At 45.7% G+C, this 121,896-nt stretch overlaps 2 protein-coding genes across 2 annotated transcripts; both read right to left on the bottom strand.

The window, feature by feature from the left end:
- Nucleotides 1-19,077: 19,077 nt before the first annotated feature.
- LOC143808837 (WAP four-disulfide core domain protein 15B-like) lies at nucleotides 19,078-61,790 on the bottom strand. Its single transcript, XM_077291938.1, has 3 exons — nucleotides 61,641-61,790; nucleotides 29,184-29,323; nucleotides 19,078-19,348 (listed from the first exon to the last, which is right to left on the bottom strand). The coding sequence occupies exons 1-3, from the start codon at nucleotides 61,732-61,734 to the stop codon at nucleotides 19,340-19,342; spliced, it is 243 nt and encodes an 80-aa protein (XP_077148053.1). The 5' UTR covers nucleotides 61,735-61,790; the 3' UTR covers nucleotides 19,078-19,339.
- Nucleotides 61,791-71,217: 9,427 nt separating this feature from the next.
- Nucleotides 71,218-71,902, bottom strand: LOC143810250 (chromobox protein homolog 5-like). Its single transcript, XM_077293115.1, has 2 exons — nucleotides 71,747-71,902; nucleotides 71,218-71,542 (listed from the first exon to the last, which is right to left on the bottom strand). Exons 1-2 carry the CDS (start codon nucleotides 71,846-71,848, stop codon nucleotides 71,309-71,311), a joined length of 336 nt encoding a protein of 111 aa, XP_077149230.1. The 5' UTR covers nucleotides 71,849-71,902; the 3' UTR covers nucleotides 71,218-71,308.
- Between the last annotated feature and the right edge of the window lie 49,994 nt (nucleotides 71,903-121,896).

Raw genomic sequence — 121,896 nt, 5'->3', positions numbered from 1 at the left:
CCCTAGATTATTTTCTATTTGTGATATCATGACCTGGTTTTTCAAACTATCAGGCACCCGTGTCTCATCTACCCACCATTCTATGTTTATGTTTTCATAACTATTTTGTGAAAGTATAAAAAAAATTTAAATTTTAGGTCTGTTTTTGGTGGAGAAGAATTCTTTATTGCGACAAGGACTATGGACTAGGAGAAAGACTCTGGACTTGGATAAGGACTTTGGATTGGGAGGACTGTGGATTGGGAGAAGAGTGTTAGATTGGGAGAAGAACTCAGGACTGGGAGAAGGACTCTGCATTCAAAAGACTCCGGATTGGGACAAGAACTCTGGACTGGCAGAAGGAGTCTGGACTGGGAGAAGAACTCTGGACTGGGAGAAGAACTCTGGACTGGGAGAAGAACTCTGGACTGGGACAAAAACTCTGGACTGGGACAAAAACTCTGGACTGGGACAAGAACTCTGGACTGGGACAAGAACTCTGGACTGGGACAAGAACTCTGGACAGGGAGAAGAACTCTGGATTGGAGATGGAGTCTGGACTGGGAGAAGAGCTCTGGACTGGGAGAAGGAGTCTGGACTGAAAGAACTCTGGACTGGGAGAAGGAGTCTGGACAGGGAGAAGAGCTCTGGACTGGGAGAAGGAGTCTGGACTGGAAGACGAACTCTGGATTGGGAGGAGTCTGGACTGGGAGAAGTTCTCTGGACTCTTGTGTGCAGCCCACTTTATATTGTGCCCCAGTATTATCCATCACATGACTGTGCATGGACTTTCTACAACTGCTGGATTTAGCAGCAAAATTGTTCTTGGTGAATTTATTTAATCATTAGTGTTCCTATGACTATGATAGTCTTTACAGTTTAAAAACACTGCATCATGGGAAATAAATATCTAAAATTTAAACCCTTTACCCCAGAGGGTGGTTTGCACGTTAATAACCAGGCCAATTGTTACAATTTTGACAACTGTCCCTTTATGAGGTTATAACTCTGGAGCTTCAATGGATCCCGGTGATTCTGACATTGTTTTCTCGTGACATACTGTTCTTCATGATAGTGGTAAAATTTCTTCGATATTACTTGCTTTTATTTATGAAAAAACGGAAATATGGCGAAAATTTTTAAAATTTTGCAATTTTCAAACTTTTAATTTTTATGCCCTTAAATTAGATATGTCACACAAAATACCGAATAAGTAACATTTCCCACATGTCTACTTTACACACAATTTTGGAACCAAAATTTCTTTTGTTAGGAAGTTATAACGGTTAAAATTTGACCAGAAATTGCTCAGTTTTACAACACCATTTTTTGTAGGGACCACATCACATTTGAAGTCACTTTGAGGGGTCTATATGATAGAAAATACCCCAAAGTGACACCATTCTAAAAACTGTACCCCTCAAGGTACTCAAAACCACATTCAAGAAGTTTATTAACCCTTCAGGTGCTTCACAGGAATTTTTGGAATGTTTTAAAAAAAATGAACATTTAACTTTTTTTCACAAAAATATTACTTCAGATCCAATTTTTTTTATTTTCCCAAGGGTAACAGGAGACATAGGACCCCAAAAGGTGTTGTACAATTTGTCTTGAGCACGCTGATACCCCATATGTGGGGGTAAACCACTGTTTTGGCGCATGGCAGGGCTCAGAAGATAAGGAGCGACATTTGACTTTTTCAAAGCAAAATTGGCTGGAATTGAGAACGGACACCATGTTGTGTTTGGAGAGCCCCTGATGTGCCTAAACAGTGGAAACCCCCCAACAAGTGACCCTATTTTAAAAACTTGACCCCCAAGGAACTTATATAGATAAGTGGTGAGAACTTTGAACCCCCAGGTGTTTCATTAACGTTTATAGCGCCCGGGCGTGAGAATAAAAATATATTTTTCCACAAACATGATCTGTTAGTCCCCAATTTTTTATTTTCCAAGGGTACCAGGAGAAATTGGACCCCAAAAGCTGTTGTACAATTTGTCCCGAGTACGCAGATATCCCATATGTGGGAGAAAACTACTGTATGGGCGCACGTCGGGGCTCGGAAGGGAAGTAGTAACGTTTTGGAATACAGACTTTGATGGGATGGTCTGCGGGCGTCATGTCACGTTTGGAGAGCCCCTGATGTGCCTAAACAGTGGAAACCCCTCACAAGTGACCCCATTTTGGAAACTAGACCCACCAAGGAACTTATCTAGATGTGTGGTGAAAACTTTGAATCCCCAAGTGTTTCACTAAAGCTTACAATGCCCGAGTGTGAAATTAAAAAAAAAAATCATATTTTTTCCTCAAACATGAGCTTTTAGTCTCCAATTCTCCAAGCTCTGAGGCTGACATTTGTAAACTTCCTCTGTGAGGGTATTGTTCATTGTGCTCTTTGGGTGAACCTTAACCCCTTCACGACATGCCCCTTACTATTACTGCGCATGTCGTGTCTCCCCCTTTGATGTGGGCTCCGGCTCAAAGTCACGACATGTCAGCTGTTTTGTACAGCTGATGTGTGCGCGCAATAGCGGCGGGTGAAATCGCTATTCACCCGCCGCTATTAACCTGTTAAATGTCGCTGTCAAACGCTGACAGCGGCATTTAACTACCGCTTCCGGCCGTACGGCCGGAAATGAGCTCATCGCTCACCCCCGTCACATGATCGGGGGTCAGCGATGTGTCAGGACAGTAACCATAGAGGTCCTTGAGACCTCTATGGTTACTAATGCCGGCCTGCTGTGAGCGCCACCCTGTGGTCGGCGCTCACAGCACACCTGCAATTCAGCTACATAGCAGCGATCTGATGATCGCTGCTATGTAGCAGAGCCGATCGGGTTGTGCCAGCTTCTAGCCTCCCTTGGAGGCTATTGAAGCATGGCACAAGTAAAAAAAAATGTATTTAAAAATATGAAAAAAATATAAAAAAATATAAAAGTTTAAATCACCCCCTTTCGCCCCATCCTAAATAAAACAATAAAAAAAAAATCAAACCTACACATATTTGGTATTGCCGCGTTCAGAATCGCCCGATCTATCAATAAAAAAAAACATTAACCTGATCGCTAAACAGCGTAGCGAGAAAAAAATTCGAAACTCCAGAATTATATTTATTTGGTCGCCGCGACATTGCATTAAAATGCAATCATGGGCGATCAAAAGAACGTATCTGCACAAAAGTGATATTATTAAAAACATCAGCTCAGCATGCAAAAAATAAGCCCTCACCCGACTCCAGATCACGAAAAATGGAGACGCTTCGGGTATCGGAAAATGGCACTTTTTTTTAAGCAAACTTTTGAATTTTTTTCACCACTTGGATAAAAAATAACCTAGACACGTTAGGTGTCTATGAACTCGTAATGACCTAGAGAATCACAATGGCAGGTCAGTTTTAGCATTTAGTGAACCTAGCAAAAAAGCCAAACAAAAAACCAGTGTGGGACTGCACTTTTTTTTGCAATTTCACCGCACTTGGAATTTTCTTCCCGTTTTCTAGTAAAAGACATGGTAAAACCAATGATGTCGTTCAAAAGTACAACTCGTCCCGCAAAAAATAAGCCCTCACACGACCATATTAACAGAAAAATAAAAAAGTTATGGCTCTGGGAAGGAGGGGAGTGAAAAACAAAAACGCAAAAACGAAAAAGGGCCGCGGCATGAAGGGGTTAAGGGGCAAAAGAAAAAAGTTTGCATAATCATCTAATCCAGAGTGGTGCTAAAGACCCCAGTTCAGACCTAGTTGCCTGCTTTGAACAGTAATTTTTTCAAGGTAGATTCAAAGTAAACTCTTCGGGACTCTGGACCTACTATGTTTTCCTCAGATGCATCTGCAGTATACAGTATTGGAGCATAAATATTTGAACAATTGGGGTATAGTGCCCCCATATTCTGTGGCTGAAATTTAGTGCACTGTTCTGTTGGGTTATTGTGCTCCATGCTCTGTGGGTGAAATGTGAATCGGCTTTTGTTGATTTATTGTGCTCCATGCTCTGTGGGTGAAATGTGAATCGGCTTTTGTTGATTTATTGTGCACCATGCTCTGAGGGTGAAATGTGAATCGGCTTTTGTGGTGGTATTGTGCTCCATGGTCTGTGGGTGAAATGGGAATCGGCTTTTGTGGGATTATTGTGCTCCCTGCTCTGTGGGTGAAATGTGAATCGGCTTTTGTGGTGGTATTGTGCTCCATGCTCTGTGAGTGAAATGTGAATCGGCTTTTGTTGGGTTATTGTGCTCCATGCTCTGTGGGTGAAATGTGAATCGGCTTTTGTGGGATTATTGTGCTCCATGCTCTGTGGGTGAAATGTGAATCGGCTTTTGTGGGATTATTGTGCTCCATGCTCTGTGAGTGAAATGTGAATCAGCTTTTGTGGTGGTATTGTGCTCCATGCTCTGTGGGTGAAATGTGAATCGGCTTTTGTGGGATTATTGTGCTCCATGCTCTGTGGGTGAAATGTGAATCGGCTTTTGTGGTGGTATTGTGCTCCATGCTCTGTGAGTGAAATGTGAATCGGCTTTTGTTGGGTTATTGTGCTCCATGCTCTGTGAGTGAAATGTGAATCAGCTTTTGTGGTGGTATTGTGCTCCATGCTCTGTGGGTGAAATGTGAATCGGCTTTTGTGGTGGTATTGTGCTCCATGCTCTGTGAGTGAAATGTGAATCGGCTTTTGTTGGGTTATTGTGCTCCATGCTCTGTGAGTGAAATGTGAATCAGCTTTTGTTGGGTTATTGTGCTCCATGCTCTGTGGGTGAAATGTGAATCGGCTTTTGTGGTGGTATTGTGCTCCATGCTCTGTGAGTGAAATGTGAATCAGCTTTTGTTGGGTTATTGTGCTCCATGCTCTGTGAGTGAAATGTGAATCAGCTTTTGTTGGGTTATTGTGCTCCATGCTCTGTGAGTGAAATGTGAATCAGCTTTTGTTGGGTTATTGTGCTCCATGCTCTGTGAGTGAAATGTGAATCGGCTTTTGTGGTGGTATTGTGCTCCATGCTCTGTGAGTGAAATGTGAATCGGCTTTTGTTGGGTTATTGTGCTCCATGCTCTGTGAGTGAAATGTGAATCAGCTTTTGTGGTGGTATTGTGCTCCATGCTCTGTGGGTGAAATGTGAATCGGCTTTTGTTGGGTTATTGTGCTCCATGCTCTGTGAGTGAAATGTGAATCAGCTTTTGTTGGGTTATTGTGCTCCATGCTCTGTGGGTGAAATGTGAATCAGCTTTTGTTGGGTTATTGTGCTCCATGCTCTGTGAGTGAAATGTGAATCAGCTTTTGTTGGGTTATTGTGCTCCATGCTCTGTGGGTGAAATGTGAATCAGCTTTTGTTGGGTTATTGTGCTCCATGCTCTGTGGGTGAAATGTGAATCAGCTTTTGTTGGGTTATTGTGCTCCATGCTCTGTGGGTGAAATGTGAATCAGCTTTTGTGGGATTATTGTGCTCCATGCTCTGTGGGTTAAATGTGAATCAGCTTTTGTTGGGTTATTGTGCTCCATGCTCTGTGGGTGAAATGTGAATCAGCTTTTGTGGGATTATTGTGCTCCATGCTCTCTGGGTGAAATGTGAATCAGCTTTTGTGGGATTATTGTGCTCCATGCTCTGTGGGTTAAATGTGAATCAGCTTTTGTTGGGTTATTGTGCTCCATGCTCTGTTGTGAATTTGCTTTTTGCTCCCTCTAGTGGTTACTAGTTTTTTGACTCTGGTTTTTCTGTCATTCCTTTTATCCGCACCTGGGTCGTTAGTTAGGGGTGTTGCTATATAAGCTCCCTGGACCTTCAGTTCTATGCCTGGCAACGTAGTTATCAGAGCTAGTCTGCTGTGCTCTTGTCTACTGATCCTGGTTCCAGTTATATCAGCTAAGTCTGCCTTTTGCTTTTTGCTATTTGTTTTGGTTTTGTATTTTTGTCCAGCTTGTTCCAAATCTATATCCTGACCTTTGCTGGAAGCTCTAGGGGGGCTGGTGTTCTCCCCCCGGACCGTTAGACGGTTCGGGGGTTCTTGAATTTCCAGTGTGGATTTTGATAGGGTTTTTGTTGACCATATAAGTTACCTTTCTTTATTCTGCTATCAGTAAGCGGGCCTCTCTGTGCTAAACCTGATTCATTTCTGTGTTTGTCATTTCCTCTTACCTCACCGTCATTATTTGTGGGGGGCTTCTATCCAGCTTTGGGGTCCCCTTCTCTGGAGGCAAGAAAGGTCTTTGTTTTCCTCTACTAGGGGTAGCTAGATTCTCCGGCTGGCGCGTGTCATCTAGAATCAACGTAGGAATGATCCCCGGCTACTTCTAGTGTTGGCGTTAGGAGTAGATATATGGTCAACCCAGTTACCACTGCCCTATGAGCTGGATTTTTGTATTCTGCAGACTTCCACGTTCCTCTGAGACCCTCGCCATTGGGGTCATAACAATGCTCTGTGGGTTAAATGTGAATCAGCTTTTGTTGGGTTATTGTGCTCCATGCTCTGTGGGTGAAATTTTTAACTGGACTGGTGTTAGTAAACCTCAGTCTCTATTGGGGAACTTTTAAAATATTTGTGATTCATTTTCAAATATACATATACCAAGCAGTCACCCCCTCCATGAATTGGTAGGCTGAGAGTGGCTATTTGGTATTTTGCACCTGTGTTGCCAACATCTTTACTACATGGGCTGGCTGCATCTTGTAGTGCATTTGTTCAGAGTCATCTCTTTTGGCTTTGCTACTAGATTACTTCCTATTTTACCATCATTGCTATGGTGACAAAACCCCTTTAAGTCCTTTTCCTTTCCACATTTAATTGCAGGGCAATTGTCCTGCCCTTTCCACCATTTTTCTTCTTTTTGCAGCCCCCTTGCACTTACTTTGACCAATTTATAGCCATTTTACAGCTTTGAAGTTCAGGTCCCCATTAACTTTTATGGGGATTGAGATCGTGGTTCAGGATCAAATTTGGGTCAAATTTCCAACTGGAACTGGACTAGATTTTACTATTTGGCTTTCAATAAAACACTAACAAAGTAGGCAACTGACCCCTCAAAAGGGGTAATTTTTTGATCATTTTCATAATTAAAAAGCATTAGTGCAGTGTGTTGTAACAGGTTGTTGGTTACTATATGCTTGCTGAAGTCACTTGGGCATTTCTAAGCTTGTATTTTCTCAAAAAACTCTAAAATTATTCAGTACAGTCCTGAAGACCCTAGTGCAAATTTTTCATGAACCGTTGTGGAGACACAGCATTGTATCTTAATTACCCAGATGACTATTTTTAGCAAACCAAGAAGAATAGACTGTTATCTGTATGTTGGCTTTTGAGTTTGTGTTGGTCAAGAAAACAGACTTTTGTTTGTGTAAGCCTGTAATAATGATTTCTATTGTGCGCTTATCCTTGATGAATGATGACTAGTCATTAGGATGTTTCATTTTGTATGGTGAAAATTAAAATGTCACATTTTTGCAGACTTTACTTATGCCCCGAGTCTCACTAATGTAAAAAGTATATATGCCAAATTTCAAGATGATCAAACAATATTTAGAGGTTGCACACTTTTAGCAGTTTAATAAAAGTATGCAAAAACAGATTTTCAATGTATTTTTTATTAGAAATTCAAACAATTAAAAACTAAGAATAATAATGATAATAAACAGTAACATTGATAGGCAGTATCATACGTGTTAAATGATTTACACTAATGTGCTGTGAAAAATGCAAGTCCTTCTTTTGTTCGCTTGGTGACGGCTTTTCTATGATACTCGACTTAACAAGTCTTAAAGGGAACCTGTCACCTGAATTTGGCGGGACAGGTTTGCGGTCATATGGGCGGGGTTTTCGGGTGTTTGATTCACCCTTTCCTTACCTGCTGGCTGCATGCTGGCCGCAATATTGGATTGAAGTTCATGCTGTGTCCTCCGTAGTACACACCTGCGCAAGGCAATCTTGCCTTGCGCACTCGCAGTATGCTTTGCCCAACTGCGGGCAAAGCCGAAAAGCATTAGTGCGCATTTGCCGGCGCACTATGTCCCGGAAGTATTTAGCTGTGTTTCGGGACATCCAGTAGTGCGTGGGCGCATGCGCACTAATGCTTTTCGGCTTTGCCCGCAGTTGGGCAAAGCATACTGCGAGTGCGCAAGGCAAGATTGCCTTGCGCAGGTGTGTACTACGGAGGACACAGCATGAGCTTCAATCCAATATTGCAGCCAGCATGCAGCCAGCGGGTAAGGAAAGGGTGAATCAATCACCCGAAAGCCCCGCCCATATGACCGCAAACCTGTCCCGCCAAATTTAGGTGACAGGTTCCCTTTAACAAGAACTGTTTCTGTTGTTCATCTGATTGAATTATTAAACTTCTTTATCAGAGCAATGCCCCTTTCCACTGTGTCATTCACCACCTTAAGAGCATTGACGGAGCGTCTTAGTGTATCACTGGAATATTCTTCTACTGTACGTCGTGGATCCCATTTTTGCCCGTGCTCGAAAAACGGTCGATGGAGATATGAAAATGCATGTAACATAACATCTTGACCGAGGCTTTTTGCAGTTGCAATAAATTAAGTACTTGCTTGTCGAATGGAGAGTTGTTCTCGATCCCATGTAGCCGTGAGTGTGTGATCAAGAGGTTTTAATCTACGACCTGCACAAGATTTTTTCACTGGTGGTGCAGAAAATTCGTCCTCTTCGTGAATTGATGATGATGGAGATGAGACTGAGTGTTCCACTATAACAGTCTTGTTAATTTTGGCTATTTCTTTATAATGTTTCATCTTGTATGCCTCCTTGGTTTCTTGATTTCTCTTTACCCAGATGTTGATATTCCTTGTATAACTTCTGTATATGAGTTCGGCTATTCTCCTCTGTCATGACAGGGATACTTGCTTTCTACCACACTTCCTGTAACTTAATACTTTTTGATTTAGCAGCACACGAGAGTGTTTCTTTCATTTCCTTGTGATGGTAAATATAAACTAAAAGCGCTTGTTCCTTGGAAGGGAGTCGAGCTCCCAAAAATTCACCACCAGGCACCTTTTCAAGTAACCAAGTTCCCTTTCTAGCACTAATTTTCAGTTTAACTACCTGCAAAACATTATAAAAACACAACATACACATTAGCGTGGTGTTATGATAGATTTTCATGAATTTCAGTACTTTCAGAGAAAAGTGATCAAAGTGTGCAACACCTAAATATTAATCGATTTCACTGAATTTTTTTTACATGTATCTTTTAGATGACTTAGACCAAGGATTCAAGGAAAGTCATATGAAAATCATAACTTCGGAAAACTGAAACACCCTACTAGTCATGTTTACTGATAAACTAATTAATCATTCTCTAGGCCAGTTAGTTTATTAATTTTTAAAACAGGATTGAAGGACACTTGTTAAACCTAAAAAGAGGTGATATGCCTCTCTGACTGACAGAGAGTCAGAGAGTGACAGTCAGAGATTCTGGCAAGACAGCCATACATCGAAAGGACCAGAGACAGGCCAGCAGCTAGTACATCATGGTTCCATCACGAGGGACACGGATCTATCATTCTACAGGAAACAACCTAGGGGTTCTCGGTCCCGGTTTTTAAAGAATACAGATCTGCTCCAATGACTATCGCTGAACCATGGATACGTTTGGAGAGAGCCAGGATTGGGACCCGCCGGTCACCTGGCTCCAAGGAGAAGTTCGGAGAAGACAGGTTGTCATCCTCGGGTCAACTGGCCTCGTACCTGAATGGACTGTCATCTCCCTATGCTTGTCATTACCTCCTCTCAGTGTGCATGCCACATGTGTGGTAGTCGACTCTGTGAGCTCTGAAGTAACAGCTGCCGTTATCCCGGCAAGTCAGTGGAAGGGTGATACTCTGTAATGTGCACCATCTTGGGGTATTTTGCTGGGACTGTTCTATGTGACATTGCCACACTGTTTTACCTTCACCCTTTGTTGTCTGAGTAGTGTTATTCCCACGTTAAAGGGAAAGAAAGTGAGTGGGTGGAGGGACGATCCACTGGTCCATGCAATTCTGGCTAGCGGACCTGGGCGCCCTCTGACCTCCCATGTCTCCACAACCGTGTATTCAACTTTTTAGCCCTTTTTTGAATATTATCACTTTTCTTTTGTTTACAGCTTGTTGAGCAAGTCAATTTGTCTTATTTATTATTTGTGGAAAAAAAAAGTATGTCTTTATTATTTGTTTTTTAACAGATCCTTAAAAATCAGTGTCCTCCTGATATTACCTCATTGTTTTATGTCCTGACATCACCCCTACCCTAATTCAAAATACCAAGGATTGTCTGTCTGCTGTCTCTAACATCATGTCCTCCCTCTATCTGAAACTAAATCTCTCCAAAACAGAACTTCTTGTGTTTCTCCCTTCTACTGACCTCACTCTACCCAACATCGAAATTACCCTGGAGGGATCAACCATAACTCCCCTGCAGCATGCCCGCTGTCTTGGGGTCACATTTGACACCGAACTTTCCTTTACTCCCTATATCCGATCACTCACTCGCTCTTGTCACCTGCATCTTAAAAACATCTCCAGAATCCGACCTTTTCTCACTTTTGAAACTGCTAAGACTCTTACTGTCGCTCTTATTCATTCCCGTCTGGACTACTGCAACTCTCTTCTAATTGGTCTCCCTCTTACCAAACCTTCTCCTCTCCAATCCATCTTTAATGCCGCAGCCAGAGTCATATTTCTGTCCAGCCGCTTCACCGATACCTCCATCTTGTGCCAGTCATTACACTGGCTACCCATTCACTACAGGGTCCAGTATAAACTCATCTCTCTCACCCACAAAGCTCTCCACAGTTCTGCACCGCCTTATATCTCCTCTCTCATCTCTGTCTATCGCCCTACACGTGCCCTCCGTTCTACAAATGACCTAAGACTAACAACCCCTGTAATCCGAACCTCGCACCTCTGTCTCCAAGACTTCTCTCGTGCTGCGCCAGCTCTCTGGAATGCACTTCCCCAGACGATCAGACTGATACCTAGCCCCGACCTATTCAAGCGCACTTTGAAAACCCATCTCTTCAAACAAGCCTACCACATCAACTACTCAGTAAACTAACTTTGCCCTGTTCCCTCCTTCCAAATATTATTCTGAATCTGCCCCCTACTATTCATCTGTCTCCACACCCCCCATGCACACGATGACTGCACTTGATACTTGACTATTGCACTTAAACACACGGGCTGATGACCGGATCATGCAGCTTTGTATGAAAATCCCTATGTATTATAATTGCCAGACCTGAAATAACGAGCACTTTTCACCTATTGTGTCCCCCATTTCCTTGTAGATTGTAAGCTTGCGAGCAGGGACCTCACTCCTAATGTCACTGATTAAATTGTCTTAACTTGTATTGAATTTATTGTCTGTACATTGTAGCATGGCTAAAGGGTGTGTAGTCGACGGGAGGTATGTGCCATATAAGTGCCTTGTTGCTGTAATGTAGTTTGGAGTATTTCTTTGTTGTATATAACCATGTATATATGTGTGTTCCAGGACCTGTGGTGATGTCAGACCACATGGCTAATCATGTGATGGGTTACTGGGTGTGGTTAGCTCTATATTAGACAGGCTAATGCTTAACACAGATGATATGTGTGGAGGTGCTAGCCTCCAGTGTGTGTTCTTGGAAGCAGACAGGGCAGTTGTCTGCAGAGCTCTCTGTGCGGAGCAGCACAGAGGCTAACGGAGCCTGAAGGACTGGACACTTTGTTTTTCTTTTTCCTGAACTAAAGGCTATTTGTTTGCTGTTATTTTTCCATGTGGTTTATGAGGTAATAAACCCTGTGAACTTTTAAAGAAACGTGCCTCCTGAGTGTCAGCCATCACACCTGAGTGAGTGAAATCCCTACAATTGGTGGAGAATGCGGGCAGCATTCCCAGCGGAGGCGAACAGTCTGTTATTGAATGTCCTGGGTCAAGTCTGTTGTAAGCCAGCCGGGAAAAATGGAGGAACTGCTGAAACACTTGGTCCAGTTGCAGTCACAGCAGGAGCAACGGCAGCAAGAGACCATCAGGCTGTTGATGCAGCAGATACAACAGAGCCAGCAGGAGCAACGGCAGCAGATGCAACAGAACCAGCAGGAGCAACGGCAGCAGATGCAGCTTCTGGCAACCGCCATCCAGGGGAAGACGAGTGCCCCAACCCCAGGTTTGGCTGATGACACCCACGTCCGGAAGACGGTAAGACGCGCATTACAGAAAATGACCCCCGGGGATAATAATAATAAATAATAATTTTATTTATATAGCGCCAACATATTCCGCAGCGCTTTACAACTTATAGAGGGGACTTATACAGACAACAGACATTACAGCATAACAGAAATCACAGTTCAAAACAGATACCAGGAGGAATGAGGGCCCTGCTGCTCGCAAGCTTACAATCTATGAGGAAAAGGGGAGACACAAGAGGTGGATGGTAACAATTGCTTTAGTTATTTGGACCAGCCATAGTGTAAGGCTCGGGTGTTCATGTAAAGCTGCATGAACCAGTTAACTGCCTAAGTATGTAACAGTACAGACACAGAGGCTATTAACTGCATAAAGTGTATGAGAACATGATGGAGGAACGTGATTATGTTGTTGTTTTTTATTAATAGGCCACACAGGGATAATTAGGTTAATGCGTTGAGGCGGTAGGCCAATCTGAACAAATGAGTTTTTAGTGCACGCTTAAAACTGTGGGGATTGGGGATTAATCGTATTAACCTAGGTAGTGCATTCCAAAGAATCGGCGCCGCACGTGTAAAGTCTTGGAGACGGGAGTGGGAGGTTCTGATTATTGAGGATGCTAACCTGAGGTCATTAGCAGAGCGGAGGGCACGGGTAGGTTGGTAGACTGAGACCAGAGAGGAGATGTAGGGTGGTGCTGAGCCATGGAGTGCTTTGTGGATGAGGGTAGTAGTTTTGTACTGGATTCTGGATTGGATGGGTAGCCAGTGTAATGACTGGCACAAGGTAGAGGCATCGGTGTAACGGTTGGCGAGGAATATGATCCTGGCAGCAGCATTCAGGACAGATTGGAGCGGGGAGAGTCTGGTAAGAGGGAGGCCAATTAGTAGAGAGTTACAATAGTCCAGACGAGAATGAATAAGTGAGACAGTAAGAGTTTTTGCAGAGTCGAAAGTAAGAAAAGGGCGAATTCTGGAAATGTTTTTGAGATGCAGATAAGAAGAGCGAGCCAGTGATCGGATGTGGGGGGTGAATGAAAGCTCGGAATCAAGGATGACTCCAAGGCAGCGGGCATGTTGCTTTGGAGTAATGATGATGTTGAGGCCTTCCTGACGGTGTTTGAGAGGGTCGCTGAGAGGGAAAAACTCCCGCCAGAGCAGTGGGCAGAGGTACTGGCGCCATACCTGACGGGAGAACCCCAGAAGGCGTACTATGATTTGACCTTGCAGGATGCCAAAGAGTATCACAAATTGAAAGTCGAGATTCTCGCACGTTTGGGGGTGACACTGACTGTCAGGGCACAGCGAGTTCACAGCTGGGCCTATCACCGGGACAAACCGCCTCGCTCTCAAATGTTTGATCTGTTGCACCTGGTCCAGAAATGGCTGCAGCCAGAGTCGTGTACACCTGCACAGATGGTGGAACGGGTGATGATGGATCGGTTTGTGCATTCCCTCCCGAGGTCCATACAGACTTGGGTTGCCCAGGGTGATCCCCAGAATGCCGACGAGCTGATCGGACTGGTTGAGAGATACCAAGGGTTGGAAGGCTCCTCCGGGAGGCAACCCATGCCGTACTGGGGGTCCCAGAAGGGAGCTGAATCCCAAAAAGGGGTAGCGCGTCCAAGGTCACAAAGGGCAGGGGAGGTGGTGCCCAAGGTCCCTACGGGTGTTATTATTTGTTGGAGGTGCCACCGGCCAGGACATGTAGCTGCCCGTTGTTCCCAGACCACTGAGCAGATGGACTGCAACATGGGACGCCGTTGTTCATACTATGCGTATCCAGCCTGCAGTGTGAACTCTCCGCCCAACGAGGGACCTCAAGCGTGTCCCGTAAAGGTGAACGGTCAAGCAATAACGGCACTGTTAGACTCGGGGAGCCTGGTGACCCTGGTGAGGGCCACTTTTCCTCTCCACCTGCTCCCGGGAAAGAAGGTTGGAGTGCGGTGCATACATGGTGATGCAAAGGACTACCCTTTGGCCAGGGTGGACATTGAAACGGCATGTGGCACTGAGTCCCACATAGTTGGCGTCGTGCAGGACTTGTTGCACCTTATAATTATTGACCGGGATTTCTGTTTGTTTTGGGATTTGTGGGGAAAAGGTTCTGAGCTCCCTAGCAAGAGTAGGGAACCAATGAACCCTGGAAGGGTGTCGCCACACCCGGAGTCAGACAGGTTTCCTTTTTGTGTTCTGGTTGGGGATGAGGAGGAATTGTCCCCTGCATCTGACATTCTGGAGTTAGAGGTAACTGGTGAAAATTTTGGGACTGCCCAACATAGGGACCCCACTCTGAGGGAAGCCTTTAATAATGTCACAGTTATTGACGGGGTGGTACAGGAGCCGGGTGCAGACACAAGATTTCCCCATTTTCTGATGAGTGGGGAGTTGTTATACCGGGTCACGAAAATAAGGGAGGAGTTGGTAGAGCAGTTGGTAGTGCCGGGTCCATATAGACGGAAGGTGTTGGACATGGCCCATTCCCACATCTTGGGTGGACACCTAGGGGTGGAAATGCAGGAACGGGTTGTGCAGAGGTTCTATTGGCCTGGGTGTCACCGGGAAATAGTGAACTATTGCAGGTCCTGCCCTACATGTCAGCTAACTGCTCCCACTCCTCATTTCCGGAACCCCCTTGTGCCACTGCCCATTATTGAGGTGCCATTCGAGAGAATTGCCATGGACTTGGTCGGTCCCTTAGTTAAATCAGCCCGGGGCCATCAGTATATATTAGTCATCCTGGACTATGCCACACGCTATCCTGAGGCAATTCCTCTGAGAAATTCTTCCTCGAAGAATATAGCCCGCGAGTTGGTCCATGTCTTTTCCCAGACAGGTCTGCCGAAAGAGATCCTGACTGACCAGGGGACACCTTTCATGAGCAAGGTGATGAGGGAGTTATGCAAAGCCCTGAAAATCTCCCAGTTGAGGACCTCGGTGTACCATCCCCAGTCAGATGGCCTTGTTGAGAGATTTAACAAGACACTGAAGAGTATGCTGAGAAAAGCTATAGAGAAAGACGGTAGAGACTGGGATTGTCTCTTACCCTATCTGATGTTTTCCATTCGTGAAGTTCCACAGGCCTCCACAGGGTTCTCACCGTTTGAGCTTCTATATGGCCGACATCCGCGAGGACTCCTGGATATAGCCAAGGAAACCTGGGAAGCCGAAGTCACGCCCCACAGAAGCGTCATTGAGCATGTGGCCCTGATGCAGCAGAGGATTGCAAAGGTGATGCCTATTGTGAAAGAACACCTCCTCCAGGCACAAGAAGCTCAGGCCAGAGTCTACAACCGATCTGCAAGAGTGAGGCAGTTCAATCCGGGAGACCGAGTTCTCGTGTTAGTTCCGACGGTGGAGAGCAAGTTCTTGGCCAAATGGCAAGGGCCATATGAGGTTGTCGAGAAACTTGGTGAAGTAAATTATAAAATTCACCAACCAGGAAGACGGAAACCATTCCAAGTGTACCATGTCAACCTCATCAAGCCGTGGCAAGATAGAGAGCCGACAGTAACTCCATCGTTGTTAAGCAACCCAGAAGGTGAGGTTGGAGCGGTTACTATAGCGGAGACGCTATCGAAGACCCAGGAACAGCAGTGCCGGGAGTTACTCCAGAAAAACAGGGACCTGTTTTCAGAGTTGCCGGGACACACGAAGGTCATAGAGCACGAGGTCCTAACAGAGCCACATGTGCGGGTGAACGTGAAGCCCTATCGTATTCCTGAGGCTCGTCGAGAAGTTATCTCCAAGGAAGTGGAGCGTATGTTGAAGCTTGGAGTCATTGAGGAATCCAAGAGCGGTTGGTCGAGCCCAATTGTCCTGGTCCCAAAACCTGATGGAGAGTGGAGGTTTTGCAACGACTATCGGAAGTTGAATGAGGTCTCCAAGTTTGACGCTTATCCCATGCCCCGCGTTGATGAGCTCATCGAAAGGCTTGGGCATGCCAGATATATATCCACCTTGGATTTGACAAAGGGGTATTGGCAGATCCCCATGGCACAGGAAGCCAAGGAGAAGACGGCCTTTTCGACACCTGATGGATGCTTCCAGTATGTCCGGATGCCGTTTGGCCTACAGGGAGCTCCGGCGACCTTCCAGAGGGCTATGGATAGAGTCCTTGCACCCCATAAGGCCATAAGGCCTACGCTGCTGCATACCTAGATGATATAGTCATCTTTAGCCCGGACTGGGAGAGTCATCTGGAGAAAGTCCAAGCGGTGTTTGATGCTCTAAGAGAGGCGGGGTTTACAATAAACCCGAAGAAGTGTGCCTTGGGTAAGGAAGAAGCTAAATACCTAGGCTATATAGTGGGTCGTGGAGAAATAAAGCCCCAAATCAGGAAAGTGGAGGCAATCCAAACATGGCCGAAACCACTCTCCAAAAAGCAAGTTAAAGCCTTTCTGGGAATCGTGGGATATTACAGGAGGTTTATCCCGAACTTCGCCACAGTGGCTGCGCCTCTGACTGATCTGCTAAAGGGGTCAAAATCGGTGATGGTTAAATGGTCCGAAGAGACAGAGTCAGCCTTCCAAGAGTTGAAAGGGGCTCTATGTAAGCAGCCCATTCTGATGGCCCCAGACTTTAATAAAGAATTTATTCTTCAGACAGATGCCTCAGATGTTGGGGTAGGAGCAGTCCTTTCCCAAGAGCTACATGGGGAGGAGCATCCTGTTCTCTATCTGAGTAGAAAGCTGTCCTCATCTGAGAAGAACTACTCAGTCATGGAAAAAGAGTGTTTGGCCATAAAGTGGGCGGTGGACACGTTACGGTACTATCTGCTGGGTCGTAAATTCAGACTGATATCTGACCATGCCCCACTAAGATGGATGAGGGAAACAAAGGGTAGAAATGCTATGGTCACCCGTTGGTTCTTAGCCCTGCAGGACTTTAGTTTCCATGTGGAACATAGGGCCGGAAAGCTGCACGGTAATACGGATGCCCTATCAAGAATCCCTTGTTTAGTGGGGAAAAGTGCCAAGCCCCACGGCTTTAGGCAGAGGGGGAGGTATGTAGCATGGCTAAAGGGTGTGTAGTCGACGGGAGGTATGTGCCATATAAGTGCCTTGTTGCTGTAATGTAGCCCGGAGTATTTCTTTGTTCTATATAACCATGTATATATGTGTTCCAGGACCTGTGGTGATGTCAGACCACATGGCTAATCATGTGATGGGTTACTGGGTGTGGTTAGCTCTATATTAGACAGGCTAATGCTTAACACAGATGATATGTGTGGAGGTGCTAGCCTCCAGTGTGTGTTCTTGGAAGCAGACAGGGCAGTTGTCTGCAGAGCTCTCTGTGCGGAGCAGCACAGAGGCTAACGGAGCCTGAAGGACTGGACACTTTGTTTTTCTTTTTCCTGAACTAAAGGCTATTTGTTTGCTGTTATTTTTCCATGTGGTTTATGAGGTAATAAACCCTGTGAACTTTTAAAGAAACGTGCCTCCTGAGTGTCAGCCATCACACCTGAGTGAGTGAAATCCCTACAACATGTTCCCGCTTAATTGTAAAGTGCTGCGGAATATGTTGGCGCTATATAAATAAAAATTATTATTATTATGTCAAAAATTCTATAACAATTCATACAGTTTTTACTGTATCTAAATTGCGGTCGAGCACAGAAAATCTTGCATAGATGAAGCAAAGATGAACCATTACTGTTGTGAATTCTGCTCTTAGGTTCCCTCCGGTGGTTGTTGGTGGTAGTGCAGTTGTCCCTGGGTTGCTATCCTGGGCAGGTGTCCCTGCTGATTGCAGCTCTGACTGGGGTATTTAGGTGTGCAGGATTCATTATCCCTTGCCAGTTGTCCATTGTTCTTGGAGGTTTTGCTTCCCTGTCTGGTTCCTCCTGCTCTGCTGCAAAATCAGCAAAGATAAGTGTCTGGTTTTTGTTTCTGCAGCACACATGCTGTGTGCTTTACAATTCAGTGCTATTCATTGTTTTTTCTTGTCCAGCTTAGACTGTGTTGGATATTTCAGTCAAATTGGATTCTCAGGAGATGCAGATATACATTCCATGTCTTTAGTTAGATGGTGGAATTTTTGTATTATCTGCTGTGGATATTTTTAGGGTTTTAATACTGACCGCTTAGTATTCTGTCCTATCCTTTCCTATTTAGCTAGCGTGGCCTCTTTTGCTAAATCCTGATTTCTGTCTGCGTGTGTCTTTCCTCTAATACTCACAGTCAATATTTGTGGAGGGCTGCCTATCCTTTGGGGTTCTGCTCTGAGGAAAGATAGAATTCCCATTTCCATCTATAGGGGTATTTAGTCCTCCGGCTGTGTTGAGGTGTCTAGGATGTGTTAGGTACACCCCACGGTTACTTCTAGTTGCGGTGTCAGTTTAGGGTTTGCGGTCAGTACAGGTTCCACCTACACCTGAGAAAGTCTCATGCGGCTCCAAGGTCACCGGATCCTAACACATTACATGATGAAGATCTGCTGTCAGGGACCACCACTAGGGGGAGCTGAGGATCTGGCTGCATACGACCTATACATGGACCTCAATAATGAACCTGTATCCAGTGGGCTCCAGAGCGCCCCTTAGTGTAAGCACAGAGATGTAGCTCTACTTCTCTGCAGGAGATTGGGCAGGGCTCTGATGGGAATGATCACAGACTAAGAATTTGTAACATATTTAGATAAGGTAAATGTGATCAGTGCTCATGACACGTGAATTACTCAGCTATAGAAATATGACCCCTAGGGTTGTCTCTGGAGAGATGGCTGCTGGAGATAGCAGGCTACTAATATCCACCTCTCTCTGTGGGTATCACTGACCAGCCATCATGTAGAGTCTTTGCAATATAGTAAAACAGACGGTCATGGCCGGCGTCACATGATGGGACTGGTTGGTGAATTAGACTCATGATTTATTGCTGTCAAATTTCGAAACCCTGCACCAGACCCCGCTAACGTCCCAAATGCACTGCGACCATAGAACACACAAAACTCTTGGTCTCCTCAAGTTTATTCACTTTAACAGATCCATATGAGAATTGAGGAGAAAGAACATTATGAGGATCTGAATATTGCAGAAGATCTACTACAGACTGTGGTCATGGACAAGGAAACTACAGTTACAGATAAGTGGCAAAGACAGGTCTACAGAGGACGATCCACCAGACATCATAGGATATACAGATTTGGTCTACGTCCATTGGTGTCTTCATTCGTTATCTGCCCGGAGTCTCCCGCCATCTTCACCTTATCTCTATTAGAAGATCTGATGGAAGACAACACAATGAATGATGAGGATGCGGTTCTGCAAGGTATCATTATATTTACTACATTTATTAATTTTTAATCTAGTTTTTGGGTGACGGATGTGACAAGTGTCAATTCATTGACTTTAACATAATATACAATTTGAAGTGAAGTACTGCTGAGGATAGATATAGATTTAGTTTAGTTTTTCTCTTAAGAATCTGAAAAAATTAAAATAAAAAACTAAAAAAAACAAAAACATGTCGAGACATGTTTGAATCTGATTGAGGTGTGATCAGAAGGATTCAGGCCGTGGTGAAAACCAATGGTGGATTTACAAAATACTGATAAATAAAAATGAAAATTTTAGGAGCAAGACAGTAACAATGCAGTGAGATGACAAGAATCTGCATAACTAATCACATGCTAATTAGCTGCAAGTCACATTTATGTATGAGACAGCTGAAATGATTGTCTAAAAAATTATGGTGGTCTCATGTTCAAAGCAAAAGTGGATGGTGAGATATGGAGCCTGAAAGTCAAAAGTTTGAAACATTATTACCATTCTGGTGATAGATTCATTTAGATGTTCTAACATTGTATTGATGTTTGGAGCCAATCTGTGAGCTTTAAGCTTAGGGTTTTCACTTTGCTATTTCTTTGCTAAACTTTCCACCTCTCTTCTGTTTCACTTTAGTAAGTAGGCTGTATATTTATTAACAGTAATTGCTTTATTCTTTGGTATTTTGTTAGTTACTTTACTCACTGTAGCATCTTTCCTTTGTCCAGCACACTTCTCCTCTTGTAGGTAATTCACACTCTGCTCTGCCCTTTGGTTCTTTAAGAGGAATATGAAGCAACTCGAAGGGCATTTAGGGAGTTTCGGCCCGAGTTGTCATCTAATAGTTCTTTGGTTAGACTTCTGTAGACCCCTTGGCGCTGCGGTATCAGGATATCTAGTCTGTACAGGAACCAACAGGCTCAGTTGTGTTTTTTTAGTGTCTAACCTATTAATCCCTAATAAGTTGATAAACAGGCATAACCTAAATGCTGCCTCCTGCTAATACAGGGGCTGCACGGTGGTGCAGTGGTTAGCACCACAGCCTTGCAGCGCTTGAGTCCTGGGTTCATACCCCACCAAGGATAACATCTGCAAAGAGTTTGTATGTTCTCTCCGTGTTTGTGTGGGCTTCCTCCATGTTCTCCGGTTTCCTCCCACATTCCAAAGACATACTGATAGGGAATTTAGATTGTGAGCCCCATCGGGCACAGCGATGACAATGTGTGCAAACTGTAAAGCGCTGCAGAATATGTTAGCACTATATTAAAATAAAGATTATTATTATTATAATACGGACTGTATCAGATGTGGTGCTGGATGTTGTGACTTGCTGAGGTTTTCCATATTTCTGCCATGCTAACGCTTCTGAGGTGGTGATATTTCCACAGCTGCATGGGTGACATCCTCCACCTCTGCGTTGAGCTTCCACTGAGCCCCCGCTGTCAGGTGAGGATGCCATCAATAGTGCTCTTGTATTCCCACATTTTTCGATCATGCTCTAGTGACAGAAGGATGGTATTTCGTGCTGGCAGCCGGGACCCAGACGGATGGCCACCCAGTAATCAGCACTTATAACAAGGCACAGCCTCATGTGTGCCATACTGCCCAGAGGCAACCACAAGCTGTCCTTGGTGGGAGGTGTATTGTTTGGGTCCTCAGTATTGTCTATATCCTCTGTATCCCTCCAATGATGCCCTTGAGATGCTTTGAGTGCCACCTTGCTGTGAACACTTGTTGCTCTTGATCCTGCTCCTCATACGCCTACTCATCCTGCAAAATTGTCCCCTGGCTGGACGTTTTTATACCTGGCTGCTGTTGGTAAAAAAACCAAGACAAGTGTGGACTTCTAGCCTGATAATGGTGTCAATGGTCTTTGTTCCTCCTGTGCCACCACCTCATCCATCATCGACTGAAGCTTTGTTTTTCTTGAAGGCATAGAAGTGGGATAGGAACAATGATGATGGCGCCATCAGCACTGCCCATGTTCGTGGAGTACTAGAAGCACTGCAACATGGCACACACGTCCAGCATGGAGGTCCACTCATTGGTCACGAAGTGCTGTTGTTCCGCGGAGCAACTTATTGGTGTGTGCTTCAGCTAAAACTCTAGTATCACCTGCTGCTCGCACAGTCTCTCCAGCATGTCCAAGGTGGAGTTCCACTTTGTGGGTACATCACATATAAGAAAGTGATCGGGAAGGCAGAAGTGAAGCTGCAGGCAGGTGAGGAGCAGGTGCAGGATGAGAATGATGAAAGCGCACATACACTGCCCGCACTTTCAGCAGCAGCTCTGACATATCTATGTAATTTTTAAGACTGCTCTGCACCACCAAATTCAGCATATGCGCTGGGCAAGGGATGTGCATAAAACCAGCAAGGACAGGAGCTGTTACGAGATTTCACCCATTATGGCACAACAGCAGACTGGGCTTTTAAGTTTAGTGGCACCAACCACACATCTGTCTATTGTTTGATCTGTATCCACATCTCCTGTGTAGAGTGGGATTTGCCCCCCAAACAGATGAATTTCAGAACAGCCTGCTGTAGTTTATCCCTGGCTGTGCTGAAGTTGGTAGTGCAGGTGTTACGTGGATGAGGAGGCGTTGTAGGAAATGAAGGAGAAGGCAACATAGACAGGGAAACATTCAAAAAACAACCAGCAAACCTTGGTGGTGGGAGGACATGCACCAAAACATTTTCTGCTTCAGGCCCAGCCACCACTACATTTACCCAGTGATCAGTTCGGGAGCTATAACGTCCGTGCCCATGCTTACTGGTCCATGTATCGGTGGCTATGTAGCAGCTGATGTACATGCTAGGGGCCGCCCATGGTGCTTTTGCACCCTTCTCCCTCTTTTGCAGCCCGTTCGCTCCTTTGCACCCCGCTCCTTCTTTTTGCATCCCGCTCCCTCTTTTATACCCTGCTCTCTCTTTTACACCTTGCTCTCTCTTTTTCAGTGCAGCTGGAGCTCGATGGGGATAATTCTGGAGATGCTGCAGCCAGGGAAGCAGATTTAAATCATGCAGATGGAGAAACATTCAGCTTTTTTATGTTGTGCGTAAAACGGCTAATAGGACACTTTGAAGAAACTGCCACAACATTGGATCCACCACAAAGCAACGTAATGCCGAGCTGTCTTTGCACCTAAAATGGAGATGTTTCTGACCACTGTACATTATGCCCCCCAGACCATATTCTTGGAGAAGGACTGGTGTGAGTTTCCAGTTGAAAGACTCTTCATGCCCATGTGGTCTCCAGATCATTCTTCACCTATTATTGTGTCCAAGACAAAATTAGGACACATCTCTGCATTGGACAGATCTCCAATCCTGCCTCCGTTGCTGTTTCTGCAACAAGTTGGCCTTTAATTCCGGTGACATAAGGTCAGTGGAGCATCAGTAGCCGGATGTTTGGTTTGTAGCCTAATGTCATGTTGGCACCTTTTGAAGGCTTGTGTAGATGCTGTGTGACATCGTGGGCTCGATAGGTGGCATCTAATTTCAGTTGCAGCACAGATTGGATCACAACGCCCCATTCTTCTAACATCCCTCTGTGCAGAGTTTTGCGTCTGCACACCTCTTCCTGTATTTCCAAAATGTCGTCGTTCTCCTAATCACAGGGACACACAACGCTGACCACTGCTGACATCTCGAACTACGGACATTGCGATCTGCCAGAGTGACAACCACCATCTCTCAACTCAAGGACATTATGCTCTTCAGTATGCGACAAGTGGAGATTGATGTTGATGAGATTGGCACGTTGATGAGCAGGAAACATTGCACAGAAGACACATGCTGATAAAAACTGAGAAGATGAAAAGGCATCCTATTGTTACGTGTTGTGAATTCCGTTCTCGGACTCCCTCCTGTGGTCATGAATGGTACTTCGGTGAGTTCTGTTCTTGGACTCCCTCTGGTGGCTTTGAGTGGAACTGCTGGTCCTTGAGGTTGGCTTTCTCAGCTGCCCTCGTTTATTGCTATGCTGGCTTCTCTATTTAACTCCACTCAGATCGTTACTTCATGCCAGCTGACAATGTCTCAGTACTGGTTCAGATCTCTCTTGGATTTCTCTGATGACCTGTCTACTCCAGCAGAAGCTAAGTCCCTGCTAGTTCATTTGTTGTTCATTGCGTTCTGAATATTTTCTTAGTACATGCTAAGTTCTAGTCCAGCTTGCTATCATGATATTTCCTTGCTAGCTGGAAGCTCTGGGGGTGCAGAGTTGCACCTCCACACCATGAGTCGGTGTGGAGGTCTTTTTGCATACTCTGCGTGGTTTTTGTAGTTTTTTGTGCTGACCGCATAGTTCCCTTTTCTATCCTCTGACTATTTAGTGAAGACTTGCCTCCTTTGCTAAAACCTGTTTCATTCCTGTGTTTGTGACTTTCCTCTTAACTCACAGTCAATATTTGTGGGGGGCTGCCTTTTCCTTTGGGGAATTTCTCTGAGGCAAGGTAAGGCTTTGTTTTATATCTTTAGGGGTAGTTAGCTCTTAGGCTGTGAAGAGGCGTCTAGGGAGAGTTAGGTACGCTCCACGGCTATTTCTAGTGTGTGTGATAGGATTAGGGTTTGCGATCAGCAGAGTTCCCACTTCCCCAGAGCTTGTCCCGATTTCTAGTTTAACCATCAGGTCTTTCCGGGTGCTCCTAACCACCAGGTCCATAACAGTACAGCTGGCCCACAAAGTGTTAATGCATCTCAAAAGAGGGATAAGAGAAGTTCTGAGCCCATTTTTTTTTCTTTGCAGTGTGTTTTGTCTTTCTTTTCCCCTTAACCTCTGGGTGGTTCAGGACTCAGGTGTTGATATGGATATTCAAGGTCTGTCCTCCTGTGTGGATCAACTCACTGCAAGAGTACAAAGCATTCAAGATTATGTAGTTCAGAATCCGATGTTAGAGCCTAGAATTCCAATTCCTGATTTGTTTTCTGGGGATAGATCTAAGTTTCTGAATTTCAAAAATAATTGTAGACTGTTTCTTGCTTTGAAACCCCGCTCCTCTGGTGACCCCATTCAGCAAGTGAAAATTGTTATTTCTTTGTTACGTGGCGACCCTCAAGACTGGGCATTCTCCCTTGCGCCAGGAGATCCTGCCTTGCTTAATGTAGATGCATTTTTTCTGGCGCTTGGATTGCTTTATGATTAACCTAATTTAGTGGATCAGGCAGAGAAAGTCTTGCTGGCTTTGTGTCAGGGTCAGGATGAAGCGGAGGTATATTGCCAGAAGTTTAGAAAGTGGTCTGTGCTTACTCAATGGAATGAGTGTGCACTGGCAGCAATTTTCAGAAAGGGTCTTTCTGAAGCCCTTAAGGATGTTATGGTGGGGTTCCCCACGCCTGCTGGTCTGAATGAATCAATGTCCTTGGCCATTCAGATCGATCGGCGTTTGCGCGAGCGCAAAGTTGTGCACCATTTGGCGGTGTCCTCTGAGCAGAGGCCTGAGCCTATGCAATGTGATAGGACTTTGACCAGAGCTGAACGGCAAGAACACAGACGTCAGAATGGGCTGTGTTTTTACTGTGGTGACTCCACTCATGCTATCTCTAATTGTCCTAAGCGCACTAAGCGGTTCGCTAGGTCTGTCACCATTGGTACCGTACAGCCTAAATTTCTTTTGTCTGTTACTCTGATTTGCTCTTTGTCATCCTACTCTGTTATGGCATTTGTGGATTCGGGCGCTGCCCTGAATTTGATGGACTTGGAGTTTGCCAGGCGCTGTGGTTTTTTCTTGGAGCCTTTGCAGTATCCTATTCCATTAAGGGGAATTGATGCTATGCCTTTGGCCAAGAATAAACCTCAGTACTGGACTCAGTTGACCATGTGCATGGCTCCTGCACATCAGAAAGATATTCGCTTTTTGGTGTTGCATAATTTGTATGATGTGGTCGTGTTGGGTTTGCCATGGCTACAGGTTCATAATCCAGTATTGGATTGGAAATCAATGTCTGTGTCTAGTTGGGGTTGTCAAGGGGTACATGGTGATGTTCCGTTGATGTCAATTTCTTCTTCCACTCCTTCTGAAGTACCTGAGTTTTTGTCGGATTACCGGGATGTATTTGATGAGCCCAAATCCAGTGCCCTACCTCCTCATAGGGATTGTGCTATTAATTTGATTCCTGGTAGTAAGTTTCCTAAGGGCCGACTTTTCAATTTATCTGTGCCAGAACACGCCGCTATGCGGAGTTATATAAAGGAGTCCTTGGAGAAATGACATATTCACCCGTCTTCGTCACCGTTGGGAGCAGGGTTCTTTTTTGTGGCCAAGAAGGATGGTTCTCTGAGACCCTGTATAGATTACCGCCTTCTCAATAAAATCACGGTCAAATTTCAGTACCCTTTGCCTCTACTGTCTGATTTGTTTGCTCGGATTAAGGGGGCTAGTTGGTTCACCAAGATAGATCTTCGAGGGGCGTATAATCTTGTGCGTATTAAACAGGGCGATGAATGGAAAACAGCATTTAATACGCCCGAGGGCCATTTTGAGTACCTGGTGATGCCATTCGGGCTTTCTAATGCTCCATCTGTGTTTCAGTCCTTTATGCATGACATCTTCCGAAAGTATCTGGATAGATTCATGATTGTATATTTGGATGATATTTTGGTCTTTTCGGATGATTGGGAGTCTCATGTGAAGCAGGTCAGAATGGTATTCCAGGTCCTTCGTGCTAATTCCTTGTTTGTGAAGGGGTCTAAATGTCTCTTCGGAGTTCAGAAGGTTTCCTTTTTAGGCTTCATTTTTTCCCCTTCTACTATCGATATGGATCCTGTTAAAGTTCAGGCCATTTATGATTGGACTCAACCTACATCTGTGAAGAGCCTTCAGAAATTCCTGGGCTTTGCTAATTTTTACCGTCGCTTCATCGCTAACTTTTCTAGTGTGGTTAAACCGTTGACTGATTTGACCAAGAAAGGTGCTGATGTGAATTGGTCCTCTGCGGCCGTTGAGGCTTTTCAGGAGCTGAAGCATCGTTTTTCTTCGGCCCCTGTGTTGCGTCAGCCAGATGTTTCGCTCCCTTTTCAGGTCGAGGTTGATGCTTCTGAGATTGGAGCAGGGGCTGTTTCGTCTCAAAGAAGTTCTGATGGATCTGTGATGAAGCCATGTGCTTTCTTTTCTAGAAAGTTTTCGCCTGCTGAGCGTAATTATGATGTTGGCAATCGGGAGTTGTTGGCTATGAAGTGGGCATTCGAGGAGTGGCGACATTGGCTTGAGGGAGCCAAGCATCGCGTGGTGGTCTTGACGGATCACAAGAATCTGACTTATCTCGAGTCTGCCAAGCGGTTGAATCCTAGACAGGCTCGATGGTCGCTGTTTTTCTCCCGTTTCGATTTTGTGGTCTCATACCTTCCGGGTTCTAAGAATGTGAAGGCTGATGCCCTTTCTAGGAGTTTTGTGCCTGATTCTCTGGGAGTCCCTGAGCCGGCTGGTATTCTCAAAGAGGGGGTAATTCTGTCTGCCATCTCCCCTGATTTGCGGCGGGTGCTGCAGGAGTTTCAGGCTGATAGACCTGACTGTTGTCCAGCGGAGAAACTGTTTGTCCCTGATAGATGGACTAGTAGAGTTATTTCTGAGGTTCATTGTTCGGTGTTGGCTGGTCATCCTGGGATTTTTGGTACCAGAGATTTGGTGGCTAAGTCCTTTTGGTGGCCTTCCTTGTCACGGGATGTGCGTTCTTTTGTGCAGTCCTGTGGGACTTGTGCTCGGGCCAAGCCCTGCTGTTCTCGTGCCAGTGCAACCGCTTTTGCCCTTGCTGGTCCCGAAAAGACCCTGGACGCATGTTTCCATGGATTTTATTTCAGATCTTCCTGTCTCTCAAAGGATGTCTGTCATCTGGGTGGTTTGTGATCGCTTTTCTAAGATGGTCCATTTGGTACCCTTGCCTAAGTTACCTTCCTCCTCTGATTTGGTTCCATTATTTTTTCAGCATGTGGTTCGTTTGCATGGCATTCCGGAGAACATTGTGTCGGACAGAGGTTCCCAGTTTGTTTCTAGGTTTCGGCGGTCCTTTTGTGCTAAGATGGGCATTGATTTGTCTTTTTCTTCGGCTTTCCATCCTCCGAAAAATGGCCAAACCGAACGAACCAATCAGACTTTGGAAACCTATCTGAGATGCTTTGTTTCTGCTGATCAGGATGATTGGGTGACCTTCTTGCCATTGGCTGAGTTCGCCCTTAATAATCGGGCCAGTTCGGCTACTTTGGTTTCGCCTTTTTTTTGTAATTCTGCTTTTCATCCTCGTTTTTCTTCAGGGCAGGTTGAGCCTTCTGACTGTCCTGGTGTGGATTCTGTGGTGGACAGGTTGCAGCAAATTTGGACTCACGTAGTGGACAATTTGACATTGTCCCAGGAGAAGGCTCAATGTTTCGCTAACCGCCGTCGCTGTGTTGGTCCCCGACTTCGTGTTGGGGATTTGGTTTGGTTGTCGTCTCGTTATGTTCCTATGAAGGTTTCTTCTCCTAAGTTTAAGCCTCGTTTCATTGATCCTTATAAGATTTCTGAAATTCTCAATCCTGTGTCATTTCGTTTGGCCCTTCCAGCTTCTTTTGCCATCCATAATGTGTTCCATAGGTCGCTGTTGCGGAGATATGTGGCGCCTATGGTTCCCTCCGTTGACCCTCCTGCTCCGGTGTTGGTCGAGGGGGTGTTGGAGTATGTGGTAGAGAAGATTTTGGATTCTCGTATTTCGAGACGGAAACTTCAGTACCTGGTCAAATGGAAGGGCTATGGTCAGGAGGATAATTCCTGGGTTGTGGCCTCCGATGTCCATGCTGCCGATTTAGTTCGTGCCTTTCATGTGGCTCGTCCTGATCGGCCTGGGGGCTCTGGTGAGGGTTCGGTGACCCCTCCTCAAGGGGGGGGGTACTGTTGTGAATTCCGTTCTCGGACTCCCTCCTGTGGTCATGAATGGCACTTCGGTGAGTTCTGTTCTTGGACTCCCTCTGGTGGCTTTGAGTGGAACTGCTGGTCCTTGAGGGTGGCTTTCTCAGCTGCCCTCGTTTATTGCTATGCTGGCTTCTCTATTTAACTCCACTCAGATCGTTACTTCATGCCAGCTGACAATGTCTCAGTACTGGTTCAGATCTCTCTTGGATTTCTCTGATGACCTGTCTACTCCAGCAGAAGCTAAGTCCCTGCTAGTTCATTTGTTGTTCATTGCGTTCTGAATATTTGCTTAGTACATGCTAAGTTCTAGTCCAGCTTGCTATCATGATATTTCCTTGCTAGCTGGAAGCTCTGGGGGTGCAGAGTTGCACCTCCACACCGTGAGTCGGTGTGGAGGTCTTTTTGCATACTCTGCGTGGTTTTTGTAGTTTTTTGTGCTGACCGCATAGTTCCCTTTTCTATCCTCTGACTATTTAGTGAAGACTGGCCTCCTTTGCTAAAACCTGTTTCATTCCTGTGTTTGTGACTTTCCTCTTAACTCACAGTCAATATTTGTGGGGGGCTGCCTTTTCCTTTGGCGAATTTCTCTGAGGCAAGGTAAGGCGTTATTTCCTTTCTTTAGGGGTAGTTAGCTCTTAGGCTGTGAAGAGGCATCTAGGGAGAGTTAGGTACGCTCCACGGCTATTTCTAGTGTGTGTGATAGGATTAGAGTTTGCGATCAGCAGAGTTCCCACTTCCCCAGAGCTTGTCCCGATTTCTAGTTTAACCATCAGGTCTTTCCGGGTGCTCCTAACCACCAGGTCCATAACAGTTACGCCCGATAATCGCCAAGCATTCTATACAGATTTTTGGGTTGGGGTAATCTACTGTTGTGTGGTCAATCCCTCTCTCATGATCGATTGTGTTACTTACAGGGTTGAGGCACTGCATCTGACAGTCCTTTTTACAGCACTTCAACATGTCAGAGCAATCGTCGTCCTTGGTGCACACGGAGTCATCCACCGAGTCACAATCTGTATTTGAATACTCAGGTTCACAACCTCCAATTTTAACTGCAAAACATCAATGAAGAGGTAGAAAGTGATAATCAGGTTTATCATCATGCTGTGACGCCATCATCCATGCCAATCATCCACCTCACTCATCCTGCTATTAGAGTGGACACAAAGTCCTCACACCTTCATCAAATGTTCTTCATAGTCTACAGGAACACTTAGGGCCCAACTCAATAAGGTGTAAGAGGCCCATAGTTCATTACAAGTGTGGTGTGCCTCTGCCGGAGATGTACGGGGACTGGAGCATACTATGGGTGAAAGTTGGGCCATAGACTGGACGTAACTCTTCATAAATTCACCAAATAAATGAAAATGCCAAAAGTCGCAATATTTTTGTACAACTTCTGAGTTTTGCAAACATTTTGTGACTTATTAAGGTGTTTTACACTAGAAAAATGGTGAAATACAATAGTAACTCAATTCTTCATTTTTCTTTTTCACAGTCTACAACAAGCTGTAGTCTCAGGAACTGGCGATGAGTGGAGATCTCTAACGAAGATAACCCGGATAACAGCAATCATTGCCAAGTGAGAACTTCCAATCACTGCCTATTCTGTCATGGTTCCCAATGGCAGGGACTCAGGCAAAAACGGACTAGCTCTAGGAATGATGGAATCTCAGATGACCGCGACGCTGAACCTAACACGCAACTAATAGTAGCCAGGGGGTGTGCCTACGATTATCCCTAGACACCTCGCACCAGCCGGAGATCTAGTTACCCCCTAGTAGAGGAATACACAGACCTGGCTTGCCTCCAGGGAAACCCCAAAAGTGATAGTAGCCCCCCACATATAATAACGGTTAGGTAAGAGGAAAACACGTACGCAGTATGAATATAGATTCAGCAAAGAGAGGCCCTCTGACTAGATAGCAGAAAATACAAAAGAGGACTTCGCGGTCACCTCAAAACCCTAAACAGCCATCCTGAAATTATTTTAACACCGTTATCAACTCATGACACCGGAGTAGTAATTTCAGATCACTAGAGCTTCCAGCAGCAAGAGAAATATAAATGCATGCTGGACAAACAAACACAAAAAATGCCAAAGATCCAACTTAGCTGAATTGCAGACTTGGAGCAGATAGCAAGCAACAGAGGTGCTCTGGTAACATTGATTGCCGGCACTAGAATGACTGAGAAGCCAGACTAAATAGGAAACTCCCAGTTTCCTGATGGGAACAGGTGCAAGACAAAAGTCAGCCAGTACCACCAGTAACCACCAGAGGGAGCCCAAAAACAGAATTCACAACAGTACCCCCCCCTTAAGGAGGGGGCACCGAACCCTCATGAGAACCACCAGGGCGATCTGGATGCGCCCTATGAAAGGCGCGAACCAAATCAGAGGCATGAACATCGGAGGCAGTCACCCAAGAATTATCCTCCTGACCGTATCCCTTCCATTTAACCAAATATTGAAGTCTCCGTCTGGAAACGCGAGAGTCCAAAATCTTCTCCACAACATACTCCAATTCACCCTCCACCAGCACAGGAGCAGGAGGCTCAACAGAAGGAACAACCGGTACCTCGTACCTCCGCAACAACGACCGATGGAAGACATTATGAATGGTGAAAGATGCTGGTAGGTCCAAACGAAAAGATACAGGATTAAGAATCTCCAAAATCTTATAAGGACCTATGAACCGAGGTTTAAACTTAGGAGAAGAGACCTTCATAGGGACAAAACGAGAAGATAACCACACCAAGTCCCCAACGCGGAGATGATGACCCACACGACGATGACGATTAGCAAACTGCTGAGTCTTCTCCTGAGACAACTTCAAATTGTCCACCACATGACTCCAAATCCGGTGCAGTCTATCCACCACCGTGTCCACTCCAGGGCAATCCGAAGATTCCACCTGGCCAGATGAAAAACGAGGGTGAAACCCTGAATTGCAAAAGAAAGGAGAAACCAGAGTGGCAGAACTGGCCCGATTATTGAGGGCAAACTCTGCCAACGGCAAAAAGGCGACCCAATCATCCTGATCAGCAGACACAAAACACCTCAAATAAGTCTCCAAGGTCTGATTAGTTCGCTCCGTCTGGCCATTAGTCTGAGGATGGAATGCAGACTAAAAAGACAAATCAATGCCCATCCTGGCACAGAACGCTCGCCAGAACCTAGACACAAATTGAGACCCCCTGTCAGAAACGATGTTTTCCGGGATACCATGTAAACGAACCACATTCTGAAAAAATAAAGGAACCAACTCAGATGAAGAAGGCAATTTGGGCAAGGGTACCAAATGAACCATCTTAGAAAAACGGTCACACACCACCCAAATGACGGACATTTTCTGAGAAACCGGGAGGTCCGAGATAAAGTCCATAGAGATGTGCGTCCACGGCCTCTTCGGAATAGGCAAGGACAACAACAATCCACTAGCCCGAGAACAGCAAGGCTTGGCCCGAGCACAAACATCACAAGACTGTACAAAGGCACGCACATCCCGAGACAGGGAAGGCCACCAGAAGGACCTGGCCACCAAATCTCTGGTACCAAAAATTCCAGGGTGACCTGCCAACACAGAAGAATGAACCTCCGAGATGACTCTACTGGTCCATTCATCTGGAACAAACAGTCTCCCAGGCGGACAAGGATCAGGCCTATCAGTCTGAAACTCCTGCAAAGCACGTCGCAAGTCTGGGGAGACAGCAGACAAAATCACCCCATCCTTAAGGATACCCGTAGGCTCAGAATCACCAGAGGAGTCAGGCTCAAAACTCCTAGAAAGGGCATCTGCCTTCACATTTTTTGAACCCGGCAAGTATGAAACCACAAAATTAAACCGGGAGAAAAACAACGACCAGCGCGCCTGTCTAGGATTCAGATGCCTGGCAGACTCAAGGTAAATCAGATTCTTGTGATCAGTCAAGACCACCACCTGATGTCTAGCACCCTCAAGCCAATGACGCCACTCCTCAAATGCCCACTTCATAGCCAAGAGCTCCCGATTACCGACATCATAATTTCACTCGGCGGGCGAAAACTTTCGAGAGAAGAATGCACATGGTCTCATCACTGAGCAATCGGGACTTCTCTGCGACAAAACCGCCCCCGCTCCAATCTCGGAAGCATCAACCTCGACCTGAAAAGGGAGCGAAACATCAGGCTGGCGCAACACAGGGGCGGAAGAAAAGCGGCGCTTAAGCTCCCGAAAGGCCTCCACAGCCGCAGAGGACCAATTGGCAACATCAGCACCCTTCTTAGTCAAATCAGTCAGAGGTTTAGCAACACTTGAAAACCCAGTTATAAATCGACGATAGAAATTAGCAAAGCCCAAGAACTTCTGAAGACTCTTCAGGGAAGTAGGCTGCGTCCAATCACAAATAGCCCGAACCTTGACAGGATCCATCTCAACAGAAGAAGGGGAAAAAATATACCCCAAAAAGGAGATCTTCTGAACCCCAAAAATACACTTTGAACCCTTTACAAACAAAGAATTGGCCCGCAAAACCTGAAAAACCTTCCTAACCTGTTGAACATGCGACTCCCAGTCATCCGAAAAAATCAAAATATCATCCAAATACACAATCATAAATTTATCCAGGTATTTACGGAAAATATCGTGCATAAAGGACTGAAAGACTGAAGGAGCATTAGAAAGACCAAAAGGCATTACCAAATACTCAAAATGGCCCTCGGGCGTATTAAATGCAGTTTTCCACTCATCTCCCTGCTTAATCCGCACCAAATTATACGCACCCCGAAGATCAATCTTAGAGAACCACTTTGCCCCTTTAATACGAGCAAATAAATCAGTCAATAGTGGCAAAGGATACTGGTATTTGACTGTAATCTTATTCAACAGGCGATAATCAATACAGGGCCTCAGGGAGCCATCTTTTTTACCCACGAAAAAAAAACCTGCTCCTAAAGGGGATGAGGATGGACGGATATGTCCCTTTTCCAAGGACTCCTTAACATACTCCCGCATAGCAGCATGCTCAGGCACAGACAGATTAAACAAACGACCCTTGGGAAACTTGCTGCCCGGAATCAAGTCTATAGCACAATCACAATCCCTGTGAGGGGGGAGAGAACTAAGTTTGGGCTCCTCAAAAACATCACAATAGTCAGACAAAAATGCCGGAATTTCAGAGGGAGTAGATGAAGCAATGGAAACCAAAGGTACTTCCCCATGAGCCCCCTGACATCCCCAGCTTAACACAGACATTGTTTTCCAGTCAAGGACTGGATTATGAGTTTGCAACCATGGCAATCCAAGCACTAAGACATCATGCAAGTTATGCAACACAAGGAAGCGAATCACCTCCCGATGGTCAGGAGTCATACACATAGTCACTTGTGTCCAGTATTGTGGTTTATTCCTAGCCAATGGTGTGGAGTCGATACCCTTCAGAGGGATAGGAACTTCCAAAGGCTCTAGGCTAAACCCACAGCGTCTGGCAAAGGACAAATCCATAAGACTCAAGGAAGCGCCAGAATCCACATAGGCATCCACAGTAATAGATGATAATGAACAGATCAAAGTTACAGACAAAATAAACTTAGACTGTAAAGTGCCAATTGCAAAAGACTTATCAACCTTTTTTGTGCGTTTAGAGCATGCTGATATAACATGAGCAGAATCACCACAGTAGAAGCACAACCCATTTTTACGCCTATAATTCTGCCGTTCACCTCTGGACAGAATTCTATCACATTGCATAATCTCTGGTGCCTGCTCAGAAGACAACGCCAAATGGTGCACAGGTTTGCGCTCCCGCAAACGCCGATCAATCTGAATAGCCATAGTCATGGATTCATTCAGACCTGTGGGCGTAGGAAACCCCACCATGACATCTTTAACGGCGTCAGAGAGACCTTCTCTGAAAATCGCCGCCAGGGCGCACTCATTCTACTGAGTAAGCACAGACCATTTTCGAAATTTTTGACAATATATTTCAGCTTCATCATGCCCTTGAGAGAGGGCTATCAAGGCCTTTTCAGCCTGAATCTCCAAATTAGGTTCCTCATAGAGCAACCCCAGTGCCAGAAAAAACGCATCCACATTGAGCAGCGCAGGATCCCCTGGTGCCAGTGCAAATGCCCAATTCTGGGGGTCACCCCGCAACAAGGAACTCACAATTTTAACCTGCTGAGCGGAGTCTCCAGCGGAGCGAGATCTCAGAGAAAGATACAATTTACAATTGTGCTTAAAATTCAAAAAACGAGATCTATCTCCAGAAAAGAACTCAGGTATAGGAATCTTGGGTTCTGACATAGGAGCATGTATAACATAGTCTTGGATATTTTGAACCTTAGAAGCAAGAGCACTCAGGCCTGTAGCTAAACTCTGGATATCCATTTCTCAACAGCTGAGATCTGAGCCATTCAGGGGTTAAGAGGAGAGAAAAAAGCAGCAGATTGCAATTATGGCTAGACAGAACTTCTGAGTAAAAAAAAAAAAAAGTGTCAGAAACTTCTTCTTTTCTCTCTTTCTTCAGCCAATACCTTTAATACATTTGCGGCCGGCAATACTGTCATGGTTCCCAATGGCAGGGACTCAGGCAAAAACGGACTAGCTCTAGAAATGATGGAATCTCAGATGACCGCGACGCTGAACCTAACACGCAACTAATAGTAGCCAGGGGGTGTGCCTACGATTATCCCTAGACACCTCGCACCAGCCGGAGATCTAGTTACCCCCTAGTAGAGGAATACACAGACCTGGCTTGCCTCCAGGGAAACCCCAAAAGTGATAGTAGCCCCCCACATATAATAACGGTTAGGTAAGAGGAAAACACGTACGCAGTATGAATATAGATTCAGCAAAGAGAGGCCCTCTGACTAGATAGCAGAAAATACAAAAGAGGACTTCGCGGTCACCTCAAAACCCTAAACAGCCATCCTGAAATTACTTTAACTCCGTTATCAACTCATGACACCGGAGTAGTAATTTCAGATCACTAGAGCTTCCAGCAGCAAGAGAAATATAAATGCATGCTGGACAAACAAACACAAAAAATGCCAAAGATCCAACTTAGCTGAATTGCAGACTTGGAGCAGGTAGCAAGCAACAGAGGTGCTCTGGTAACATTGATTGCCGGCACTAGAATGACTGAGAAGCCAAACTAAATAGGAAACTCCCAGATTCCTGATGGGAACAGGTGCAAGACAAAAGTCAGCCAGTACCACCAGTAACCACCAGAGGGAGCCCAAAAACAGAATTCACAACACTATTCCACCTGAAAACTCCAAGTCCAAAATCATAAGTTCACATTTAAAGGAACCTCTGTTCTAAGTTTATTCTTAGATTTTTCTTTTTAGAAATGGCACAATCACATGTAGGACAGACATGTTTGGAGAAGGACAGTGGACAGACATTGCTGTAGACTTCTAGACTTTTATACTGTGTATGAAAATCTCTAGACATGTCTACAATCCTGTGCAACAAGGTGACCTTAACTCCTGAGGTCTGTCATCCAATTAATACTTTCAAACACATTCCTATATGTTATGTACGATGATCAAATGATTTTTTTCATGGTGAATTTAAGCTTTATCAAAACTGGAATAAATGCAAAGCTTTACACAACACCCCTCTCCATGTTCCCTCATACAATGCCAATGGATAGAAGGACACAGGCTAACATCCGATGGTAGATGTCTCTTCTCATTGAACCCCAGTCCTGAGGGAAGTTCTCTCCATACATCACTGTGGGTAGAGTTAATTCTCTTACCACAGAGGCATGATGCATTCTGGTGTGCACACCTCGGTGTAACACTTCTTATCCCCACCGCAGGCTTTGTCTCACACTCTCCTGGGATTTTGCAAAGCATCGTACATTTGAAATTGAGCAGTGTCCAGGATTCTCTGCTAGAGGAACGTCAGAATTACATTGCGAAGCTTCTATCGAGGTCCTGTAAGAATGCAGGATCTTAGGGAATTCTCTACCCCATTATTCACTCAATGATGGTCTTAGCTGAGGACTTCACCACTTGCTTCAAGAAAGAGATCGATACCAACATTGATCGCTTTATCCCTCGGTCCCCGACACATAATCTGCTCCTCCATTACAGATTAATAATCTACACTCGCCTCCACTAATCCCACCCGGCTCACTACAGATGATCACAACTTTGGACATTCTTATTTGCTGGCTTTACCACATTTTTTTCCAGAAATTAAATTAGTTATTCCAGGCAGATCCCAGTATAACATCCCAGTAACACCAGGCAGATCCCAGTATAACATCCCAGTAACAACAGGCAGATCCCAATAATAACATCCCAGTAACAACAGGCAGATCCCAATAATAACATCCCAGTAACACCAGGTAGATCCCAGTAATAACATCACTGTAATGCCAGGCAGATCCAACTAACACCAGTAAGATCCCAGTAATAACTTCCCGGTAACGCAGAGAATAATAAAGCCACATGTCCTAATAATCCTGGAATTCTAGGGATTCAGCAGCGCAGAAATTTACCACAATTATCCCAATCTGTACCTCAGTAATACAAAGCAGATCCCAATAATAACATGCCAGTAATGTGAGGCAGATCCCAGTAAAACTAGGAAGATCCCAGCAATATCAGGCAAATTCCAGTAAATCCAGCAGATCCCAATAGTAACATCTCATTAATACCAGACAGATTCCAGTAATAACATCTTAGTAATACCAGACAGATCCCAGTAATTCCAGGCAGATCCCAGTAATACCAGGAAATCCCAGTAATAACATCCCAGTAATACCAGGCAGATCCCAGTAATACCAAACAGGTCGCAGCAATAACATCCCAGTAATACAGACAGATCACAGTAATACCAAACAGATCCCAATAATAACATCCCAGTAATACCAGACAGATCCCAGTAGTACCAGACAGATCCCAGTAATACCAATCAGATCCCAGTATTGCTAAAGGAGATTCCAATAATACCAAGCAGATCCCAGTAATACCAAACAGGTCCCAGCAATAACATCCCAGTAATACAGACAGATCACAGTAATACCAAACAGATCCCAATAATAACATCCCAGTAATACCAGACAGATCCCAGTAGTACCAGACAGATCCCAGTAATACCAATCAGATCCCAGTATTGCTAAAGGAGATTCCAATAATACCAAGCAGATCCCAGTAATACCAGGCAACTTCCAATAATAACACACCAGTAACACCAGGTAGATTCCAGTATAACATCACAGTAAACTAAAACAGACCCAGTAACACGAGCCAGATCCCAGTAAAACTAGGAAGATCCCAGTAATACCAGGTAAATCCAGCAGATCCACATAATAACATTTGTTATGGTTCTCAATGGCAAGAGAACATAGCCCAGCAAACATAAGAACTAGCTCTTGGAAGGATGGAAACTAAACTGACCATGAACTAAACCTGCCGCACAACTAACAGTAGCCGGGTAGCGTAGCCTGCGTTTTATCCCTAGACGCCCAGCGCCGGCCGGAGGACTAACTAATCCTGGCAGAGGAAAATATAGTCCTGGCTCACCTCTAGAGAAATTTCCCCGAAAGGCAGACAGAGGCCCCCACAAATATTGGCGGTGATTTTAGATGAAATGACAAACGTAGTATGGAAATAGGTTTAGCAAAATTGAGGTCCGCTTACTAGATAGCAGGAAGACAGAAAGGGCACTTTCATGGTCAGCTGAAAACCCTATCAAAAAACACCATCCTGAAATTACTTTAAGACTCTAGTATTAACTCATAACATCAGAGTGGCAATTTCAGATCACAAGAGCTTTCCAGACACAGAAACGAAACTACAGCTGTGAACTGGAACAAAATGCAAAAACAAACAAGGACTAAAGTCCAACTTAGCTGGGAGTTGTCTAGCAGCAGGAACATGCACAGAAAGGCTTCTGATTACAATGTTGACCGGCATGGAAGTGACAGAGGAGCAAGGCTAAATAGCGACTCCCACATCCTGATGGAAACAGGTGAACAGAGAGGATGATGCACACCAGTTCAATTCCACCAGTGGCCACCGGGGGAGCCCAAAATCCAATTTCACAACAGTACCCCCCCCTCAAGGAGGGGGCACCGAACCCTCACCAGAACCACCAGGGCGATCAGGATGAGCCCTATGAAAGGCACGGACCAAATCGGAGGCATGAACATCAGAGGCAGTCACCCAAGAATTATCCTCCTGACCGTATCCCTTCCATTTGACCAGATACTGGAGTTTCCGTCTGGAAACACGGGAGTCCAAGATTTTTTCCACAACGTACTCCAACTCGCCCTCAACCAACACCGGAGCAGGAGGCTCAACGGAAGGCACAACCGGTACCTCATACCTGCGCAATAATGACCGATGAAAAACATTATGAATAGAAAAAGATGCAGGGAGGTCCAAACGGAAGGACACAGGGTTAAGAATCTCCAATATCTTGTACGGGCCGATGAACCGAGGCTTAAACTTGGGAGAAGAAACCCTCATAGGGACAAAACGAGAAGACAACCACACCAAGTCCCCAACACAAAGCCGAGGACCAACCCGACGCCGGCGGTTGGCAAAAAGCTGAGTCTTCTCCTGGGACAACTTCAAATTGTCCACTACCTGCCCCCAAATCTGATGCAACCTCTCCACCACAGCATCCACTCCAGGACAATCCGAAGATTCCACCTGACCAGAAGAAAATCGAGGATGAAACCCCGAATTACAGAAAAAGGGAGACACCAAGGTGGCAGAGCTGGCCCGATTATTGAGGGCAAACTCCGCTAAAGGCAAAAAAGCAACCCAATCATCCTGATCTGCAGACACAAAACACCTCAAATATGTCTCCAAGGTCTGATTCGTCCGCTCGGTCTGGCCATTAGTCTGAGGATGGAAAGCAGACGAGAAAGACAAATCTATGCCCATCCTAGCACAGAATGCTCGCCAAAATCTAGACACGAATTGGGTACCTCTGTCAGAAACGATATTCTCCGGAATACCATGCAAACGGACCACATTTTGAAAAAACAGAGGAACCAACTCGGAAGAAGAAGGCAACTTAGGCAGGGGAACCAAATGGACCATCTTAGAGAAACGATCACACACCACCCAGATGACAGACATCTTCTGAGAAACAGGAAGATCCGAAATAAAATCCATCGAGATGTGCGTCCAGGGCCTCTTCGGGATAGGCAAGGGCAACAACAATCCACTAGCCCGAGAACAACAAGGCTTGGCCCGAGCACAAACGTCACAAGACTGCACGAAGCCTCGCACATCTCGAGACAGGGAAGGCCACCAGAAGGACCTTGCCACCAAATCCCTGGTACCAAAGATTCCAGGATGACCTGCCAACGCAGAAGAATGAACCTCAGAAATGACTTTACTGGTCCAATCATCAGGAACAAACAGTCTACCAGGTGGGCAACGATCAGGTCTATCCGCCTGAAACTCCTGCAAGGCCCGCCGCAGGTCTGGAGAAACGGCAGACAATATCACTCCATCCTTAAGGATACCTGTAGGTTCAGAATTACCAGGGGAGTCAGGCTCAAAACTCCTAGAAAGGGCATCCGCCTTAACATTCTTAGAACCCGGCAGGTAGGACACCACAAAATTAAACCGAGAGAAAAACAACGACCAGCGCGCCTGTCTAGGATTCAGGCGTCTGGCGGACTCAAGATAAATTAGATTTTTATGGTCAGTCAATACCACCACCTGATGTCTAGCCCCCTCAAGCCAATGACGCCACTCCTCAAAAGCCCACTTCATGGCCAAAAGCTCCCGATTCCCAACATCATAATTCCGCTCGGCGGGCGAAAATTTACGCGAGAAAAAGGCACAAGGTCTCATCACGGAGCAATCGGAACTTCTCTGCGACAAAACCGCCCCAGCTCCGATTTCAGAAGCGTCGACCTCAACCTGAAAAGGAAGAGCAACATCAGGCTGACGCAACACAGGGGCGGAAGAAAAGCGGCGCTTAAGCTCCCGAAAGGCCTCCACAGCAGCAGGGGACCAATCAGCAACATCAGCACCCTTCTTAGTCAAATCAGTCAATGGTTTAACAACATCAGAAAAACCAGCAATAAATCGACGATAAAAGTTAGCAAAGCCCAAAAATTTCTGAAGACTCTTAAGAGAAGAGGGTTGCGTCCAATCACAAATAGCCTGAACCTTGACAGGATCCATCTCGATGGAAGAGGGGGAAAAAATATATCCCAAAAAGGAAATCTTTTGAACCCCAAAAACGCACTTAGAACCCTTCACACACAAGGAATTAGACCGCAAAACCTGAAAAACCCTCCTGACCTGCTGGACATGAGAGTCCCAGTCATCCGAAAAAATCAAAATATCATCCAGATACACAATCATAAATTTATCCAAATAATCACGGAAAATGTCATGCATAAAGGACTGAAAGACTGAAGGGGCATTTGAAAGACCAAAAGGCATCACCAAATACTCAAAGTGGCCCTCGGGCGTATTAAATGCGGTCTTCCACTCATCCCCCTGCTTAATTCGCACCAAATTATACGCCCCATGGAGATCTATCTTAGAAAACCACTTGGCCCCCTTTATGCGAGCAAGCAAATCAGTCAGCAGTGGCAACGGATATTGATATTTAACCGTGATTTTATTCAAAAGCCGATAATCAATACACGGTCTCAAAGAGCCATCTTTCTTAGCCACAAAGAAAAAACCGGCTCCTAAGGGAGATGACGAAGGACGAATATGTCCCTTTTCCAAGGACTCCTTTATATATTCTCGCATAGCAGCATGTTCAGGCACAGACAGATTAAATAAACGACCCTTAGGGTATTTACTACCCGGAATCAAATCTATGGCACAATCGCACTCCCGGTGCGGAGGTAATGAACCAAGCTTAGGTTCTTCAAAAACGTCACGATATTCAGTCAAGAATTCAGGAATCTCAGAGGGAATAGATGATGAAATGGAAACCACAGGTACGTCCCCATGCGTCCCCTTACATCCCCAGCTTAACACAGACATAGCTTTCCAGTCAAGGACTGGGTTATGAGATTGCAGCCATGGCAATCCAAGCACCAACACATCATGTAGGTTATACAGCACAAGAAAGCGAATAATCTCCTGGTGATCCGGATTAATCCGCATAGTTACTTGTGTCCAGTATTGTGGTTTATTGCTAGCCAATGGGGTGGAGTCAATCCCCTTCAGGGGTATAGGAGTTTCAAGAGGCTCCAAATCATACCCACAGCGTTTGGCAAAGGACCAATCCATAAGACTCAAAGCGGCGCCAGAGTCGACATAGGCGTCCGCGGTAATAGATGATAAAGAACAAATCAGGGTCACAGATAGAATAAACTTAGACTGTAAAGTGCCAATTGAAACAGACTTATCAAGCTTCTTAGTACGCTTAGAGCATGCTGATATAACATGAGTTGAATCACCGCAATAGAAGCACAACCCATTTTTTCGTCTAAAATTCTGCCGTTCACTTCTGGACAGAATTCTATCACATTGCATATTCTCTGGCGTCTTCTCAGTAGACACCGCCAAATGGTGCACAGGTTTGCGCTCCCGCAGACGCCTATCGATCTGGATAGCCATTGTCATGGACTCATTCAGACCCGCAGGCACAGGGAACCCCACCATAACATCCTTAATGGCATCAGAGAGACCCTCTCTGAAATTCGCCGCCAGGGCGCACTCATTCCACTGAGTAAGCACAGCCCATTTACGGAATTTCTGGCAGTATATTTCAGCTTCGTCTTGCCCCTGAGATAGGGACATCAAGGCCTTTTCCGCCTGAAGTTCTAACTGAGGTTCCTCATAAAGCAACCCCAAGGCCAGAAAAAACGCATCCACATTGAGCAACGCAGGATCCTCTGGAGCCAATGCAAAAGCCCAATCCTGAGGGTCGCCCCGGAGCAAGGAAATCACAATCCTGACCTGCTGAGCAGGATCTCCAGCAGAGCGAGATTTCAGGGACAAAAACAACTTGCAATTATTTTTGAAATTTTGAAAGCAAGATCTATTCCCCGAGAAAAATTCAGGCAAAGGAATTCTAGGTTCAGATATAGGAACATGAACAACAAAATCTTGTAAATTTTGAACTTTCGTGGTGAGATTATTCAAACCTGCAGCTAAACTCTGAATATCCATTTTAAACAGGTGAACACAGAGCCATTCCAGGATTAGAAGGAGAGAGAGAGAGAAAGGCTGCAATATAGGCAGACTTGCAAGAGATTCAATTACAAGCACACTCAGAACTGAAGGAAAAAAAAAAAAATAAAAAAATCTTCAGCAGACTTCTCTTATCTCTCCTTTCTCTGTCAATTAATTTAACCCTTTCCCGGGCCGGTCAAACTGTTATGGTTCTCAATGGCAAGAGAACATAGCCCAGCAAACATAAGAACTAGCTCTTGGAAGGATGGAAACTAAACTGACCATGAACTAAACCTGCCGCACAACTAACAGTAGCCGGGTAGCGTAGCCTGCGTTTTATCCCTAGACGCCCAGCGCCGGCCGGAGGACTAACTAATCCTGGCAGAGGAAAATATAGTCCTGGCTCACCTCTAGAGAAATTTCCCCGAAAGGCAGACAGAGGCCCCCACAAATATTGGCGGTGATTTTAGATGAAATGACAAACGTAGTATGGAAATAGGTTTAGCAAAATTGAGGTCCGCTTACTAGATAGCAGGAAGACAGAAAGGGCACTTTCATGGTCAGCTGAAAACCCTATCAAAAAACACCATCCTGAAATTACTTTAAGACTCTAGTATTAACTCATAACATCAGAGTGGCAATTTCAGATCACAAGAGCTTTCCAGACACAGAAACGAAACTACAGCTGTGAACTGGAACAAAATGCAAAAACAAACAAGGACTAAAGTCCAACTTAGCTGGGAGTTGTCTAGCAGCAGGAACATGCACAGAAAGGCTTCTGATTACAATGTTGACCGGCATGGAAGTGACAGAGGAGCAAGGCTAAATAGCGACTCCCACATCCTGATGGAAACAGGTGAACAGAGAGGATGATGCACACCAGTTCAATTCCACCAGTGGCCACCGGGGGAGCCCAAAATCCAATTTCACAACAAACATTCCAGCAATACCAGCCAGATCACAGTAATAACATCGCAATAATATGAGGAAGATCCCAGTAATACTTCAAAGATCCCAGTAACACCAGACATATCCCAGTATATCCAGCAGATCCCAAAAATAACATCTCAGTAATACCAGGTAGATCCCAATAATAACATCGCAATAATATGAGGAAGATCCCAGTAATACTTCAAAGATCCCAGTAACACCAGGCATATCCCAGTAAATCCAGCAGATCCCAAAAATAACATCTCAGTAATACCAGGCAGATCCCAATAATAACATCGCAATAATATGAGGAAGATCCCAGTAATACTTCAAAGATCCCAGTAACACCAGGCATATCCCAGTAAATCCAACAGATCCCAAAAATAACATCTCAGTAATACCAGGCAGATCCAAGTAATACCAGAAATATCCCAGTAATACAAGGCAAATCCCAGTAAATCCAGCAGATGCCAATAATAAGATCCCAGTAATACCAGGCAGATCCCAATAATATCATCCCAGTAACACCAGGCAGATCCCAGTAATAACATCCCAGCAATACCAGGCAGATCCCAATAATAACATCACTGTAAAACCAGGCAGAACCCAGTAATACCAGACAGATGCCAGTAATACCTGGTGGATCCCAGTAATAATATCCCAGTACTACAAGGCATATACCAATAATAACAATAATTAATACCAGGAAGATCTCAATAATAATTGTTGTGAATTCCGTCCTTGGGCTCCATCCTGTGGTCACGAATGGTATTTTTGGGAGTTCTGCTCTTGGACTCCCTCTGGTGGTTTCTAGTGGAACTTAGCAGCTGCATTCACTAATCTGTTCCTTGCTCTTGTTATTTAGCTGGGCTTCAGTCTGTAGTGGATGCCAGCTGTCAATGTTCCTCCTGTGGACTCAGTCCTTTCCTGGAAGTTCTCTGTTGGCCAGTTCATTTCAGCTTAAGATAAGTCTGCTAGTTTTTGGGGTGTTTCCCTGCTTATGACCTTCAGTTCAAGTTAATGTTATGTCTTTTGTCCAGCTTGTCATTATGAAATATTCAGGCTAGTTGGAAGCTCTGGGGTAGCAGATTTGCCCCTCCACACCGTGAGTCGGTGTGGAGGTTATTTTTTGTAAACTCTGCGTGGACATTTAGTTTTTATACTGACCGCACAGTAGCCTTTTCTATCTCTGTCTATTTAGATAGTAATGGGCTCCTTTGCTAAAATCTAGTTTCATTTCTGAGTTTGTCATTTCCCTCTCCACTCACCGTCAATATTTGTGGGGGGCTATCCTTCCTTTGGGGGTTTCTCTGAGGCGAGATAGATTTCCGTTTCCATCTTCAGGGGTAGTTAGTTCTTAGGCTGTGAAGAGGCGTCTAGGCAGAGATAGGAACGCTCCATGGCTATTTCTAGTGTTGGTGTTAGGAGTAGGGATTGCGGTCAGTAAAGCTACCACCTCCTCAGAGCTTGTACATTATTGGTTTTACCCACCAGGTCATCTCAGTACTGCTTCGTAACCACCTGGTCATAACAAATAACATCTGATTGAAACCAGGAAGATCCCAGTAATAACTTCCCAGTAATACCAGGCAGCTCCCAGTAATACCAGACAGATCCCAGTAATACCAGGCAGATCCCAATAATAACAACCCAGTAATAGCAGGCAGATCCCAGTAATACCAGGCAGATCCCAGTAATAACAAACAGATCCCAGTAATACCCGGGACATTCCACTAACACCAATCATATCCCAGTAAAGCCAAAGTAGATTCCAATAATACCACATCTGATTGAAACCAGGAAGATCCCAGTAATAACTTCCCAGTAATACCAGGCAGCTCCCAGTAATACCAGACAGATCCCAGTAATACCAGGCAACTTCCAATAATAACAGACCAGTAACACCAATGTAACATCACAGTAAACCAAAACAGACCCAGTAACACGAGGCAGATCCCAGTAATACCAGGTAATTCCAGCAGATCCCAATAATAACATCCCAGTAATACCAGGCAGATCCCAGTAATGACATTCCATTAATACCAAGCAGATCCCAATAATAACATCCCAATAATAAGAGGCAGATCCCAGTAATACTTCAAAAATCCCAGAAACACAAGGCATATCCCAGTAAATCCAGCAGATCCCAAAAATAACATCTCAGTAATACCAGGCAGATCCAAGGAATACTGGAAAGATCCCAGTAATACCTGGCAAATCCCAGTAAATCCAGCGGATCCCAATAATACCATCCCAGTAATACTAGGCAGACCCTACTAACACTGGGCAAATCCCAGTAAATTCAGCAGATCCAATAATAACATCCCAGTAATATCAGGTAGATTCCAGTAATACCAGGGAGATCCCAGTAATAACATCCCAATAATACGAGGCAGATCCCAGAAAAACTAGGAAGATCACAGTAATAGTAGGCAAATTCCAGTAAATCCATCAGATCCCAATAATAACATCCCAGTAACACCAGGCAGATTCCAGACCTAAATAGATCTAATTTATGGATTACGGCAAGAATTGTGAAAAAATAACAATGTTTTACACTGTGCAGAGTTTGTGAGGCCGATGGTGGATTGTACACGTCTAGATTGTGTAGAAATGTAAGCAGCAGAAGTCAGCGGATCTGTAGGGAGGTAGACCGAGCCGCGGGTACCTGCATGCCGGGGCCGGAACTAGAAAGGCTGCATCCTGTGTTCCCGGGGGGAAGCCTGAGTGGGGTTGACCTTCCCCTGCTGTCTGGGGGAAACCTGAGCAAGGAGGACCTTCCTGGGGTCGGAGAAGGGCGGAGAGAGCCAGAAAAAGGCACGCAGCAGCAGAGGGATAAAACCAAAAAGCACGTGACGAGTGAGTATGGCGCCGGCAGAGAGGAGTGTGCGGAGCAGCGCAGATAGCGGTGTGAAGAGTAGCGCGCAGAGCAGTGAGCAGTGCCCTCTACTTCCCCATCCGAGTGTACCGGTGTGGCGATGGGCCATATAGAAGGAGCCCCCGTCGCATGCAGAGCAGAGCCATACAGAGCACATCCGTGCAGAGCCAAGCCATATACTCCCAGCCGAGCCGTGCAGACCTACCGGAGCTGAGCCAGCTGTGCAGCAGCAGAGAGAGAAGTGCCCTGAGAGCATCAGCAGCATGCAAGCCAGTGTCTGTTGTCGCCCGCCACCAACAGCGGGCACCAGAGAAAAAGAGACGCGCGCCGTGAGTTCGTTCTCCATGTCCATGAGTACTACACACGTGGCCCATAAGAGTGACCGGGGCCAGTTCTGACCTTCGCACCCTGACTGCCATTAAACACCTACCGAGACATGCTGGGCTCATACAGGACCGTGGCCCGCATTACCGTCGGCCACTTTGGGCCCATTTGACCGAGACTATCAGGAGAGTTGTGCAGGAGACACGTCGGGCTTAGACAGTACCGTGGCCCGTAACATTGGAGGCATCTACAGTATATGGGCTAGGGGCAGTGGAAGGTACCGGAGACTGATCACTGTCTCCAGAAGAGGGGGTATTGTTGTTTACTGAACCCCATTGAAAGGACACCATGCCCGCCGTTGCCAGTGTCATTGAGTTCTCAGCAGGAACTGCAGTATAAGGACTTCCTGACATCCATGCTATTGAACCGCTGTTATTTTGAACCGTAGATCTTAACCTTTAAGAATACCCTTTGATTTAATGTACTGTTTGTCTCCCCTGTATAACCCTTTGTCTTCCTACATCCTTTCCTGTTTATGATGTTCAATCCTTTACCTCCCTGCTTGGAGTATTCCCCTGTAAAAATACCTGTTTACCCTAGCTCTGCCTGCGTTCCGTCACTGCATCCCGTGTTCCTGCTAGCATCCTACAGATCTGTGGGCAGAAGAAGTCCACGGATCCGTGAGCAGTAGAAGTCCACGGATCTGTGAGCAGCAGAACTCCATGGATCTGTGAGCAGCAGAACTCCACAGATCTGTGAGCAGCAGAACTCCACAGATCTGTGAGCAGCAGAAGTCCATGGATCTGTGAGCAGCAGGACTCCACAGATCTGTAAGCATTAGAAGTCCACGAATCTGTGAGCAGTAGAAGTCCAGGGATCTGTGAGCAGCAGAACTCCATGGATCTGTGAGCAGCAGAACTCCACGGATCTGTGAGCAGCAGAACTCCATGGATCTGTGAGCAGTAGAAGTCCACAGATCTGTGAGCAGCAGAACTCCACGGATCTGTGAGCAGCAGAACTCCACGGATCTGTGAGCAGCAGAAGTCCACAGATCTGTGAGCAGTAGAAGTCCAGGGATCTGTGAGCATCAGAACTCCACGGATCTGTGGGCAGCAGAACTCCGCGGATCTGTGAGCAGCAGAACTCTAGGGATCTGTGAACAGCAGAAGTCCATGGATCTGTGAGTAACAGAACTCCACGGATCTGTGGACAGCAGAACTCCATGGATCTGTGAGCAGCAGAACTCCACGGATCTGTGAGCAGCAGAACTCCACAGATCTGTGAGCAGCAAAACTATTATTATTATTATACATTTTTATTCCATGGCGCTTTACATGTGACATACGGGGCATATATAGATAAATACATTAAACATGAGCAAAAAACAGGGCACACAGGTACATAAGGAGGGAGGACCCTGCCCGCGAGGGCTCACAGTCTGCAGGGGATGGGTGATGATACACTAGGAGAGGGTAGAGCTGGTTGTGCGGTGGTTCAGTAGGTTCAGGATCACTGCAGGCAGTAGGCTTAACTCCACGAATCTGTGAGCAGCAGAACTCCACAGAACTGTGAGCAGCAAAACTCCATTGAATTATGAGCAGCAGAACTCCACATATCTGTGGGCAGCAGAAGTCTGCAGATCTGGGAGCAGCATAAGTCCATGGATTGGTGAACAGCAGAACTCAGTGGATCTGTGAGCAGCAGAAGTTTGCGGATCTGTGAGGAGCAGAACTCCACGGATCTGTGAGCAACAGAACTCCACGAATCTGTGAGCAGCAGAACTCCACGGATCTGTGAGCGACAGAACTCCACAGATCTGTGAGCAGCAGAACTCCACGGATCTGTGAGCAGCAGAACTCCACGGATCTGTGAGAAGTAGAAGTCCATGGATCTGTGAGCGGCAAAACTCCACGGATCTGTGAACAGCAGAACTCCATGGATCTGTGAGCAGTAGAAGTCCATGGATCTGTGAGCAACAGAACTCCATGGATCTGTGAGCAGCAGAACTCCACAGATCTGTGAGCAGCAGAACTCCACAGATCTGTGAGCAGCAGAACTCCACAGATCTCTGAGCAGCAGAACTCCACAGATCTGTGAGCAGCAGAACTCCACAGATCTGTGAGCAGCAGAACTCCACAGATCTGTGAGCAGCAGAACTCCACAGATCTCTGAGCAACAGAACTCCATGGATCTGTGAGCAGCAGAACTCCACAGATCTGTGAGCAGCAGAACTCCACAGATCTGTGAGCAGCAGAACTCCACAGATCTCTGAGCAGCAGAACTCCACAGATCTGTGAGCAGCAGAACTCCACAGATCTGTGAGCAGCAGAACTCCACAGATCTGTGAGCAGCAGAACTCCACAGATCTCTGAGCAGCAGAACTCCACAGATCTGTGAGCAGCAGAACTCCACAGATCTGTGAGCAGCAGAATTCTGCGGATCTGTGAGCTTCAGAACTCCATGGATCTGTGGGCAGCAGAAGTCCATGGATCTGTGAGCAGCAGAAGTACACGGATGTCTTAGTGGCAGAACTCAACGGATCTGTGAGCAGCAGAAGTCCATGGATCTGTGGGCAGCAGAAGTCCACGGATCTGAAATTGGCGTAACTCCACAGATCTGTGGGCAGCAGAAGTCTGCGGATCTGTGAGCAGCAGTACTCCATGGATATGTGGGCAGCAGAAGTCCATGGATCTGTGAGCAGCAGAAGTCTATGGATCTGTGGGCAGCAGAAGTCCACGGATCTGAAATTGGCGTAACTCCACAGATCTGTGGGCAGCAGAAGTCCACGGATCTGTGAGCAGCAGTACTCCATGTATCTGTGAGCAGCAGAAATCCATGGATCTGTGAGCAGCAAAACTCCATGGATCTGTGAGCAGCAAAACTCAATGGATCTGTGAGCAGCAGAAGTCTGCAGATCTGTGAGGAGCAAAACTCCACGGATCTGTGAGCGACAGAACTCCACGGATCTGTGAGCAGCAGAACTAGTCCTTCACTTTCTGGTAACTTCCTAATCCCTACACCTAGTAGTAAGGAACTGTTCATCTCTTCTTCAATCCTCCTCATCCATCTCAAATCCTCATCTGAACTGTTCATCAACATACAATCCTCTGTCTCCAAACACAGACAGCCCCCTCACGCTCTCTCCTGCTCCCACCTGCTAACACTTTCTCTGCTCCTTCTCACTGCTGGTGATATTTCTCCGAATCCTGGTCCTCCTCACCACATCCCCACAGTCATTTCTACCTCCCATCCATGCTCTGTCACTGCTTTCCATAATCTCTTGAACCTTATACACATTCGCCCTGCCCCCACTTCCCCAGTCCCATTAACAGGAGCTCTATGGAACGCTCATTTTGTCTGCAACTAACTTTCCTACATCCATGATCTTTTCATTACTCACAATCTTTCTTTCCTTGCCATCACTGTAACCTGGCTCACCCCTTCTGACACAGCCTCTCTTGCTCCACTTTCGTATAGTGGATTCCACCTTTCCCACACCTCTCGCCCCAGCAGCAAGCATGGTGGAGGAGTTGGTTTTCTCCTGTCAGGTAACTGCTCCTTCAACCAAACCCAAAGCCACCCTCTGTTTCCCTCCATTCCTTTGAGGTGCACTCTGTGTGCATCTATTCCCCCTTCAACCTCCAACTGGCGATCATTTACTGCCCCCCAGGGCCAGCCACCACCTTTTTTGACCACTTCACCACCTGGAAACTTCATTTCCTTTCCGCTGACATCCCCACTCATCATGGGTGACTTCAACATTCCCATTGACACTTCCCTCTCAGCTGCCACTAAACGTTTATCTCTCACTTCCTCTTTCAGCTTCAATCAATGGTCTTCTGCAGCCACTCACAAAGATGGCCACTAGTGATGAGCGAGCCCTAAACTCCTCGGGTGCTCATTGCTCGGGTTGAGCAAATTGGAATACTCAGGTACTCGACCTTAGCAACGAGCCCAATGTAAGTCTATGGGAAACCTGAGCACTTTTACCGTGATCCCCCCTGGGAGTCTTTCTAGGGTATCAAAATGTCTGAAATCTGTGGGAACATCATGGGGATCGCCCCTGGAAGCATTTTTGACTCCTAGGTCACAGCTGTTTGCAATGTTATCAGAGCGTGACGCCACTTTTACAGGTGCACAGTAAAACATACAAAAATGAAACCAAAATGGATTTTACAGAGAATTATGCTAAGGTACATCCTTTCCAGGGTAATAATTTGTATGTAAGGCAAAATAAATAACCCCCCCAAAAATGTTCCTCCACCACTTGGGCTAGCATTTTTGATGCGTTTTTCAACTTTAACATTGCTTTCAACCAAGACAAATGCATTCACTGGGAAATGTCATTATAACATGTAACCCCCCTAGCTGGCCATGTGGTGTGTGACACATAAGCAGACCCATCTTGTTTAATTTATAAAGGAGGGACTCTTAAAGTCACAGAGCCTATTTTTAAAGGGCATCAGGCGGCATTAAAATTCTTAAAGGGCCATTATTAAACAGTGGATCTCCTAGACTATTATTGCCTATGACTTGAGTGGCTGGGCTGCCCAAAATTAAGACACACTCCAATACCCCTTTCACGAGACTTCTGAAAAATCGTTCCCATTATAAGAAAGTGGGTCTCCCATAGTGTTTGCCTATGCATTGAATGCAAGGCCTGCCCTGCCCCAAAGTTACATGCACCCCAATGTTCCCTTGGAACAGACATCCTGGATGGCCACATGAAACAAAAGTTCCTATTATTTTGCATTTGGTTCTGCTATACTGTTAGCCTATGCATTGATTGCAAGGCCTGCCCTGCCCCAAATTCAGACGCACCCCAATAAGCCTTTGAACTCAAGTGCTGGATGGCCAAAGGAAAACCAAGTTCACATTATTCTTTTGGTACTGCCATACTATTAGCCTATGCATTGAATGCAAAGCCTGCCCTGCACCAAAGATACATGCATCACAATAACCCTTGGAACAGACGTAGAGGTGGGCCTCCTGAAAACAATGTTCCCATTATTAGGAAGTGGGTCTCCCATAGTGTTTGCCTATACATTGAATGCAAGGCCTGCCAAAAATTAGGAGGCACTCCAATGCCCCTTGAAAGAGACGTGGAGGAAGGCCTTATAAAAAAAAATGTTCCCATTATAAAGGAGCGGGTCTCCTATACTTGGAATGCTCATACACCTAGTGTATGGGCTTACAAACATTTCCCACTGTGGTGTACATATTTTTTTTTGAATTTTTTGATGGGCATCATAAACACCCTTTCAACAAACTAGAGTGGCTGTAGCAGCACGGAACACGGTCACCCTCATGTTCTAGTGGTGGTGGTCTGGTGAGTGATGAGGAGAAGGAGGTGGATGACACCAAATAGCCAAAATCAGGAAGCGTATACCCATGTGTGGGTGTGAATAGGTGCATGGGAAAAAAACCCACTGTATTGGAGGTTATGTTTCGCTGTTATCATTCGGTGGTGTTGAGAAATCTGGCCCAATCTAGCCCTTGTTCATTTTTATAAGAGTAAGCCTGTCAGCATTTTCAGTTGACAAACAAATGTGCTTATCAGTTATAATTTCACCAGCGGCACTAAAAACATGCTCTGACAAAATGCTAGCTGCAGGGCAGGCCAGGACATCCAAGGCGTAGAGAGCCAGTTCATGTCACGTGTCCAGCTTGGATACCCAATAATTTGGGTAGCTAGATTTCTAAAGCTTAATATGGACAAAACAGAATTCATCATCTTTCCCCCATCTCACGTGACCCCCCCAATGGATATATTCATTACAGTAAACGGCTGCCCACTCTCCCCAGTCCCACAAGCTCGCTGCCTCGGGGTAATCCTTGACACTGATCTCTCCTTTAAACCACATATCCAAGCCCTTTCCAGTTCCTGCTGACTTCAACTCAAAAATATTTTACGAATATTCCTACATTCCTCAACCAAGAATCTGCAAAAACCCTAGTCCATGCCCTCATAATCTCCTGCCTCGACTACTGCAACCTCCTGCTCTGTGGCCTCCCCTCTAACACTCTCGCACCCCTCCAATCTATTCTAAACTCTGCTGCCCAACTAATCCACCTGTCCCCCCACTATTCTTCGGCCTCTCCCCTCTGTCAATCCCTTCACTGGCTCCCCATTGCCCAGAGACTCCAGAACAAAACCCTAACCATGACGTACGAAGCCATCCACAACCTGTCTCCTCCATACATCTGTGACCTCGTCTGCCGGTACTTACCTGCACACAACTTCCGATCCTCACAAGATCTCCTTCTCTACTCCCCTCTTATCTCCTCTTCCCACAATCGCATACAAGATTTCTCTCGCGTATCACCCCTACTCTGGAACTCTCTACCACAACATATCAGACTCTCGCCTATCATCGAAACCTTCAAAAAGAACCTCTTCTGACAAGCCTACAACCTGCACTAACCACCAATCAACCAAACCTCTGCATGATCAGTTCTACCCTCACCTACTGTATCTTCCCCCATCCCTTGTAGATTATGAGCCCTCGCGGGCAGGGTCCTCTCTCCTACTGTACCAGTCGTGACTTGTATTGTTTAAGATTATTGTACTTGTTTTTACCATGTATACCCCTCCTCACATGTAAAGCGCCATGGAATAAATGGCGCTATAATAATGATAATAATAATAATAATAATAATAAAGAAACAGTGTTTTCACCCACAGACACTATTCCTGGAGCCTGGGGTTCGGCCCACAAAGTTGGGTGCTTTGCTGCCATGTGCCTGATCATGCTGGTGGTGGTCAGGCTTTTAGTTTTGCTACCCTTGCTGATGCGGGCATGGCAGGAGGTGCAAATGGCCTGTTTGGGGTTATTGGCAGAGTCTTTAAAAAACAACCAGACTTGGGAAGACCTAACAGTGTTACTGCCAACTTCCGTAGTGCTGGTGTTACAAGGAACGGTTGCCTGCCTTCTGTCTGTGGCCACCACACTGCTTTTTCCTGTATGCTGCTGTCCTCGCTCTGCATGTTCTCCTGCCAGGTTGGGTCAGTTGCTATATCATCCACCACTTCCACACCCTGGTCCTCCTCCTGACTTGCTGGCAATTGTGTCTCATCATCATCCACCTCTTGTGACACGTTCCCACCGTTGCCTTCGTGTGACTGTGGCTGCTCAAATATTTGGGCATCGCTATATGCAATCCCCTCTTGCCCCACTTCAAGTGGACCAGGCGAGAGGCCCAAATCTATAAATGGAAAGAGCACCAAACTTGCAGGGCGGAGACCCTAGCTCCCACCAAATAATCCCAGAAATGCTCAGTGCTCGCCGAGTAAAGTGATACTCGGGCGAATACCGAGTAGTGGTGAAGATGCTCGCTCATCACTAAAGGCCACACATTAGACCTCATCTTCACCCATCTCTGCTCCTTATCTAACCTCTCTAATTCATCTCTACCTCTTTCTGAATGCAATCTACTTGCATTCTCTTCCCTCTCCACTCCTTGTCCACAATCCCCACTTCAAACTTGCACACCCTTGCAGAAATCTTAAACACCTCGATCTACACTCACTGTCTGAATCCTTTCTCCCTCTTAGACTGCCGTCACACTAGCAGTATTTGGTCAGTACTTTACATCAGTATTTGTAAGCCAAAACCAGGAGTGGAACAATTAGAGAAAAAGTATAATAGCAACACATGCACCACTTCTGCATTTATCACCCACTCCTGGTTTTGGCTTGCAAATACTGATGAAAAATACTGACCAATACTGCTAGTGTGACGGCAGCCTCACAGACATAAGTTCCCTACACAATGCGGATGCCGCTGCCACTCTATATAACACCACAATAACTCTAGCTCTGGAATCTGTTGCCCCTCTCACACTTATCACAGCTCGCAAAATCACCAGGCAGCCATGGCACACCAGTATGACCAAAAAACTGAGACGGGCTACCAGAGTTGCTGAGCAGAGATGGAAAAGATTTCACTCCAACGAGCACTTCATCGCAGTCAAACAGTCCCTCACTACTTTCAAAGCCACACTCACCAGAGCAAAACAAACATACTTCTCTCATATCCTCCCTGTCTCACAACCCTAAACAGTTAGTCAACACTTTCAACTCTCTCCTCCATCCCCCAGCACCCCCTCCATCTCCACTCATCTCAACCGAAGACCTTGCCTCATTTTTCAAGCAGAACATTTTGGTCCACAATCCCCAGAGCCCTGCCTCCTAACTACTCAGCCCTCCTCTAAAACCAACTTCTCCACCATTACAGAAGATCGACTCTCCACTCTACTCTCAAGATCACATCTCCCCACCTGTGCACTTGACCTGGTCCCATCCCACTTCATCCCAAATGTCACTTCAGTCTTCATCCCAACCCTAACCCATCTCTTCAACCTAACACTAACAACTGGTGTTTTCCCCTCAAGCTTTAAACATGCCTCAATCACACCTATCCTCAAAAAGGCCTCTCTTGACCCATCCTCTGCATCTAGCTATAACTGTATATCACTTGTCCCCTATGCCTGAAAACGACTGGAACAACATGTCCATCTTGAACTGTCCTCCCATCTCTCTTTTGCTCCCTCTTCGACGGCTTACAGTCTGTCTTATGACCACATTACTCCACTGAAACTGCCTTAACTAAAGTCACCAATGACCTATTAACCACCAAAGCCAAGTGACACTACTCTGTCCTCCTCCTCCTAGACCTGTCCTCTGCCTTTGACACAGTGGACCATTCCCTACTACTACAGACCCTGTCATCTCTTGGCATCACAGACTTGGCCCTATCTTGGATCTTGTCATACCTATCAGACTGGACATTCAGCGTCTCCCACTCGCACAATACCTCTTCACCTCGCCCCCTATCTGTCGGAGTCCCGCAAGGTTCAGTTTTAGGGCCTTCAGCTCATAGAATTTCACAGATTTCAGTATCACCTCTATGCTGATGACACACAGATCTACATCTCTGGACCAGATATCACCACCCTACTAACCAGAATCCCTCAATGTCTGTCTGTTATTTCAACCTTCTTCTCCACTAGATTTTTAAAACTTAATATGGACAAAACAGAATTCATCATCTTTCCCCATCTCACTAGACCCCCCAACAGACCAATCAATTAAAGTAAATGGCTGCTCACTCTCCCCAGTCCCACAAGCTTGCTGCCTTGGGATAATTCTTGACACTGATCTCTCCTTCAACTCTTCCTCAACCAAGAATCTGCAAAAACCCTAGTACATGCCCTCATCATCTCCCGTCTTGACTACTGAAACCTCCTGCTCTGTGTTCTCCCCTCTGACACTCTCGCACCCCTCCAATCTATTCTAAACTCTGCTGCCCAACTAATCCACCTATCCCTCCACTATCCCTCTGTCAATCCCTGCACTGGCTCCCCATTACCCAAAGACTCCAGTTCAAAACCCTAACCATGACATACAAAGCCATCCTCAACCTGTGTCCTCCATACATCTGTGATTTTGTCTTCCGGTACTCACCTGCACGCAACCTCCGATCCTCACAAAATCTCCTTTTATACTCCCATCTTATCTCCTCTTCCCACAATTGCATACAATATTTCTCACACTCGTCCCCCTTACTCTGGAATTCTTTACCACAACATATCAGGATTTCCACGACCATGGAAACCTTCAAAAAGAACCTGAAGACCTACCTACAAGCCTACAACCTGCAGCAACCACCAATCCACCAAACCGCTGCACGACCAGCTCTACCCTTACCTACTGTATCCTCACCCATCTCTTGTAGATTGTGAGCCCTTGCGGGCAGGGTCCTCTCTCCTCCTGGACCAGTCGTTACTTGTGTTGTTCAAGATTATTGTCCTTGTTTTCATTATGTATACCCCAACTCACATGTAAAGCGCCATGGAATAAATTGCGATATAATAATAAATAATAATAAGAAGAATCTGTGAGCAGCAGAAGTTCAAGGATCTATGAGAAGCAGAAGTCCATGGATCTGTGAGCAGCAGAAGTTGACGGATCTGTGCTCTGATCAGTGGCTTCAGAGGGTCAGCTCTTGTTGTTCTAGGCACATCATAAACAGGAACGGTAACAACCATGCCCTCTGTCCATGCCCACCATCCATGCCCTTTGTCCATGCCCTCATCCCTCTATGACAGATCATCTTAACCCCTTTCTGCCATTGGACAGAATAGTACCTCCGATGGCAGATCCCCTGCTTTGATGTGGGCTCCGGCAGTGAGCCAGCATGAAAGCCGGGTCATGTAAGTTGTTTTGTACAGCTGACATGTGCCCGCAATAACGGCGTGTAGAATCGCGGTCCGCCCACCCCTATTAACTAGTTAAATGCCGCTGTTAAACACTGACAGCGGCATTTAACAGGCGCTTCCGGCCATCCAGGTGGAAATGCAAGCACCAGTGACCCCCGTCACGTGATTGGGGGTCATCGGTGCTTTGGCATAACAACCAGAGGTCTCCTGAAGACCTTTATGGTTGTTGAAGCCTGATTGCTGTGAGCGCCACCATGTGGTCGGCGCTCATATCAATGAAAATTGCCTCTTCTGAGAAAAAGAGGACTTAACTCTATAGCGCCACCTGTTGGAAGTAGCGATCCTACAAGTATCAATGCAGCAATTCTGCTACATAGGGGCTATCTGAGCATCGGCTCTAGGTAGAAGATTGCTAAATGGCGTATCGAGAAAAAATTCCAAACTTAAGAATTAAGTTTTTTGGTCGCCGCGACATTGCAGTAAAATGCAATAACGGGCGATGAAAAGAATGTATCTGCACCAAAATGCTATCATTAAAAACTTCAGCTTGGCACACAAAAAAAAGCCCTCACCTGACCCGAGATCCTAAATAATGGAGACGCTACGAGTTTCAGAAAATTGCGCAATTTTTTTTTTTTTTTTTTTTTTTTTTTTTTTTTTAGCAAAGTTTGGAATTTGTTTTCACCACTTACATAAAAAAGAACCTAGGCATGTTTGGTGTCTATGAACTCAAAATGACCTGAAGAATCATAGTGGTGGGTCAATTTTAGAATTTAGTGAACCTAGCAAAAAAGCCAAGCAAGAAACAAGTGTGGGATTGCCCTTTTATTGCAATTTCACCGCACTTGGAATTTGTTTCCCTTTTTTAGTACATGACATGGTAAAACTAATGGTGTCGTTCAAAAGTACAACTTGTCCAGCAAAAAATAAGCCCTCACATGGCCATATTGACGGAAAAATAAAAAAGTTATGGCTCTGGGAACGAGGGGAGTGAAAAATGAAAACATAAAACTGTTAAAAGCTCAAGGGGTTAAAGCTCACAGATGTTCGGAGTTATTGCAGGTCATAGTGCGACCACAGCACCTATCAGATCTTTCCTGTCTCCACCTGCGACTTCCTGAGTCAGACTGCAGCCATTGTGTAGCTTGAGACTCAGTGAAAGTCGCAGGATGCAGCGTGCGCGCCCTTCACCCAGCTGTGGGGGACGCATCTCAGCTGACCACCTCTGTGGTACCGTGTGGAGAGCCTCCCTCTATCACCTGCTGGACACCACTGTGCAGCTTCCCTGGTGTCCTCCATTCTACACACCAGGCTAGAAGTTTCTCTACTTTTTGTAGCTGAACTTTACTCTGGTACCAAGTATTCTGCAGACTGTCTATCTTCAGGCTATCACTATCTCTGCAGGTTGTCACTCTCTGCAGAAGGTCTCTCTCTTCAGCAAACACCGCTCACAGTAGACACATACCGCACACACCGCTCACACTAGACACATACCGCACACACTGAGCACAGTAGACACATACCACATAGAATTATAGAATGTTAGACTTGGAAGGGATCTCAAGGGTCATCACTCTCTATTCTCTCTAGAGTACTTGCTCTCACTGGACTACTGTCATTCAGAGTTCAGTGTCGTCTCCAGACCTGTCTCTCCCTAGACCAGTGTCCCTGTCCAAACTGTTCTGTCCACGCTACAATTCACTATTCTCTTCAGACCCTTTTGTTCCATCTGGACCCAATTTCCCCCCTTCCATGTTCCTTTGTAATTCTCAGACCTCCATGAGTTTTCTGACTTCTACACTTGTAACAACTTTGCCAGCATCACGGCATGGCTTCCCATCCCTCACACACCTTCTTACCCACTGCTCCAGGTCATGTTGTGGTCTCTGTCTGCTGCCGGCTCCATGCTCTGTGTCTCTTGCTTTCTGCCTGCTCTCTGCATGCTTTCTGGCTGTGTGCATAGGGGGCTGAGCCAAATCTCTCTGGTTCTTAAGGAATCAGGGTGCACCTGTCTAATGTGTCCCTGACCAATTACCAAGAGGCCACCAGTATTTAGGGCAACTCCACCCTGTGGACTGGGCCTGTGCAATGTCTAAACTCAGTGTTTTGCTTCTGAGCTGCCAGGCCTTGCGCTGTGTTTTGCCTTCTCTAGAGGCTTTTCTCCTTGCCTTGCCTTGATCTTGTTTGTCTGCCCTCCAGGAGGCTGTATATCATGGTCTCTGTGTCATTGTTATGGTCTGTCCATCCTCCAGGAGGCAGAATATCCTGGTCCCTGTGTCTTTGTTCTTGTACCTTGTCTTGTTCCATTACCTTGTCTGAACTTTGTCCTACCTCTGTCTCCTTGTCTGTGGCTTCTTTCCCTGCTGTGTCTTTCCTTGTGTCCTCTCTTTTTGCTTATGCTCCGCACTCTTGCGGCTCTTGTGACTTTGCCTGTGCTCCGCTTTCTTGCAGCTTTACCTCTGCTCTGCACTCCTGCAGTTCTGCTCCGTTCTTCTCTGCTGCTGCAGAAATCTCTTGCTGCAGCTCCTCTCCGCATTCCTTGCGGTTTCGCTCTGCTTAGCTTCTGTTGCTGCTCTAACTCTAGCTGCTCTACTGCTCCTATCCGCAGCCTTGCAGTTCTCCTGTGTGAACAGGTCCCAACCTGTTCCTTCATACACCACACCAACCTGCCCCGTGTCTTAGCCGTACCTGCCTGCCCCGTGTCTCAGCTGTGCTCATCTGCCAGCCCTGCCTGATGCCCACACCTGTCCTAGTGTTCCTGTTTCACAAGTGGGAACAGCAGCCACAGCCAGACACCACCCTGGAGTAGCACCTGGCAGCTGCCTGCCCCACAAGCCTGACATCACCATCAGAGGCTCTAGAGAAGACCAAGGCAGCTGTCCTAGTCACGCCCCTTCCAGAGTAGTCTGGTTTGTGGCACAGTGGGGCCACAAACACCCTGGCTCACGCCCATCAGTCAGGGCGTGAGCGTGACAACACTCGCCTGTCTCCTCTGCAGACTCCTTTTTTTCCTCCCAGATCTCTGCTTCCTCCTGAATCTCCTGTTCCTTCCAGACTGTGTTATTCCCTTCAGACTGTCTGTACCATTTAGTCTCCTCTCTCTTATCCAGATTGTCCGTCAGACTCTTCTGTCCCTTTCATACCATTCTCTCTTTCACACTTCTTTTTCTTGTCTCTCCCCTACATATCTCTTTCATCTTCACATTGTCTTCTCCAGACAACTTGCCCTACTCAGATTTTCTGACCTCACCTGCACACTCATCAGTCCAATTGAGATCCTCAATTCCCCTTTAGACTCTGCTACATCCTTACAGACCTATTTGTTCCCTTTATATCCATCTTCTCACTTCCAAACTCATCTGTCCCCTTTCGCCTCCTTTATCTTCTCCAGACTTTTTTGTTCCCTAAACACTCTCGTCACCTACAGATACCGATTACTTCTTCAGATCTATCTGTTCACCTTCAGTTTCTTCTGTCCTCTCTAAACCTCTGTGTCCTCCAGATTTCTTTACCACACCCTCCCCAACACTTCTGCAAACTCAGGACTTTGCTATCTCCTCCAGCTTAAATGCTCCTTGCAGACGCGTCTGTCCTCTCCAAACCCCTTTTGCACTCTCCCAATTGCTGTGTCCTCCTCCAGACTCCTATTTACTCTAAAATCTTGTGCCCTCTACAGTCCCATCAGCCCACTTCAGTTAAGGTACCTTCACACTAAACGACTTTGCAGCGATAACGACAGCGATCCGTGACGTTGCAGCGTCCTGGATAGCGATATCGTTGTGTTTGACACGCAGCAGTGATCTGGATCCCGCTGTGATATCGCTGGTCTTTGCTGAAAGTTCAGAACTTTATTTGGTCGTCAGATCGGCGTGTATCGCCGTGTTTGACAGCAAAAGCAACGATGCCAGCAATGTTTTACAATGGTAACCAGGGTAAATATCGGGTTACTAAGCGCAGGGCCGCGCTTAGTAACCCGATATTTACCCTGGTTACCATTGTAAAAGTAAAAAAAAAAACAGTACATACTCACCTTCTGATGTCTGTCACGTCCCCCGGCGTCCGCGCTGCTGCTCAGAGCTTCCTGCACTGAATGTGTCAGTGCCGGCCGGAAAGCAAAGCACAGCGGTGACGTCACCGCTGTGCCCTGCTACTGCTGGCGCTTACACAGTGCAGTGAAGCGGACGCCGGGGGACGCGAATTTAAGTATGTAGTGTTTGTTTTTTTACATTTACACTGGTAACCAGGGTAAACATCGGGTTACTAAGCGCGGCCCTGCGCTTAGCAACCCGATGTTTACCCTGGTTACCCGGGGACCTTGGCATCGTTGGTCGCTGGAGAGCGGTCTGTGTGACAGCTCTCCAGCGACCACACAGCGACGCTGCAGCGATTGGCATTGTCGATATCGCTGCAGCGTCGCTTAGTGTGAAGGTACCTTTACCATTGTCTCCTCCAGATCTTATTATCCCCATGTAGATGCCTTTTTCCCTCTAGCACTGTGTCCCCCTCCAGAGTCTTTTGTCTCTTCTAAACTTGTTTGATTTTAACTAGTGATGATGTATTTTTTAGTGCTCGGAGATTTAGTTTTTATTGACGCAGCTGCATGATTTACAGCTGCTAGCCAGCCTGAGTACATGTGGGGGTTGCCTGGTTGCTAGGGAATCCCCAAATGTAATCAAGCTGTCTAATAGCCGCAAATCATGCAGCTGCGGCAAGGAAAACTAAATCTCCGAGCAGTCACAAATACTCAGAGAGCACCCGAGCAACGAGTATATGCGCTCATCACTATTTTTAACCCTTTGTCTGCTTAAGATTTCTTTTCTCTTCAGATACTTCTGTCTCTTATGAATTGTCAGTATGTTTAAATGTCAACTACAATATTATAAATTCATTCATGTTTATCACTTACCATTATCTGGTTTTGGTGGTGAACGTGCAGTGGTAGGGTTACCTAAGCAGCACAGGAAGAGTAGAAGCAGGAGAGAAACCTTTACTGGAGCCATGTCTTCTGGTCCTGGAGATTTGAGCAATTCGTCTCCAGTGCTACTTATTTTATACAGATGTTGGGGGAAGGAGCAGGATGTTCAACAGGTTCCTAACGTTATGTTTGAGTAAAGAAATATGAAGGAAGATACACAAATGTGATAGGACATTCAGATGTCAGGACATGTGACTTTTGAATACTGAGTATCTCCACATCTGAGGAGCGAGAGCAAAACTCCAGCTACAGGTGAAACTTCTGCCAAGTGGAAAGCTTATTAGAGGTCTCTGGGAAATTGGAAGAACAAACAATAAAATGGGAGAAGGATTCTGGGAGAAAGACTGCAATGGGAGAAGGACTTTGGTCTGGGACAAGGATTCTGGTTTGGAAGAAGGACTCTGGATTGGGAGAAGGACTCTGGATTGGGAGAAGGACTCTGGAATGGGAGAAGACTTCTGGACTGAGACAAGGATTCTGGACTGGGACAAGAACGCTGTGCCGGACAAGAAATCTGGATTGGTAGAATAAATTTAGACTCAGACAAGTACTCTGCATTGGGAGAAGGACTCTTGATTGGGAGAAGGATGCTGGACTTGGAGAAGGATTCTGGACTGGGAGAAGGACTCTTGACTAGGACAAGGAGTGTGGACTGGGAGAAAAAGTCTGCACTTAAACAAGGACACGGGACTGGGACAGGGACCCTGAACTTGGAGGAGGAGTCTGAACTGGGACAAGGAGTCTGTACTGGGACAAAAACTCTGAAATGAGAGGAAGAGTCTCGACTGGGAGAAGGAGTCTCGTTTGGGACAAGGACTCTGGACTGAGAGAACTCTGGACTGGGAGAAGGACTCTGGACTGGGAGAAGGACTCTGGCCTGGGAGAAGTAGTCTGGACTGTAAGAAGGACTCTGGACTGGGATACAGACTCTGGACTGGGACAGGACACTGTTTTGGGACAAGGACTCTGAATTGAAGCAACGATACAGTTTTGAGACAAGGACTCTGGATTGGGACAAAGACTCTGAACAGGGAGAAGAAGTCTAGACTGGGAGAAGGAATCTGGATCGGGACAAGGAATCTGGACTGAGACATAGCGTCTGGACTAGGACAAGGACTCTGGATTGGGAGAAGCACTCTGGACTGGGAGAAGGAATAGTGACTGGGAGAAGGACTTGGGACTGGGAGAAGGACTGTAGACTGGGAGAAGGACTCTGGAGTGGGAGAAGGACTCTGGACTGGGACAAGGATTCCAGATTGGGAGAACAACTCTGGATTTGGAGAAAAACACTGGATTGGGAAAAGGACTTTAAATTGGGAAAAGGACTCCAGACTTGGAGAACGACTCTGGATTTGGAAAAGGACTCTGGACTGGGAGAAGGACTCTGGATTGGGACAATGACCCTGCATGGGAAGAAGGCCTCTTTATTCGGACAAGGACTCTGGACTTGGACAAGGACTTTGGATTGGGAGAAGGTCTCTGGATTTTTAGAAGGATTCTGGACTGGGAGGCGGACTCTAGACTTGGACAAGGACTTTTTGGATTGGGAGAAGGACTCTGGACTGGGGCAACAACTCTGGATTGGGAGAAAAATTTTAGATTGGGAGAAGAACCCTGGACTGGGACAAGGACTCTGCATTGGGAAGAGTCAGGATTGGAACAAGGACGTTGGATTGGGATAAGAACTCTGGAATGGGAGAAGGAGTCTGGACTCTTGTGTGCAGCCCATTTTATCTTGTGTCCCAGCATTAGATATCAGATGTCTGTGCATGGATCTTCTAACATAGTATTTAAGGTTTAAGGAAGACTTTAAGTCCATCTAGTTCAACCCATAGCTTAACCTAACATGTTGATCCAGAGGAAGGCAAAAAAACTCCACGTGGCAAACACTAAGCTCCACACTGGGGAAAAAAATTCCTTCCTGGCTCCACATACAGCAATCAGACTAGTTCCCTGGATCAACACCCTAACAAGGAATCTAGTGTATATATAACCTGTAACATTATACTTTTCCAGAAAGGTATCCAGTCCCCTCTTAAATTTAATTAATGAATCACTCATTACAACATCATACGGCAGAGAGTTCCATAGTCTCACTGCTCTTACAGTAAAGAATCCGCGTCTGTTATTATGCTTAAACCTTCTTTCCCCCAGACGTAGAGGATGCCCCCTTGTCCCTGTCTCAGGTCTATGATTAAAAAGATCATCAGAAAGGTCTTTGCACTGTCCCCTCATATATTTATACATTAAAATAAGATCCCCCTTAGCCTTCGTTTTTCCAAACTAAATAACCCCAAGTGTAATAAAACATGTCTTGGTATTGCAAACCCTTCAGCTCTCTAATAAAATGATCCTTCTTTTCTGCACCCGCTCTGGAGATTTTCATAGAACCCAATCATCAGGAAGTGCTTTCCTTTATGTTAATTTCTTCGTCACATTTCCCTTTAATTATAGGAATTCCCTGGCTGCAGTCATAGAATCCAATGATAAAATAGGAGACCAAGGAGATCACTTTTCCACCAAAGGACACACCCATAACAACTCCGGCAAGTTCTCAGGATACGGAATGTACCACTAAGGTATCTATGTTACCATCTATTTACAATGAATTTTTTTATATTTGTGATAAAAAGATGGCAGATCAGCTTCCTTCTCACAGACATTATGATTGTCCTATTGAACTACTTTAGGGGGCGGCCACTCCATTCAAGAATGTCTACCCACTAGCAGCTCTGGAGCTGCAGGCCTTAAAGGAATACATTGATGAGAATGTTGCCAAAGGTTTCATTCGTCCCTCCTCATCACCAGCAAGAGCACCCATCTTTTTCGTAAAAAAGAAGGATGGAACTCTCAGACCTTGTACTGATTATCAGGAGCTCAACAAGGTAACCATTCAGAACTGTAATCCTTTGCCGTTAATTCCTGAACTGCTTGAAAAAGCATGACACATTAAAATCTTCTCTAAGTTGGATCTTCAAGGGGCTTATAGCCTGATTCGGAACCTCTCTGGGGATGAATGGAAGATGGCATTTAGATGTCGTTAAGGGCACTTCGAGTACCTTGTGATGCCTTTTGGTCTCTGCAATGCTCCGGCAACCTTCCAACACTTGGCTAATGACTTTTTAGAGATCTGTTAGATCATGTTGTCGTAATCTATCTGTAACAATTATAGGGGATAATTCAGGAGACTCTTTGCGTGGAACAAGACAACAGGACACAGTTTTATAAGTGGTAAAGTTTATATTATCACACGGTGATTCAAGCAGGTGCAGAGAGAAACTCAAGTCCACAACACTTGGTGCAAATAATAAACGCAGCTTAGCTGTCTATAGGAAACTTCAGAGGTAGATGCAAACAAACAGAAAGTCTATGAAGCACAGTTATACTTGAGGAAACTTGACATGATTAGATCATTGACTCAGTCCAGACACAGATAGATATGCTATTAGGCAGTTCAAATCATATCTTAGGTCAACCAGGGAGGCCTGGTGTTGTGAATTAGACTTTTTTGGCTCCCTCTAGTGGTTACTAGTGATATGACTCTGGGATTTCCTTCCCTCTGTTTGCACCCAGCTGGGTCGTTACTTCAGGGGTGTTGCTATATAAACCTCCTGGAACCTTAGTCCAGTGCCTGGCATCGGTGTTATCAGACACATTCTGTTTGCTCCTGTTTGCTGGTCCTGGTTCGTGCTAAATTAAGCTAAGTCTTGCTTCTTTGTTTTTTGGGTTATTTGTTTGCTATCATTTTTGTCCAGCTTGTACTAAATGTGATTCCTGACCTTGCTGGAAGCTCTAGGGGGCTGGTGTTCTCCCCCCGGGCCGTTAGACGGTTCGGGGGTTCTTGAATTTCCAGTGTGGATACTTTTGATAGGATTTTTTGCTGACCATATAGTTATCTTTCTATATTCTGCTATTAGCTAGTGGGCCTCTCTTTGCTAAATTCCTAGCTCATTCTTATGTTTGTCTTTTCCTCTTACCTCACCGTTATTATTTGTGGGGGGCTTCTATCCAACTTTTTGGGGTATTTCCTCTGGAGGCAAGAAAGGTCTTTCTTTTCCCTTCTAGGGGTAGTTAGCTCTCCGGCTGGCGCGAGACGTCTAGGATCAACGTAGGAACGTTCCCCGGCTGCTGGTATTTGTGGTGCTAGGATTAGTTATATGGTCAGCCCAGTTACCACTGCCCTATGAGCTGGTTTTCTGTATTTACTGACTTAGCATTATTCCTGAGACCCTCTGCCATTGGGGTCATAACAGTATGCCAGGCCCATATTGAATGTTTAAAGCATTGCAGAAGTGGAATAATAAGAAAGGAAATTCTGAGTTTTTTTTTTTTCCTTCCTTCTCTTCCTCCCCTTTACCTTTGAGTGGCTTGTGCTTGCTGCAGACATGAATGTGCAGACCTTGATTACAAGTGTTGACCAGCTGGCAGCTCGTGTGCAGGGTATACAAGATTTTGTTACCAGTAGTCCTATGTCTGAACCTAAAATACCTATTCCGGAATTGTTTTCTGGAGATCGATTTAGGTTTAGGAATTTCAAGAATAATTGTAAATTGTTTCTTTCTCTGAGACCCTGTTCATCTGGAGATTCTGCTCAGCAAGTTAAAATTGTTATTTCTTTTTTACGGGGCGACCCTCAGGATTGGGCTTTCTCACTAGCGCCAGGAGATCCGGCATTGGCGAATATTGATGCGTTTTTTCTGGCGCTCGGATTGCTTTACGAGGAACCCAATCTTGAAATTCAATCAGAAAAAGCCTTGCTGGCTATTTCTCAGGGTCAGGATGAAGCTGAAGTGTATTGCCAAAAATTTCGGAAATGGTCCGTGCTTACTCAGTGGAATGAGTGTGCTCTGGCCGCAAATTTCAGAAATGACCTTTCTGAAGCCATTAAGAATGTGATGGTGGGTTTCCCCATTCCTACAAGTCTGAATGATTCTATGGCGCTTGCTATTCAAATTGACCGGCGTTTGCGGGAGCGCAAAACCGCTAATCCTCTGGTGGTGTTGTCTGAACAAACACCTGATTTAATGCAATGTGATAGAATTCAGACTAGAACTGAACGGAAAAATCATAGACGTCAGAATGGGTTGTGTTTTTACTGTGGTGATTCTACACATGTTATATCAGCATGCTCTAAACGCCTAACAAGGGTTGTTAGTCCTGTCGCCATTGGTAATTTGCAACCTAAATTTATTTTGTCTGTGACTTTAATTTGCTCTTTGTCTTCTTACCCTGTTATGGCATTTGTGGATTCAGGTGCCGCCCTGAGTCTTATGGATCTGTCATTTGCCAAGCGCTGTGGTTTTGTTCTTGAACCGTTAGTAAATCCTATTCCTCTTAGAGGTATTGATGCTATGCCATTGGCGGAAAATAAACCGCAGTTTTGGACGCAGGTGACCATGTGCATGACTCCTGAACATTGGGAGGTGATTCGTTTTCTTGTTCTGCATAAAATGCATGATTTGGTCGTTTTGGGTCTGCCATGGTTACAGACCCACAATCCAGTCCTGGATTGGAAGGCAATGTCTGTGTCAAGTTGGGGCTGTCAGGGAATTCATGCTGATTCCCCGCCGGTGTCTATTGCTTCCTCTACTCCTTCGGAAGTTCCTGAGTATTTGTCTGATTATCAGGATGTGTTCAGCGAGTCCAGATCCGGTGCTCTGCCTCCTCATAGGGACTGTGACTGCGCCATAGATTTGATTCCAGGTAGTAAATTTCCTAAGGGAAGATTATTTAATCTGTCAGTACCTGAGCATGCCGCAATGCGTTCATATATCAAGGAGTCTCTGGAGAAGGGGCATATCCGTCCATCCTCTTCCCCTCTTGGTGCGGGATTCTTTTTTGTGGCTAAGAAGGACGGATCTTTGAGACCTTGTATTGACTATCGGCTTCTGAATAAAATCACTGTTAAATTTCAGTATCCTTTGCCTCTCTTGTCGGACTTGTTTGCCCGGATTAAGGGTGCCAAGTGGTTCACCAAGATAGATCTTCGTGGTGCATACAACCTTGTGCGCATTAAGCAAGGTGATGAATGGAAGACTGCATTTAATATGCCCGAAGGTCATTTTGAGTACTTGGTGATGCCTTTTGGGCTTTCTAATGCTCCCTCAGTATTTCAGTCCTTTATGCATGATATTTTCCGGAAGTATCTGGATAAATTTATGATTGTTTATCTGGACGATATTCTGGTTTTCTCTGAAGATTGGGACTCACATGTGGAGCAGGTCAGGATGGTGTTTCAGGTTTTGCGTGAGAATGCCTTGTTTGTTAAAGGCTCAAAGTGTCTCTTTGGAGTACAGAAAGTTCCCTTTTTGGGGTTTATTTTTTCCCCTTCTGCTGTGGAGATGGACCCAGTCAAGGTCCGAGCTATTCATAAGTGGACTCAACCCACGTCAGTTAAGAGTCTTCAGAAGTTCTTGGGTTTTGCTAACTTCTACCGTCGTTTTATCGCTAATTTTTCTAGCGTTGTTAAACCTTTGACGGATATGACCAAGAAAGGTTCTGATGTTGCTAACTGGGCTCCTGCAGCCGTGGAGGCGTTCCAGGAGTTGAAGCGCCGGTTTACTTCGGCGCCTGTTTTGTGCCAGCCTGATGTCTCACTTCCCTTTCAGGTCGAGGTGGATGCTTCTGAGATTGGGGCAGGGGCCGTTTTGTCACAGAGAGGCCCTGGTTGCTCGGTAATGAGACCATGTGCTTTCTTCTCTAGGAAGTTTTCGCCTGCTGAGCGGAATTATGATGTGGGCAATCGGGAATTACTGGCCATGAAGTGGGCATTTGAGGAGTGGCGTCATTGGCTCGAGGGTGCTAAGCATCGTGTGGTGGTCTTGACTGATCACAAAAATTTGATGTATCTCGAGTCTGCTAAACGCTTGAATCCTAGACAGGCCCGCTGGTCATTGTTTTTCTCCCGTTTTTACTTTGTGGTCTCGCATTTACCAGGTTCAAAGAATGTGAAAGCTGATGCTCTTTCAAGGAGCTTTGTGCCTGACTCTCCTGGAGTCACAGAACCTGTTGGTATTCTTAAAGGAGTTATTTTGTCAGCCATTTCTCCTGATTTGCGACGTGTGTTGCAGAGATTTCAAGCTGGTAGACCTGACTCTTGTCCACCTGACAGACTGTTTGTTCCTGATAAGTGGACCAGCAGAGTCATTTCCGAGGTTCATTCCTCGGTGTTGGCAGGTCATCCGGGAATTTTTGGCACCAGAGATCTGGTGGCTAGGTCATTTTGGTGGCCTTCCTTGTCACGGGATGTACGGTCATTTGTGCAGTCCTGTGGGACTTGTGCTCGAGCTAAGCCTTGCTGTTCCCGTGCCAGCAGGTTGCTCTTGCCCTTGCCTGTCCCGAAGAGGCCTTGGACACATATTTCCATGGATTTCATTTCTGATCTCCCGGTGTCTCGGGGTATGTCTGTCATCTGGGTGGTATGTGATCGCTTTTCAAAAATGGTCCATTTGGTGCCTTTGCCTAAGCTGCCTTCCTCTTCCGATCTGGTTCCTGTGTTCCTTCAGAATGTGGTTCGTTTACACGGCATTCCTGAGAATATTGTGTCTGACAGAGGATCCCAGTTTGTTTCCAGGTTCTGGCGATCCTTTTGTGCTAGGATGGGCATTGATTTATCGTTCTCGTCTGCCTTTCATCCTCAGACTAATGGACAAACTGAGCAAACTAATCAGACTCTGGAAGCTTACTTGAGGTGTTTTGTTTCGGCAGATCAGGATAATTGGGTGACCTTCTTGCCGTTGGCTGAGTTTGCCCTAAATAATCGGGCTAGTTCCGCTACTTTGGTTTCGCCATTTTTCTGCAACTCTGGTTTCCATCCTCGTTTTTCCTCGGGACATGTGGAGCCTTCTGACTGTCCTGGAGTAGATTCTGTGGTGGATAGGTTGCAGCAGATCTGGAATCATGTGGTGGACAACTTGAAGTTGTCACAGGAGAAGGCTCAGCGTTTTGCCAACCGCCGCCGCGGTGTGGGTCCCCGACTTCGTGTTGGGGATTTGGTGTGGCTGTCTTCTCGATTTGTTCCTATGAAGGTCTCCTCTCCTAAATTTAAGCCTCGCTTCATCGGTCCTTACAAGATATTGGAAATCCTTAATCCTGTGTCCTTTCGCTTGGATCTTCCGGTTTCGTTTGCCATTCACAACGTGTTCCATAGGTCTTTGTTACGACGCTACGTTGTGCCTGTGGTTCCTTCTGCTGAGCCTCCTGCTCCGGTCTTGGATGAGGGCGAGTTGGAGTACGTGGTGGAGAAGATCTTGGATTCTCATCTCTCCAGGCGGAGGCTTCAGTATTTGGTCAAGTGGAAGGGTTATGGTCAGGAGGATAATTCCTGGGTGGTTGCCTCTGATGTGCATGCGGCCGATTTGGTTCGTGCCTTTCACGCTGCTCATCCTGATCGCCCTGGTGGTCTTGGTGAGGGTTCGGTGACCCCTCCTTAAGGGGGGGTACTGTTGTGAATTAGACTTTTTTGGCTCCCTCTAGTGGTTACTAGTGATATGACTCTGGGATTTTCTTCCCTCTGTCTGCACCCAGCTGGGTCGTTACTTCAGGGGTGTTGCTATATAAACCTCCTGGAACCTTAGTCCAGTGCCTGGCATCGGTGTTATCAGACACATTCTGTTTGCTCCTGTTTGCTGGTCCTGGTTCGTGTTAAATTAAGCTAAGTCTTGCTTCTTTGTTTTTTTGGTTATTTGTTTGCTATCATTTTTGTCCAGCTTGTACTAAATGTGATTCCTGACCTTGCTGGAAGCTCTAGGGGGCTGGTGTTCTCCCCCCGGGCCGTTAGACGGTTCGGGGGTTCTTGAATTTCCAGTGTGGATATTTTTTTATAGGATTTTTTGCTGACCATATAAGTTATCTTTCTATATTCTGCTATTAGCTAGTGGGCCTCTCTTTGCTAAATTCCTAGCTCATTCTTATGTTTGTCTTTTCCTCTTACCTCACCGTTATTATTTGTGGGGGGCTTCTATCCAACTTTTTGGGGTATTTCCTCTGGAGGCAAGAAAGGTCTTTCTTTTCCCTTCTAGGGGTAGTTAGCTCTCCGGCTGGCGTGAGACGTCTAGGATCAACGTAGGAACGTTCCCCGGCTGCTGGTATTTGTGGTGCTAGGATTAGTTATATGGTCAGCCCAGTTACCACTGCCCTATGAGCTGGTTTTCTGTATTTACTGACTTAGCATTATTCCTGAGACCCTCTGCCATTGGGGTCATAACAGCCTGGTTAATAGTCTCAGGTTTTGCAGAGCAGAAACAGCTTACATGTCCAGCAAATGCAGATGGAAGTAACACGAGCAGCAGATGGAAGTAACACGAGCAGCAGATGAAGGAGGATTACTGAACACTGGTGTATGCAGCAGGAACTCAGAGCAGAGTGGCAGGATCTCCAACACAGGTTCACAGGAGCAGGTGCAGGTGCAAGACCAGGGAGTAAACTGGAGCTGGATGCAAAGCCGAATAATCTAGCACAGACTGAAGGCTGGGGTGGAGTTTTATAGCAGGAAGACAAGTGCACATGAGACCAAAGACGCCATGTTGGAAAAGGGCAGTAATGCACAAAAGGTAAAAAATGTTCAGAGTCCTGACATTACTCCCTCCTTAGAAGCGGCCTCAGGACGATCCTGGACCTGGTTTCTCAGGGAATCTCTGATGAAAATGAGAAATCTTCTGTTGGGCATTGATGTTTTCCACAGGTTCCCAAGAGTCTTCCTCAGGGGGATATCCCTGCCATCTTATCAGATATTGGAGCTGATTCCTGCGAATCCTGGAATCAATAATTTCCTCCACCACGAATTGTTCTTGCCCATCAATCACCACAGGCTGCAGAGGTGGCACAACACGTCCCTGGAAGGTATTAGGAGATACAGGCTTTAGTAAAGATACATGAAAAACTGGGTGTACTTTCATTGTCCTAGGTAGCTTCAGCCGGCAGGCCACAGAGCTCACAATACCGTTGATCTTGAAAGGGCCAATGAATTTCTGTCCAAGTTTTTGTGAAGGAACATTTAACTTCAGATTCTTAGTTGCTAACCACACGGAATCTCCTACCTTGAACATGGGTGCAGGTTTATGGAATCTATCAGCCGATCTCTTATAACGTTCTTGAGCCGTGGTCAGGGATTCCTTCAGAACCTCCAGATTTTGTCTCATCGCAGTCAGCCTTTCCTCCACTGCTGGAACCGGAGAATTAATTGGAGACCTAGGTAAAATATACGGATGATAACCCAGATTGGCAAAGAAAGGTGTAAATTTAGTGGAGGCGCTCTGAGAATTATTATATGAAAATTTGGCTAACGGCAACAACTCCAACCAATTATCCTGGAGATGGCTGACATAGCATCTTAGATATTGTTCCAGCGTCTGGTTGGTACGCTCAGTCTGACCATTTGTCTGGGGATGGTAAGCAGAAGAGAGACAGACATTAATATTGAGTGCAGAGCAAAACCCCTTCCAGAATCTTGAAGTGAACTGTACTCCACGGTCAGAGATGATCTGATCCGGCACCCCATGCAACCGAAAGACATTCTGTATAACCAAGTTCACTGTATCTTTAGCAGAGGGGAGGCCGGTGCACGGAACAAAATGAGCAGTTTTAGTCAGGCGATCAACTACCACCATGATTGTATTCATGCCCCCCGATGTAGGCAGCTCCACAATAAAGTCCATTGATATAGACCCCCAAGGGCGGGATGGAACAGGTAATGGTTGTAGAAGACCCGTAGGTGCCACATGAGGAGTCTTGTAATGAGCACATACCTCGCAAGAGAGAACATAGTCCTTGGTATCCTTCAGGCAAGTTGGCCACCAGAAGAATTGGCTCAGGAACTCTTGTGTCTTCTGTACCCCCCTGTGACCAGCCAACTTGGAGTCATGTACCAACTTGAGGATCTGCAGACGGACGACCTCCGGGACGTAGATACGTCGATCTCTGAACCACATTGGAAAAGGGCAGTAATGCACAAAAGGTAAAAAATGTTCAGAGTCCTGACATTACTCCCTCCTTAGAAGCGGCCTCAGGACGATCCTGGACCTGGTTTCTCAGGGAATCTCTGATGAAAACGAGAAATCTTCTGTTGGGCATTGATGTTTTCCACAGGTTCCCAAGAGTCTTCCTCAGGGGGATATCCCTGCCATCTTATCAGATATTGGAGCTGATTCCTGCGAATCCTGGAATCAATAATTTTTCTCCACCACGAATTGTTCTTGCCCATCAATCACCACAGGCTGCAGAGATGGCACAACACGTCCCTGGAAGGTATTAGGAGATACAGGCTTTAGTAAAGATACATGAAAAACTGGGTGTACTTTCATTGTCCTAGGTAGCTTCAGCCGGCAGGCCACAGAGCTCACAATACCGTTGATCTTGAAAGGGCCAATGAATTTCTGTCCAAGTTTTTGTGAAGGAACATTTAACTTCAGATTCTTAGTTGCTAACCACACGGAATCTCCTACCTTGAAATGGGTGCAGGTTTACGGAATCTATCAGCCGATCTCTTATAACGTTCTTGAGCCGTGGTCAGGGATTCCTTCAGAACCTCCAGATTTTGTCTCATCGCAGTCAGCCTTTCCTCCACTGCTGGAACCGGAGAATTAATTGGAGACCTAGGTAAAATACACGGATGATAACCCAGATTGGCAAAGAAAGGTGTAAATTTAGTGGAGGCGCTCTGAGAATTATTATATGAAAATTTGGCTAACGGCAACAACTCCAACCAATTATCCTGGAGATGGCTGACATAGCATCTTAGATATTGTTCCAGCGTCTGGTTGGTACGCTCAGTCTGACCATTTGTCTGGGGATGGTAAGCAGAAGAGAGACAGACATTAATATTGAGTGCAGAGCAAAACCCCTTCCAGAATCTTGAAGTGAACTGTACTCCACGGTCAGAGATGATCTGATCCGGCACCCCATGCAACCGAAAGACATTCTGTATAACCAAGTTCACTGTATCTTTAGCAGAGGGGAGGCCGGTGCACGGAACAAAATGAGCAGTTTTAGTCAGGCGATCAACTACCACCATGATTGTATTCATGCCCCCCGATGTAGGCAGCTCCACAATAAAGTCCATTGATATAGACCCCCAAGGGCGGGATGGAACAGGTAATGGTTGTAGAAGACCCGTAGGTGCCACATGAGGAGTCTTGTAATGAGCACATACCTCACAAGAGAGAACATAGTCCTTGGTATCCTTCAGGCAAGTTGGCCACCAGAAGAATTGGCTCAGGAACTCTTGTGTCTTCTGTATCCCCCTGTGACCAGCCAACTTGGAGTCATGTACCAACTTGAGGATCTGCAGGCGGACGACCTCCGGGACGTAGATACGTCGATCTCTGAACCACATTGGAAAAGGGCAGTAATGCACAAAAGGTAAAAAATGTTCAGAGTCCTGACATTACTCCCTCCTTAGAAGCGGCCTCAGGACGATCCTGGACCTGGTTTCTCAGGGAATCTCTGATGAAAACGAGAAATCTTCTGTTGGGCATTGATGTTTTCCACAGGTTCCCAAGAGTCTTCCTCAGGGGGATATCCCTGCCATCTTATCAGATATTGGAGCTGATTCCTGCGAATCCTGGAATCAATAATTTTTCTCCACCACGAATTGTTCTTGCCCATCAATCACCACAGGCTGCAGAGGTGGCACAACACGTCCCTGGAAGGTATTAGGAGATACAGGCTTTAGTAAAGATACATGAAAAACTGGGTGTACTTTCATTGTCCTAGGTAGCTTCAGCCGGCAGGCCACAGAGCTCACAATACCATTGATCTTGAAAGGGCCAATGAATTTCTGTCCAAGTTTTTGTGAAGGAACATTTAACTTCAGATTCTTAGTTGCTAACCACACGGAATCTCCTACCTTGAACATGGGTGCAGGTTTACGGAATCTATCAGCCGATCTCTTATAACGTTCTTGAGCCGTGGTCAGGGATTCCTTCAGAACCTCCAGATTTTGTCTCATCGCAGTCAGCCTTTCCTCCACTGCTGGAACCGGAGAATTAATTGGAGACCTAGGTAAAATACACGGATGATAACCCAGATTGGCAAAGAAAGGTGTAAATTTAGTGGAGGCGCTCTGAGAATTATTATATGAAAATTTGGCTAACGGCAACAACTCCAACCAATTATCCTGGAGATGGCTGACATAGCATCTTAGATATTGTTCCAGCGTCTGGTTGGTACGCTCAGTCTGACCATTTGTCTGGGGATGGTAAGCAGAAGAGAGACAGACATTAATATTGAGTGCAGAGCAAAACCCCTTCCAGAATCTTGAAGTGAACTGTACTCCACGGTCAGAGATGATCTGATCCGGCACCCCATGCAACCGAAAGACATTCTGTATAACCAAGTTCACTGTATCTTTAGCAGAGGGGAGGCCGGTGCACGGAACAAAATGAGCAGTTTTAGTCAGGCGATCAACTACCACCATGATTGTATTCATGCCCCCCGATGTAGGCAGCTCCACAATAAAGTCCATTGATATAGACCCCCAAGGGCGGGATGGAACAGGTAATGGTTGTAGAAGACCCGTAGGTGCCACATGAGGAGTCTTGAAATGAGCACATACCTCGCAAGAGAGAACATAGTCCTTGGTATCCTTCAGGCAAGTTGGCCACCAGAAGAATTGGCTCAGGAACTCTTGTGTCTTCTGTATCCCCCTGTGACCAGCCAACTTGGAGTCATGTACCAACTTGAGGATCTGCAGACGGATGACCTCCGGGACGTAGATATGTCGATCTCTGAAACACATGCCACCCTTAAAGACAAGATTAATATCCACAGGTGGGTTGGCCAGAAATACATCACCTTCATAGGCCTCCCTGCACTCCTTCCACAAGTCCTGATCGTGTTTAACTCAGATGACTTTGGCATCAGATAGAATGGTCTTGGACGGGGCTCCAGGTACGGAATCCGCAGCATGGATTCGGGATAAAGCATCAGCCTTCCCATTACGAGAACCTGGACGGTACGAGATAACAAAGTTAAATTGATTTAAGAATAAGTTCCAACGAGCCTGACGAGGAGAAAGACATCTAGCGGATCTAAGGAACTCTAGATTGCGATGGTTAGTTAGCACTATGATCTGTTGTGCAGCTCCTTGCAGATGATGCCTCCATTCTTTGAAAGCCGCAATAATAGCCAGCAATTCCTTGTCTCCCACGTCATAATTCTTCTCTGCTGAGGTTAGTCTATGGGAAAAGAAAGCACAAGGATGTAGCAGACCCTTCTCTCCAGTTCTTTGGGAGAGAATAGCCCCAAAGCATTATCAGAAGCGTCCACCTCCACAATGAAAGGATGTGTTGGATCTGGGTGTATCAACAGCGGTGCTGATGTGAAACAGATCTTCAGCTTAAGCTTCTTGAGCCTGTGATGACCACTTAAAGGGCTTTTCCTTCTTTGTCAAGGAAGTAATGGGACAGACAATATCAGAAAAATTTCGAATGAAACGTCTGTAGAAATTTGCAAAACCAATAAAACGTTGGACCTCCTTAACGTTCTTGGGTGCCGGCCAGTCAAGGATAGCCTGAATCTTACCAGATTCCATGTTCAGCCCCTGGGGAGAGATGATATAACCCAAGAACTGTATCTCAGAATGATGGAACTCGCATTTCTCCGGCTTGATATACAGTTGGTTCTCTTTCAGACGTCTTAAAACAGTTTTGACATGTTCTTCATGTTCCTGTAGAGAGTCAGAAAAGATTAGTATATCGTCCAAATAGATCACCACAAACTGGTCCAACAAATCTCTGAAGATGTCATTAACAAGGTGTTGAAATGCTGCAGGGGCGTTACAAAGCCCGAAGGGCATCACAAGAGATTCAAAGTGTCCATACCGGCATCTGAATGCTGTCTTCCACTCATCCCCTGGACGAATACGCACCAAATTATAAGCCCCAAGAAGATCCAGCTTAGAGAACACCTTAGCGTGGCGGACTCTTTCCAGTAATTTGGGAATCAGAGGCAAAGGGTAACGGTTTCGTACGGTTACCTTATTGAGTTCCTGATAGTCTTCTTTACAAAAAAAATGGGTGCCCCTGCTGGTGAGGAAGAAGGACGTATGAAGCCTTTGGCCAGATTTTCATCAATATACTCCTTTAAGGCTTGAAGCCCAGGTGCCGCCAAAGGGTATACGTGACCAAAAGGAATATCTGCCCCAGGAAGCAACTCAATGGAACAGTCATAATGCCTGTGTGGAGGAAGTTGATCTGCATTCTTCTTGTCACAGAGGTCAGAGAACTCTTTATATGCCGGAGGTAAAGAAGATACCTGTACATGTGGTTCCGTAGCCGTGGACTCAGGGACAGCTTCTGTTAACGCTGAGTTGCTCCTTGTTGGATAGATAATCTCCTTTGTCTCTGATAATTGGGTTCTGAGAACGCAACCAAGGAATGCCTAAAATCACAGGAAAATGAGGAGAAGAAATTAGCAAGAAAGAAAGTTGCTCCTGATGATTAGGCTCCAACAAAATTTCAAGGGGTACGGTCTCCTGATCCACAGGCACAGAGATTAAAGGTGACCCATCCACTGTTTCCATGGTAATTGGAGAGGCTCTTTGCTGAATTTTAATACCATGTTCCTTGGCAAATGCGATATCCATGAAATTGCCACCTGCACCAGAGTCAATCATAGCTGAACTGGAAATCCACTTTCCTGAACACAGGATCTTAATAGGGAGAGAACAGTGAGAGTTCTTTTCCTTCAGCTCCTTGGAAAGTGAATGGAATACAGCGTTTAAAGGCAGGCTACATACCGTATATACTCGAGCATAATCCGAGATTTTCAGCCCAAAAAAATGGGCTGAAAGTGCCCCTCTCAGCTTATACTTTAGTCATGGAAGGTGGGGGGGGGTCGGCGGGTGAGGTGGAGCGACGCCTGTCAAATACTCACCTGCTCCTGGTGCTCCTGGCGCGGTCCCCGCATGTCCCACGGTGTTCGGATGCGGCAGCTTCTTCCCCTGTTCAGCGATCACTGGTACCGCTCATTAAAGTTATGAATATGGACTCCACTCCCATAGGGGAGGAGCCGCATATTCATTACTGTAATGAGCGGTACCATGTGACCGCTCACTACAGGAAGAAGCTGCCGCTCCTGGAGATGTGAACATGCAGGGACCACGTCAGGAGCGCTGGGAGCAGGTGAGTATGTCATATTCACCTTCCCTCGTTCCACCGCTGCTCCATCTTCCGCGTCCTCTGCAGTGACTGTTCAGGTCAGAGGGCGCGATGATGTATTAGTGTGCACGCTTCCCTCTGCCTGAACAGTCAGTGCGGAGAGACGGGACGCTGAGGAGCAGCGGGCAGCGACGAGAGGTAAGGATGTCATTTTTTTTTAAGTGCAGCAGCAGCAGCATTACATGTGGCACAATGCTATATGGAGCGTCTATGGGGCCATAAAGAACTGCATGGAGCATTATATGGGGCATCTATGGGGCCATAACTGCATGGAGAGTTATATGGGGCATCTATGGGGCCATAACTGCATGGAGCATTATATGGGGCATCTATGGGGCCATAAAGAACTGCATGGAGCATTATATGGGGCATTTATGGGGCCATAAAGAACTGCATGGAGCATTATATGGGGCATCTATGGGGCCATAATGAACTGCATGGAGCATTATATGGAGCATTACATAGGGCCATAAAGAATTGCATGGAGCATTATATGGGGCATCTATGGGGCCTTAAAGAACTGAATGGAGCATTATATGGGGCATCTTATGGGGCCATAAAGAACTGTATGGAGCATTATATGGGGCATATTTGTATATGGAGCATCTTATGGGGCCATAATGAACTGTATGGAGCATTACAGTATATGGAGCCTATTTTATACGGAGCATCTTATGGGGCCCATCATGAACTGTATGGAGCATTATATGGGGCTCCTGATTCAATATGGATATTTAAAAACACTTAACCTACTGATGTCTCAATTAATTTTACTTTTATTGGCCAGGGCGATAGGAAGGTCTGAGAAAACTATCCCCGAACTTTGTCAGTGTTCCACTGCCTCTGCTGGGTTGGGGTTGTGTCTCTCTCACCTGTACTCCTTGCTTGGCCAGCAAACTGTGACCTCTTCTGCCAGCGTTTTCAGATGGGAATTTTTTTAATAATTCAGCAAGAAGGGTCCAATGGTTCTCCAACATTGTAGTACAATCTCTCTGGAATAAGAGATATAAAGTTCCCTTTGTAGAGTGGGTTTAGAATTGTCAACAATTAGTATTGCCTGTCACCTAAAATTTTGAGAATGCGAGGGTGATGGGAAAGGCAGCGCAACATATATTCAGCCATGCGTGCAAGACTGCTAACAGTCGATACTTCCATGTTCTCTCAAAGAGGACAACTGACCATGGTCTCCTCCTCCTCCTTGTCCTCAGGCCTCCATGACTTTTGACAAACCTCAGCAATATCATTGTAAATACATCATTGTAAATACATTCCCCTGTAGTGCTTCTCCCCCACCTCATTGTAGTTTGTAAGTTGTCACGTGCAGGTTTTTTCGGGGGGGGGTTTAATTATTGTTATCATTGTTACTTAGTGTAGATTGTAAACTGTCACAAGCAGGGTATTTTTATTTCTATTTAATTATTGTATTGTTAATAGTGTTGAGCATTCCTATACCGCAAGTATTGGGTATCGGCCGATATTTGCTGTATCGGAATTCCGATACCGAGTTCCGATATTTTTGTGATATCGGAAATCGGAATCGGAAGTTCCCAGTGTATGGTTCCCAGGGTCTGGAGGAGAGGAGACTCTCCTTCAGGCCTTGGGATCCATATTCATGTAAAAAATAAAGAATTAAAATAAAAAATATGGATATACTCACCCGTCCGGCGGCCCCTGGACCTTACCGATGTAACCGGCAGCCTCCGTTCCTAAGAATGAGGAGTTTAGGACCTGCGATGACGTCGCGGCTTGTGATTGGTCGCGTGAGCGGTCACATGAGCGGTCACGCGACCAATCACAAGCCACGACGTCATCGAAGGTCCTAAACTCCTCATTCTTAGGAACGGAGGCTTCCGGTTACATCGGTAAGGTGCAGGGGCCGCCGGACGGGTGAGTATATCAATATTTTTTATTTTAATTCTTTATTTTTTACATGAATATGGATCCCAGGGCCTGAAGGAGAGTTTCCTCTCCGTCAGACCCTGGGAACCATCCAGGATACCTTCCGATACTTGTGTCCCATTTACTTGCATTGGTATCGGGTATCAGTATCGGCGATATCCGATATTTTTTGGATATCGGACGATACCATCCGATACCGATACCTTTGAGTATCGGAAGATAACATAGTAACATAGTAACATCGCTCAACACTAATTGTTATCGTTGTTACTTAGGACTGTTGTGTTTGAAACTGTAAATATGTTGACGCTATGTAAATAACTCTAAATATTAATATTAGAACACAGAGAAGCAGGATGGAGATGTTAATTATATCATCATTGCCGATCACCATCTTGGTGAATTCCTCAAGTTTTGGAGGATGGTACATACAGTATGTCTGACGTCCATGTCCACTCCTGAGATCTTATGTGTGAAGTCAGAACTGAATACCGACAGCATTGTTGATGCTGGTAGTCTACAAATGCCTTCTTCTGCTCACAAATCCTTTCCAAAATATGCAGTGTAGAGTTCAAATGCATGGGGAGGACATCACACACCAGTCGGTGAGCCAGAAGCTGCCAGTGCTACAGAATCACGACAAGGGCGGATGAAGCTCTAGCTGACTTTCTAAAATGGGTACGCAGAGCCTCGTACTTTTCCTAGCAGATCTGGCACCTCCGTGTCACTTTTCTGAAAACGTCAACAATGAAGTTAAGCACATGCGCCAGGCGTGGCACATGTGTGAGCTTGCTTCAACACAGAGCAGCCACCAGGTTCCAGCCATTGTCACACATGACCATGCCTGGCTGTAGGTTGAGCGGTGTCAGCCACAGATCTGCCTGCTCTTTCAGAGCTGTCCACAACTCTTCATCATTGTGCGGCTTGTCACAGCATATTACCTTTAGCACAGCCTGTTGCCGCTTGGCTGAGGCAGTGCTGCAGTGCTTCCAGCTTGTGACTGATGTGTTACTTTCGGAGATGGAGGCTGAAGAGGACACGAAGGAGGAGGAAGTGCAGGAGCTGTAGACTGTCAACCCACATTGACGTAGGGCCTGCAATACTCAGGGATTGAAGGACGTGCACCATCTCAAGGTCGGACTGGGTCCCGGCTTCCACTATGTTAATCCAGTGTGCCGTTAGTGAGATGTACCATCCCTGACCACAAGCACTTGTCCACGTGTCTGTGGTTAGGTGGACTTTCCCAATAACAGGATTGTGGAGGGCATGGGTAATGTTGCCGAAAAACGTGCTTGCTTGTGTGATGTCGTGACGGCAGAAAGGGAAAAATTGTGGTGGCTGGGTAACGAGTACCTTGTGATGGTCACCGCCATCAGGTTGCAGAAAGCTTACATCTCCCACGGGCCTAAAATGCAACATTTCCAGCGCAAGCAGACGACAAATGTGTGAATTTAGTACTGTGACATTGGCAGCGTATTTCGGCTTGCGTTCCAAGGACTGGGGTATGGACAATTGAACGCTGCTCTGGGACAAGGACGTGGATGTGCTTGTTGATGGTGCTATTTCAGTTTGTGTGCAACTGCAGATGCAGGGCATGAGACATCTTAAAATACACCATGAACAGTGGATTGGCTTGCACACACAACATTGGAAGAAGCAGTGGTATCACCCACAGACACTGTTCATGGAGTCTTATGTTCAACCAACAAAGTCAGGTGCTTTGCTGCCATGTGCCTGATCATGCTTGTGGTGGTTAAGATGGGATTTTTGCTTCCCCTGCTGCTGTGGGCATGGCCGGTGGTGCAGATGGCCTTTTTGGGTTTATCCGCACAGTCTTTAAAAAACAACCAGGTTGTTACAGGGAAATTCAGTGTCTCCCTCTCCCACACCACCTCCTCACCTCGACCCCGGTCTTTCGGTGTTTCCAAAAGCTCAGTTCTAGGACCCCAACTTTTCTCCATCTACACCTTCGGCCTGGGACAGCTGATGTAATGGCATGGTTTGCAATATCATCAGTACGCCGATGACATGCAGATCTACAGTGCCTTGCAAAAGTATTCGGCTCCCTTGAACTTTTCAACCTTTTCCCACATATCATGCTTCAAACATAAAGATACCAAATGTAAATTTTTGGTGACGAATCAACAACAAGTGGAACACAATTGTGAAGTTGAACGAAATTTATTGGTTATTTTACATTTTTGTGGAAATTCAAAAACTGAAAAGTTGGGCGTGCAATATTATTTGGCCCCTTTAACTTAGTACTTGTGTTGCGCCACCTTTTGGTGTGATTACAGCTACAAGTCACTTGGGTTATGTCTCTATCAATTTTGTACATCGATAGACTGAAATTCTTGCCCATTCTTCCTTGGCAAACAGCTCGAACTCAGTGAGGTTTGATGGAGATGGTTTGAACAGCAGTTTTCAGCTCTTTCCACAGATTCTCGATTGGATTGAGGTCTGGACTTTGACTTGGCCATTCTAACACCTGGATATGTTTATTTGTGAACCATTCCATTGTAGATTTTGTTTTATGTTTGGGATCATTGTCTTGCTGGAGGACAAATCTCCGACCCAGTCTCAGGTCTTTTGCAGACTCCAATGGTTTTTCTTCAAGAATGGTCCTGTATTTGGCTTCATCCATCTTCCCTTCAATTTTAACCATCTTCCCTGACCCTGCTGAAGAAAAGCAGGCCCAAAACATGATGCTGCCACCACCATGTTTGACAGTGGGGATGGTGTGTTCAGGGTGATGAGCTGTGTTGCTTTTACGCCAAACGTATCGTTTGGCATTGTTGCCAAAAAGTTCGATTTTGGTTTCATCTGACCAGAGCACCTTCTTCCACATGTTTGGTGTGTCTCCCAGGTGGCTTGCTGCAAACTTTAAACAACACTTTTTATGGATATCTTTGAGAAATGGCTTTCTTCTTGCCACTCTTCCATAAAGGCCAGATTTGTGCAGTGTACGACTGATTGTTGTCCCATGGACAGACTGTCCCACCTCAGCTGTAGATCTCTGCAGTTCATCCAGAGAGATCATGGACCTCTTGGCTGCATCTCTGATCAGTCTTCTCCTTGTTTGAGATGAAAGTTTAGAGGGACGGCTGGGTCTTGGTAGATTTGCAGTGATATGATATTCCTTCCATTTCAATATGATCGCTTGCACAGTGCTCCTTGGGATGTTTAAAGTTTTGGAAATCATTTTGTATCCAAATCTGGCTTTAAACTTCTCCACAACAGTATCACGGACCTGCCTGTTGTGTTCCTTGGTCTTCATGATGCTCTCTGTGCTTCAAACAGAACCCTGAGACTATCACAGAGCAGGTGCATTTATACGGAGACTTGATTACACGCAGGTGGATTATATTTATCATCATTAGGCATTTAGGACAACATTGGATCATTCAGGGATCCACAATGAACTTCTGGAGGGACTTTGCTGCACTGAAAGTAAAGGGGACGAATAATATTGCACGCCCCACTTTTCAGTTTTTGAATTTCCACAAAAATGTAAAATAACCAATAAATTTCATTCAACGTCACAATTTTGTTCCACTTGTTGTTTCTTCACCAAAAAATTACATTTGGTATCTTTATGTTTGAAGCATGATATGTGGGAAAAGGTTGAAAAGTTCCAAGGGGCCGAATACTTTCGCAAGGCACTGTACCTATCTGTACCTGATATCACCTCCTCACTGACCAAAATCACACGTCTTGCCGCTATTTTATCCGCTTTTAAAAAGTGGACATTAACAAAACAGAATACATCATCTTTCAACCATCTCACGCTAAATAGTCAAGAGAGCAGTGTATGCATCATTCGGTACCACTTTAGCAAGAGGGAAAGTTTGCACAAGAGAAAATGATTTTCCAGACATTCACGGCCTTTTTGCACATTTTTTACAGCTGTGATCTTCATCTTCTTGGTGTTGATATGGTAAATTTCAAAGTCGTCATCAATACCATCATCGTCCATATCTTGTAAAGAGGAAATCTGGTGTTTCCCAGGGTCGTGGTTATCTATGTTTAATGGCATTCCTTTAACAGTGTTCGTTACACTAGATCAAATAATTTTCAACTGTGACATTTGTATATTATTGGTATTATGTATGGGTGAAGATGAAGAAGCTTGTGCCATGGGTGTGTTTATAGTTACGGACGGTGCATTCCCCTTTAAACTTTGTCTTTCACAAGCATCCATCATTTTTTTTGGTTTTCCTCCAACACTGATCTGTTTTCTATAATTCAGCATCTCTCAAACATGTTGCACTTTGCCCTTTAGACAGACACGTGCGTCCTTGGAAACATATTTTTGACAGGAATTTTGTAGGCCGAGTCAAACACGCGCATCTGTTACACCGATCTTCTGATGAGCATGAAACACATTCTGGTAATTGGTGGTGGCTAAACGACTAATCATTGTAGGCTGTATCGTGGATCTCAAACCTCCCATAGCCACCGCTGTTATTAATCATGTACGTTCCCATTCCTGTCATCACCATGGCCGTTTTCCTGATCACTTCATCCAACGATTCGTCCGCCATATTTTTACTACAAACCTGCACCTTCCCAGCAGCAACTGTGTAGGAAACCACTTTACAGTTTTGCAAGGTGTTTATGATGCCCGTAAACAATTTTTTTTTTTAAATTGCCACCCCATGGGGAAATGTTTGTCAGCCCATGCACTTAGTGTATGGGCATTACAAGCGTAGGAGACACAATCCTTTACATTGGGCTTAGGTTTTAATGAGGCCTTCAGCAATGTCTCTTCATTTTCCACCACTAGACCACCAGGGTTCACAAGTTCCGTGCTGCTACAGAAAGTCAATTTTTGGGAAAGGGTGTCTAGGATCCACATGAAATTTTTTAAAAAAATTAACCAACTATGAGCAAATGCTTGTCAGGCCAGGCACTCCATTACAAGTCTAAGAGACCCACACCCCTACATTGGGCCTACTTCTTAACTCTGTATCCTTCAATGTGTCCTTTAACTGACACTCTATGACCAGGGTGAACGTGCTCTGTACGGTGAATTTTGGGCAAGGGGCTGTGATGGCACTATTCTTATATGTAAAAAAAGGACCCCACATTGGGGAATTGGGCATGACATTACATTGGGCCTACTTCATAACTCTGTCTCCTTCAATGTGTCCGTTAACTGACACTAGATCACCAGGGTGAGCGTGCTCTGTACGGTTAATTTTGAGCACGGGGGCTGTAATGGCACTAGTTTATTTAGTAAAAAAAGGACCGCACATTGGGGAATTGGGCATTACATTACATTGGGCTTATTTCTTAAGTCTGTCTCCTGCAATGTGTCCTTTAACTGTCACTAGATGACCAGGGTGAATGTGCTCAGTACTGTTATAGGCTAGTGAATTTTGGGCAAGGGGCCTGCGATGGCACTAATCTATTTTTAAAAAAACTACCCCAATTGGGAAATTGTTAGTCAGCTCATACACTCCATTTTAAGTCTCAGTAACCCACACCACTACATTGGGCTTACTTCTTAACTCTGTCTCCTGCAATGTCTCTTGTTTAACTGCCAGTAGATCACCAGGGTGCATGTGCTTTGTACTGTTATAGGCCGGTGAATTTTGGGCAAGAGGGCTGTGATGGCAATAGTATATTTTTAAAAAAGGTACCCCACATTCATGAAACCACATCCTTGTTGGCAAAGACGTCATAACATTTGTGTACCTTAAATAGCTCACTTGAAAAGCTCATATTTGTGCTGCCTGGTTGCTCAGATTGGACACAATACACTTCATGTAAATTTGATAAAGCAATGCGGTTAGTTTGGCTCTGTAGTGAATTAAAAATATAGCTTTGTCCACTATATTAGTTTCTCTCCTTGAGAGCCATAACTGTTGTGAACTCCGTTTTCAGGCTCCCTCTTGTGGTCACAGATGGTATTGTGTGAATTTGGTTTTTTGGCTCCCCCTGGTGGTTTGGTTTATTATCCTGCGGGTCTGCTGGATCAGCTGCCTCGTTATTCACCAGGGAGGCTCCTATTTAGCTCTGCTTCACTTCCACTTGTTGCCGGCTGTCAATGTATTCAGTGCTATTCTGATTACTCCTGATTATCTCGTTTTCTGCCTCTTCAGGATAAGCTAAGTTCTGTTTGAATATTTTTTGCTCATCTGCCTGCAATATGATTTCTGAGTATGATGAGTCTAGTCCAGCTTGCTAACATGTGATTTCTTTTTGCTTGTAAGCTCTGGGGTACGGAGTTGCTTCCCCCGCACCGTTAGTTGGTGCGGGGGCTCGAGCAATCTCTGCGTGGATATTTTGAATAGGGTTTTTTATTGACCCCACAGTTTCCTTCCTATTTTCTGCTATCTAGTATTAGCGGGCCTCATTTGCTAAATCTGATTTCATCTCTGCGTTTGTGCTTTCCCCTTAACTCACCGTTAATATTTGTGGGGGGCTATTCTATATCTTTGGGGTCATTCCACTGAGGCAAGTGAGGACTTACTTTCCCTCCAGGAATAGTCAGTTTCTCAGGCCGTGACGAGACGTCTAGGATTTTTAGGTAACGTTCCACGGCTGCCTATAGTTGTTTGCGGATAGGATCAGGTTGCGGTCAATCTAGTTACCACTTCCCCAGAGCTAGTAGTCTGTTCAGTTACTTAGCTAGTCCGACCTGCGATCCTTGCCACTAGGATCATAACACATAACTTTGGCTGCCTCAAATGTACAAATGGCGAATATACAAATGGCGATTTGTAAACAAGATTAAAATACTGTACACCGAATGCATTCAGACAATCACATAGCTGCATTTCTTGTAAAACATTTACAGATGTGTCAGACAATGCTCATAGTGACACAATCTTGATAAATGTTTGTTTATTCACTTCACAAACAGTTCTAAGCCTCTTTATGTTTGTTGTTTGTCATTGTAAAACATTAAGGTTTACTGAAACTGTGCAGGTGGTGGTTTGATCTAAATCCTTGCGGCTTTTATTTTCTAGGGGTTTATGGCCCTTCGTCTGATGACTCCATGATATCTCAGTTTCATCCAGCCTTTAAAAGTGGCCACTTGAAGGTGTGGGTGAAACTAGAGTTTCTACATAGTGTAAATCACCATATAAGACCAGAGAAACATGACTAAAAGGGCCCCTTCACACTGGTCGATTCTGCTACGATTACGACGCATTTGCGTCATATTCGACATCGCAGTACGAGCTCGTAGCCAGCGGTCACACTCTACGATGTTAACGCTTTTTCTGACGTAGTTGCGATGTGAACGTCACGCGTCGCAATCGTACGCTACCCTTCACACCGCCATAGTCCTACGACTCCGAGCGTGACGTATTACCAGCATGGGCGTGCTAAAACGTCACGCCCAATCAGGAGACAGGTATGCGGAAGCCCAACCCACGTAGTCGCATTACGAGCTCGTATGACCGCCGTCACATACTACGATTTCGACCGCCACAGCGAGACATTTACGACGAAAGAAAGTTCTGCTCTTTCTTTCACATCGTACGATGCTGGGCTGCGTCGCAGATCGTAACGCCATGTCACACTTTGCAACCTCGGAACGAGGACGGATAAACGTCACAAATCGAACGCTCGTTCAGACTTTGATTGCACAGTGTGAAGGGGCCCTAAGACAGATGCCAAAACTGGTACTGATACCTGCATAATTGGAGACGCCTATGCAGTGTAGATAATCTCTCAGGGGTTCTCTGTCTTGGTGTTGCTTCTTGGATATTCCAGACGGATGATATTTAAAAGCCTCTTGGTGATGATCTAAGTATACTGTATGTAGTTAATCTTCATATATACGTAATCACTATATGTATTTAATCCTTATATGTACTTATTAACCTGTGTATGTTAACACATACAAAAGTGTACGCACTCACACTATTCAATCATACTATTCCTTGAATTTTGTAGTTTGCAATAAAATTGCCTTGTATAGCAAGTTTTTGCCTTTTCTAAAGCCGTATCTGAACCTTAGTTTTAAAAACATGTCAAATAAAATTGCCAAATTCTCCTGTAAATAATTGTTCAAAGAGGGAACCATCATACCATTAAAAAATACAAGTGGATTTTCATGGGCCCATCCAGTATGTGGGTTCAATGGCGTAATGGGGTTCATATGACTATGCAGCAGGGCAGGCCTTGCTGCCGATGTGTAAGACAAAGGAGTACAGGAGTACAACATGCATATTGTGAAGTGGATTATCATGGGCACATCACCTATGTTGGTTCCAAGGCCTAATGGGGAGCAGATGACTATGCAGCAGGGCTCGCCTTGCTGCCAATGTATAAAACCAAGGAGTATGGAGAACAAAATGCATATTGTGAAGTGGATTTTCACGGGCCCATCCACTATCTGGGTTCAAAGGCTTATTGGGGTGCATATGAATTGCTAGCAGGGCAGGCCTTGAATTCAATGCAACATTTTTTCAGGAGGCCCTCCTGGACATCTTATGAAAGGGGTATTGTGGTGCGTGGTAATTCTTGGCAGCCCATCCACTCACAGCATAGGCTACAACAGCTTAGGAGACCCACAGTTTAATAATGGCCCTTTAAGAAGGTTAATGCCGCCTGATGCACCAGTAAAAATAGGCTCTGTGACTTTAAGAGTCCCTCCTTCGTAAATTAAACAAGATGGGTCTGCTTATGTGTCACACAACACATGGCCAGCTAGGGGGGTTACTTGTTTCAATGACATTTCCCAGTGAATGCATTTGTAGTGGTTGAAAGCAATATTAAAGTTGAAAAACGCTTCAAAAACGCTGCGTTTGAACTAAGCCTAAGTGGGGGAGGAAATTTTGAGTCTGGGGGTAAAAATTTGGCCTTACAGACAAGTCATTAACCTGAAAAGGATGGACCTTGACATATTTCCCAGCAAAATCCGTTTTAGTTTTGTTTTAATGTGTTTTTTGTGGCACCGGGAAAAATTGATTAAGGGTATGTGCACACGTCAGGATTTCTTGCAGAAATTTCCTGAAGAAAACCGGAAAATTTCTGCAAGAAATCCGCATGCTTCTTTTTGCATTTTTTCCCGTTTTTTCCGTGTTTTTTTTAGCATTTTGCAAGCGTAGTTGGAGCGCCCCCAGACGCAGGGCCACGGGGAACTCGGTACCGGGCCTCTCAGTCTCAGTTCTGGGGTTGTCACGGTGGCTAGACCCGGTCTGTGACCCTGCTAAGGGGCGTCCAATGAAAGATGTGATGTTGGTGCGTGGTGCAGGTCGCGATGAATAACAAGGACACAGGGTTGCAGTCTCTTTACCTCTTTACTGAAGGCTTCGGGATCCGCAATCCAGAGTACTGCTAACAGGGCTGGCTGAGACCGGTCGGTCCGAAGGCACATCCAGAGTTCCCTTTGCAGGTGGAAATCAGTGCCTACCTTCTAGCACCTGTGTGTTGTAGTACCTCCCTGCTGAGCACCACGGGATAGTCCTCACAACTGTTGTGTCTGTATCTGATGTTCTTTCTCTGATGTTCTTCCTCTGATGTTCTTTCTCTGATATTCTTCCCCACAACTATTCTGATGTTCTTCTCCGTCCCCCAGATGATATGGTAGGACGCACCCGTATGACGGGTAGGCCTGGAGTTCTTCCGGGACCCTAGTGACGCCCCTCTCCCACAATTGCCCCCTATGTCTGCTTAGGTGATTTAGGTGAGACAGCCAACCTATAATCAACTGTCCTGCCGCTGTTTGAAGTAAATGCTTGGAGCCAATACTTCCTCGGCGTTCCGGCCACCGGCTACGCGCCTCAGTAGGATGTTGCCACGATCTTAAGGCACGACTCCTACTGGCTTTATCTCCTTTTTGCTGCTATCTCGTTTCTCACTTCTCCACAATAAACTTCTCTTCGTTTCCTTTCTTAGGATGCCGCCGCAACGGGTGCAGGCGCGGCTCCGTAACGTTCTGTTCTGTTCGCTAGGTCACTGTCAGGATCCCACCCCTGACAGAGACCCCCATGAACCTTCCCCCGCAACACCCTCTGCCACAGGATGTTGCCTGGTTCCAACCCAGTCAGCTTCTGACTAACTTCCTATCCAGCCCCAGTTTTACCCAAGTGTGAGGAGTGGCCTAATACATAGAACTCTTTGCTCCCCCTGGTGCTGGAATGTGAAATGTAATGTGTGTCTGTGATACCTGGTCAGGTGAACTCCTTAAGTGCCATCAGACGTACCATCACTCCCCTTAGTGGCGGAGCGTCAGTACTGCAACGACCAGGACTCTGGGGCGCTGCACTATTAGCTTGCAGAATGCTAAAGTTTTCCAAGCGATCTGTAGCATCGCTTGGAAAACTGATTGACAGGTTGGTCACACTTGTCAAACATAGTGCGTGACAAGTGTGACCAACTTTTTACTATAGATGCAGCCTATGCAGCATCAATAGTAAAAAGATATAATGTTAAAAATAATAAAAAAATAAAAAAAAGGTTATACTCACCCTCTGATGGCCCCCCGATCTCCTCAGCTGTTGGTTTGTGTGTAGGACCTGCGATGATGTCGCGGTCACATGACTGCGACATCACGGTCACATGACCACGACATCATCGCAGGTCCTTCACACAGAGCATCTATAGGAACGGAAGAGAGAGCATGCACTGATGAGAGGCGGGAAGACTGCGGGGGCCATCGAAGGTGAGTATATCACTATTTTTTATTTTAATTCTTTTTTTTTTACCAATTATACGGTGCCCAGTCCATGGAGAAGAGTCTCCTTTCCTCCACACTGGGACCAACCGCACATGATCTGCTTACTTCCCGCATGGTGGGCATAGCCCCATGCGGGAAGTAAGCAGATCAATGCATTCCTAGGTGTGCGGAATTTGCGGAGATTGCGGATTCCGCAAATTTAATGAACATGTTGCTTTTTTTTCTGCAATGCGATTTTTTTGCGGAAAAAAATGCAACATTTGCACAAGATATACGGAATACACTGAAAATAACGGGAGGCATATGTAAGCGTTTTTTTCGCATTTTTATCACGTTTTTATAGGGAAAAAAAGCGAAAAAAATGAAAAAAATCTTGAACTTGTGCACCTACCCTAAAACTGTGAACTAGGAGTCAGGAATGCTTCCAGGGGCGATCCCCATGAGGTCCCTCTGTCATTTGAGCAGTGTTTCCATTATTTTCAGACATTTTTAGACCTTAAAAGGATCCCTGGGGGTGATCGCGGTAAAAATACTCGGGTCTCCCATAGACTTACATTGGGCTCGTTGTTCTGGCCGAGTACCCGAGTGTCCCAATCTGCTCGACCCGAGCAACGAGCACCCGAGCATTTTAGTGCTCGCTCATCACTACTTCCTAAAAGGCAACATTTCGAGTGCAAGCAGACGAGAAATTTTAGAATTTAGTACTGTGGCCTCTGGGGCATTGGCTGGGTATTTCCAAATGTGTTCCAATGACTGGGGTATAGACAACTGGAGGCTGGGCCGGGACAAGAACGTGGACGGGCTTGATGATGGTGCTGGTTGACTGTGGGCAGCAACAGGTGCAGGGCACGAGGCACAGCAAGGTTAATCACAGGGCCCGATGTATGGGGTGCGGAGATTCCGGATTTGTGCAATAAACACATCCGGAATCACCGTGTGTACAGAAGTGGGTGGTGCTTTGGGCTAAGTGGGTTTTCCGCTCTGTCCAAAGCGCCATCATTACGGACCATGGACACGCACCCTTATACCCCTGATGATGATGTGCGGCCAGTCAATCTCTGCAAGACCACAACAAAGATGGCTGCGGTGTTACAGTGCCTGGCAGACAATCTCTAAAGACTGCCAAAAATGCAGGATGGAGACCCGAGTTCCTGCTAAATAATCCCAGAAATGCTCGGTGCTCGCCAATTACACCGAGTACACTGATTCTCGGGCGAGTACCGAGTAGTTGCGAGCACGTTTGCTCATCACTAATAATAAATACAAAATCTATGAAAATGAACAAATGAAAGTCAGACATTGCCTTTCAACCATGCTTCCAAAGAATTTATTAAAAATAAACCTCATGAAATCGGCCTGGACAGAAATGATGGTAGCCTTAACTTAATATATCGTTGCACAACCTTTTGAGGCAATCACTGCAATCAGACGATTCCTGTAACTGTCAATTAGACTTCTGCACCTTTCGACAGATTTTTTGGCCCCTCCTCAAGATCATATATAAGAAAAACCTGGCACTCAAGTTGAGTGCCAGGTTTTTCTTATATATGACTAAGGTGTTGGAACCTACCTGGGCACCTCCTGCTGAAGCTGTGCACACGTTTACTCGCTAAATTGTACTCCTCAAGATCAAACTGCTCCAGTTGTCTCGTGGTTGAAGGTTTCCTTTTCCAGATGGCATGATTCAGCTCTTTCCAAAGATGCTCAATAGGATTTAGATCAGGGCTGATAACAGGCCACTTCATAATAGTCCATTGGTTTCCTCTTAGCCATTCCTGGGTGTTTTTAGCTGTGTTTTGGGTCATTATCCTGTTGCAAGACCCATGACCTGCAACTGAGACCAAGCTTTCTGACACTGGGCAGCACATTTCTGTCTAGATTCTCTTGATTGCCTTGAGATTTCATTGTACCCTGCACAGATTCTAGACACACTGTGACAGATGCAACAAAGCAGCCCCAGAACATAACAGAGCCTCTTCCATGTTTCACAGTAGGGGCAGTGTTATTTTCTTGATATGCTTCATTTTTCCGTCTGTGAATATAGAGCTGATGTGCCTTGACAAAATGTTCCATTTTTGTCTCATCTGTACATAGGACATTCTCCCAGAAGCTTTGTGGCTTGTGAACATGTAGGTTGGCAATTTCCAGTCTGGCTTTTTTATGGTTTTTTTTCAACAATGGTGTCCTCCTTGGTCGTTTCCCATGAAGTCCACTCATACAGCAACGGATGGTGTGATCTGATACTGATGTTCCCTTAGCTTGGAGTTTACCTTTAATCTCTTTAGAAGTTTTTCTGGGCTCTTTTTTACCATTTGTATTATGCATCTCTTTGATTTGTCATCAGTTTTTCTCCTGCGGCCACGTCCAGGGAGGTTGGCTACAGTCCCATGGATCTTACATTTCTGAATAATATTTGCAACTGTAGTCACAGGAACATCAAGCTGCTTGGAGATGGTCTTATAACTTTTACCTGTAACATGTTTGTCTATCATTTTCTTTCTAATCTCCTGAGACAACTCTTTTCTTCGCTTCCTCTGGTCCATGTTGAGTGTGATACCCACCATGTCACAACACAGCACAGTATCTGTAGCCCTATATACCGGCCACTCACTGATTCCAGGATTGTAGACACCTGTGATGATAGTTAGTGGACACACCGCGATTTAACATGTCCCTTTTGTCCCATTATTTTCAGGGGAACCATCATTTCTGTCCAGGCCGATTTCATGAGGTTTTTTTTTTTTTTTAAATCCTGTGGAAGCATGGTGGAAAAGCAATGCCTGACTTCCATGTGTTCATTTTCATATATTTTTTATGTATTATTACTAGTGTTGAGCATTCCGATACCGCAAGTATCGGGTATCGGACGATATTTGCTGTATCGGAATTCCGATACCGAGATCCGATACTTTTGTGATATCGGGAATCGGAATCGGAAGTTCCCAGTGTATGGTTCCCAGGGTCTGAAGGAGAGGAAACTCTCCTTCAGGCCCTGGGATCCATATCCATGTAAAAAATAAAGAATTAAAATAAAAAATAGGGATATACTCACCCTCGGACGCGCCCTGGTAGTAACCGGCAGCCTTCTTTGCTTAAAATGAGCGCGTTCAGCACCTTCCATGACGTCACGGCTTCTGATTGGTCGCGTGCCGCTCATGTGACCGCCACGTGACCTATCACATGCCGCGACGTCATCCCTCAGGTCCTAAATTCCCTTCTAGGAATTTAGGACCTTTGGGATGACGTCACGGCTTCCGATTGGTCGCGTGGCGGTCACATGAGCGGCACGCGACCAATCAGAAACCGTGATGTCATGGAAGGTACTGAACGCGCTCATTTTAAGCAAGGAAGGCTGCCGGTTCACAGCGGTAAGGTCCAGGCTGCGTCGGAGAGGTGAGTATATCAATATTTCTTATTTTAATTCTTTATTTTACACATTAATATGGATCCCAGGGCCTGAAGGAGAGTTTCCTCTCCTTCAGACCCTGGGAACCATCAGGATACCTTCCGATACTTGGTGTCCCATTGACTTGTATTGGTATCGGGTATCAGTATCGGCGATATCCGATACTTTTCGGGTATCGGCCGATACTATCCGATACCGATACTTTCAAGTATCGGACGGTATTGCTCAACACTAATTATTACTTTTGTCAAATTCAAGTTATTTCTGTGACCATTGTGGGTTTTTCTGTCATTAAACGAGGGGTACCAACAATTTTGACCACGTGTGTATATCATTAGTGGAGAAAGGTTGAACTTGATGGACCGCAGTCTTTTTTTTCAACCTATATAATTATATTTAACTACTAGATGGTGGCCCGATTCTAACGCATTGGGAATTCTAGAATATGTATAGTAGTATATAGCACAGCCCACGCAGTATATAACACATCCCACATAGTATATAACACAGCCCACATAATATATAACACAGGCCACATAGTATATAACACAGCCATGTAGTATATAGCACAACCGCGTTGTATATTGCCCAGCCACGTAGTATATTGCATAGCCACGTAGTATATAGGACAGCCCACGTGAGAATATAATGATTTTTTATTTTTTAATCATTTTTTACATTAGATCTTTTTACTATTGATGCTGCATAGGCAGCATCAATAGTAAAAAGTTGGTCACACAGGGTTATGCCGCGGTGTAACGCAGTCCGTTTAATGGACTGCTAAACCGCTATGGGGGCACTGACTGGAGGGGAGTAGGGAGGGGCCAATTCGTGGCCAGACTGTGCCCGTCACTGATTGGTCGCGGCCAGCCGGCCGCGACCAATAAGCGATGCGGGATTTCCGTTACAGACAGACAAACAGACGGAAGTACCCCTTAGACAATTATATATATAGATGTAACTATGGGTTCAGAATTAGTCATTGGATGGTGCTGCTCAGATCCACAAGTCCAGACATGTTGCAACATTTCATATATCAGCTTGTACTTTATGTAAAGTTTGTAGAAACTATTCGAGACACAATGAGTGTAGAAAACTGTTTCCCGAAGACTCTGATATATGCACACTCTCAGCGGAACTATGGAACCAGGCAACCAGTGGGTTGCAAAACTGATTTTTTCCAAACATATCTATGGTTCAGAGATGGTCACTGGGTCAGATCTGTGTCCTTCCAATCGGAGCCGAAAACAGCACACATCAGTAAACAAAGATACACACTATGTACAAGTCACTATTACAGAATTACACAGTATGTAAATAGTATATCAGTTTTCAAGTCTGTTTTCTTGACCCACTAGAATCAACACTTAAATCCACAAGCCAATATACAGATAACAAGTCAATTCTTCTTGGTTGCAAAAACATAGCTGTCTGGATAATTAAGATATACTCTGGTTTGTTCACATTGCTCCCCATCTTAATTAGCCAGACGTGATAGGATTCCGATCACCCAGTTTCCTCGGAGCATATTCCATGTCCTCCTTACAAAAATAAACTCCACACATAATTGAAGAGTAACAACTGGTATCCATTGGGTCCAAGCATGGCTTTCTCCGCATTCCATAGTTCCCGGAATAAGTTCCATTCAATCCGTTGAAGCTGGAACATCTCCCGTAGTTTCCGTTTCTTGTTGAGGTCACATATCCACTCTGGTCTTCTTCCCAAGGCCGAGTTGGTGGGAATGGACATAGTAGCATCTGAAACCTGCTATGCATGCCTCATCACTGGTCTGTTGGGTCTGTCTGTATGCCTCCCTGGTTGTGGAGCCCTGGACGGTGTGTGAGAACACCAGTCCGCTGCAGCTCCCTCAGTTCTGCTGGGCAGATTAGTATCCCACTTCTGCCACCAACTGTAGAGAAACGAGGTCAGTGGGTGCTCTCGTCTGCTGGCCCGGCTGCCTTAAGCAAAACAGGATGGACCAGAGCTCATACCACTGAATGCCCTCTCTGTCTCCCCATGGGCAATACACTACACAGACAACGCAGGGTGAGGGTAAAACAGTGTGGCAGTGCTTTATTGAACCACAACACCCAATAACAAACAGAACAATCCCAGCAATTACCCCAAGATGGTGCACATTACAGGGTCTCACCCTTCTGCTGACTCACCAGGATAATGGTAGATGATACGTCAGCGCTCCCAAGGTTGCTATTCCACCTGTGATATACACACAAAGAGGTAACGACAAGCGTAGGGAGATGACTAAGAACAGTATTAAGGCGGAGGTATGTCTCATCAAACAAATCTGACAGGTGCCCCGCCCATTATCAATTTGATATCAAATTGATATCAAATTGTATCAAATTGATCTTAAAGGGAATTAAATAGATATCGTCCGTCTATTGTAGTTTATTAAAGGGAATGAAATAGATATTATATGGGTATCATAGTGTATTAAATTGATTACTGACACGATTCCCACAAATTGATAACAAAGTGCGATATCTGTTTTATAATCCGATTGGTACGTTAATCAGAATTGTTTCATTGTGCCTATTATTTTGTAGGGACAACAAATATATAGGTTTTTGATGCAGCTATTATTTATATAGGTTCTATTATGTAAAGTGCCGATATTATGCTTTTATTGCCAATTTGTTATGCTAAACAGTACCATGCCATGTCCAGGAAGAATTTACCTAGGGGCTGGGATACGTTTATGCAGGCTATGGCGGAATTAATGGGCCCTCCACTGTTGTGGGTAATTCCACTACTGAAGAACAATTTGATCGATTAAAAATTCTAATAAACGAAACTGATGGAACATCTAAGCCACAAACTCTATTCACACCACGCCGTGCGTTCCGTCCTTTACACTCCACCCCACTAGGTATTGCTCAAGGGCCATTGAGGGTTAAAAAAAGAGTATCGCTGATACAATTGTATTGCTATAAATTATTATGTAAGAAATATTATGTTTTCATCTATATGATTGTAATAGCGAGCATTCAGTGATAATTGATTAGTTTAAAATAAAAATAACTTTTATCTGAAAAAGATTTGTTTAATTGCTCTGTATTCTGGATTTCTAGAAATGTGATGTAACTGATCGAATCTAATTGAAAAAGGATATTTATTCATACGTCTTTATAAAATGTCATTCATTTTGTTCAATAAACATTTTAACTTTTATCTGAAAAACGCGTCTCTCGTACTTTATTTTACTCAGTACTGTTTAGCGTATCAAATTGGCAATAAAAGCATAATATCGGCACTATACATAATAGAACCTAAATAAATAATACCGACTTAGTGATTAAGGATGTGGAGGCAATTTTTTATCAGACACCACGTAAAAATGTAACTAATAAAGAATCACTAGCATTAAAAGAATTACAAAAATGGGATGACATTGTCATAAGAAGGGCAGACAAAGGAGGCAATATGGTAGTGTTAGACAGAGATTATTACATCAGAGAAGCCCTCACACAATTAAATGATCCTGTTACTTATTGCTTGTTACCAAATAATCCGACTCAGAAATATATAACAAAATTAAGATCTTTACTGAGAAAATTTGTAGAAAAAGGGGTATTATCTAAAAAGCGCGCAGAGAGCTTTCTGCCAGAGTTCCCACAATATCCATACTGGTATAGCATACCAAAAGTGCATAAGTGCATGAAAGAACCCCCAGGACGTCCTATAATTTCTGGGATCGATTCGGTAACAGAATCACTATCCCATTATATAGATTGGCTATTAAAACCACTTTTACCAACAATTCCATCGTATATTAAAGACTCTGGAGATCTGGTTCTAGCTCTAAAAGAGATAGATTGGCAATGCACGTTTTCACTGACATCAATAGACGTAGTGAATCTATATAACCGTAGCCCCCAAAATAGAGGCATACAAGCCATCCAAAAAATTCTTCAAGATAGGGATTTTGACCCAGATATAATCTCCTTCATTGTAGAGGGTTTAGAATTCATCCTTTCTCATAATTCTTTCAAATTTATGGATAAATGGTACAAGCAATTAGTAGGGACTGCAATGGGTACGCCCACCGCATGTACGTATGCAAATCTGTTTTTAGCAGTTTTTGAAGACACATACGTTACCAATATAAAAAACCCATTTCTGTAACACATTCGTCTATTCACAAGATTTGTGGACGATATTTTTATAATTTGGGATGGTAATGAAATAGAATTCAATAATTTTGTAGAATATTTGAATTCATGTAACACAGAAAACATGCGGTTTACATCCTGTTATGGAGCCAACAGCTTAGAGTATCTAGACGTGAAAATAGAAATTATAGAAGGTGAGATAATAACAAAGGTTTTTAAAAAACCAACTGCAACTAACAATTTGTTGCATTTCGACAGCGCGCACCCGATACATACCAAGAGGGGACTTCCATTTAGTCAAATGGTTAGATTACGGAAAATCAATAACAACCAAATTTTCAATGAACAAATAAGTGAGTTAAAATCCCGCTTTATGAACAGAGGCTATCCCCCACAGGTACTCAAGGAAGCTGAAAACCGCATCAGTAATTATTCACAAACAGATTTTTTAAAAAGAAAAAGAAAAACAAAATCTCCTGAAGAGGAGAATATAAATGAAGAGAGATTCTCTTTTTGCTTTAAGCACAGTAATTTGGATAATATTGTGCACGCATCAATACGAACAAACTATCATGTGTTACAGACAAAGATCTGGCACACATACATACTAGCACGCCTAAATTTGCTTATAAAAGAGCTCATAATTTGTCAGATATGCTAGTGCACAATAGAATCTCATTACCTAGAAAAAACTGGTTGACATGTAATACTTCGGTGGGAAACTACAGATGCGGTAATTGCAGGTTCTGTCATCTTCATATCACGCACAATCCTATCCAGCTTGGCTCTATAATCCATAGAGTTCGTGACTTCATTTTTTGTAAGAGTAAATTCGTAGTCTACGTTTTGTTCTGCCCTTGTTTATATTTCTATATTGGTAAAACAATTAGACCATTGGTAACGAGATTTAACCCCTTCCTGACATCTGACGTACTATCCCGTCGAGGTGGGGTGGGCCCGTATGACCACCGACGGGATAGTACGTCATCACTGATCAGCGGCGCTCACGGGGGGAGCGCGGCCGATCGCGGCCGGGTGTCAGCTGCATATCGCAGCTGACATCCGGCACTATGTGCCAGGAGCGGTCACGGACCGCCCCCGGCACATTAACCCCCGGCACACCGCGATCAAACATGATCGCAGTGTACCAGCGGTATAGGGAAGCATCGCGCAGGGAGGGGGCTCCCTGCGGGCTTCCCTGAGACCCCCGGAGCAACGCAATGTGATCGCGTTGCTGCGAGGGTCTCCTACCTCCTTCCTGGCTGCAGGTCCCGGATCCAAGATGGCCGCGGCATCCGGGTCCTGCAGGGAAGGAGGTGGCTTACCGAGCGCCTGCTCAGAGCAGACGCTGGTAAGCCTGCACCGATGTAAGTGAGATCGGTGATCTGATAGAGTGCTGTGCACACTATCAGATCATCGATCTGTGATGTCCCCCCCTGGGACAAAGTAAAAAAGTAAAAAAAAAATTTTTCCACATGTGTAAAAAAAATAAAAAAAAATTCCTAAATAAATAATAAAAAAAAAATATATATTATTCCCATAAATACATTTCTTTATCTAAATAAAAAAAACAAAACAATAAAAGTACACATATTTAGTATCGCCGCGTCCGTAACGACCCAACCTATAAAACTGCCCCACTAGTTAACCCCTTCAGTAAACACCGTAAGGAAAAAAAAAAAAAACGAGGCAAAAAACAACGCTTTATTACCATACCGCCGAACAAAAAGTGGAATAACACGCGATCAAAAAGACTGATATAAATATCCATGGTACCGCTGAAAACGTCATCTTGTCCCGCAAAAAACAAGCCACCACACAGCATCATCAGCAAAAAAATAAAAAAGTTATAGTCCTGAGAATAAAGCAATACCAAAATAATTATTTTTTCTATAAAATAGTTTTTATCGTATAAAAGCGCCAAAACATAAAAAAATGATATAAATGAGGTATCACTGTAATTGTACTGACCCGACGAATAAAACTGCTTTATCAATTTTACCAAACGCGGAACGGTATAAACGCCTCTCCCAAAAGAAATTCATGAATAGCAGGTTTTTGGTCATTCTGCCTCACAAAAATCGGAATAAAAAGTGATCAAAAATGGTCACGTGCCCGAAAATGTTACCAATAAAAACGTCAACTCGTCCCGCAAAAAACAAGACCTCACATGACTCTGTAGACCAAAATGTGGAAAAATTCTAGGTCTCAAAATGTGGAGACGCAAAAACTTTTTTGCTATAAAAAGCGTCGCTGGTTTCACACTTGCGTTTTTGTCTGCAGCGTTTTTTGCACAAAAAAACGCATGCGTTTTTTCCCTATATTTAACATTGAAAACGCATGCGTTTTTTTGTACGGGTTTGGTCGCGTTTTCAAACGCATGCGTTTTTTTTCTGCATGCGTTCATTTTCAGAAATACAACCTGCAGTATTTTCTTGCGTTTTTAAGCACATGCGTTTGCGTTAAAAACGCATGCGTTTTTATCGAAAAAAAACAGAAAACACACTGAAAAGCCACCCACCACCATCAAGGTGATAAAGAGATCCAAACCCTAACCCTAACTCTACCCCTAACCTCACCCCTAACCGTTTAATGAACATTTTCTGACAGTCATAGTGCCACGTATTTCAGTGCCACGTATTTCAGTGCCACGTATTTAAGTGCCACGTATCACGTATTTCAGTGCCACGTGTTTCAGTGCCACGTATTTAAGTGCCACGTATCACGTATTTCAGTGCCACGTGTTTCAGTGCCACGTATTTAAGTGCCACGTATCACGTATTTCAGTGCCACGTATCACGTATTTCAGTGCCACATATTTAAGTGCCACGTATTTAAGTGCCACGTATTTTAGTGCCACGTATTTCAGTTGCACGTATTTCAGTTGCACGTATTTCAGTGCCACGTATTTCAGTGCCACGTATCACGTATTTCAGTGCCACGTGTTTCAGTGCCACGTATTTAAGTGCCACGTATCTCGTATTTCAGTGCCACGTATTTCAGTGCCACGTATTTCAGTGCCACGTATTTAAGTGCCATGTATCACGTATTTCAGTGCCACGTATTTCAGTGCCACGTATTTCAGTGCCACGTGTTTCAGTGCCACGTGTTTCAGTGCCACGTATCACGTATTTCAGTGCCACGTATTTCAGTGCCACGTATTTCAGTGCCACGTATTTCAGTGCCACGTATTTCAGTGCCACGTATTTCAGTGCCACGTATTTCAGTCACGTTTAGGGTTAGGGGTAGGGGTAGGGTTAGGGTTAGGGCTAGGGTTGGAGGTAAAGTTAGGGTTAGGGTTGGGGCTAAAGTTATGGTTGGGGCTAAAGTTAGGGTTTGGATTACATTTACGGTTTGGATTAGGGTTGGGATTAGAATTATGGGTGTGTCAGGGCTAGGGGTGTGGTTAGGGTTACCTTTGGGATTAGGGTTAGGGGTGTGTTTGGGTTAGGGTTTCAGGTAGAATTGGGGAGTTTCCACTGTCCAGGCACATCAGGGGCTCTCCAAGCGCGACATGGCGTCCAATCTCAATTCCAGCCAATTCTGCATTGAAAAAGTAAAACAGTGCTCCTTCCCTTCCGAGCTCTCCCGTGTGCCCAAAAAGGGGTTTACCCCAACATATGTGTTATCAGCGTACTCGGGACAAATTGAACAACAACTTCTGGGGTCCAAGTTCTCTTGTTATCCTTAGGAAAATAAAAATTTGGGGGGCTAAAAATCATTTTTGTGGGAAAAAAAGATGTTTTATTTTCACGGCTCTGCGTTATAAACTGTAGTGAAACACTTGGGGGTTCAAAGTTCTCACAACACATCTAGATAAGTACCTTGGGAGGTCTAGTTTCCAATATGGGGTCACTTGTGGGGGGTTTGTACTGTTTGGGTACATCAGGGGCTCTGCAAATGCAACGTGACGCCTGCAGATCAATCCATTTAAGGCTGCATTCCAAATGGCGCTCCTTCCCTTCCGAGCTCTGTCATGCACCCAAACAGTGGTTCCCCCCCACATATGGGGTATCAGCGTACTCAGGACAAATTGGACAACAACTTTTGGAGTCTAATTTATCCTGTTACCCTTGTGAAAATACAAAACTGGGGGCTAAAAAATCATTTTTGTGGAAAAAAAAAAGAATTTTTATTTTCACGGCTTTGCGCTATAAACTTTAGTGAAACACTTGGGGGTTCAAAGTTCTCAAAACACATCTAGATAAGTTCCTTGGGAGGTCTAGTTTCCAATATGGGGTCACTTGTGGGGGGTTTGTACTGTTTGGGTACATCAGGGGCTCTGCAAATGCAATGTGACGCCTGCAGACCAATCCATTTAAGGCTGCATTCCAAATGGCGCTCCTTCCCTTCCGAGCTCTGTCATGCACCCAAATAGTGGTTCCCCCCCACATATGGGGTATCAGCGTACTCAGGACAAATTGGACAACAACTTTTGGGGTCTAATTTATCCTGTTACCCTTGTGAAAATACAAAACTGGGGGCGAAAAAATCATTTTTGTGGAAAAAAAAAGAATTTTTATTTTCACGGCTTTGCGCTATAAACTTCAGTGAAACACTTGGGGGTTCAAAGTTCTCAAAACACATCTAGATAAGTTCCTTGGGAGGTCTAGTTTCCAATATGGGGTCACTTGTGGGGGGTTTGTACTGTTTGGGTACATCAGGGGCTCTGCAAATGCAACGTGACGGCTGCAGACCAATCCATTTGTCTACATTCCAAATGGCGCTCCTTCCCTTCCGAGCTCTGTCATGCGCCCAAACAGTGGTTCCCCCCCACATATGGGGTATCAGCGTACTCAGGACAAATTGGAAAACAAATTTTGGGGTCCAATTTATTCTGTTACCGTTGTAAAAATACAAAGCTGGGGGCTAAAAAATCATTTTTGAGAAAAAACTAAAAAATTATTTTCACGGCTCTGCGTTATAATCTGTAGTGAAACACTTGGGGGTTCAAAGCTCTCAAAACACATCTAGATAAGTTCCTTAGGGGGTCTACTTTCCAAAATTGTGTCACTTGTAGGGAGTTTCAATGTTTAGGCATATCAGGGGCTCTCCAAACGCAACATGGCGTCCCATCTCAATTCCAGTCAATTTTGCATTGAAAAGTCAAATGGCGCTCCTTCCCTTCCAAGCTCTGCCATGCGCCCAAACAATGGTTTACACCCACATATGGGGTATCAGCATACTCAGGACAAATTGCACAACATTTTTTGGGGTCCAATTTCTTCTCTTACCCTTGGGAAAATAAAAAATTGGGGGCGAAAAGATCATTTTTGTGAAAAAATATGATTTTTTATTTTTACGGCTCTGCATTATAAACTTCTGTGAAGCACTTGGTGGGTCAAAGTGCTCACCACACATCTAGATAAGTTCCTTAGGGGGTCTACTTTCCAAAATGGTGTCACTTGTAGGGGGTTTCAGTGTTTAGGCACATCAGGGGCTCTCCAAACGCAACATGGCGTCCCATCTCAATTCCAGTCAATTTTGCATTGAAAAGTCAAATGGCGCTCCTTTCCTTCCGAGCTCTGCCATGCGCCCAAACAGTGGTTTACCCCCACATATGGGGTATCAGCGTACTCAGGACAAATTGTACAACAACTTTGGGGGTCCATTTTCTCCTGTTACCCTTGGTAAAATAAAACAAATTGGAGCTGAAATAAATTTTGTGTGAAAAAAAGTTAAATGTTCATTTTTATTTAAACATTCCAAAAATTCCTGTGAAACACCTGAAGGGTTAATAAACTTCTTGAATGTGGTTTTGAGCACCTTGAGGGGTGCAGTTTTTAGAATGGTGTCACACTTGGGTATTTTCTATCATATAGACCCCTCAAAATGACTTCAAATGAGATGTGGTCCCTAAAAAAAAATGGTGTTGTAAAAATGAGAAATTGCTGGTCAACTTTTAACCCTTATAACTCCGTCACAAAAAAAAATTTTGGTTCCAAAATTGTACTGATGTAAAGTAGACATGTGGGAAATGTTACTTATTAAGTATTTTGCGTGACATATGTCTGTGATTTAAGGGCATAAAAATTCAAAGTTGGAAAATTGCGAAATTTTCAAAATTTTCGCCAAATTTCCATTTTTTTCACAAATAAACGCAAGTTATATCGAATAAATTTTACCACTAACATGAAGTACAATATGTCATGAGAAAACAATGTCAGAATCGCCAAGATCTGTCAAAGCGTTCCAGAGTTATAGCCTCAAAAAGGGACAGTGGTCAGAATTGTAAAAATTGGCCCGGTCATTAACGTGCAAACCACCCTTGGGGGTGAAGGGGTTAAAGAACACTACAATTCAATAACAACAGGTAAAGGCTGCTTGAGGCTAATCCAACACATGAAAGAGACACATAATTCTAACCCCAATTTGTTAAAATTCGCTGGCTTAGAGATTGTAAAAAATCCCCCGCAAGGAGGTGATCAGAATAAGTTATTATTGCAATAAGAAGCCAGATGGATTTTGAACACTAATGCACAAGGTCCAATCAGACTAAATGATAGATTAGACATGTCGGTATTTTTATAAAAGTCTATATCTTTATAAAAGTCTCTATCCTTATAAAAGTCCTTTTATAAACGTATGTAACGCAATATAAAGGAAAAAAGGGTCCGTATTAATATTTAAGGTTGTTATGCTGCATATTAGAGATGATTACCTGTTATTAATGCACTTTTCACTTGTTTTTTATAAAAAAATGTCATGGTTGTATGTATTTGCATGCACGTCTAAAACCCTTTAAAGGGAAATGACGTGTAGTAATCAATCACCTGGACCCGTTGAAGCACACTTTGTGCGAAACGGCCGTCCTCCACGCTCCACTACCGCACCCTCCTGTGAACCTGATGTCCTAACATGGATGTTAAAGCTTGTAAAAGTTATATCCAATAAAGAGCACGAATACACAGCAAAAGAAGGGTGAGTGCCGCATATCTTCTCCTTTTTGACTATATAAATAATAGTTGCATCAAAAACCTATATAATTATTGTCCCTACAAAATAATAGGCACAATGAAACAATTCTGATTAACGTATCAATCGGATTATAAAACAGATATCGCACTTTGTTATCAATTTGTGGGAATCGTGACAGTAATCAATTTAATACACTTTGATACACTATGATACCCGTATAATATCTATTTAATTCCCTTCAATACACTACGATAGACCCACTATATCTATTTAATTCCCTTTAAGATCAATTTGATACAATTTGATATCACTTTGATATCAATTTGATATCAAATTGATAGTGGGCGGGGCACCTGTCAGATTTCTTTTTGACGAGACATCCATCCCCCTTACTACTGCTGCTCTCCATTCCTTCTGCTCAGATTCCGTGGCTGCCAACCAGTTTGTGATGGTGTGTGCGACAGAGCATGAAGGGACACCAGGCCGATGATCAATCCAATGGGATTTATTGAGACAGGGAGCATACAACATAAAATATCAATAGTGTCTCTAAGAGTCCACAGTGAGTTCACACCAAGAGGGGAACAGTTCCGGGGGCACCACCCGGTAATCCGACGCCAGGGAAAAGACAGAAATAATCTTGGGATAAGTTCAATGGACCCAACCGATGAGGGACATAACACCATTCCACATGGCAGCTTTTAATCATCCATACACGGGCACCAGGATCTTGCCTCAGCATAAGATCCTAGCCCCTGGCCCGACAACACCCAACTGCTTGGGCCAAACCATGTGTCTATTGTTCTGTATCCTGGTATCCGCCCCTCCATGGGGGAGGGCTCCCACTTACTTTTTCTATGTGGCTAACTTAAAAGAAGTTTCCAGAAGCTACACGCTTGTATTGGATAAGTCTTATGCTGAGGAGAACAAAGACAGACTCCCCCACTGGTTGTTGACTCAGGCCTGATTACATGGCAGTCCAGGGACACAGGCCGGGGGAGGGACACACTGTTACAGTGTAGATGGGGGCTGCGTCCATAGGGGGGTTGTGAGATGCTTTCTTGTTTTCTTTTGGTGCAGTTAGGGGGGATGTTTTTGTTTGTTGCCATTTTCTGATCATACAGTTGGGTAGCTGCATATTTGTGGTGTAGCCGAGGTCTGATTCCTGTGGTATATCTACTGTAAGACCCAACTTCTGTAAGGCCTTCGAAGCCTTATTCTTGTTGGTGTGGTTGTTGTCATCTAATTTCTCATGATTTATATCATCTTTATCTTATTTTTATTTTATCTTAGAGTGTTTCTGCCGTCAGTTCTTGGCACCAGGACATAGCCTAAGGAATGAGCATGATGTGCTATGTGACTTAGGGAAAGCTTCCATTATTTGCTGTACATTCGCAGCTGTTGGCCTTGGAGTGGTTTGAAAAACAACAGAAAGTCATCTTCTTCTGTTCTTAATGGCTCATTAGAACACGGATGTTTACCGGATGAGAAATGAAGTCGATAATCTGAGAACAATTCAAGGGACTTTTATACAAGCGTTTATAGATGTGGGGATTGCAATGTGGAGGTAATTATCTGCTAACAGATCACTTCACAAATGATGGTGGACAACAGGCTCCTTGGGTCATCTTTAGATACAGAGAGATTGGCAGGCAGGACCATTGGCTGGTTACACATCTAAAATACAGTTCTGTTTTTCATTTTTTCTCCTAGTCTACACCCGGCCTGCTTCACCATCTGCAAGGTTCTCCACCTCAGGCCTAGTATTGGGATGTCCGGTTATGGGTGGAGGGGAGATGGCAGGTTGACATTGGCCTTCCATGTTGGATTTGCAGTCCATGAGTGATTTGAATCAAGGACACTTCCTTTAAAGCGTTCTAAGGTAGAAGTGTCTATGAATGTGAGAAAGCCAGCAGAATTTGATTTGGGCATCGCTCATCTGTAGTCATCACAATCATGAGTTTGCTGTATTGTACAGGCAGATGGGATTACTAAGATTTTTCCTTAATATTCTATAGTTTAGTGACATAAAGCGATACATCTGCAGACACCTGACCAATATACCTGCAAAAGAGAATAATATTATGGATTTTACACTGAAAAAATTGACTAATCTTTCCTTGTTACTTATTATTGGCCAGTCCAATCTTCATGCCAGCCACCTGACGAACTAGAAAAAAAGCTTGCTCATTGGGTTTTGGGTGACATGACTTTTTGGCTTTTTTAAAAATTGTACTCAGCAGCACATGGTCCACTGTAATCAAAATGTGCTGCCGAGAGCAACAGTATTCCATGGACATAATTGTTGTAATCATTAATGATCATTCTGTGCAGTAGACTTGTCCAGGCTATTGGCCCATTCATGACTTATGGCGTACCATATTGTCATAGGTCACTGAGGACTGTATGATGCCAGTTCAGGAGCTGAGCCTGCTCCATACCGGCACATTGGCTGAGTTATGTACCCGGCATCTGTTGTTTCACCAATAAAAACAGCATTATTAACCTATGACATCTAGATTCAAAGGGCACCACTGCAATGGTGGGGAACCGATGAGTAGTCATCCGGTGAAACTCATCCACAAGCTGGACTTCATAGGAGAGCCACGATCACACTATGTGCTGCAGAGCAGAACTCTGGTATCACAGGCTATGGTATAAGTGACTCAGTTTTCACAGGTTCCAGTGTCCTGCGGGGACAAAAAATACAGTAAAAATTATAAATAAAGTTTATAAAAATGTTTATATGTCTAAAAGTTTCAATCTTCCATATCTTCCCCTTCACAGATAGGCATCTACATTTTTTTTAAATGGACACATGTGGTGTTATTTGTCCAAAAAAGTTTGGTCTATTGAAATATAAAATGATATAAAACAAATGGCGAAAAGAGAAAAAATACAGACACCAGAATTGCTGTTTTTCGATTGCGGCATTTCTTTAAAAGAAAAAAGGCAGTTCAATTGTCATCTGTACCCCCAAATAAAAGCAATAAAAATATCAGATCAATGTGGAAAACAAGCCGTCCGCCAGCTTCATGGACGGCAAAATGCAAAAGTCACAGGTCTGAGAAAATGTCAGCACAAACAAAGTTTTTTTTACAAGATTAACCACATAAGCATAAAAAAAATAAGTTTGGAATTGACTAGATTGTACTAACCTGGAGAATCAATTTTACTGCAGAATTAACTCTGTAAAAATAAAACCCAAAAAACATCGGCAGAATCACATTTTTTCCACCATTTCACTCAATTTGAATCTTTTTTCCCTTATTTAGTATGGTAGCATTCTATGGTAAAATAAATGGAGACATTTAAAACTACAGTTGTGTGAAAAAGTGTTCACCCCCTTCCTTATTTCCTATTCTTTTGCATGTTTCGCACACTTAAATGTTTCCAATCAGCAAACAAATGTAATTATTAGACAGAGAAAACACAAGTAATCACAAAATGCAGTTTGTGAATGAAGATTGGGCATTCCGATACCGCAAGTATCGGGTATCGGCCGATACTTAGCGGTATCGGAATTCCGATACCGAGATCCGATACTTGCCGCGTATCGGATACCGGAATCGGAAGTTCCCAGGATTCAAACTGCACAAATTTGCACGAATTCAGCCAATGAGAATGATTCCAAGTGTGGGCACATCCTGTTCAGCATGGAGGGCATGAAACTACTGGCAAGGCTGTGATTGGCTGCTGAAATGATGTCATGCTGCAGTTTAAAAGTCGCTGGCGCCATTTTGCGATCACTCTGCTGTGAATTCAGTTAGTGACAGGACGCTGTTTGCTGACTGAGGGCCAGTTTAGAGATAGCGATTTGCTTCTTTGTGCTTTTCCAAGGCTAATTTAGCAACCGCTGTGTTCACCTACTAATCACCTTGCTTTTGCCTTGCAGCGCTGTTTTCACAGCGATCTGCAAGGTCTGTGTGTGTGTGTGTGTGTGAGTGCAGCCCACTCTCTAGTCTGAGTGCAGCCACATAGGCCATCCATAGCTGGTTGTATTCAGTTCAGGGAGGGTGGTTCACTGCCTCATACTGTTCTATTTTTTTTTTTTTTCAAGTAGTGTACTCTGCTGCTCATTTTTTCAAAAAATTCCTATTAGTGTCTTTCCACCCGTCTCCAGCTAACTTGTGGAAAAACACTACATAGGATAACGTAGAGGAGGGTTTTTGGGCCTTGCAGCGCCGTTTACGGCTGTCTGCACGGTCTCCGTGTGACTGCAGCTCTCTCTGTTGTCAGTTCAGCCCCCCAAAAATAACTAAATAATAAAGTTCACCAAACACACCACTTTACATTTGTGTAGGCCACATTTTCTCTCTTCCTCTGAAGAGGCGGGTGGGCCAGTGCCTCCGGTCACCACATCGCAGGACGCATCCGCTGATGACACTCAGGTGCCACTTTCTGGTGCGTGCTCTGCTGCTGAGACTACCCAGGAGGAGCAGTTGGTGGCAGAGGGTAGTGTAGATGATGAGGTCCTTGACCCATCTTGGCGTGAGGGACAGGAAGGTGGTGGGAGCAGCTCTGAGGAAGAGATTCCCCGAACGGGCCAAAGAGGCAGAGGGAGGGGGAAGACTGCGGATCCTGCAGCCTCCGCTTTGGCACCCGTTCGGAGCATGTCTCTTCCAAAAGCCAAAAAGGGCGCTCCCAAGACTTGCAGTGCCTGGTCCTTTTTTGACACAGTTGCAGATGACATTTGCTATGTCAAATGCAAGGTGTGTCATCACAAAGTTAAAAGAGGTCGAAATGTCAGCAACCTCAATACCTCCAACATGTGGAAACATGTGCGCACCAGGCACGCGGCGGAGTTAGAAAAACACACTGAAGAGCTAGGCCAACCAACAGCGGCAGCTACCACCTCTTCAGCTCGTGTTGCCTCTTCCTTCAGCTCACACGCAGCTGGTTCGGCTTCCTCCCAGGATCGCCGTGGAAGAACCTCTGGCCCTGTTGTCCAGAGACCCACTGTAATTCCACCCTCAGCACCACGTTCCCAGTCATCCACACACTCCCAGCCCAGTCTACAGCCATCGGTAGTACAGGCATGGGAGAAAAGGCGGCCTTTCTCGTCAAACCACCCACGAGCACAGGCTCTGACTGCAGGCATTGCCAAACTTCTGTCACTGGAAATGCTGTCATTCAGGCTGGTGGCGACTGACAGCTTCCGTGACTTGATGTCATTGGCAGTCCCACAGTACAATGTGCCCAGCCGCTTTTACTTCAGCAGGCAAGCTGTCCCTGCCCTGCACAAGCATGTGGAGGGACACATAAAACACGCGCTACTGAACGCCGTCAGTAGCAAGGTCCACCTCACCACCGATGCGTGGACCAGTCAACATGGACAGGGGCGATACCTTTCCCTCACTGCCCATTGGGTTAATGTTGTTGAGCCGGGTACAGATCATGCGAGTGGCACAGGACGTGTCCTGCCCACTCCAAGGATTGCAGGAATCCATTCTGTACGCATTGACTCCTCCTCTTACACCAGTTCCTCAGAATCATCGCTGCAGAAGCCGTCACAGTCCACCTCCACATGGACCCGTGATGAACGTTTACCTGTTATGACCGACATGAGCACAGCCATGGCCAAACGTCAACAGGCCGTCTTGAAATTAATTCTTTGGGGAATCAAAGCCACACAGCGCAGGAGCTCTGGAATGCCATCAAGCAGGAGAGCGATGTGTGGTTTGTGGCAGCGAATCTCCAGCCAGGCATGGTAGTGTGTGATAATGGCCGAAATCTGGTGGCAGCTCTGGGCCTCGGCAACCTCACTCACATCCCATGTCTGGCACATGTGCTCAATTTGGTTGTGCAGAGTTTTTTGAGGGACTATCCGGATCTTGATGCACTGCTGCACAAGGTCCGCCTAGAGTGTGCTCACTTGCGGCGTTCCAGCACGGCAAAATCGCGCATTGCGGTTCTGCCGGAACATCGCATCATATGTGACCTACCTACCAGGTGGAATTCCACGTTACATATGTTGGAGCGGTTGTGTGAGCAGCAGCAAGCTGTAATGGAGTACCAGCTGCATCAGGCGCAAAGAAGTCGCACTCCGCGCCGTTCAGACTTCACAACCACAGAGTGGGCCACTATGAAGGACGTCTGCCAGGTTTTGCGTCCCTTCGATTATTCCACGCGGATGGCGAGTGCAGATGATGCACTAGTCAGCATGACTGTCCCCCTTATCTGCCTGCTTGAAAAATCACTGCAAGCGCTAAGGGATGATGTTGTGGAAGAGGTGGAGGATGAGGATTCACCATTTCCATCATCTTCTGGACAGTCAGCGCCACGTGGATCCTCACAAACGCGTAGGCAGGGGACACTTTGTGAGGAGGATGAGGAGGAGTCAATGGAGGAGGAAGACATCCGTCCAGAGGAGGGAGTTACACAATTGTCCAGTACTCAGTGTGTACAGCGAGGGTGGGGTGATGACGAGCGGGCAGAGATCACACCTCCAGCAGGGGACAGCGTTTCTTGGCCAGATGGCAGTCTGCAGCACATGGTGGATTACATGCTGCAGTGCCTGAGAAACGACCGCCGCATCGCCCACATTCTCAACATGTCTGATTATTGGGTGTTCACCCTCCTCGATCCTCGCTACCGGGACAACGTAGAAAGCCTCATCACACTGTTGAACCGGGAGCGAAAAATGCGGGAGTACCAAGACACACTGGTGAATTCCATCATCTTCTCCAGTCCAACTGAGAGAAGTGCTGCTAGTGCATTACAAAGCAGCTCAGTGCGTCCAGGCAGTGGAGGAGGCTCTGCACAAAGAGGGAGCAGAAGCAGTGCCTCTGCCTAAGGCAAGACCAGTATGGCCCAACTGTGGCACAGTTTTCTGTGCCCCCCACAAAAGTCTACACCATCACAGACGGCTCCAGTCAGCAGGAGGCAACGGTTCCGTCAGATGGTGACAGACTACATGTCTTGCCCTCTTGCTGTACTCCCAGACGGCTCTTCACCTTTCAAGTTTTGGGTCTCAAAGCTGGATACATGGCCAGAGCTAAGCCAGTATGCATTGGAGGTGCTGGCTTGCCCTGCGGCTAGTGTATTATCGGAACGCGTCTTTAGTGCTGCAGGTGGTGTACTAACTGACCGTCGCATGCGACTATCCTCCGATAACGTTGACCGGCTTACCTTCCTGAAAATGAACAAGGCCTGGATCTCGCAGGAATTTGCCACTCCTCTTCCTGATTAAATATTTAGGTGACTGTCTACAGTATCCAGGTCTCCTGTTGTGTTCATCTTTCTACCACCTGAACTTAAAATCCTGGGCTCCAACACCGCCAGTTGAGGCTCAGAAGTGCCATCTGCACAGTCAAAACATACGACCCAGTGTTATTGGGTTTCAGTAACGTCAGCTGATCCCCAGCTGTGTAGCCGGCAATGTGTCCTGCGACCGCCACGCTGACACAACAACTTAAATGTAAGGGAACCTGTCCCCCCCCCCCCAAGGCGTTTGTTACTGAAAGAGCCACCTTGTGCAGCAGTAATGCTGCACAAGGAAAAGGTAGCTATTTTTGTTTAGCTCCTTGCACACGCAGAACTTAACACTTATAAAATGTGTCCACTGATACCGTAAAACCGTCCCGGAGGTGGGACTTTCCTTCGTAATGTGACGCAGCACAGCCGTCATTCCTACCCCCTTGGCGCCGTGCGCTGGCTCCTCAGCGTTGTTTGATTCTGTCCCGAAGCCTGCGCTGTTATGTTATCCCTTGGCCAGGCACACTTAGCGCTGCCCCTCTTCTGACATCATTTGGTGTCAACCTGACTGCACCTGTGGGTCCGCGCTGGCCAAGATCCCGCCTCGCAGTGTCTTCTGATTTAATCACACTGCGGGCCTGGGATCCATGGGCATGCGCAGTGCATATCTCAACCTCCGCCTCTCACTCATCTCCCTTCGCCTTCTTCAGACTGTGCGCCGTCAGCTGATCCCTAATAGCATGCCACGGCCGTGACACCGCACAGTCTGAAGAAGCCGGAGGGAGGGGAGTGAGAGGCGATGATATGCACTGCGCATGGCCACGGATCCCAGGCCCGCGGTGGGATTACATTAGACGACACTGCGAGGCGGGATCTCGGCCAGCGCAGACGCACAGGCGCAGCCAGACTGACCCCAAATAATGTCAGAAGATGGGCAGAGCTAAGTGTGCCTGGCCAAGGGATAACATAACAACGCAGGCTCCGTGATGGAATTAAACAACGCTGAGGAGCCGGGGCACGGCGCCAAGGGGGTAGGAATGATGGCTGTGCTGCGTCATATTACGAAGGAAAGTCCCACCTCCGGGACGGTCTCACGGTATCAGGGGACACATTTTATAAGTGTTTAGTTCTGTGTTTGCAAGGAGCATAATGAAAAGAGCCACCTTTTCCTTTTGCATCCTTTGTGCTGCACAAGCTGGCTCTTTCAGCTACAAACGCCTTGGGGGGGTTAAAGGTTCCCTTTCGACTTTCTCCAATCAGGCTTCGGCCTACACTGTGTTCCTCTGCTCCTCCTGCTGTCCCTGGGCTCCAATACCGCTAGTTGGTGCCTGGAAGTGTCCGCACAGTCAACACTTGCTGCCGTGTTATTGGGGTTCAGTAATGTCAGCTGTTCCCCAGCTGTGTGTGTGGCAATCCCTCCTCTCTCCTCCACCTCCTCCTCCTCCTTCTGTCCCTGGGCTCCAACACCGATAGTTGTTGCCTGGAAGTGCTGTCCGCACAGTCAACAGTCGCTCCTCTGTTATTGGGGTTCAGTAACGTCAGCTGTTCCCCAGCTGTGTGTGTGGCAATCCCTCCTCTCTCCTCCACCTCCTCCTCCTTCTGTCCCTGGGCTCCAACACCGCTAGTTGTTGCCTGGAAGTGCTGTCCGCACAGTCAACAGTCGCTCCTCTGTTATTGGGGTTCAGTAACGTCAGCTGTTCCCCAGCTGTGTGTGTGGCAATCCCTCCTCTCTCCTCCACCTCCTCCTCCTCCTTCTGTCCCTGGGCTCCAACACCGCTAGTTGTTGTCTGGAAGTGCTGTCCGCACAGTCAACAGTCGCTCCTCTGTTATTGGGGTTCAGTAACGTCAGCTGTTCCCCAGCTGTGTGTGTGGCAATCCCTCCTCTCTCCTCCACCTCCTCCTCCTCCTTCTGTCCCTGGGCTCCAACACCGCTAGTTGTTGTCTGGAAGTGCTGTCCGCACAGTCAACAGTCGCTCCTCTGTTATTGGGGTTCAGTAACGTCAGCTGTTCCCCAGCTGTGTGTGTGGCAATCCCTCCTCTCTCCTCCACCTCCTCCTCCTCCTTCTGTCCCTGGGCTCCAACACCGCTAGTTGTTGTCTGGAAGTGCTGTCCGCACAGTCAACAGTCGCTCCTCTGTTATTGGGGTTCAGTAACGTCAGCTGTTCCCCAGCTGTGTGTGTGGCAATCCCTCCTATCTCCTCCACCTCCTCCTCCTCCTTCTGTCCCTGGGCTCCAACACCGCTAGTTGCCGTCCAGAAGTGCTGTCCGCACAGAGCCAAACACCTCGCCAATGTGTTAGTGGGGTTCAGTAATGCCTGCTGCTCCCCTGCTGTGTATACGGCGCAGGCACAACAACTTAAATTTAAGGGAACCTGTACCCCCCGCCAGGCGTTTGTTACTGAAAGAGCCACCTTGTGCAGCAGTAATGATGCAAAAGGAAAAAGTGCCTCTTTTCGTGGTGCTCCTTGCACATGCTGAACCTAACACTTATGAAATGTGTCCCCTCACACCGTTAAACCGTCCGGTAGGTGGAACTTTCATTTGTCATGTGACGCAGCACAGCCGTCATTCTTACCCTCTTGGCGCCGTGCGCCGCCTCCTCCGCGTTGTTTGAATCTGTCCCGGAGCCTGCGCTGTTATGTTAGCCCTTGGCCAGGCACACTTATCGCTGCCCGTCTCCTGACATTATTTGGTGTCAGGCTGGCTGCGCCTGTGCGGCCGCGCTGGCCAAGATCCCGCCTCGTAGTGTCTTCTGATTTAATCCCACTGCGGGCCTGTGATCCATGGACATGCGCAGTGCATATCTTAACCTCCGCCTCTCACTCATCTCACTACGCCTTATTCAGACCGTGCGCCGTCAGCTGATCCCTAATAGCATGCCACGGCCGTGACGCCGCACAGTCTGAAGAAGCCCTAGGGAGGGGAGTGAGAGGCGAGGATATGCACTGCTCATGCCCATGGATCACAGGTCCGCAGAGTGATTACATTAGATGACACAGCGAGGCGGGATCTTGGCCAGCGCAGCCTCACAGGCGCAGCCAGCCTGACACCAAATGATGTCAGAAGACGGGCAGAGCAAAATGTGTGCATGGCCAAGGGCTAACATAACAGCGCAGGCTCCGGGACAGATTCAAACAACGCTGAGGAGGCGGCGCACGGCGCCAAGGGGGTAAGAATGACGGCTGTGCTGCGTCACATGACAAATGAAAGTTCCACCTACCGGACGGTTTAACGGTGTGAGGGGACACATTTCATAAGTGTCAAGTTCAGCGTTTGCAAGGACCATAATTAAAAGAGCTAAGTTTACCTTTTTCAGCATTAGTGCTGTACAAGATGGCTCCTTCAGCTACAAACGCCTTGTGGGGGGGTTAAAGGTTCCCTTTCAACTTGCTCCAGTGCAGGCTTCGGCCTACACTCTGCTCTTCCTGCTGACCCTGGGCTCTAACACCGCCAGTTGGCGCCCGGAAGTGCTAGCTGCACAGAGCAAAACACCAGCCAATGTGTCAGTGGGGTTCAGCACCGCCAGCTGTTCCCCTGCTGTGTAGCTGGCAACGTGTCCTGCAACAGCCACGCAGACACAAAGCTGCCGCCAGTGCAGGCTTCGGCCTACACTCTGCTCCCTCTCCTCCTGCTGACCCTGGGCTCTAACACCGCCAGTTGGTGCCCGGTACTGCTAGCTGCACAGAGAAAAACACCAGCCAATGTGTCAGTGGGGTTCAGCACCGCCAGCTGTTCCCCTGCTGTGTAGCTGGCAATGTGTCCTGCAAAAGCCACGCAGACACAAAGCTGCCTCCAGTGCAGGCTTCGACCTACACTCTGCTCCCTCTCCTCCTGCTGACCCTGGGCTCTAACACCGCCAGTTGGCACCCGGTACTGCTAGCTGCACAGAGAAAAACACCAGCCAATGTGTCAGTGGGGTTCAGCACCGCCAGCTGTTCCCCTGCTGTGTAGCTGGCATCGTGTCCTGCAAAAGCCACGCAGACACAAGAACTGAAATTGAAGGGAACCTGTCGCCCCTCCCCCAGGCGTTTGTATGTTTTACAGCCACCTTGTACAGCAGTAATGCTGCATGTGTGCAAGGTGGCTCATAAACTTATTCTCCTTGCACACGTGGAACGGAACACGTCTACAATGTGTCCCCTGAGACCATTAAAACGTCCCTGAGGTGTGACTTTCCTTTGTAATGACACGCAACTACCCCCTTGGTAGCAGAGCCCTTCTTCTGACATCATTGTTTGGCTGGCTGCGCCTCTGCGGCCGCCCTGCCCCACACAACGCCCCTCGGTGTCTTATTTATTTTGACTGCGAGGGTGTGATTGACGGGCATGAGCAGTGCATATCTTCGCCAGGCTGTCACTCAGCTCCTTCCGCCTTCTTCAGACTGTGCGGCTTCATGGCCGTGGCATGCGATAAGGGATCAGCTGACGCCGCACAGTCTGTAGCAGGTGTAAGGACCCGAGCGAGAGGCGAACATATGTACTGCGCCAGGCCATGAATCCCAGCCCCGCAGTGTGAAACACTGTAAAGACACTGCGGGGCTGGGATTCATGGGCATCGCAAACCGCACCGGCCGACATGAAATGATGTCAGAAGACGGGCAGCGCATGGCCAAGGGATAACGCAACAACGCAGACTCCTGTACATCAAAATGCGATGCTCAGGAGGCCGCGCCCAGCACCAAGGTGGTATTTTTGCCAGCTGTGCTGCGTCTCATTACGAAGGGAACTCCCGCCTCCAAGACAGATTGACTGTATAAGGGCCAAAATGTTGTACGTGTTTCATTCAGCTTGTGCAAGGAACAAAATTAAAAGAGCAACCTTTGACTTGTGCAGCACTACTGCTGCATAAGGCGTGGCTCTTCTAGTTTGTAACACCTGAGGGGGGGTTAAAGGTTACCTTTAAAATTGGTTCAATTAGGCTTCGGCCTACACTCTGCTCCCCCTGCAGAGCCTGGGCTCTAACACCGCCAGTTGGTGCCCCGAAGTGCTGGCTGCACAGAGAAAAACACCTCGCCAATGTGTCAGTGGGGTTCAGCACCGCCAGCTGTTCCCCTGCTGTGTAGCCGGCATCGTGTCCTGCAAACGCCACGCAGACACAACAGACCTACAAATGCCTCCAGTGCAGTCTTCGGCCTACACTCTGCTCCCCCTGCTGACCCTTTGCTCCAACACTGCTAGTTGGGGCTCTAGGAAGACAAGCTTGAATAGGTCCCCATCCTGGTTCCAGCACCGTCAGCTGGTTCCGGGCAGAGCCTTTGGCTTAGGTGCCTCCTTCTGGGTATCCGAGTTCCACCAATGTCAGGTGGTCCTTGGTAGTGCTTTCAGGCACGGGTACCTCCTGCTTAGTAACCGGGTTCCAGTAACGTCAGCTGGTCCTCGGTAGTTCCATTGGCTCTTGGACCTTCGGCTACCCATCCGGGTTCCAGTACCGTCAGCTGGTTCTCGGCAGTGTCTTTTGCTCTTGTACCTTCTGCTCCCCATCCTGGTTCCAGTACCGTCAGCTGGTTCCGGGCAGAGCCTTTGGCTTAGGTGCCTCCCTCTGGGTATCCGAGTTCCACCAACGTCAGGTGGTCCTTGGTAGTGCTTTCAGGCACGGGTACCTCCTGCTTAGTAACCGGGTTCCAGTAACGTCAGCTGGTCCTCGATAGTTCCATTGGCTCTTGGACCTTCGGCTACCCATCCGGGTTCCAGTACCGTCAGCTGGTTCTCGGCAGTGTCTTTTGCTCTTGTACCTTCTGCTCCCCATCCTGGTTCCAGTACCGTCAGCTGGTTCCGGGCAGAGCCTTTGGCTTAGGTGCCTCCTTCTGGGTATCCGAGTTCCACCAACGTCAGGTGGTCCTTGGTAGTGCTTTCAGGCACGGGTACCTCCTGCTTAGTAACCGGGTTCCAGTAACGTCAGCTGGTCCTCGGTAGTTCCATTGGCTCTTGGACCTTCGGGTAGCCATCCGAGTTCCAGTTCCATCAGCTGTTTCTCGGCATTTTCTCAGCCTTCTTGTACCTTCTGCTACATTTCCAAGTTCAAGACCCTAAAGACGACGACCCGGAAGACCACCCCTAAGATGACGACAACACCAGAGACGACAACCACTTAGATGACGACGACCCTGGAGACAATGACCCTGAAGACCACCCCGATGACGACGACCCCGGAGACGACGACCCTGGAGACGACGACGACCTGGAAGACCGAGAAGCAGAAGAGCAAGAGGCTGCAGAACAAAGAGCAGAAGAACATTAAGCATAAGACTAAATATCAGAGCAAAAGATATTATCTAAATTATAAGCAGAAGAAGACTAAGCAGTGTATGGGGGTGAGTCCGTTCCTCCTCGTGGTGCCCCTGGATAAAGCCTGATGCTGCAGGCCAAACTGAACGCAGACAAATGTAACTTTTTTGTGACAGGCAGAACGGAAGGTGTAATCTTCAAACTTTTATAGATAACAACTACGGGAATGCCTGTCACAAATAAGAATATGATGAAGAAGTTGAATATGAAGAAGATAATAGTTAAATAAAAAGAATATGAACAATGTAACAAAAAAAATAATAGGTAGAAGATGAAGAAGAAGATGAATAAGGTGAAGAAGTTGATGTCAAAGAAGCTGATGATGAGGATAATGAAGAAGAAAGTGTGGGAGAAGTAAAAAAGAAGGTGAAGGGTGTGGAAGTAGTGAAACATCAATATCTGACAAAATAAAAAAAAATTAACATAGTCAAAATCTTTCTAACGCCGAACGTCATAAAAAACAAAACAAAATCCTGCTATTCTATTTGATTGGGCTAAACCTCTGTGCCTTTAATGTCTCCGCCACCTCCCCCAATACATCCTACATTATTCTTAGTTGTTTTCCATCATGTAGAATGAACCTACAAGGAAAGAAAGGGTTTATTTTAATTCCGATATTTTCGTCCCATTGACTTGCATTGGGATCGGGTATCGGTATCGGATTAGATCCGATACTTTGACGGTATCGGCCGATACTTTCCGATACCGATACTTTCCGATATCGGAAGGTATCGCTCAACACTAATGAAGATCTTTATTATTATGGGAGAAAGAAATCCAAACCTACAGGGTCCTGTGTGAGAAAGTGATCACCCCCTAAACCTAATATCTGGTTGGGCTGCCCCTAGCAGCAACAACTGCAATCAAGCAATTGCGATAACCGGCAATGAGTCTTTTCAAATGCTCTGGAGGAATGTTGGCCGCTCCTCTCTGCAGTATTGTTGTAATTCTGCCACACTGGAGGCTTCCGAGCATTTCCGCCTTGCTAAGGTCATGCCGCAGCATCTCAATTGGATTAAGGTCATGACTTTGACTAGGCCACTCCAAAGTCTTAATGTTGTTTTTCTTAAGCCATTCAGAGGTGGACTTGCTGGTGTGTTTTGGATCATTGTCCTGCTGCATAACCCAAGCGCACTTCAGCTTGAGGTCTGTTGTGAATTCCGTTCTGGAGCTCCCTCCTGTGGTTGCTAATGGTATTTTTGCGAGTTCTGCCCTTGGGCTCCCTCTGGTGGTTTCGAGTGGAACTGCTGCTCTTTTAGGTAGCTGTAGCAGCTGCCTCCACTGATCGCCTTGCCTGGGTTTGTTATTTAAACCTGCTCTGGGCCTTAGTTCATGCCTGCTGTCAATGTTCTGGGTTGGATTTGGTTCTCTCCTTGGATTTCTCATATGGCCTGTTCTTGTCAGCAAAAGATAAGTTCTTGCTAGTCCTTGTTTGTCCATTTGTTTTAGACTCTATTGCTCTGCAAATATGTCTCTTTTTGTCCAGCTTGTCACTATGTCATATTCAGGCTAGCTGGAAGCTCTGGGAAAGCAGATTTGCCCCTCTACACCATGAGTCGGTGTGGAGTTCATTTTTATAAACTCTGCGTGGATTTTGTAGTTTTTAATACTGACCGCACAGTATCCTTTTCTCTCTGTCTATCAAGTTTAGTATTGGCCTCCTTTGCTGAAGTCTGATTTCATTTCTGTGTACGTCATTTCCCTCTCCACTCACAGTCAATATTTGTGGGGGGCTATCTTTCCTTTTGGGGTTTTCTCTGAGGCAAGATAGCTTTCTATTTCCTTCTTTAGGGGTAGTTAGTTCTTAGGCTGTGAAGAGGTGTCTAGGGAGAGTCAGGAACATCCCACGGCTATTACTAGTGTTGTTGTTAGGATTAGGGACTGCGGTCAGTAGAGATACCACCTTCTCAGAGCTCGTCCCATGTTGCGTTTTAGCCACCAGCTCATATCAGTGTGGCCTCTTAACCACCAGGTCATAACAGTACAGCAGGCCCACAATGTGTTAAATGCATCTCAAAAGAGGGAAAAGAAAGTTCTGAGTCATTTTTTTTTTCCTTTGTAGCTTGTTTTGTCTTTTTTTTCCCCTTAATCTCTGGGTGGTTCAGGATTTTGGTTCTGATATGGAGGTTCAGGGTCTGTCCTTGCGTGTGGATCAACTCATTGCAAGGGTACAGAGTATCCAAGATTATGTTGTCCAGACTCCGGTATTAGAGCCTAGAATTCCTATTCCTGATATGTTTTCTATATAGATAGATCTAAATTTTTGAACTTTAAAAATAATTGCAGATTGTTTTTTGCTCTGAGACCCCGTTCCTCTGGTGACCCCATTCAGCAGGTGAAGATTGTTATTTCTTTGCTGCGTGGCGACCCGCAGGACTGGGCATTCTCCCTTGAGCCAGGAAATCCTCCAATGCTCAATATTGAAGCATTTTTTCAAGCGCTCGGATTGCTGTATGACGAGCCTAATTCTGTGGATCAGGCAGAAAAAACTTTGCTGGCTCTGTGTCAGGGTCAGGAAGCGGCGGAGGTGTACTGCCAGAGATTTAGAAAGTGGTCTGTGCTCACAAAATGGAATGAGTATGCCCTGGCAGCGATTTTCAGAAAGTGTCTTTCTGAAACCCTTAAAGATGTTATGGTGGGATTTCCCACGCCTGCTGGTCTGAATGAGTCAATGTCTTTGGCCATTCAGATTGATTGGCGTCTGCGCGAGCGCAAGGTGGTGCACCATTTGGCAGTGTCCTCTGAGCAGAGTCCTGAGCCTATGCAATGTGATAGGATTTTGACTAGAGCAGAAAGGCAGAAATTCAGACGTCAGAATGGGCTGTGTTTTTACTGTGGTGATTCTGCTCATGCTATTTCTGATTGCCCTAAGCGTACGAAGAGGGTCCCTAGGTCTGTTACTATTAGTACTGTACAGCCTAAATTTCTCTTGTCTGTTACCCTGATTTGCTCATTGTCGTCCTTTTCTGTTATGGCATTTGTGGATTCTGGCGCTGCCCTGAACTTAATGGACTTAGAATTTGCCAAGCGCTGTGGTTTTTCCTTGGAGCCTTTGCAGAGCCCTATTCCCTTAAGGGGGATTGATGCTACGCCATTGGCCAAGAATAAACCTCAGTACTGGACATGGACACAGTTAACCATGTACATGGCTCCAGCACATCAGGAAAATATTCGCTTTTTGGTCTTGCATAATTTGCATGATGTTGTTGTGCTGGGTTTTCCATGGTTTCAGGTACATAATCCAGTGCTGGATTGGAGATTTATGTCTGTAACTGGTTGGGGTTGTCAGGGGATACATAGTGATATTCCTTTGATGTCAATTTCCTCGCCCCCTTCTTCTGAAGTTCCTGAGTTTTTGTCGGATTTCCTGGATATATTTGATGAGCCCAAGTCCAGTTCCCTGCCTCCTCATAGGGACTGCGATTGTGCCATTAATTTGATTCCTGGCTGTAAGTTCCCTAAGGGCCGACTTTTCAATCTGTCTGTGCCAGAGCATGCCGCTATGCGGAGTTATGTAAAGGAGTCCTTGGAGAAGGGGCATATTCGCCCGTCTT

This window comes from Ranitomeya variabilis, chromosome 2 (genome assembly GCF_051348905.1).
Source record: "Ranitomeya variabilis isolate aRanVar5 chromosome 2, aRanVar5.hap1, whole genome shotgun sequence".
In the NCBI taxonomy this organism is placed as follows: Eukaryota; Metazoa; Chordata; class Amphibia; order Anura; family Dendrobatidae; genus Ranitomeya; species Ranitomeya variabilis.
This window is presented reverse-complemented; position numbering and strand designations above follow the sequence as displayed.

Bases quoted from the DNA above. Each gene is read 5' to 3' on its own strand.
- LOC143810250 (XM_077293115.1), bottom strand. From the start codon at position 71,848: ATGAGACAAAATCTGGAGGTTCTGAAGGAATCCCTGACCACGGCTCAA. The intron at 71,543-71,746 runs GTAGGAGATTCC...AATACCTTCCAG, and splicing joins AACCTGCACCCATGTTCAAG to GGACGTGTTGTGCCACCTCT.
- LOC143808837 (XM_077291938.1), bottom strand. From the start codon at position 61,734: ATGGCTCCAGTAAAGGTTTCTCTCCTGCTTCTACTCTTCCTGTGCTGC. The intron at 29,324-61,640 runs GTAAGTGATAAA...GATGTTTTGCAG, and splicing joins ACCACCAAAACCAGATAATG to TTAAAATTGGAGGTTGTGAA.